Raw genomic sequence first — 144,179 nt, forward strand, 5'->3', positions numbered from 1 at the left:
TAAGTAAAGGTGGGAAAATCTCAGGCAAACCTAAGGATGTTAGGAACCTCCCATCAGGACAGGACCCACACCCTTCACTACTCATTCTGTAGCAAGGGGAATACATATGTGCATGGCCTACACAGGCAACTACACTTTTGCAAAAGTGCAACATAGGATCCCAAACACACCCTTAATGAACCAATACAGTTAAACATCAAATTAATACTAGTCAATAGACATACAGTGGCATGCATAAAACAGTAACCCCCATGAACATCCAAAAAGTGTTTTGGGTGAGAGGTCACTGGTGAGTGACCTCTCACCCAAAACACTTCTAAGTGCACCAAAACGCACCTCTCATAAGCAATAGACACCAGGGTCCATCAGAAAACACAACAAATCAAAATGTCTAAAGTGGTCTTCATGATCTGTGTTAATAATTTCCTGACAAGTTCAGCTTCCAACACGAGAAAGCTTGATTCATTACACTTCCAGGCTCTACTTCAACTCATAGCACCGCTTGAATGATGAAAGGCTGTTCACTCCCGAACTTCTAGGATCATCAATTATCATTAATCTGTAAACATAAGCAGTTCAAGCACCCTAACTTTTCAGTTGACAGTAGGCTTACTCACCACAAAGCTGTTGTGATGGAAGGAGATGACAACATGTATGTTTGAAAGAAGGTGTATTGTCATAGGAAGCACCCATTACCGGAGCCCTCCAGCTGTCACTAATCCAATGCCAAGTATGCCGTTACTAGGTCACCATAATAGCTGTTCAGCTACACTCGTGGAAAGCACTCAAATAAATACAAAGCATGCAACAATTTATATAAGGAGTTTGTTCATGTGTAAAAACGTGACTCACACTTGCACTATGCACTACAACATCTTCCCTTCAAACAGAATGAAAAAGAGAGCTTTAATAGAAAAAATGAGAAAAAAAAGAAAAGGACATACAAATTAAAGAACAACAAATGAGGAGCAGTGAATCAGTCTAAAACAGTCTAAAACGTAATCCTTCAACCTACATAGCATTTGTCTCTGCCACACCCCCTTAGTACTAGACATCTGACACGTCTAAAGTGTAGCTGCAACCTTTCATGTTACATCCTGTGAAGGTGTAATAGAACCCATACCTGGACTAGGTTGCACATCAACCTCCTGAGGCAATTCAAACCCGTCACAATGTTTTGTATTAAAGACAGCATGCTTGTTTATGATGTCAGCTTGCAAATTTAGAGGTCTATTTGGATGGCAGTTGGAAAACTTCCCCGACCGCCATCGTAGCGGGAAAAGACCACCCGCAAGGACTGCGGCATAACCGCTGGTCCAATTAGGATGCTCCGCAGTCAAAATCTGAACACGGCCGTTGGATTCTAGCGATTAACATTGCAGCGGTTGCTGCTGCCTGCAGTGAGAAGGACTAAGGACATTGCACAGTGCCTGCCACCTGGTACAGGGACATGTAGGGGTGTACCATGGGTACTACTTCAGTGCACCCACACCACAATGGGCCAACAGAGACATTCACTGCATGCCTTTCCATGGCAGTTCACCGCAGCAGAGAGGCTGGCTATGTGCCGAATGTGCTTGGCCCTGACCTGTCATTTTTGTAGTGGTCCAGCTCTGCCCACCAGGAAACACCGCAGTCACGTCCACGATGCTAATCGGACCGACATTTTTCCGGGTTTAGATCACAGGCGGATGGCCACCGTCGGTCCAACGGTTGCCACCACCGGACTGGCGGCGGCCATCCGCCCGCCATCCAATAGACCCCTAGATATTTTGATGAGGGATCTTTTCTTCCACCTACCTTTGTTGTCAAGGGGAGCTGAACCCTTGCCCACCTGTATTACAGTTGATGCACAGACATAATATAGAGTTTTTTATTTCGAACATCAGAAATATCGAGTTTTAAATATTGAAGTGACAGAATATCAACATCAAGAATATCGGTGACCAGAATATCGACCTGAAGGTAAGAGATATTGTTTTTGTTAATATAGAAGTTAGTATTATTGTGTGCAAAAATATCGTTGTTAATAATATTGGTGTTTATATTATATAAGTGCTATATATTTTAGTATGTATTTTATATGTATGTGTCATATATTTTTTGTTATGTATTGTATTTTTTTTAAATATATATATTTCCTTTTTTAGAATTTAGTAATTTTTGTAAAAGTTGATTTTGCGTTTTAATACCATAGCGAGCTGTGTGTTTATAGGGGAATAGGGTGGGAAGAAATGTATTATAATTAAGTAATTATTAATTTTTATTTATTGGTATTGATAATTCATTTATTGTTATTTAATTAACAATTGGTAATTGTTTTTATTGATTGATTAATTGATAAATATATTCATTTTGATAATTTAGTTTAGGAGGGAGTTGTGGGTTTATTGGGGAATAGGGTGAGAAGTAATTTATTATAATTAAGTGATTATTATTTTTTATTTATTGGTATTGATAATTATTGTATTGTTCATTAATTATTAATTGATAATTAATTAGTATTAATTGATTAATTGATAATTATGTTAATTGTATTTTTTTAGAGGGTTGTGGGTTTATAGGGGAATAGGGTGGGAAGTAATTTATCATAATTACATAATTATTAATTTGTATTTATTGGTATTGACAATTAATTAATTTGTAATTCATTATTAATTGGTAACTACTTTTCATTATTGATTAATTGAGAATTATATGAATTGTGTTAATTTTTATTCAGACCGGGTTGTGGGCATATAGTAGAATAGAGTGGGAAGTACATTAATTATAATAAAGTAATTATTATGTTTTATTTATTGGTATTTATAATTAATTTATTGTTAATTAATTAATAATTTCTCAATAATTTGTATTAATTGATTAATTGTTTATCATATTAATTGGGTTAATTTATTTTAGGAGGGGGTTGTGGGTTTATAGGGGAATAGGGTGGGAAGTAATTATTAATCTTAGTTTATTGGTATTCATCATTAATTTAAAGTTAATTAATTATTAATTGGTTATGTTTTTTAAATAATTATTTATTTGATAAGCATGTTAATTGTACCCCTCTGCTATCCAACACTTTCTCTACTGTTGAACTCACTGGAGTGGGAATAGTAATTTTTACCCCTTCGCTATCCAACACTTTCCCTACTGATGCACTCACTGGAGTGTGAATAGTAATTTTTACCCCTACGCTATCCAACACTTTCCTTATTGTTGCACTTACTAGAGTAGGAATAATAATTTTAATCCCTTTGCTATCCAACACTTTCCCTACTGTAGCACTCGGTGGAGTGGGAATATAAATATTACCCCTATGCTATCTAACATTTTCCTTGCTGTTGCACTCTCTGGTGTGGGGATAGTAATTGTAACCCCTAAGCTATCCAACACTTTCCCTACTGTTGCACTCTCTGGAGTGGGAATAGTAATGTTAACCCTTTTGCTATCCCACACTTTCCCTTCTGTTGCACTCTCTAGAGTGAAAATAGTAATTTTAACCCATACGCTATCCAACACTTTTCCTACTGTTGCACTCTCTGGAGTGGGAATATTAATTTCACCCCTTACGCTATCCAACACTTTCCCTACTTTTTTTGTTAATAGTAATTGTATTCCCCTCCGCTATTCAATATTTTCTCTACTGTTTTTGTTAACCCCTTCCATGCTTATGACGAGCCCAGCTCAATGTGAGGCACAGTGGAGCTGTGCTCATGGTGAGCTGGGCTTGTAATAATTGCCGTGGCACTCCCCCGTGCAATTGCTGTGCGGGAGAATCAATCAGTGGGCGGAGTCATGACAAGCCCAGCTCATCATGAGCACAGCTCCACTGTGCCTCATGACAAGCATCACGGCCCCCCACACCGTGGGGGACGTACCCCCACGGCGAAGGGGTTAATGTAGTGTATAATTTAAATATTTTAAATTTTTAATATATATTTTTGATATTTGTATTTATATTATTGTTGTATGTGTATATATGTATTTATCTATACTACTATTATAAAGAGAGAACTTTCACCTTTTGGCCAGGTAAACTCTGGAACCACAGCACCAATCGCAACACCCAATACAGCGTTGGAAAGGGCAGTTGCAGCAGAAGGACATAGGCTATGCAGACGCCCACCATATACATTTAAAATGTAAAAGAACCGTGCCAGCAAAGTAGTCCCTTGTGGGCGAGTCTGCATTGTGCTGTCGGTGTGTGCTGGGGCGTGACAATCGCTGGGGGCATTCTGTCACGAGTGTTGTTTTTTCTTCCCAGGTTCTATACATTCCTGCTCCCTTTAAATAGTAATTCAGTGGTGGTCCCATTCTCTTAGAACCACCCCAAGCACAGTTATGGGCAAAAATACAACCAAAAGGCCCTGCAAAGCATTATGGGATAAGCTTAGCATAATTTTTAGCATTCATGAAAGGGTTTCAATGTTTTTTAATTTTACTCATCAGGGACATCTTGGGACGACGAGGTGAACTGCAGCTTGATGTATAATATTTTAAATGCGATTGCATTTGCCTCATCAGGGACATCTAGGGACGGCGAGGTGAACTGCAGCTTGATATATAATATTTTAAATGCTATTGCATTTACATCATCAGGGACATCTAGGGACTATGAGGTGAACTGCAGCTTGATGTATAATATTTTAAATGCTATTGCATTTGCCTCTTGGGGCCAACTGGGGAGAACGAGGTGAACTGCAGCTCTTTGTAGAATTATTTGGATACTATAATATTCACTTCCCACTGCTAATCTCGTCCCATAAAGGTTTGCAGGGGCTTGATCTCAAAATCATCACCTCTCTCACTGCTTGCTGGAAGCTAATTTCACTTTTGTGAAATGACTATATGCCTTTAAGCATGTAGAAATACTTGTTATTTTACCTTGAATATATGAGGTTTCTGTTTTAATAATTGGAAATCTGACAGAACGAAATATTGCGGATTTATTGTACCAAGTTTGCACCAATTCCACCCACCCCTACTTTAAATACCCCTGCACCCCATAATCATAACCCACCCTTACTCTATAAAATACCCCAACACCCTTAAACACTAACCCATCTTAACCCTATAAATATACCCTGTACCCCAAAACCCAAACCTATCCCTAAACCCTAAAAATACCCCTGTACCCCAAAACCAAAACCTAGCCCTGAACTCAATAAATACCCCTGTACCTCAAAACCCAAACATACCTCTGAACTCTAAAAATACCCCTGTACCCCAAAACCCAAACCTACCCCTGAACCCTAAAATACCCCGTACCACAAAACCCAAACCTAGCCCATAACCCTTAAAATACCCCTGTAACCCAAAACCCAAACCTACCCCTGAACGCTAAAAATACCCCTGTACCCCAAAACCCAAACCTAGCCCAGAACCTTAAAATACCCCTGTATCCCAAAACCCAAACCTAGCCCTGAACCCTAAAAATACCCCTGTACCACAAAACCCAAACCTAGCCCTGAACTCTTAAAATACCCCTGTACCCCAAAACCCAAACCTACCCTTGAACCCTAAAAATACCCCTATACCCCAAAACCGAAACCTAGCCCTGAACCCTAAAAATACCCCTGTACCCCATAACCCAAAACTATATATGAACCATTAAAATACCCAAACACCCCAAAACATATACCTCAGTACCCCAAAACATATACCCCTATACCCATACTTGCCTTATCCAAAAATTTATAAAAAACATGCTTTTACCATTCATGCATTTACAACGAATTTTGTTGTAAATGTATGCGTGGTAAAAGCATATAAAATGTAATGCCATGCGTTATAATGACATTGCGGAGTCATGGTTCTTTTGTAATGAAAGTATGCAGAGTGTTGGTATGCTGAAAGAAATTTGCGGAATAATGGGTGTTTACCCTCCCCCGTAAGTACATTGGTGGCACGGCGGCCCACATCTCCAGCAACATACTCATATTTTTTCACCACCAATTTGAAAAATGCACAGGTCTCTCTCATTGATGCCCAGCACCGACATACACTTTTAGTCACACCTCCCACCACAAGTTCTAGAATTGCGAACTTTAGAGATGGGGAGCTACGTTAGAATCTCGGCATCAGCTCAACATCCTGTGATTCCAGGCAAATCGCTTTGTCTCCCCGTGCCTACCACAAATCAATGTGTTTTTCTGTAATGTAAATTGTGCTCATGCCATGTTGTCGAGTTCGCACTGTATAATATTGCAAGGAAAATAAAGTAGGGAAACTCGAGTTCACACACTACTGAACGCGCACTCTTAAGTGCATCAGCAGTGCACTGTGAATCGGAGAGTTTCACAGGCCTGTCACAGATAAGAAATGCTATCAAAATGAAATCCTCCGAAACAATATACTACTGGCCGGCCGCAATTCATACCCGGACAACGTCGGGACGGGCTGCTAGTAATGTATAAAATGATTTTCAACAATTTATAAATTGATAAAATAATTTACGAATAATATTTAGTAAGTATATAGATTATATTGCATATGTATATGTTTAATTTATTTTTACATTGACAGTATTCGGTATACTTTTTAAATATTTAAAAATATTTGTAACTACGTTTCTTTTAATTATATATATTTAATTACATTATTTTTTTAACATAAAAAAATGATATTTTGAACAACGATATTTTTTACAACAATATTTCTTTTTTGATATTTTTGTACTTACCATAATGTAGATAGGACTTCGATATTCTGGACATCGATATTCTTGTGTCGATATTTCTGTAGCTCGATATTCTGACAGTCAATATTCTGTCAGTGATACTTTCTGTGCTTATTGATCCACAGAGTGTTTACCTGAATCAAAGCGTGCTTACATGCTAGCCTGCTTCTGTCACACTCCTTCTCTGGATTCAACTGCAATCTCACATTTTCCGCCTTTCTCACTCATCTAATTGGGAAGCAGTCCACTGAGTATCTTCCTACCTCTAATAACATCAAAAGGAGCAACACCAGTCGAGTGTGGAGTTATGTTGTCTGCCCAAACTTTGTCACATACAAATTCAAAAGGATCTTGTCCATTAGAGATTGTGGTTTGCATACCCCTCTTTGATAATCCTATTTCCCTTCTCAACTTAGCTATTAGAGGAGGGTGAATATAGTGCAACCTTAAAATGACAAATACCATGCAATATCAGGAAAGAACACATGTTGTGACATGAAATGTGTGCCATTACCAGTCACAAAACCTTTGCGAGGACCTTCTATGACAAATATATTCCTCAATAACTTAATAGCATTCTCAGTGGTTGCCCCCTTGCAAAAACCATAGTACATCCATTTAGTATGATTGTCAACAAGCACAATTAAACATGTGTTGTCAGATGGTCAAATTTCATACGCATCAGAGAAGTCAACACCCACTTTGTCCTATGGATTCTCTGGGACTGGCACAGGATGAAGAGGGGAGGAAAGGGTTTTCCAATGCTTGTCTGACAACAGACATTCAGTACATTTTTTAATCATGGTTCTAACATGGGAATCAATGGACGGCCACCAATAGAATTGCTTTAAGCATTGGCAGGTTTTTGTGATGCCTAAATGTCCCTGTTGAGCAGTCTGGATGATTGTGTTGCATAGTATCTTTGGGGGGACAAAAAGACCATGGCGCATGACCATATCATGAACCAAAGACAACTCATTAGCAACATTTGCAAATAGTTTTAACGCTGCAGATAAAGTTTGCACTCAGGCCAGCGACTTGCAAGGAATGTTTTAGCCTTTCAAAAGTGTCACATCATTACCAAATGCTGTGTTCCATTTATGGTCTGCAATAGGTGAACATCCAGCTACTGCACCTTCAGCGGCAACCACGCACTCAATGTTGAATGCCTCGCTAGATGCTTCATTCAAAGCTACTCTTGAGATGCAGTCTGCCCTGAAATTCTTTCCTCCAGGAATTTGTTTAATGGTGAAATGATAATACTGGAGTTTGGAAAGTAACCGAATAAGTCTAGCTGATGCCTTATTCACACCACTGTGCATACAGGGTCTGTAGTCGCTGTATAACTCGAACTCAAGGCCCCAAATATATGATTTAAATTTCTGAACGGTCCAAACGCATGCAAGAGCTTCCCTCTCGATGGTGCTATATCGTTTTTCTGCTGGTTGGAGTGTTCTAAACGCAAAGGCCAAAGTATGTTCTTTAGGTGCTGCCCATTGCCCCAAATCAGCTCCAAGACCAGTGAGACTACCATCAACTATCAAAAAGCATTTGTGTCCATCTTGAAATGAGTGTAATACTAGAGATTATTTAATACGTTTTTTGACATGTTCAAAAACAGGCTGAAGCTGAGTACTTCAGAGTAGCATTTCCGTATGTGCGCTAACGATTCTTTATATACTTCAAAATCATCATCTGATCCACCTCGTTCTGGAAATTGGAGAATGTTTTCAAACACCTGTATTGCAGCAATGCACATGCACCCATATAAGATGGCTACCTTACGTGCCAGAGGGTATTTCTCTGCATCAATTGCAACAAGATAATTCTCAAAACTGTTTAACCACTGTCACCATTTAATGAGTGGTTTACCAGGAGACTGCAAGTATGGAGCAGGTTGTTGAAACTGTTGTGAAGAAGCCATAGTAAAGGGTTGAACAAGATTTGGATAATGATATGAGTAGTGAAGCTTGTATAAATCTTTAATTAGGAAGATGCAACTGAACAATAAATGTGCACTCCAAGCTTGGTAAATGGAGCAGTGTGCTTTAAAAAGAGAAGGAAAATAATAATTACATTTGTGTCTTCTTACACTTGGTTGAACAATAGGAACAATTACATCCAGTTAACCATGGCACAAAGTAGAGAACACATTGACTTTCTAGACCTGACGTTTAAAGCTGACAATTGATTACTTAATAGTGATTTATTTCGCAAACCGATGGAGAGGAACACATTGTTGATGTATGGCTCTCACCATCCAAGGAACTTAAAGGACAATTTACCCTATGGGCAGTACTTAGATTGAGAAGGAACTGTTCTCGAAGAAAAGATTTCTTGCGCGAGGCGGATGACCTCACTTCAAGACTGAAAAAGCGTGGTTACCCTTCTGGGTTACTAAAACGTGCAAAAAAACGTGCTTGGTACCAACCAAGGGATCAACTACTTGAAACCAAGGAGAAACCGAATGAGACCAATGGCATTGTGTGCGTAACAACGTACAACACAAGGAGCACTGTCATCAAGAAGATTGGACGTAAATATTGGAACCGAATGGCAGGCGAATAGCAGATGGAACAACAACAGTTATTTGCCTTTAAAAGAGGAAGGAATATAAAGGACAGAGTGGTTAAAGCATTTATGGAACCACCAAAACAGGCAGACTTGACAGAAATGCTGAACCTCCCCCCTGTGGTAAGGCAGCGCAAATGTGGAAATTGGAAAGCCTGTGACTTCTGCCAGGAGGGAGCAAGCTTTACTCATGACACCAGAACATACAAATTGACACATTTTACTATTTGCAACAGCTCCCAGGTTATCTACACCATCACTTGCCCGTGTGCATTGGTTTATGTGGGCCAGACTATGCAAAAAGTAAAAACAAGGATTCCACAGCACATGAGTAGGCTCAGATGCAACACGGTGGGGGCACCCCTAGTGGAACACTATAACACTCACAGGCATAAACCAGAGGACATTAAGTGGAGAGTGGTGGAGAAAGTAGTCACCAGTGCTAAAGGGGGTTCCATCTCAAAATCACTGAACTACAAAGAATGCAGGTGGATACATTCTCTGAACACAGTGCAGCAAGGCCTCAACGAGAGGGAAGAGACGGCAAGACAGATGGGGCAACTCTAACATTCTATCCATATTTAGCATAGCTCACCAATTATGGTTCCATCAATGTAGCACCATAAGTGAAACACCTTGAACATCCAACACATATAGACAAACGAGCGCAGTTTCTTACCTAACATCGACTAGATGTATGCCGCCTGATTCAAAGTTGTGTTTATTCATACCTTCGTTGGAAAATTGCTCAAATTGTGTCTATGTTTACAGGTTGTTCAAATTGCAATGTGACTATGATTGGTCAAGAAAATTGTAATAATGGAATGTCACATGCCCTCCCCTCCTTCCTTTCCATTATTGATCTTAATCAGAATCTATATAGAGATAGAATGCATTTACAGCATTGGTAAATTTTTCTCACAGCTAATTTTTTCATAGCAAATTTACTGTACCCTCTGTCATGGCATGCGACGTTCAGACATTGCATAATGCTTTTAAATAACGGAGCATGAATGAAGCCTCGATTCTGCTACACACGACGCATTGGTAATGCATTTTGTCGAATCTTAAGTAGGAGAAATATATGTAGCCCTATTCCAATTGCACACTGAGCTTTAACGTTGCCTAGCAACCGTACACTTTTAACGCTATGACATCATGAGGCATCACGCGTCTTTGGGCCCTGACGCACCGTCGCTTAGCAACGAGGCAATGTCCTCGAGGACTAATAACTAGTGAATACCAGCGGTGTTCCTTTCTGATCGTTCCCGGTCGAGGGTGCACCGCTCCACGGAGATTACGATTGAGTCCCTTCTCTGGTACTAAAATTGGATGAGCAGGTGAGATTTCCAGCTCCTTTGCTTTTTCCGATGCAGAGCGGCGGCTAAATTCCTGAGCCATCACTGTATCTTTTGTGCCTGATTAGATGCCCAAAATGCGAAATTGACACCTGACTGATGGGCAACCCCTTTTCAATCTACAGATCGCCAAACTGCGGCTGCTACATATACATCGTTAAGCTCCCCAAAGAAATAAGCTTCCAATGTTCTGAAGAGCGAACACGCTCCTTTGGAAATCTTCTAACAGGGTGAGTGCACTCGCATTGGCGTCTAAGAGGATGAGGCATCCTCTGCTCTTGCTCATTACATTACTGCCATTGAGAGAGATGGCGTGTTTTTCAACTAATGATAAAAACTGATAATATAATCCACAGATTGATATGCCAAACAAATTGATAACTTACGAGTGATTGCTCCTATTTACACCGCCCGAGTCCAACGAACAAAAGTTCACTAGGTGAGTGGCCAAATAACTAGTCACTCGCCGCAATTTTAAACTAGTTTTAACTTACCTTCTTTATGCAAATCCACAGCTAACAGTTTGTCTATCTAATCACAAGGCACCCTATCACCACCCCTTCCCCCTGTCCTGAGCAAGACCCACTTTAGACCCACTAATAAGGCGCCCAGTGGGTCAAAACGTCGACGATACAATATCATTTGGACCTGCTATGAAAATCCAGTTAACACAAGCCAACTGATGTGGCATACTGGATTGAACATTTAATGATTATTGAAACTGGCCTTGCAGAAACTTTTTTCTTTACCCGCCCCCTTCCCTCACTCACTTGTATTTAAATCACCACTTTTGTGTCACCTGTGCACAATATGTCACATTGCACTCACTGTGCTTGATGCGCCGTTCAAATACGAAAGTACTCTGATTTTTTTATTTATGAATGAATAAAACCTATATGTACCCTGTCCTTTTGGTTTTTTGATTTGTTCTTTGACCAATGTTGCTGTTTTTGTGTGGATTTACATTCAATGATTTGTTCTAAGGGACAGGCTAACTGATATAGCTAAGGCCAAATGTACAGGCTATATAAATTCATGCATATTTTGAAGTAATCAGGTCACATACTCAACAGAACCACTGTATACACTACACTGTATTGCCCAAGTTCTGAGAGATACTGGGTTACCCGATACTAAATGTATTCTTAAAGAAAGACAGGGTAGCTTGAGAGGTAAACTCAGTGTTGAAGCGCTATGTCTTTAATAAAGTTGAGGTTGCTTGATGAAAAATCAAAACAGTGTGTAACGTGGCAACAGAAGCGCAGTAGACAAAATAAAAGTTGAGTGGGCATTGGCAAGGCAATGCGCATAAGCTCACATAGATGGATAATGAGGAAGTGTGGCTATGCAAGCATGCATAAAACCACATCAGGCGGTCTTGCAACAGCACGCATGCACGCATGCATTCACAGTACTTGAGTGCGGCAATCAGTGACAGCCGAATTCGAACGGGTCACCACAATCCTATGGATTGCTGAAATAGAGAAGAGCCACTAAGAACCTCATGGCTGTTCAAAAGAAGGGGGTTTGCCCTAGTACTCCACCTGCATCTGGACAAAGAAACACAGAAATACAACAATTTACTGCGGAGGAATGGACCAAAAAATCTCTTATTTTAGATGGAAATTTAAATTAACCCTTTACATGGAATTTTATGTCCAAACTATTTTTCTATATATTCAAAGACCAGCATCAGAACATGATCCGAAGTTGTATTTGTATTTATATATATATTACCTACTGGCGGTCGCCAGCAGGTATATTTAGTTAGGATTTTTTCTCTAAGGAACTTTTGAAAATTCTATGTCTAATAACTTTGGCGTTTGTGGACGGAATCGGCTGAAATTTTCAGTAAAATGGCACATTTTGTTTCTGAGCAGCCCCTGAAAATTTGGGGGGGGTTCATCAAGGGGGGGCCGAGAAAAAAGGGGGGTCCCAAAATGCGTTTTTCCCATTCATTTTTCCATAGGGCGCTTGGCCTCACTTTTAGCTCGAACGGCTGAATGGATTTACACGAAACTTGGCAAAATTGTAGAGACTGTTTGCCCGATGTGCCTTTGCTGGGTCTCAATATATGTGCTCCAGTGGATTTTGAGAAATTAACATTTTAAAAACAGATATATCTGTGACAGCGTCCTAGATAGCGTACTAGTTCGCGTACTTTTCGCGTATCTGAGCTTTGCAAAGCGAAGCTGATTGGCTCTCCGGTGTCTGTCAACATTCTAAACAGTCCGTACAGCCGACATCTTGTCTCTCGGTAGGATCGAGAGACAAGAGGAGGCCAAAACGAAGGGGGAAATGAAGGAAAGGGGGCAAGGTAGACCCCTTCTGACCCCCTAGGATTGATGAGGGGGATATTAAAGTGCCCCGCGGGGCCAAAAAAAAAAAAAATGTTTTTTTCGTGGGGTGCGCCCGGTACGCGTACCTGAAAGCGGTCTGGGGAGCGTACTATAAGGAAACAAGAATGATTGACTTTTAACTTATTGTATGTTTATTGATTGTTCGTTTTGTTGTTTTTTTTATTTTTTATTTACGTAGCTACATGTAGGTACCAATGTAGAGTCTATAAATTAATAAACGCCGTCTCCTTTGAAGATATCTTGCTTGTTGTTAAAGAAGTTATTGTGGTATATGGAATTCATACCATAGTCTGTCTGGAAAGCCGAAACAACATGGTGGCAGGAGATGATAAAGAGATGTTTAATACACATTGGGGATTATATAGTGGGAGAAAGGAAGTAACTATGAACAAAGTTAGTATGTAACACCAAAAAGTTGCACAGTATATTTAAAGTCTGACTTCACGTTATAATCAATTTGCTACTAGTTTTCAATATACATATAAAAATAAATAATGTGTCAAACAATTTTTGAATTAAGAAATAAAAATTTATTTTTCAGATTGTTTTTCTAAATTTAATAGAAAATCTAAAAAATCGTGATCATTTTTTTCTTCATTTTTCAGTAGAAAATCTACTGCATCTACACATTGCACAAGTTCATTGTTTATTGTATCGTCGTAGAAATCCTTGTCAACTTCTGTCTCCATTTGTTTTTCTGTTTCAGTTTTCAAGTTATTTTCTTGTCCTTCCATTTTGAATTCTGAAAAATGAATTTTTAAAAAATATATCAGTACAGATTGGGCACTGTTGAGTTTCAGTACAGACAGGTAGTTTGATTATTTAAACAGTGTTTTTTTCTTTGGGCAGTGTATGGTATCAAATTGGAAGTAGAAATATGAAGAAAATTATCAAATAAACTCTTAGTCAATTCTGAATTATACTAGAGAAGTCTAACTCTATCCTTAATTCTGGGCCGGCGTTAGGCATGGGCAGCGTGGGCTGCCGTTCAGGACCTCGCACTTAGCCCACCGGCATGGTGCCGCGCACTGGTGATGTGTCCTTTTGTTTTCCTGGAGATCTATCACAAAGAAAGGTGTCACCTGCAATTAAGGTCTATTGAAGGGGGCCCCCTCCTTGGGCCTCTCATGGATGGTGTCAGGAGGTATAGGGGAGGAAGAAGGAGACACTCCCTCAATTGCAAGGAGACCATTCACAGACACTGTGGGGGGCCCATTGTCCAGCATTTTGGCGCACCCTCAGTTTTAACTTTTAGACCACAATCAATTCTCACACCTATGAAGGTGTGAGAAATGCGTGTGGATTAAAAGTTAAAACTGTGGGGGCGTCAAAATGCATGCTGGACAATGGGGCCCCCACAGTGTCTGTGAATGTTCTCCTTCTAAGTGGTCACTTATGTAATTTGGAGGGGGCCTTGCGCACATTCCCTTTTAGCCCAGGGCCTCGCAAATCCTTGGACTGGCCCTGCCATAACTAAAACAGAGAAGTCTATTTTATTCTATAAGTATTACAGAGTGATAGAATAAAACTGTCTGAAAATGTTTTTCGAATTAGCTTTCAGTACATAACATACTTCAGTTTTAAAAATAATATCTTACCTTTTAAATATAACTTGAAGTTATCAGTTGATTTTTTGTTGTTCTGCACTTCACGAAGTAGTAGTCAAAAATGCTGTGTTTCTCTCTCTTTGTTTATATATATTCAGGTATATAACCAATCAAATGTCATGATATAATAGTAGAAATTGAAAGTAATATTTTAATTCGTTGTCATTTCCAACACTTCCGATATGTTTTGTGAAGTAATTTACCTCAGGGATTTTAGAGAGTTCTACATGCTAAACGGCGAAATGGTATTCCAACTAAATTTGTGAAAATGGTAGGGATTGGTATGTAGTATGAGCTACTGTTTAATTGGTGAAAGTGTCTCGAGTGGTTTTTCTGTAAATTACTTTCCCACCTTTTTTGAGCGAGTGCTTGTCAGTGCGTTTCCCGGTACGCGAACTTGCAGTGTTACGGGAGTCCTCCATTTTGTGTTTCGGTAGAATTGAGATATAAGATGGAGGGTAAATAATGTTCAGAATGGGTAGATTGGGGTACTTTAGACGTATGCTGTTTCCCTAAGTTTTCTGACGGTGGCTGAGGAGGCTCATATATGTCGATAAAAAAAAAAAAAGAAAAATTTGTGTGGTTAGCTGCCGGTACGCGAACTGGGTTGCGTACCGGGAAGCGAATATAGGTGAAAATAAGTGAAAAAAGGTACATTCGAAATTTCAAAAGAGTCCACTAAGTTAAGGTAGCTCTGAAAAGAGCTTTTGGGTTCTGTGTATGTTTTAGAAACTTATAAGTAGGAACCAATACACATTCTTAAATTTAGTATGAAAACTCTGTTCCCCTCATCTGAGAAATGCAAGCCATCTCCTCTGTAGATATCTTGCATGTAGTAACGCAAGTTATTGTTGTAGATGCAGCCCATTCCATGGTCCCTCATGTAAGCTGAAACAGACTTATTTACATGCTTCCTCGATTTCTCAATTTGTGGACAAAATTGATTGGACCATCTCCATTTTTGTCTTTGGCATATATTGGAATATACCAAGGCAGTTTGAGGAAAAAGTGTCATCAATTGCTCAAAGGTGTCCTTTAAAAGCATTTCCAGACCTACCCCAGTCAAAGTGCCAAATTGTTTCCTCCACAGTGCACTATTATGAGGTCAGGGGTTGGCAAATGTAGAAAGGTTTTCACCAATGTGTAATAACTCAAGGCACAAGAGTGAATTAAAGTTAATGTTTATTCCAAGCTCCCGCTAGCACGACACACATCAGTGGCATACATGAGAATATGGCTGTTAACTCAGCCACCAACTGTCAAGCAAGCACTACGTCAGCGGGCAGCACGAGACCAGTGCCTCGCGCTCACTGTGTACACAGCGCGAGGCAAGCTGGCTCACTACATATCTCCTTTCCTTAAACAGACAGAAAGAAAGAAAAGGAAGAAGAGAAGAAAACAAAAGGTAAGCTCAGAGAAGGATGAGAAAATCAACGACGGAATCTAATAGGAACTCTGATGGTTCTAGTGCTTCTTCTCACCAAAGAGGATTGAGGAGAGGAAGACTGAACACTTAAGTCACATGAGGAATTGTCACTTGAAACATTTTTTGCATCATTTGAGTTCAACAGACTGTTCTCGACATTTTTAACTTTTACCACCTTGTTGACGTTCCACCAGTGCTGTCCATTGACACGAACAGCACTACCACAGACTTTGTCAACCACAACGATATCACCAAACTTGGTTTCACCTTTTTTTACAAAACCTTGTTTCTTTATCCTTACACAGTCCCCCACAACAAATGCTCTGCTTTTAACATGTTTTCTTTCATCAAAATATTCTTTCTGTTTAGATTGAACTTTTTCATTCCTCTTTCTGACCTGTTCATCAATATCTTGAGGAGAAGAATGAGATTTGAACCATTTGGACATCCATGCAGGTCTAAATTCAGTGCAATGTTTCCTCCCCCTAAGAAGTTCAAAGGGAGACACTCCCGTAGATGAATGCGGGGTGGTCCTGTAGAACCATAGCATAGCCCTCACACTCTGGGGAACAGCTTTGTGGTGTACAATAGCCCATTTAACGCAATCACCAATGACTCTGTTGAGTCTTTCCACCAGCCCATTAGTTTGGGGATGGTAAAGGGAACTTCTATAGTGTGTGATGGCAGATTCTTTAAGGAATTCTTCCACCTCAGTGGACACAAACTGCACCCCATTATCGGATATGATGGAAAGGGGAAACCCTTCTCTCATGAAAATTTCTTTCATGAAGTCGATGATCTCTTTGGAGTCAACTTTGGACACAAATTTTGCTTCAGGCCACTTGGTATAATAGTCCATCATAACGATGGCAAATTTGCATTGATGGGGTAAGCTATGGAAGGGTCCTAGCACATCAATACCAAGTTTCTCCCACGGGGCACCTGGAAGAGGTATGGGCGTGAGTGGTGGACTGGATGTACGAAAGCTTTGGTCACAGGATGAACAAACTGTGCATTCTTGCACCATCGCATCAATATCTTTATCCATTTGGGGCCACCAGAAGTACTCTCTTACTCTACGTTTAGTGAGTGTGGCTCCTAGGTGTCCTTCATGGGCCTTAGCTAACAGAGTGGTTCTAATTTTCTCGGGGGGTACCAGTTTCTCAATTCTGAAAACTAAACCATCTTCGATGGTGAGTTCATCATTCACCTTCACATAGGGTTGTAAGTCCACACCCACATTCCTTTCTCTCGGCCACCCTTGGATAATGTACTTTTTCACTTCCTTTAGAACTTGATCACATTCTAGTGCTTCCCTCCAACTTTCTTGTCCTACAGAACATACATGTAACAATTCAACACTGGCAATAATACAATCTTCATTATCATCACAACAACAATCATCATTACTTTGCATGGTTATGTTCGAGGAGGGAGGTAGGCGTGACAAAGCGTCTGCTCTCACATTTTCCCTCCAGCAATATGGACAACATCAAAATTGTACTGTAATAACTTGGAAGCTAGGCGTGCAATGCGGGGCGTAGCACTGCGACCTTTTGTGTTACCCAGAATAGACACTAATGGTTTATGGTCCGTTTGGAGTGTGAATTTGCGCCCCCACAGATAGTTTTTGAACTTTTCAATGCCCCACCAACATGCTAGGAGCTCCTTTTCAATCACAGAGTAATGTGTTTCTGCCTCTCTAAGTACTCTGGAAGCAAATCCTACAGTATAGTTGCTGGCATCAACAGTCAAAGTGCAAGGCACATCCTGAACAAAGGGCTTCAAGGCACTGACGGTGCACAACTTATCTTTGATCCATTCAAACGCCAATTTGCATTCTTCATCCCACACAAATTCACTTTTATCTTGTAGCAATCTAGAAATGGGGCGAATATTGGTGGCATAGTCTTGGATAAAACGAGAATAGAATTCTGTGAGTCCTAAAAGCGATTTAACTCCTGCTTTGTCTTTCGGAGCTGATGCATCAACTATGGCTTGAACCAAACTCGGCTTAGGTGTGACGCCTTGACTTGAAATAGTGTGGCCCAGATATTCCACACTGTCTTTGGAGAATACACACTTATCTCTTTTAAGAACAACTCCATGCTCTTGGAAAATGGACAAAATTTTGGACAAAACAATGTCATGTTCCTGTTGATCCTTTGCATATATCAGGACATCATCTTGAAATATGGCAACATTTTTGATTCCTTTGAGTAGATTGACCATGACTCTCTGAAAGACAGAGGCTGCCGACGCCAGGCCAAATGGCATACGGCAGAATTGATACAATCCAGATGGAGTGTTAAACGCAGTGAAGTGGCATGAATCTTTGTCAAGCTCAATCTGGTGGTATGCAGAGGCCAAGTCAAGTTTAGTGAAAACCTTTGCTCCTGCAACTACACCTAGCATTTCTGTGATATTTGGTAATGGGTGCGAGTCCACCCAGATCACTTTGTTCAGGCTGCGCAGGTCAATGCATATTCTGAGATCGTTGTTCTTTTTTCTTGCTACAACTAATGCCGAAGACCAATCCGACGATTCAATTGGTTCAATTACACCTCTTTTTTGCATAGACAAGAGCTCCTTTTCCAAATCGTTGCGGATGCTGAAAGGTATACTCCTTATTTTGTGCTTGACAGGCACAGCATCACTCTTTATCTTTATCTTGTGCTTGAACCCCTTGATCTTTCCAAGCTCACCAGAAAACACTTTGGGAAATTTATTGAGAAGCTCTTCCACATGTGTTTGGTCGCGAATAACCAAAACTTGTTCTTTTGCTCCAGGACATAGCATCATACTGAACAAACCTTGATGGAACCATCCCAGAATGTCTAATCCATCGACGGCCACATAGATTTTCCCATATATGTGCCTGTTTTTGAACACCAGGACATCTTCAAAATACCCTAGAAGTTCAATGCTCTTCCCATTGTAGGATACTGGTTCTCGATCAGGAGGTTCCAGAGATCTTTTTCCCCATTTCTCTCGGAATAAAGATTCACTGATCAGTGTGATCCTTGCGCCTGAATCTACTAAAAGTCTCAGACTTTTATCTCCAACACCTATGATCGCATACGGGTCAACACAGTCATTAGGATCACCAGTTATTATATCTCTTTCACTCACCACCAGAACCATGTCTTTAAGTTCACAGAGGGCGTCTTCACTGTCACTGTCACTCGAGTCTTTAATACATGCCACTTGGTTGGGATTTTTCTTGTTTGTCTGGCACACTTTGTCAAAATGCCCCAACTTTCCACATTTACGACATGTAGCATTCCTTGCAGGACATGGCCTTTCACTTCTATTATGTGAAGGATAACCGCACCTGAAGCAGATATCTGTCCTCTTGAAAAAATTGTTCTGTTGAAATTCTTTTTTCTTCACCACATTTCTAAAGCGAACTGGGGTCACCATTTCAGCATTTTTACTTTCAAGTTCTCTGATTGAGGATTGTGATGTTTCAATGCTTTTAGCTATGCGGATGGATTCATCTAAAGACGGATTTTCTACAGACAACAACTTTTGTCTGATGGTCTTATCCAGGCATTTACTGATGAATTGATCCCGCACTAGCTGTTCACTAAAATTTTCAAATTCACATTCAGCAACCATTTTCCTCAAAGCAGTAATGTACGTGTCCACATCTTCCTCAGTTTTTTGTGCTCTCTTGAAGAATTTATGCCTTAAAACTACCACACTGGGTTGCTTGTCATACCTTGTCTTAAGTTTTCTAACTGTGTTTTGATTCTCATCAGTTTCTTCACCGCCTTCATCAACCTCTTCTGGTAAATGTTTGAGTGTTTCTCTACCTTCAAACCCCAATGAGTGAAGAAGTAAAAATTGTTTCCTTTCTGCTCTAAACCTGTGCGCTCCAATGGCACCCAAATAGTTCTCGAATGCATCAAACCATTTTCTCCAGGCCACGGGTGGTTCACCTGGGGTATCTAAGAAAGGAGGCGGAGGCTGAATTGACTGCATCATAACCTATTAGGTGAAGAGAGCAAGTCATATAACATACGCCACCGCAGTTCCCCTTGGTGACACACAGCTGATATATATATACTGCAGTCAGATGCAACAACAGTGGTTCATAATAAGCTGGATGAACACAATCAATTGCTCCTGTTCCTGTCAGTGTCAATAACCTTTAACGTGTGAAGAAGGATAAATCACAAGGTGTTTGTTCCTTTTTTATTTCCTTTCCAAAAATAAATGAGTTCAGAATGTCGTGCTTTAACTTTTCCTCAGTTAAGTGGTGTGAGCCCCAGCGGTATTTTCTCTTCGGTACTACACGGCTGTGCAGCCAAAACGCTTATACAACATTTTTTTTTTTAAAGAAGCAGGCTTCTAACCAACCGGGTACTTCCCCTTTAAGAAACGATGAAAGGCTGCAGCTTCAGCCGGGAAACTAAAGAGGTAGGCGGTAACTTCTACACGCGTGACTTACTTGAGCCTGCGCAGTCACTACCTCAGCGTCTCACTCCAGGCAGAAAGATGGGAAGAGAGAATCCGCGCCGATCATCGGCAGGGCCGATCCAATGTTCAGGATGACAGCGCCGTGAAATCGCGGTGAACTCCCCTCAGCTTCGCCTCATGTTTCTTGCCTTCATGCCAGGTACCGTTTCCTTCTTTTAATTATTCGCGGGTTCGTTGCGGGAGCTTGAGCACCTCGTCGCCAATTAAGAGTTGTAATAACTCAAGGCACAAGAGTGAATTAAAGTTAATGTTTATTCCAAGCTCCCGCTAGCACGACACACATCTGTGGCATACATGAGAATATGGCCGTTAACTCAGCCACCAACTGTCAAGCAAGCACTACGTCAGCGGGCAGCACGAGACCAGTGCCTCGCGCTCACTGTGTACACAGCGCGAGGCAAGCTGGCTCACTACACAATGGTATCAATTGGTGACATTTCAATCCTCTGCGACCAATCCATTTGATTTCCACATTTTGTAAATCGAGGTTGTGTAAATTTCTGTTATCAGCATACCTGTGAGCCCAGTGGATGTAGCTATGTCCAAGAATCTAGACTGAAAACATAGCTAGAGGAGTTTTTTCTGCAGTCAGATGAAGTGTGGGAATGAAATGGCAGTTGAAATAGTGAAGTTTGTAATGAAAAAAAACTGTGGAGTTTAAGTGCAAATGATTCATTAGCAGTGATTGGTGTATTTCCATTGCTGAAAACAGAAAGTTAGGGTGCATGGATGTGTTTTTTGAAAGATGTATTTCGAATGGTTATTAAAAAATTTTGTTATGAAAGATTGCAGTGGATTAGCAGGTGTACTGAGAGTTCAGAGTTCATTTGAAACATTGTTGTGTGAACTTGTGGCCATGACAGGTCTGGCAGGCGGTAGTTGCTATGGAAAAGAGGTAGAAAGGGCAGAGGGGGGAAGGGTGTTGATTTGAAAAAAGTGAGGGAAGAGTTTTTATTGGCTGACATGAGAGACATGTGTGTTGAATATCAGCGTTTCGGTGCCTTTGTTGGTTCCAGCCTCTGGAGTGCATACCTTTGATTCTGGTAAAGAATAATTGGTGTGTTTCTGAGACTGTTTTCAATTTCAAAAAGAATTTGTAAAGGTGAGTTATCGTTTATATATTTTAGTTAAAGAGTAGTATGCTTTTTTGCGTAAATAAGAAAGTCAGCTGTGTATTTAAAATGATGTTTTGCGTCAAGTGTTTGCATTCTGCTTTCAAAGGCGATTTTGCATTCTTCATTTACAGAATCGGAAAAATATTTTTACCCATTCTGTAAATTTGCTATGTAGGGGGGACTCTTCTGAGTCTCAAATGACTTAACGAATCGGTATTTTAGCATGAAATCAAACTTCATGGTAAAATACCGATTCCGGTGTGCATGCACATGTGTGCATGCACACGTATGTCATGTGAAAGGCAGACCTGCCCTTATGGCAGGTATGCCTGCCACATGGCACCTGTGCCTGTTTTGAGGGTGCCAGAGGCTGTCAAAGTGATACCCCCTGCATCCTTGTGAATTCTTTAATTACCGATTCGGTAAATACCGAATCGGTAATGCCTAATCATTCCTATGGGCTTCAAAGCCCATAGGAATGATTAATTGTTTGAGTTACATAGCCATGTTAAAAGAAAATGATGCATAAGTGTTGCACGGGCATTGTAAATACCCTCCTATGTGTGCTTAGCAATTTCAAGTCACTTTCCCTGGGTTCAAGGGCCTTGTAAATACGTCCCTATGTGTGTCTGGTCATTTGAACTCACTTTCCTCGTAGTGCAAGGCCCTTGTAAATACGCCCCCATGTGTGCCTGGCAAATTTTCATTTTGATTGTTTGAGTTACATAGCCATGTTAAAAGTTATTGAAAAAAAGGTGCAAGTTCCCTAAAAAAAGTTTTCATGTGTATTAGGGCATTTTAAGTCTGTTCTCCATGAATGTAGGTGTATTATTGATTTACATAAAAGGTTTAAAAACTTTTTTTGAAATCAAATACATGCACACTTAGGGCCCGATGTAGGTGGTCGTTCCATGTCATTTACCGACCGGTTACGGCCGATTTCGGCCGTTTCCGACCGGTAAATGGCCAATCGGTATGTAGGGGCCTAAATCCAAGGCCACATGTAGGTAAATCTACATTTACAGAATCGGGAACATTTTTGGTTTGGTAAAATACCGAATCGGTAATTTTACTGATTCTGTAAATTTGCTATGTAGGAGGGACTCTTCTGAGTCCCAAAGGCCTTAACGAATCGGTATTTTAGCATGAAATCAAACTTCATGGTAAAATACCGATTCCGGTGTGCATGCACATGTGTGCATGCACACCTATGTCATGTGAAAGGCAGATCTGCCCTTAGGGCAGGTATGCCTGCCACATGGCACCTGTGCCTGTTTTGAGGGTGCCAGAGGGTGTCAAAGTGATACCCCCTGCACCCTTGTGAATTCTTTAATTACCGATTCGGTAAATACCGAATCGGTAATGCCTAATCATTCCTATGGGCTTCAAAGCCCATAGGAATGATTATTTGTTTGAGTTACATAGCCATGTTAAAAGAGAATGATGCATAAGTGTTGCATGGGACATTGTAAATACCCTCCGATGTGTGCTTAGCAATTTCAAGTCACTTCCCCCGGGTTCAAGGGCCTTGTAAATACGTCCCCATGTGTGTCTGGTCATTTGAAGTCACTTTCCTCGTAGTGCAAGGCCCCTGTAAATACGCCCCCATGTGTGCCTGGCAAATTTTCATTTTCATTGTTTGAGTTACATAGCCATGTTAAAAGTTATTGAAAAAAAGGTGCAAGTTCCTTAAAAAACGTTTTCATGTGTATTAGGGCATTTTAAGTCTGTTCCCCATGAATGTAGGTGTATTATTGTTTTGCATAAAATGTTTAAAAACTGTGTTTGAAATCAAATGCATGCACACTTAGGGCCCGATGTAGGTGGTCGTTTCAGGCCATTTACCGACCGGTTACGGCCGATTTCGGCCGTTTCCGACCGTTAAATGGCCAATCGGTATGTAGGGGCCTAAATCCAAGGCCACATGTAGGTAAATCTACATTTACAGAATCGGAAAAATTATTGGTTCGGTAAAATACCGAATTGGTAATATTACCGATTCTGTAAATTTGCTATGTAGGGGGGACTCTTCTGAGTCCCAAAGGCCTTAACGAATTGGTATTTTAGCACGAAATCAAACTTCATGGTAAAATATCGATTCCGGTGTGCATGCACTTGTGTGCTTGCACACTTATGTCATGTGAAAGGCAGACCTGCCCTTAGGGCTGGTTTGTCTGCCACATGGCACCTGTGCCTGTTTTGAGGGTGCCAGAGGGTGTCAAAGTGATACCCCCTGCACCCTTGTGAATTCTTTTATTTTATTCATTTTTATAGCATTGTTGAATCTAATTCTTACTGTTATTGATTTACTGTTTGGTAATAGTGGTTAATAAATGTTTTTATTATATTTCACCACAGATTCAACTGCAGATTATTTGGAAATTAGAGAATGCTGTTTAAGGATAGAATTCGAAAGGCTATGAAACGTGAAAGACATCAATTGACTAACATTTTGCAGCAGTCCTCTACATTAGAATTACCTCAACGGACGAAGAGAACACCGGGTAAGAGAACAAAATCATTCCTTAGAAACATTTGTAGAAACAAAAGTATAACTACAGAACAAGTTTTAGTCCAGAAAAAGAGAGCCAATTTAAATGGAAAGGAAAGGCCCATCAAAAAAGTTTGTGCTAGAGCAGGAGATAACTCTGTGCATGGCAGTAGAAGGGCAAATATATTCAGGGACATTCGTAAGCGAATGTTCCGCAACAGGGTAATTGTCAATTTGCTAAAACAATTTAAAAAAGGTCAACAGAAAGTGTCATTTTATAAGAAAAAGAAAAATGTAGAGAAAATTATTGATCAGGCTTTCGAAATTAAGCGAAAGTTATTTATTTTGGTAATTAATAGAATTAGGAAACTAAACAAGGTAATCTATGTTTTGAAATCTAATACTAGATGGAAGAGAGAAGTTAATTGAAGTAATTTTTGTGAAGTTTTCTTAGGAGAATGGATGCATAGTTCAAATAGTGAGGCATTTTTTAATGAGGAGAGTTATTTTCAGGACAATGTTTTGGTGCATGCAGTTGACAGCAGTGGTCGAGCATATGAGGTAAAAGATGGTCATCCGGTTGAAAAAGAAATACTTGTGTCTGCAGATGCAGAAGAGGCGCTAAGTGATGAGGTTTTAGGGAGACGTCCTAAGGGACTAGTGTACACCTGGAAGTGTAGTTCTATTTGCAGTGTGCGACAGGATTCCATCAATTTGCTTTGTGATTTTATACGGACATTTCATAAGAAAAGTGTAAAGCAAAAAATAAAGTTGTTGCAAGAATTAGATCCTTGCAGAGTGAGACAAGTGACGGGTTTGCGTGGTCATTCACTGGCTTGTCTTTCTAGGGGAGTATGCCTGAGTGTATTTCATCATTTCAGGATGCTAGCGGTGCATCATAATAAAGTGAGGAAATTAGTTAGAATGTTGTATTATGCTAAGAGTCCAGCAATTATGCTTAAAAAATTAAGCAGAGCTCTTTTGCATGGTTCTGAAGTAGATGTGAAGAATATTTGTCAAGAAATTGAGTTCTGTTACTTTGCTGGTAAAGAGAACAATGTTGATATTGAACCACTACAAGAAGGTAATGTGGAAGACAGTGAACAGATTTTCAGTACAGAAAAGTTTCACAAGGAAATTTCCTCGTTTATGGTGAAATCAAGTGAGAGGCCTAATTTCACTTGTGTGTGTTGTCGACGGACTTATTATAAGAATCAGACTAAGTTAGTGGATATATATGCAAAGAGTGATATGGAAAACAATAGTGAATGGAAGGATTTTGCCACATACTTGATGGTAGAAAATTGTTTTGATTTGGGAGCGGACCAACGTATGTGTACTTATTGCTATAACAAATTAAACCAAAACCAGATGCCTGCTAGAGCTGTCTATAATAATCTGGAATTAGATGACATTCCTTATGAATTGAAGGATTTAAATCTATTTTGATTCAAAGTGTCCATCCCTTCCAGGCTATTGTACGAATGGAGCCAAAGACAAGGTAGTTGCCTCCATAAGATTTACAGAGAGGATTAAAGGGAAGGGTTGTTTATTTGCCTTTGGATTTGAAGAAAAACATTAATACAATTGGAGTAGAGAAAGTGGAAGAGGAACCTCTGGTTATCATAGTTAATGGTGTTCCGACAAAGAGTAAGAAAATTTGGCAAGATTTAGTGGATGTTAGGAAAGTCAAAAAGGCAACATTGTATTTGATAAAAAATAATAAGTACTACAAGAATGTATGTGTTGCAGAAGAGGAAGTAAGTGAAGAAGAGGACAGCGATTTGTGTCCTGGTCAAATTGAGAATGTAGAAGCCTCTAAAAAGGAAGAAATATATGAACATTATAGTGTTCATCCTTTGCATTCCAAGGAAGTCATGGGGAATGCTATTGAGTTGTTTCAAATTAAACAAGCCAAAAGGGAGTCCCATTAGTGTTTGGGAGGAAAGTTTGGAAGCTCGGTGTTTCCCACAGTTATTTCCCACAGGTCGAGGAGGAAGATATGATGAGCGACCTGTTCAAATTCCTGCTTCAGAATACCGGACTTTACGATTGTATACAGAAGATCCTAGGCTTCGACAATGTATTCCCTATTTATTTCATCTAATGTTTGAAAGTGATCTCTCTGGATTGTCTTATGCAGTGAACCACATCTTGAAAAGTGGTGTACAACTGCGAAATATCTCGGCAAGGGACTTTATGGATAAAGTCAATGTGCAAGACAGTATTTTGGATTCTCACCTGATTAATCTCATGGCTTGTCAGCGTGGTACTAATGAGTATTGGTACCGCCGTCATGGTGACTTAAAATGTATGCTGAGGAACTTAGGAACTCCCACATGGTTCCTCACTCTCAGCTGTGCTGAGTATGGCTGGGAAGACTTACTTGAATTTCTACGAGAGGTAAATGGAAACATTGAAAATATTGAATTTAAGACACCCGGAGAACTGTGCTCTTTGGATCCTGTGAATGTATGCAGGTATTTCAATCATATATTTGAAGCTATGATGTCTTTCATTACGAACAAGAAAAATCCACCTCTTGGAGAGGTATTGGATTTCTTCTGGAGAAAGGAGTATCAAGCAAGAGGTACTCCTCATATACATATGCTGCTATGGATCAAAGATGCACCCAAATTTGGAACAGATCCGGATGACTTAGTGATGCGTTTCATAGAACAGCATGCTACATGTGCTGTTCCAAAGACAAACGAAGACAAAAGTCTAAGAGAACAAGTTTTACGGTTTCAAAGCCATTGTTGTGAAAAGTACTGCCGTCGTAAATTCAGAAACAAGGACAAATACTAGACCAAATGTCGTTTTGCATTTCCACGGTCGGTGTTATCAAAAGGAAGAGTTAACAATTTGATGTCATCGCTGCGACATAATGTGACGAGGAAATCACCCAAAAACACATACAATTTGAAAAGAAACAAAGAGTCCAAGTACATCAACGACTACAACCCAGTGATTTTGTCCATGTGGAATGCTAACATGGATATACAGTTTGTGGCTGACAACTGTATGGCTGTGGCTCGGTATGTGACGTCTTACATCACCAAAAAAGAAAAGACAGAACTAAAGGATATGTGGGAGGATATTTCCCATGAAAAGAGCCTCAGTATGAAGTTGTACAGTTTCAGTCTGAAGATGTTGTCGCATCAAAAAATCGGAGCTTACGAATGTTCTGACCGGTTATCTTCAGCAAGTCTCTATGCCAAATCTAGGAGTATCATTTGGGCAAGTCTTGGTCTTGCTGAAACGTGTAATCGAGTTCTGAAACCTGTATGGGAAATTGAGTATTTGGCGGAGAAGGAGCCAAACAGTACAGATATTTTGAAGAGCAACATGTTGGATACATATAATCCAAATAGAAGCAGTCACCTGGAGAATGCTTGTCTGTATGATGTTCTTCAAAATTACGTTTTCAAGAGGAACATCAAAGAAGATATTGATAAAGGAGTGTATGCTGTAATTGGAAGTGAGGGATGTCTGGTCAAGCAAAAAAAATGTCAATTGATAAATCATCGAAAATTGGATTGCGAATCTCCCGAAAGAAAAGAGTTTTTCTATTTAGCTCTTTTGCAACTTTTCAAGCCTTGGCGTGCAGAAGAGGAACTGCTTGGGGATTTCCTTTGTTACGAAGACTCTTTCAATGCAGCCAAGGAGTCCATAGAATGTCCGGTTTTTCCAAAATATCTAAAAATGTTGAATGCAGAAATAGAGCAGGAAGCAACAATTGCAGCCGAGATTGCTAGAGACAGTTCTCAGGACAGTCAGAGTTCTGTTTCATTGAGTCAGGATCCACTAGGAGAACCAGTTATTGAAAATGAAGCTGCCACTGCCATGATTGAAGTGGAAAGAGCCATGGAACATGCTCAGAAGGTTGCGGTTAACTTAGAAGAATTGGAAAGACAACTTAACGTTGAGCAGAGGAAAATATATGACGAAGTTACCAACCAAATTGATCATGGATTAAGTCATGAGAAGGAAGAGTGCTCATGTACGTCGTTGAAGCCTGTCCGACTATACGTGAGTGGAGAAGCAGGAACTGGAAAAAGTTTCCTTATTAAAGCAATTTCATGTTATCTGCAGAAAAGGACTGATTCATCGCTGTCTTGTGTTGTGACCGCTCCAACTGGACTGGCAGCTCATAACATTAAAGGGATTACTTTGCATCGGTTACTGATGCTGCCAGTGGAGCATGATAACAAATTACAATACCACAAGTTATCTGGAGATGCTTGTTGTGAAGTATCTAGAGTTTTGAAAAAGATGAAACTTCTTATCATTGACGAAGTAAGCATGGTTTCCAATGTCATGCTTGCTTTTGTGCATTTAAGAATGCAGGAAGTTCTTAAAACAGAGTATGATGTGTTATTCGGTGGCAAACACATCATTTTTTTGGTGATCTTCTGCAGCTGACACCAGTGAAAGGACAACCAGTGTTTAAACTGCTTACACATGAAGATACCAAGAAGTGCCTAGGGAGCATTGGCAACGTTAACATATGGTTAAACTTCAGTTATGCTGAGCTGCGTGAAAATATGCGTCAGACGAAGGACGAAGATTACAAGAATATTCTACAAGATATTAGAATCGGGAAAGTGACTGAGCGTGGTAAAGAAGCTTTACATGCACGCTTACTGTCAAATTTATATCCAGAAGAAGACGTTTTGCCAGAGGATATTTTTCAGAAAATTACTGTGAAGAAATCTGGAATATGTTTGATGCCAACTCTTGCAGAATGTTCCATCTTCAACAACAAAATGTTGAATTTAGAAAAAAAAGAGATTGTGAAACTGGAAGCTATTGACAAAATAGAGCATATGGGAGCAACAATTATTTTGTCAGAGAATTTGAAATCTAAATTGGATTCATTAGAGAAGACTATATCTAAAACTGCGGGTTTTGAAAAGACTTTGATTGTGTGCTTAAATTGCTGAATCATTTTGAGAAGGAATTTACATGTTGAAAGAGGTCTGGTAAATGGATCAATGGGTAATGTTGTTGATTTTGAGAAATACAGAAATAGAGATGGAATTGAATTTTTAAAAATTCAATTTGATGGCATTGAGGAAGTACAGCTAATTGGTCGTTGCTCTGCTAGGTTTTTGCTTGTAAAAGACTTATATGTTCGCCGTAAGCAGTTTCCTGTTTGCTTGGCATATGCGGTGACAATTCATAAATTGCAAGGTCTAAGTGTAGACACTGCTTTAGTGAATATTGGCAGTTCTGTATTCAAAGAGGGTATGGCTTATGTAGCATTGTCACGAGTCAGAACTTTATCGGGTTTGTACTTGATTGACTGTGATGTCACAAACATTTGTGCGGTTCTAGATTGTGTTAAGGAATACAATAGGTTAAGAAGAGAGTATGCACCACATTTGCCTCAATATCCTTTGATTGAGAAACGTGTGGTAGGCCGGAAACGAAGAAATATCAGTAATAGTAGGGATGTTGTAGCAAAAAGACCAAAAGTCGATGAACCTAAAATTGTAAGCAGGAATGAAATGAATTCTGTTGAAAATGTTGGTGGTTTTAAATTTGAAAATAGTTCTGGTGTCAACTGCTATGCTAATGTAGTTGTTAATGTTCTCTTTTCACTAGAGACTTTCAAAGAATAGATTGTGATCAATTTGGAACAAAGCTTATGCTGTTTATTGAATTCCGTGTTAGAGAAATGTAGTGCTAATAGAACAAGAGTAAAAAGTGTGTCTGAAATTCGTTTTCTGTTGGACGAATGTTCAGGTCAAACAGAATTCTCTGAAAATATTCAGCAGGATTGTCAGGAGTTTTTAATGTATATGCTTGATGTATTGCAAGATGAGGGTGTGGATGTAGATTATCTATTTGGCCTTTCTTATCAATGGCAGCATGACTGCGAGAACTGTAGGCTATCAAGTACTACTAGTGTAGACTCAGAAAGATTTATATATTTAACTTTGCCTGACAGTAAATCAGTATCCTGCAATAAGCTAGTAAAGGCAGCCGATCAAAATATGGAGTGCAGCTAATGTAAGTCTGGAATGCTGTCCACGTTAATTTTACGAAGTTATGGCCAGGATGTCATTTTAATGTTCCAACGATGTAGGCCTGATGGAACTAAATTGACAACTTTAATTAATAATTTTGTGGCTTCGCAGTTGTCAATATCAGGAAGGACTTTTATAACTACTGCAATTATATATCATAACGGTCCTTCAACTAATTCAGAACATTATACAGCTTATTTGAAATCTGGAAACGGTTGGTCATTCTGCAATGATTCTGTTTTAACTTTCAAAAAAAGATTGCCTTTCCACCTTCAAAATTCTTACCTGGTGTTCTTACAACCAAAATGTTAGGAAAGGAAGCTTGGTATTTGGTTAGAGGAATTTACAGAGGTTCTAATGGCTCCTACTATATATAGCCTTGTGGATAATTGTAGTACAGAGCGAAAACTGTCTGTTTTTATAAGCAAAGTCAAGCAGCAGATCAAAATAAGGAGTAGAGGAAATGTAAGTCTGCAATGCTGTCCACATTATTTTTGAAAACTTATGGATGAAATGTCATTTTACAATTTCAACTACATAAACTGGAAGAAAATAAGTTGTCCAGTCTAATTAAAAATGTTTTGGCTACATAGTCATCGATTTCAGGAAGAACATTTGCAACTGCAGCTATTATATAATATGCTGGTCCTTTGACAACATCTGGATATTACACAACTTATTTGAAATTTAAAAAATGGCTAGTCTTTCAGCAAACATTACTAATTGAGTATGAAGCAATGTTGCCTTTTAACTTGATTTTTGAAGTCAGAATTTAGGGTAGGTAATTGGACTATAATGATTCTAGGTGTTGCTGTAACTTAGTGTGCTGTTTCAAATTGCTTTGTATGTCTCAGTTTTCTTAAAACAATTGAGTTTATCTTTCAGAAAGTGGCGGGCAGAAAATAGTAACAGCACAACAGAGTATAAGCTGTTCATAGGATATCCTTTGACGTCATAGAAAGTAAGTTACTTTGGAGAAGTTCCTATTTCTGCTTATTTATATTATTTGTTTTTTTTTAAACACAATCATTTTGATTGTGTTTTTTTTCCCCGCTGTTATATGATGAATACCTTCAACTCACTGTTTTCAGTGAAATTTGATATTTTCTGATAACAGCAAAAATAAACCATTAAATATGTTTAATTAATTTTCTACTTTGAATTGTGATTTCTAATATGTATATGGATTGGTGTCGCTCACTGGTTAGAGGCGGCAGACCCAGAAGCAGAGGTCGGCCCGGGACCAGGGTTCGATTCCTGACGCGGCAGGATCTTGGGCCATGGTCAGCGGACTCGATAATTCTCGCCTCGGTGCCTACTCCAACCATGGGTCCCACTCAGCAACTTTGGGCAATAGCTTGCTTAATCTCTACTAACGGCCCTATCAGCGCCGGGGATGCCTGGCTTCACCTTGGGGATGCCCAGGAGGAACCATCTCACAGGAAAAGCCAGGATGGGTTCCCCAGCGGTATACAGCGCCGGGACGCCTCTTTGCTGGGGCAGCTGTGCGCTTTACTAGTATTCCACATTTAACATTTAACATTAATTTTGTCTCATGCTCACTCTTTTTTTACCATCTTGTATTAATTTAAATTTTTTTGTTCTTTCTTACACAGATTAAAAGTATAAAAATGATAATACTGTACGGTAATGACAATTATAAGGTAAGCGTTTAGTACTCTTTACGTTACATGTCTATCAGATTTAACTTTTATTAGTTCCTCTGCTTCTTTTTTTTAACCCTTAGTTTCCTGTCTTTGCTACTTCCTTCATTTCTTTTTCTATTACTTATTTATACTACTCTTTTCACTTCTTTTATCAGTCCCTCTTTCAATAGTAACTGTGTGTTATTCCCTCTATTTGTCTTTCTTTTCACATTACTCTCAGTAATCGAACGCTAACCGGGAAGCGTATCAAAAGAAATAGAGGATGCTAGAGTGCTAAACATTCTAGCAATTTTTTTTAAAAGGGAAGGTAGTTCTGAAAAGAACTTTTTTTATTATTTTTGATGTTTTATATTTTTTTGTGGTTTTTTTGAGGAAGGGGAAACAAAAATGATTTACTTCAAAGGGCTCAACAGGAGCAACAAAAAAAAATTACTTTCTAGGACGTTTTGGACATTGATGATTTTCATATGATCTATTTATTAAAGTAATACTCATCTCTCCGTGTGAAATTAATTTTCCACATGCTACACAAGTCAATCTCATCTGCCCAAAGTTCTTTTGCAGATTTGGGACCGTTTCCCTTGCCTCTGACTCACTTATTGCTAAGTCATTGGTGGATGTTTTTGCCTGTCGGGGGTTATCCACCAAATCTCGAAGTTGTGCTTTGGAATAATTAAGAGGGTGCCAACTCTCCATGTGCCGATGCATGGTATGATTACCAAAGCTATATTTATTTTCGGTCCCTCTCGAGAGTGTTTTTTTGCAGACGAGGCAGGTAACGTACCTGGCATTAACTTTCTTTTCTTGAGAAGGAAAAGAAAAAAATTGCCAGATAAAATTCACTTTCACATGGGACATTCTTGGCATTTCTTTCAGAAAGCCACTTGTCCCTTGCTCCTATTCCTCGTCTTCCTCTTCTTCTTCTTCCTGGTCGAAGATGACCTGGCTAGTCGGTCCTCTCTTCTTTGGTGGTGGTGGAGGTGGTGGAGATCCACCAGCTGCAGCTAATATAAATGCCATGTCTTAGCAAACAAAAACAGGTCTTTCTCTCATAAAAATGAAAGTCGGAGTGAGGAAAAAAGGTGGGACTTTCATCATTTGAGAAAAGAAAATGTTCTAAACCAATGTAAAGTGTTTGTTTTACGTCATATGATCAAGCGTTCCATCATTAGGAAACTGAAAGTAAAATGAACCAATGAAAAGTTTTAAGAACTAGTCACATGACCTGTTATGCTTACGTTCCGCGTTCCGCGCCGCGCCTCGGATCGATTCCGGTGCTTTACGTTTCGCGCCTTGGTTCGCGTTCCAGAACGCTTCCGGGTGCGTTAACGCAGCACGTCATAAGGGGCATTACATAGTAACGCGATATGTTGCGTTTACGGGACGCGTCACGATGTGCCTTTCTAATGCGGTATTTGCACTAACGGAACGTTTACCGGTTCGCGGACCGGCAGCGAAACAAGAAAAAATTATTTAAACTATAATATAAATTGAATTAAAAAATAAAATATATTTGTGAATTAGAATAAAAATATATGTTACAGCTATAGATATTAGCTTTTAAAAAACCAATGTCATGAATGATGTGACATCATCAGCAGTGGATTGCGAGTGCGCGATATATAGTTATTGCAACTAACTATATATGCGAATTTGTATGGTTTTGTGCGAGTAAATTATGGTTTTGTAAATGCTAATCCCTAACTATATATGGTCTATAACCAATGGTTTTTTCAGTGAATTTTCTTGGTTTTGTAAATGCTAATCCCTAACTATATATGGTCTATAACCTATGGTTTTTTCAGTGAATATATATATATATATATATATATATATATATATATATATATATATATATATATATATATATATATATATATATATATATGTGTATATATTTATCAAAAGGGACAATACACAACATGTATGATACACAACTACACAACATGTATACCTACAAAGTTCAATATATATTAACAATCTCACATATATCTGTGCAAAAAAATGACACATATATTTGTACAAAATCTGAATCCTAGTTACCCTATTTGTTATCACAGATGCGAAAAAAGATTTTTTTAGAACACAATAATTAACGCTCGCAATCCCTATTAAAGAAGGTAACTCTAACAGGTAAGCACACATGATGGAACATCATTAAACCGTATTTAAACATTAGGCTGTAATTCTTTCTACTCAGTTCTGATTTTTAAGGGCTTCTCCAAAACGTGGTGTTGACGCGTTTCAGCCCAATTAATTAGGGCTTCATCAGGACTGGGGCAGAAGGAAACCTACAAACAACTAAATATATTCATTATGGAAAATAAAACACTCTATCGAGAAGCTATCAGCGAATACAAAACTCTGATAAAAGAGGCCCAGGCCTCATACTTCTCTGAGAAAATTGTGCTTGCAAAATCTAAACCCAAGGAAATTTTCAAAATAATTAAAAAATTAACAAAACAACCCCCCAGCCTACTGGTGGACAAGTCCACTACCCACTGTAACAATGTCGCCGAATTTTTTCATCAGAAAATAAGCTCAATCTACTTGGCCTTTCCCCCGAATAACCTCACCTCCCTAACCCCTCCCCCCTACCCCACTGACCCCCCCTCCAGTCAACAGCTACCAACGCTGTCTCACTTTCCTCCTTTGGATCTTGCCACGCTTGAACCTTTTGCACGGAAAGTCAAATCCGGATCCCCCAACGATCCAGCCCCACCGGATATAATAATGGCAGCCTCGCAGACCACCTTGCCTATCTTAAGGGAGGTTTTAAATACCTCCATCTCTTCGGGCACGGTTCCCACCGTACGGAAGCAGGCTATGGTTAGAGCCCTACTGAAAAAGCCTAACCTGGACCCCACAGATCTAAGTAACTACCGCCCCATATCCCTGCTCCCCTGGGCAAGCAAGATCCTGGAGAAATATATAAACCAGCAGTTAATAAACTTCCTGGAAGATTACCATCTACTGGACCCCACTCAGACTGGCTTTAGACCTAAACATGGGACCGAGACCGCCCTCCTCATGGTCACCGAGGATGCTAGAAAAATCCTAGATCAAGGAGAATCAGTGGCAGTGATCCTCCTTGATCTCAGCGCAGCCTTTGACACGGTCAGCCATGATACCCTGCTGTACCGTATGTCCCAGGTCGGGATCAAGGGCAAAGCGTGGTCCTGGTTTCAGTCCTTTTTAGAAGACAGATCCTTCCGTGTGTTCGAAGGCGAGTCTGTGTCCACCAGCAGACCTCTGAAATGCGGTGTCCCCCAAGGCTCCTCTTTAAGCCCTGCACTTTTTAACCTGTACATGAGGCCACTGGCCGATGTCGTCCGCCCATTCGGGATTAAGATCATCTCCTATGCGGACGACACGCAGCTGGTGGTCTCCATGACGCAGGAAGCCAATCTATCTGTGCGGGGCGGGCTTAGAGAATGTCTGGAGGAAGTGAAGACTTGGATGTCCCTATCGTCCTTAAAACTAAATGGGGACAAAACCGAGCTCATGGTCCTAGGCCTTCCGGACCCCAGCTTCCCCGTCGCCCTGTGGCCGCCCAGTATGGGCCCTCCACCAACCCCTAAAAACAGCATTAAAAGCCTTGGAATTTGGATGGACAGATCTCGGTCCTTCAATGTACAAGCCATGAAACTTTCAGCTACTTGCTTTGGCATTATGAGGATGCTTAAGAACATTTTCTCTCTCCTTACCATGGAAGCCAAACAAACAGCTGTACAAGGTTTGATTCAATCCTGCCTTGATTTTAATAATGTACTTTATCTCGGTGCTCCGGAATCTACTCTGAGAAGGCTCCAAATAGTTCAGAACTGCGCAGCACGCATGTTACTCACCTTCCCCGCAGACAGTCAGTAAGGTCTGGACTAGCAACCCTTCACTGGCTACCGGTGCGCCAGAGAGTTATGTTCAAAGCCATGTGCATAGCTCACCAGTCATTCTGGAACACTGGCCCCAGGATCACGCAGGATCTAATCACCCACTACATGCCCAACAGAAACCTACGATCTAATCAGACCTTTCTCGCAGTGACCCCCAAAATTAAAAGATATGGATCTGGAGGTAGGACGTTTTCCTACAATGCTGCCAGGGCCTGGAACGCCTTTCCACTGCATTTAAGATCTAACTCCAACCTTACAGTCTTCTGTAAACAGCTGAAAACCTTCCTATTTCACCCAATCTAACTAACTCCCACTCTCTCCCCTCTGGGTCCTCAGGGTCGGACTTACGGTATTCATAGCGTTAGGACGCCTCCGGGCAGCAATTCGCGCTCTACAAATTCACATCCTATCCTATCATATCCTATTATATATACATATAAACGCATATACATATATATCTTAATAGGAGACAAAATATTTACACTGGGGGAAAATAATATTAAAATGTTAGCATTACAAGCATATCCACATATGGTAGCAAAAATAACGAAAAAATATTAGCGGTGCCAATAAACAGAAAACTAGTTGACTAGATGTACCATGGCCTGGAACTAGATCTGGCAACAAGACGCAAAATAAATTAAACGCATAAATTGTCATTATACGTCCAAGCATAACCTATTATCACATCGTGCACACGTGATTTAAAAAAATAATAAAAACAGGCTTTAAGTGAAGTGAATAAAGGTGCAATCCTAAGACTAATTGTCTTGCATGTGAACACCTCCATCCCTCTAAATCATGCAAATGTGAATTATTAGAGAAATTAGAAAAAGGACAACAATGTCCCCGCCACCAGGTATCAACACTATCCTGTATTAAATCCAGTTGCCTAAAGGACACAATGGTAACTAGTGCCAAAATTGCACAATTGCCCCAAATGGATATAATTCCATAGGGCCAAAAGACAGGATACCCAAGGACATCGATAGAGCGGCAAAGCGAATTTTTGCAGCAGGAAATCTTGAAGAGGAGCAAGTCGGCAGGAACCAGGAATCCAGCAACATTTCAGTGGCGGGTGCAGGAACAGGGTCAATTCGCTCATTGCCAAGTTGTGATGCAAAGAGATAACAGCAGGTATGTTTTAATGAGGGTTTGTTGGCATAGGAAGCACCCACGACTGGAGCTGTCCAGCTGTCACGAATCCAACTCCAAGTATGGCGTTACTAGGAAACTATAACAGCTGTTCAGCCACAATTGTGGAACTGCACTCAAATGAATACAGAGCAGGTGTGGTATTGGGTTCTTCAGGCCCACATATTCCGCAAAACCCGCTACACCATAAAAAGATGTTGGCACGAAAACTGGAAAATGCAAAAGACAAGTTTATTAAGACCCCATGGGGTGGTGGTACATTCCTACAGCAGCCTTCGGCAATGCAAGAAGTATCACACCGAACATCGGTGCGAGCCCTCTTTTATACAGTTTTACAGTAATAAAAAGTGTAGGCGGAACACATTTACAGAGTTTAGGTACATATATGGTCATTTTTGGAACACAGCCAACTCATGGGAGGAGTTACAACACCACTGGTCAGTTTGGAGGAACATTCCTAAGTGATGACTGTCCACTAATACAGAGGATTCAACTGCGCATGCGCGAGCTTGACCAACACTAAAAATAGCCTGTTGCTGGGCAAATTCATGTGGTCAGTGGTACAGAGAAAGGACAAAAGGGTATGCTGGCCACGAGGTGACGCATTCATATGAAATGGCCGCCAGTGCATTCAAAATGGCTCTTGAACACCATAGTCAAGTTAAGGGGAAATACGTTTAGCAAAGCTTAACGCTAACCCAATAGATGCCACGATCTTTGCTAGCTTTAATTTCAGAGTAGCATTATACCTTTCCACAAGACCTGCTGACTGCGGATGAAATACAGCATGAAATTTCTGCTGAATTCCCAATCCTTTCATTACATATTCCACAATTTTCCCAACAAAATGAGGACCATTATCGCTCCACAAAAATTTACAAACACCGTAGCGTGGGAAGTACTCCTTGAGCAAAACCTTAGCTGTTGTCAGTGTTGTATTATCCTTGGTGGGGAAGGCCTCAATCCATTTACTGAAAGCGCACACCACCACTAAGACATACTTAAGGTTATTGCAACGCTCGAGCTGGATGTAATCCATTTGTAGTACCTAGAATGGTGCAGTAGGTGGAACAAACCCTCCTTTCGGAGTATGGGTCCCTTTAGCAGGATTGTGCTGTAAACATACCAAACAGGTCTGCACTACTCTTTTGGCCGTATTGGCAATCTCAGGATGCTCCCAAACTCGCGTTAGCAATCGAGTAATTGCGAGAGCTCCAACATGTGCCAATCCATGTGTCATTTGAACCATTGCTTGCAAGTAAGTTGCAGGCAGTTTCCATCTTTTCATATCTTTACTTCTCCAACAACCCTCATCATCCAGCACTCTCTCCGCTGCCCAGGTTGCGAGTTCTGCTTCAGACGCTGATTTCTGGATATCTAGTATCTCCTCTCTAGCATCGTGCCATCGCTCAGCCTGTGATTTCACTACATACATTGGCGAGGCATTTCGTAACATAGCAGTTTCCCTCGCTATGCTATCTGCAAAAGCGTTTCCTTGTCCCACTTTGTCCGTCACTTTCTTATGTGCACTGCATTTGATTATCGCCACTTCCTTTGGACAAAGTAACGCATTCAAGAGATCACGCACTAGTTCTCCGTGAGAATTCAAAAACCCTCGCTCTCTCCAGAGTAGGCCAAAATCATGCGCTACTCCAAAGGCGTACCGGCTATCAGTGTAGATGTTCACACACAAGCCAGCACTCAATTCACATGCTCTCGTTAAGGCTATCAGTTCCGCTGCTTGGGCCGATTTCTGTGGTATTCGTGCTGCTTCTATCACTGTCTTAAGTGTCGTGATTGCATATGCTGCAGAAGTTGTACTATCTGGCAGCCTCAAACACGATCGATCAACCCACAGTTCCCCATCCACATCTGGAAGTGGCGTATCCTGTAAGTCGACACGACCCTTTGTTTGTTCTTCAGTCAGGAAAACACAATCATGGTGTTCTTCCTCCTGGCCCTAAGCAACTGGATATGGCAATAAAGTAGCAGGGTTCAGGGTAGCACATCTCTTTAGTGTGATGTGTGGCGCCAACAGTGTGAGCTCATATCCTGTTAAATGTGCACTTGTGAGATACTGGGTCTTTGTTTGGTTTAACAGAGCATCTACCGCATGGGGAACTAACACCAGCAATTTATGTGACAAAACTATTCCCTCACTCTGCCGTATAGCCACTGCTGTTGCTGCGACTGCTCGAGAGCACCCCGGTAATCCTCGTGCTACAGGGTCAAGTATTGCCGAAAAATACGCACAGGGCCTCTGCTTATCCCCGTGTGTCTGCACTAAAACTGACAATGCACACCCATCTTTCTCGTGTACGTACAACGTGAAAATCTTTGTATAATCTGGTGTACCTAACACTGGTGCAGGACAAAGGGCTTGTCTCAATTGTTCAAAAGCATTCTGGCATTCATCTGTCCATTCAAGGGGCATTGGTGTAGTTTTGGACAATAACGCTAACAAAGGTTTTATAATGTGTGAAAACCCCATTATCCACTGCCTACAAAAAGACGTTAAGCCTATAAAAGCGCACACATCTCTCTGAGTGCGGGGGACTGGTGTATCTAAAATTGCTTGAATTCGATCAGATGTTAATGCACGCCCCTCCTTAGACAAAATATGACCGAGGTAGGTCACCTTTAGTCTACAATATTGGAGTTTCTTCCTAGATACCTTATGATTATTATGAGCAAGAAAGGATAGCAAAGCAAGAGTCCTCTCCTCACACTGTTCTTGCGTATCTGCTGCCAGTAAAATGTCATCGACATACTGAATGAGAGCCACTCCAGACTGCAAATCAAAAGAATTGAGCTGTCTTTTTAAAGCCTGGCTATAAATGCTAGGACTTTCTGTATAGCCTTGAGCAACTCGACAAAATCTATACGATTTATTATTTAATGTAAAGCCAAATAGATATCTGCTATTGGGATGGATGGGAATGGAAAAGAAGGCAATTTTGAGGTCAATCACGGTAAACGTGGTAGCAGTGGGCGGAATCAGAGTAAGTAAGGTGGTAATATCAGACACCACCGGGTACTGTGGCACTACAATCTTGTTAACTTCCCTCAAATCAATAATAAATCGATAGACTTTGTCATCAGTATCTTTCTTTAGGATCGGAAGAATCGGGCTGTTACAGACATTACCTTAACTTCCTCCACTACTCCTGCAAAAATCAAGTTGTGTACCATGTGAGTTAAGGCAATTTCACCTTCCCTAGAGATTTTGTATTGCGGCACACGTGGTAGAGACACACCCTCCTTAACAGTTATTCGAATAGGAGGGATAAGCATCTGACCCACATCCGTGTCCGAAGTAGCCCATAACGTTTGTGGGAGAGAGGCTAACGCTTCAATTTCCTGTATAGTACACAGTCTCTCTACATCTGGGTAATTGTCATTCAAGATAACCCGCACTCCTTCAGGAGCGCAGCGTATTGTTGCTCGGAAGTATTTAAGCAAATCTATTCCCATAATATTGTCTGGAGTATTCGGTGACAATAAAAATGGGCAAGGACCAAAAAATCTGTCAATGTAAAACGTAAGGGGTTGTGACAATGGGCTAAGAGAGGGTGTTCCATCGAACCCTATAGATGTAATCGTTTCGCCAGACAGGGGAGCACCTGTATCAACCAGGAACTGATCAATAGAACCCAAAATGCCCGCTGATACATATGGACCTCTTTGATCTACTGGTACTTCAACAGATTCCACACCCCATCCTACTCATTCCTATGCATGCACATAGTCCTGAGACTCCACATTCTCACCCTCCGATATCTGATACTGATTCCGTCGATCAAAAGTATTATGATCATCCTGACCACGACCCCTTGCCTCAAACCTGCCACGATCACTTGCTCCGCCCCTCGCTCCTGAATAACTATTCCGTGTCCTTCCACCTCCTCGACCACGCTGATTACGTTGTTCACGAAGCACCGGACAATCTGAAGCCCAATGTCTAAACTCTTTACAATATGCACATTGATCCTCAGCAATGTCGGTACGACCAGAAGACGTACCATACGATCCACGCCTACCTCTATCGTTCCCTCTCGGCTGTGTAGCATGAACCTGAGCCAACATCACTTTCGTCTTTAATTCCTTCGCTTTCTTATCAGTACTTTCTTTGGCCTCTAATTCCTGTCGCTCATAATACTGAGCCATAGTCAATAGGGAAGCAGGGGTCGCCGTGGTCCAAGAACTTTCACTAGTCTTTAGACGCTTTGCAATCTCCGGCAGGAGATTAGCCACATACTTGTCGACAAACAAATGCCTACCCATATCATCTGTTAATAATTTCCCACTGTAATCATGGAATGCTTCTTCAAAACGTGAGAAGAAGTCAGACACCGACTCATCCGCCTTCTGTTTGCAAGAAGCTAACATAGTCCAATCAATCTTTTTAGGGGGGACAAGCGTTTTTAATTTCTTTAAGATAGCCGTCGGAAGATCTAAAATTAATTGACACAGCTTACATGCAGGCTCCCTGTCTAAATCAGCTTGGGCTAAAGCTTTCCAATCCACTCCCAAGATCGCTTGATCGTCGAACTTACGAATCGCTCTCCACATATCAGGGGGCAATATTAACCCAAAGAAAAGATCAATATCAACTAACGTCATAACACACGAAGAAATAGCCCCTTCAACTCCTTCATAGAAAGCTGCCGGATTCTTACGGGGGTCAGGCAGAGCATTTTTAAGTGCCATAACATCTGCTCTATTCCAAGGTGTATAAACCCAATTATATACAAAATAGCCCTTTGCATCCCCAGACAATTTATCGTCACTTGTACTTTGCCCTTTAGGAGGGACATACAAAGTTGCAGCTTCACGCATAGGCATAACATGAACCGTAGAACTCTTATCGGCTCCAAAGATAGAACACTCTCTGGATTACTCCGTCGATCCCGGTGCTTTTCTTGCAACCCGTAATCTTGACGCCTCATCCCGTAGCTGGACCAACCGTCAGAAAAAACCATCCGCATCTGCAATAACAAATAAACCTTTACACATATTCTCAATATTGACCAATATATCCTTAGGCTCTAGATCAGTCGAATGTTTCCTAAATCGTTCTACAACTTCATCTCCAAACTGACTCAAAAAATACAACCGTTCTCGTTCGGACCACTTACTCATTTCATCATTAATCTCAGACATAGTTATTTTGTTCAAATTAAGTTTGCGGGCAAAACTGCGCAATTCCGCAGAAACACTAGCACTTAGCCTGACACGACTACTCCCTTGACCATCTCCGTCCGAGTCCTCGTCTGGGGCCCTAGGCAGAACATACGGAGGCGGGCACCGATCTAATAATGAAAAATCATCAACTTCATTAGTAAGGACAGGATAAAGAGGACGTCGAATAGGGAATTGACCATTCGTTTGCAAATTACGTTGCCGTGCCTCCCTCTCTTTCTTCTCCTGCAACTCTTTTTCCTCCAGCTGTAAAGCCTTATCCCGAGCAGCCTCCCGCTGTTCTTTGTCCGCCAAGGCTATTTCACGCTTCATTCGTTCACGCACTGCTTTCTCCCACATTCGTACACAATCAAACATATCTTGTCTAGACCTATGCTGAAACAAACATTGCTCCACATACTGAACCTTTCGTAAATCAAATGACCCATGTAGTGGCCATTGCAATTCAGGATCAGGTTTTGTAAACTTATGCCACAATTTACTATATAGAATAGGGGGAAGGCCAAATTTTATATACATTTCCCAATTAGGAGTCCCCTCTGGGGGAGCCGGCTGAGATTCATTTAAACGATAACTGGTACCATTTCCAAGACAGCACATTCCTCGGAGTGTGCTTAAAACAGGCATGTCAAAAATATCACAGAAACGCGATATCACAAAATTGGCACTTAATATACTCCACACAAATGTGCCGTTCAAACAAAGACAAATTTAGAGAAATATCTCTACATGCCCGCCTATGTGAAGTGCACTGCACATATAATTCAAATCATAGAATCAAATGTTAGCTAACTCAAAACATATTCAACGAGCCACAGTAAGCGTCCGTAGACTATCTTACCAATCACAAGGTTACCAAATTCTCAGATATCCAAGTTCCAACTGCCAAGGTCTTTAATCGAATCAGCCAAACCGGCACTGTACGACAACTCGAACGAGCAGGATCTCAGTCGAGGACCGGCGCCACCTGGAAGGTCAGATCAGAAGGAAAGGAAGAAAACACCGTGGGTGCCAAGACTTGGGTCACTCAGTGGCAGCGTACGCGTCCATGGCGAGTTTCCAATCCTTCATCACGACCTCTCCTTCGGGCATCCGAGTCGCCGATGAGTCCCTTCGTGGTCGCCAATTTGTGGTATTGGGTTCTCCAGGCCTACATATTCTGCAAAACCCGCTACACCATAAAAAGATGTTGGCACGAAAACTGGAAAATGCAAAAGACAAGTTTATTAAGACCCCATGGGGTGGTGGTACATTCCTACAGCACCCTTCGGCAATGCAAGAAGTATCACACCGAACATCGATGCGAGCCCTCTTTTATACAGTTTTACAGTAATAAAAAGTGTAGGCGGAACACATTTACAGAGTTTAGGTACATATATGGTCATTTTTGGAACACAGCCAACTCATGGGAGGAGTTACAACACCACTGGTCAGTTTGGAGGAACATTCCTAAGTGATGACTGTCCACTAATACAGAGGATTCAACTGCGCATGCGCGAGCTTGACCAACACTAGAAATAGCCTGTTGCTGGGCAAATTCATGTGGTCAGTGGTACAGAGAAAGGACAAAAGGGTATGCTGGCCACGAGGCGACGCATTCATATGAAATGGCCGCCAGTGCATTCAAAATGGCTCTTGAACACCATAGTCAAGTTAATGGGAAATACGTGTAGCAAAGCTTAACGCTAACCCAATCACCGTCAAATTACGACACAGGTAACAGTTTATTGAAGGCATTTGTTTACTCAGAAACACTTGACTCCCACTTGCACTATGTACTACAGCTGTATAATGCGGTATAATCTAAATCCAACCTTGCTGGTACCAGAATCGCAATACTGAGTCAGCATTTGAAAGTACAAAATGCCCCTCACAAATTGAGTAGATTGTAGGATGTTTGTTAGAAAATACATTGAAAGGGCTTCAGGGCTTTTTTCTTTGTTGTCCTTAAACTGCAATCTCTCTTCCTCTTTGTGGCTTGTAGACATTATCCTCCTTGTTATCCTTTTTGCACTTTGTTTCAGGTTTCATATAGACTTGGCCTCTTCACACGTAAGTATGTTCTCCAATCATCACCATTGTTGAAATCAATAAAAGACCCTTTTAAGGCAGGTAGTGTAGGTGTTATGACGAAGATTAATATGAGATAATATCCTCTGTTTTACTGTGGTAAATTTAATTACCCATGCTTAATTTATGCGGTAAAGTTCAATAAGAATAACTCAGAAAAATAAGAGGCAAAATCTGTGATATTTGAGGTTTTCAAAAGGGGTTTTATTCCTTAAAAAGGAATTGGGTATTTGGCTCGAGCCAAAGGTGGCATACCATTCCGTCACCACGTAGGTTTGGGAAGGGACTGACAGACAATACTTTATTGACAATCATTCATATATATAGTCAATGCATTACAGTAAAGGCATATGCAGAAGGCGTAACAGCTGAGAGGAGAGATAAGAATACACATACGTAATGGATAGGCGTTACAATAGGCGTGCATGAAGGCGTGAACTAGAAACGTCATTAACATGATGTCACAAGTAGGTGGATCCATAAGTGAATCCTGCAGTGTCAGCAGAATTACATGGCAGAGATGCGCGCGCAGCAGCATGACGTGTGATTGACGTGTAACTGGAGGGTGAAGGGGACTTGACATTTAGCCCTACATGTGGAGACAGAAGTCTGGGATGTCAGATCAACCTAATCCCAAATCGTATCTAATATCTCATGTTTAAGGAACTGTATTATCTGGGAGGAAAAGGTCTCTCGGACAGAGGCTATTCTATACTGACTGTGAGTGCGTGTATAAGCGTCTGCGTGTCTGCATGAGATGCGAGGGGGCATGGGCCTACCATGGTAACAGGAGCTATGAATTACTTGCATGGAGACAGTGAGGCCGGGCCCTTTGCTCTGCAGCTGGAAGGATGTTTACTTGAACTACTGGATTTACAAAAGGGGGTGGTGATGAACAGAGTGTCTGAATTGAGCAGACCACTCTTACCCAGTCCAAAGATCAGGGCTTGATCCATCACCGTTATTTATCTCACTGCCCCATCCCAGCTCAGAACCTGGCTATACGCAAATCAGTCTGTCCCTGGCCCAGTGCATCATGGGAACAGGGCAGACTAAACTACCAAGCCAATTCTTTACCAGAAAGGAGACAAGCTACCGGGGACCGGTTTCTGGCATTTCAGCCTCTTCGGCCCGGCTTGCTTGAATCCTGATGGAGCAGTGAGAAAGGGACTCATGTCTGAGTATACCCTGCCACACCTATAGCTCAAAAACGGTGTTGGATCTAGCCCTGATCTCTTGACTGGGTGAGAGTATTCTGTTTAATTCAGAGACTCTGTCCCTCACCACCCCTTGTTGTAAATATTTTTGTCCACCCTAAGCGTGGAAGGGTCTACTCAGATGTGAGTCCCTTGCTCATTGCACCATCAGGATTCAAGCAAGCCGGGCCGAAGAGGCTGAAATGCCAGAAACCGGTCCCCGGTAGCTTGTTTCCTTCCCAGTGTAAGAATTGGCTTTTGTAGTTTGGTTTGCCCTGTTCCCATCATGCACTGGGACAGGAACAGACTAATTTGCATACAGCCAGGTTCTGAAACTGGGATGGTGCAGTGAGCTAAAAAACGGTGTTGGATCTAGCCCTGATCTCTTGACTGGGTGAGAGTATTCTGTTTAATTCAGAGACTCTGTCCCTCACCACCCCTTGTTGTAAATATTTTTGTCCACCCTAAGCGTGGAAGGGTATACTCAGATGTGAGTCCCTTGCTCATTGCACCATCAGGATTCAAGCAAGCCGGGCCGAAGAGGCTGAAATGCCAGAAACCGGTCCCCCGTAGCTTGTTTCCTTCCCAGTGTAAGAATTGGCTTTTGTAGTTTGGTTTGCCCTGTTCCCATCATGCACTGGGACAGGAACAGACTAATTTGCATACAGCCAGGTTCTGAAACTGGGATGGTGCAGTGAGCTAAAAAACGGTGTTGGATCTAGCCCTGATCTCTTGACTGGGTGAGAGTATTCTGTTTAATTCAGAGACTCTGTCCCTCACCACCCCTTGTTGTAAATACTTGAACTACTAGACAGGAATGTATTTTTCGAGGAGCGGAGCAGATAATTCGAAGGCTGAATACAGTCTTGGCAGGCAACAGGCTGAGCCAAGCGCCGTTAGCCGCGCAGGGAGTAAGGCAGAGGTCACGGGTACAGATGCAGGCCCAGGCTGAGGCATTCAGAGTCAGAAGGCAGGAAAAGGCTCGATGGCAGAATTCAGGGCCTACTTCGCCAGAGCTGAAAAACGTGTAAAGTACACCACATAAAGACGTTGGCAAGGCATACTCAAGAACGGAATATTCGACCCATTCATGGTGGATCTGAAAGAGGACATGTTAACGTTGGACGCAAATGTATTTGCGTCTTCATAGCTGGAAGTGGAGGGAACATACATGTACTTGTAGCGCGTACACGGAGTCGTTGGGGTCTAAGATAGGGGACACAATTGATCATAAAATTTATATTTCCTCATTCCCTCCTTGTCCCCTACGGACCCTTCATGATATATCGATCCTCATGAATCGATCAATCTGTTCCCGTAACATCATTTGCTCTTCTTTCTTCTTTTCGCGTTTTGAATGGGAACTTGAATGTGGAATACATGATGTGGCGCACAGGCCGCAAATCGCTGGCCCACATTGTAGACACAGGCAGCAACTGAATACTATGAGAAGGGCAATGCCTAGGAAGGATAGGATCTTCCATCCCCAGGCGGTCAACGTTGTCCAGAACCAACCGGACCAAGTCCAGGTGCCTGGATTCTGATGTATCAAACTTGCAATCTTATGAAGACGTGTTATAGCTTTATATACTGTTGGCGCGTTTTCTGGAATGAAAACACAGCAGCTCGACCCGATGACCTTACAGGCTCCGCCCCTATCTGCTAGGATGACGTCAATGACAAGACGATTTTGAAGAACAACAACCCGCATAGCAGACTGCTCCTCTGTTAAGTTGCCTAGAGCGGAAGTAGTTTCATTCACTACTGCTTCGAGGGTTCTAGTTAATTTGCGTATCAGTTTACTATTAAAGACAGCACCTAAGTAGGGAAAGAAACCTTTATTGAAGTCTGTGTATTGCTCCCATGCCGTTTCAGTGTAATCGACAATCGGGAGATCTCTTCGAAGTCTATTGTTTACTAGATTGATATTTCTGTGATAATCAGGAGGGGCTAGGAAAACAGGTGGCAGAAGGAATGCAATGTAACAGGTACCATCCCAATCTAAAGGTAAGCGTATGTATGCGGTATGACCACAAACGAAGTAGGAGTGACGAGTAGCTCTGAATGTAGACTTGCCTTGATCATTGAATTCGACCACAGTAGTACATTTACTATGACCTAAGTGTACTGAACCATTCTTTCTGATACATAATTCACCTGTGACTGGTAATACTGACATAGCAGGTAATACTGGTGCAGCGTCGGATTCGACAGTCAGAATCATGAGGTTAATTGTATAATTACCTAATCCATATACTTCATTTTCTAGATCAGTTCCTGTCCTAGTGGGAGGTCCCTTCTTGTCAGGGTAACAGGCTTTAAGCAGGACTAAGTTCAGGTTTCCCCAAACCCAATTCCCGTCGTAAACAGCAACATCAGAATCTAAAGAATTAATCAATCTAAACCATGCACCACATGAGCCATTGTGAGTGAACGGGTACGGAAAGAGGGGCAGAACTCCCTTGTATTTCTGGTAGGGAGGGAGTCGGCCACATATCCAACAATTTGTAGCGTTATTAGTCTGATGGGAGTGATGTAACATACTAATGAATGTGTTGTTGCGCAGCGCAAGTCTGTAAGACAATTCGTGTGGAGGTAATTCGCTAAAAGAATGTTCGGCAGTGACATTGTAAGCAGATTGTGCACGCTTGAAAATAGGGTAATAGATATGCAGTAATATACTGGCAGCAATACTCAGAAGACTTAGAAAAAACATAATCAATAATGTCACTATACAGTGACTACGAAGTGATTTACAATATGCACGTTTCTTGATTTGTCTCTGTCTATCTCTCTCTCTATCACGGTCTAGGGGATACATGTCAGAAACTAATTTAACCGATTCACCTAGGGGAGGACTTAAACAATTAAACTGTCTGACTTGCTAGACCGTAACTTTAGTCTATATTCCTCGGAGGCGGTTTTCTCAACCAGGGGGAGTTTTGAATCAGTCTGTGGAGGAGGGCAGGGCTTAGAGTCCAAGTCCGAAGGGAGTCCGTGAAACTTCTTAATGTGGCTCGAGTGCAGCCACCCTTTTCTGCCCTCCACCTTAACGGCGGTCCTCGTCGTCAGAAGAACCAATTTCGGGGTTTGCCAGCGGGGCTCCAGTGGACTTCTCCGGTCGAAGTTACGAACAAAGACAAAGTCGCCAGGGACCACTTCATGGGGCTTCACCTCGGTGTTGTCGGGAAAGGCTGCAGCTACCTGTGAACGACAAGATTGTAGTGCAGACATCAAGGAGGCAAGGTAATCTGTCAGCATAATACAGTCAACATCTGTGATTTTACGAGGTATAGGCGTCCCCCACATATTTGGTGGCCTACCAAAGACCACTTCATACGGGGATAGCCCAGTTCGAGAATGCGCTACCATCCTCATATAGAAAAGGGCAACTGGCAAAGCTACTATCCAGTCAACGCCTTTCTCTCTGCAGATTTTTGAAAGTCGGATTTTCAGAGTCTGATTATGGCGCTCCACGAGACCTGCTGCCTCGGGTTGACGGACACAGTGGAATTTCCACTGATAGCCTAACAGGAGTGTAATATGTTTCACAAGCTCGGATGAGAATGGCTGACCGTTATCTGAGTACACGATACGGGGCAAACCATACCGTTGGAAGAATTCGCGAACCAGCTGCTTGGCAGTGGTCGGAGCAGTGTAATCTGGGACTGGATATGCTTCTGTCCATCGGGAAAGTGCACATACGACTACGAGGACATACTTGAAACCTCTACAACGTTCCATCTGGATATAATCCATCTGGAGGACTTCAAAAGGGTGATCGGGAGGCTGAAATCCACCTTGCTCTACGGGAATGCTTTTACCTGGATTGAACTGACAACAAATCATGCAAGTACGCACTTTTTGTTTGGCTGCTGCTCGTAAGTTTTTATTGAACCATATGTGTTGAATACTGTCTAGCATGGCTTTTTCTCCTAGGTGTGCTGGACTATGTACTGTGTTAATGATGACTTGAACCATAGAGTCGGGGAGAAACCATGTAGATTTTCCCTTCGTCATCCATCCCTGATCTGTTTGGATCCCTCCTAGTTCAGTCCACTTCTTGATTTCGTCTGATGTGGCATGTGTCTGTATGTCAATTACATCATGTGCGGGATCCCTGACTGTCATGCAATGTGTCGATGTCGGAACTATTGTCTTTGTCAAGTCAGTTACATGAGTTCGATTCTGGGCAGTTTGCTTAGCTGTTCGGTCTGCCAGGTCGTTACCCTGGGAGATAGTATCGGTGACTTTTGTATGTGCCTTACACTTCATAATAGATATCGCAGTAGGTAGATGTATTGCATCTAACAGAGCTTGAATGAGGGGACCGTGTTGAATGTTGGCACCGTGAGAAGTTAAGTAACCTCTCTCTCGCCAGAGGACTCCAAAGTCGTGAACGACTCCGAATGCATAACGTGAATCAGTGTATATGTTAACTTTCTTATTCTTAGCTTGAATACAGGCTTGTGTCAGAGCGATGAGCTCTGCTGCTTGAGCTGACAGGGTGTCGATACAATTGGTTTCAATAACTTCGGTGTCTGTCATGACTGCGTAGGCTGCCACTAATTCACCTGTACCTGTTCTCATGCATGAACCATCCACATAAAGTGTCAGGTCTGGATCTGGTAATGGAACATCTGTCAAGTCTTGTCTGGGTTTCGTCGTAATAGTAATGACTTCAATACAATCATGTGTCAATGGATCTACACCACTTAATGGCAAAAGTGTGGCAGGATTTAATGTGCTACAGCGTCTGATTTCTATGTGTGGTTGAAACAATGTCAATTCATAACCTGTCAGTCTTGCTATGGTCAAGTGTTGGGTCTGTGTACGATTTAAAAGAACTTCCACGGAATGTGGAACTTGCACTGTCAATTGATGTCCTAATACTATGGAGTCGCTTTGTCTGATTGCTAAAGCTGTCGCTGCAACTGATTTCAAGCACGCAGGCAGAGCCTGGGCTACTGGATCTAATGTGCTAGAAAAGTAAGCACACGGTTTGTGTGAACCTGCTTGTTCCTGAGTGAGTACTGACAAGGCAGTACCTTCACGTTCTGTGACAAAAAGTGTAAAAGGCTTACTATAACATGGTGTTGCTAAAACAGGTGCTTGACATAAGGCTTTCTTTAAGTCCTCAAAAGCTTGTGTATGTTCCTGAGTCCAAGGGAGGACAGTCGATGTCGCTGCCTCCTGAGTTGTCAACTGAATGAGTGGTTTTGCTAGAAATGCATATTGGGGAATCCATTGTCTGCAGTACGAAGTGAGGCCTATAAAAGCCCGCACCTCCTTTTGTGTCTTGGGTGGTGACATGTTTACAATTAACTGGATGCGATCAGGAGTGAGCTGTCTCCCCACTTTGGACAGCAAGGGACCCAGGTACACAACTTGCTGAACACAGAATTGCAGCTTCGAAGGGGATACCTTGTGCCCCTTGTCAGCCAGAAAATTTAAAACCGTTAGTGATGCTTTTTCACATTCGGGTTCGCTTCGGGCGGTGATCAGCAGATCATCGACATACTGAAGTAGAGCGGTGTTAACAGGCATGTGGATACTGTCGAGTTGTCTTTTAAGTGCTTGGCTATAGATGCTGGGGCTTTCTGTGAATCCTTGAGGTGCGCGTGCAAATTTGAAACTTCGTCCATTTGAACTGAATCCGAACAAGTATTGGCTTTCCGGATCGATTGGGACGCTAAAGAAGGCGTTCTTAAGGTCAATTACAGTGAAGAACGTCGCTTCTGAATCAATAGCTGTCAGTAATGAAGAGATATCTGGAACCACGGGATACTGTGGTACAATGCATTTATTCAATTCGCGCAGATCAATAACTAATCGATAAACAGGTGGTGCTTTTGGATCAGTACGTTTAAGAACTGGAATGATAGGAGAATTACATACATTGGAGTCGGTTTCCACAACCACTCCTTGTGCAATCAGCTCGTCAATGATTTTCAGTAAAGCCACTACAGCATCTGGGGGCAACTTGTATTGTCGAATTCGTGGTAATACCACTCCTGCCTTGAGTGTGACTCGATATGGTGTAATGTGCATACAACCTACATCAGTGGGGCCTTGCGCCCACAAATGTGCAGGGACATTCTGTAACCGGTGATCCATGTCTCTCAATACATAGTGACCTTTAAAATCTCGCAAGAATAATCGTACTCCTTCCGGAGAACAGCATATTATAGCTCCTAGAGCTTTCAGTGTCTTTATACCTAGCAAGTTTTCTGGGCATGATTTTGTAAGCAATAAGTCTGTAGTCCGTGTCAAAGGACCGACTGCAAGAGGAAGAGGTTGTGATACTTCATTAATAATAGGCTTTCCTGAAAATCCAAGGGAAACATTCTGTGAGCCTGAGAGGGGTGCCCCTGGAACCTCATCGTGACTTATCGTGGTTCTGCTTGCCCCTGTATCAATGAGAAACTTTCTGTCTTTCCCTAATACTTGACTGTGTACATAAGGACCCTCTTGATCTACAGGAACCTCAATAAAAGGCAAGCCAACCTCCCTCTCTTGGCTGTTTCATGTGTATCGCTGATAATCGGGGTAGTCATTTTGTGCATACTGGTACATCTGTTGTGTCGTGTTTTGTGTTGCGGTAATGGGCTGTTGCTGTGGTACTGCTACGGTCTGTTGTGAAGCTGGCATAGGCGGAATATGTTGTATATTCTGGGGTACTTGTTGTTGGGCCTGATCTTGTCTAGGTGGACGCGGTCTCTCCTTGGTTTTACCCGTGGAGATATTGTGTTTCAGAACTGCACACTCGTTTATATAATGGCCTGGCTGTTTACAATAGTTACATACTCCTTTAACAGGAGCCGTCGAATTACTGGGCTGAGTCGCACCCTTCTTGTGACCGTCAGCAGGAACTGACTGAGCAACTAACATTTTCATTTTCGTGTCTTTCATTCGTCTTTGTTCGTGTTCTTGTTCTTCTCTAATTCTATTCTGGTGATGCTGTAACATTTGTAACATTTGTGAAGGAGTATTAGCTTGCCAAGTGCTTTCGACTTTCAGTACTCTGTTCTTAACCTGGGGCAGGGAATTCTCGACTAATTTCGTTACAAAAAGGTGTGGATATGAATCGCTACTTGCTTTCAGGCCGCTATTAATACCAAAACATTTTTCAAAACGGGAATAAAAATCACTAGTGTCTTCATCGGGTTTCTGTTTGCAGGCTGAGATTGCACCCCAATCTTCCTTTTTCGCACTTAATAAACGTGGCAATACTTTTACTAACAATTCTGGTAACGCTTTAACTTTTTCTCCAAGCCCTAGGCCTGGAACTCGAGTATTTTCTTCGTTTTCTAATGCAGTCCAATCAATCTTTGCATTTCCCACCTCCGATTCTCTTTCTTTGAGTTTCTCGTAAATACCAGCAGGCAGTAATACTTTCAATATTTTCATAAGGTCTGGATAGGTGTAATCGCCCATGAGTAGCATATCCTTTATTTCACGGTGAAAACCTGCGGGATCTTTGTCATGGCTGGGTACTACTTTTTTCATTTCCAATAATTCTATTTTAGTTATGGGCGTGTACACAAACACGCGTCTAAGCGTACTATCTGCATTCTGAACTGGGTGCACTTCTCGTAACGGATTCTGTCTGTCTATGTAATACATTTTTCTTTCCATGGAGTGTGCTGAATCAGATTGTGGACACAAGAAGGCACTATATCTGTGCCGATGTTCTAGAATTACTTTAATTAGATCGGTACCTAGACCTCTCCATTGGTTCATGAGCAGTTCTGCTAATATATCAGGCAGAGGGCCTGGATCGGAATGTTGGCTTCTATATAATAGGAGTAGGTGTTGTATCATATATGTACCAGCTAAACGCTGTTCACTTGGTGTCATGTTCAAAAATGTGTGTGCTAACGCATCATCACTATATTTCTCAGGACTGTCAGCCCATTGTACTGCTGACCTGGCTAATTCTTGTTCGTCCATAGAATCGAGTACATGGTACCCCATTCGTTCTCGAAGTCTGTTGTCAGTGGCTTGGAATAAGTGTTCAGGAGTTCTCGGATTAGACATGGCTTCCTGAAAAATTCTTTTACTTTCTGGACGTACTGGACGCATTGAATTATTATAGGGTCTTCCTTTACCTACATAAGCTATCATTTCTCTAACTGGTAACTGTGATTGTCCTGCTGCGTCTTCTGGTTCGTCCTCCTCCCCTGAGGATTCAAGTTTGTCTGAATCTATTTCTGGTACTGGCTGTCTTCTTTCATGCATCTTTATTATTACATTCCTGATCCTTCGGTACATATTTTCTATACAAGCCTGTTTATCATGATTCCCATCTGCTATCTTCTGACCCCATCTATGAAGTGCTTTTATGTCATCCGGGTTTGCACCCGGCCTATCCGCTTCTCTTATTAGACAGTTTATAAGAAACCGTAATATCTTGCCTTGAGTATCAACTTTCTGGTAGGCCAATGCCTCCTTAATACTTTCAGGCCCTGCCCCTGTTTGAACAAAATGATATATTTTATCTAGATGATCTACCATTCCAGGTAGTGTCAATAAAAAGTTTGTGACTCGTCGCAATCGTACTGATGCGAGCAACATTCTCTCGTCATTCTTTTTACCAGGCACTGGATCATATCTACAGTCTGCAAGACGTTCTCTATATATGTCAAAATCGGCTGCTTGAGGTGTACGTTGTTGTGCTAGGTCCCTATAAGTCCACCGATTTGTTGGTGGCGGGGTTTGGAAACCTGTCTGAATACCTGGAGTTTGGAAACCTGTCGCCCCTCCGGACGCGCCTCCTGAGGCGCCGGATCCGAAGGGATTGTTTGGGTGTAAAGTAGGAGGAATAGGTGCAGGCAGAGATGGAAGAACGGCTGGAACACCAGGAAGAACAGTCGGAAGGGTTGGAACGGGAGGAACAGGAGGACCGGGAGGAGGAGTAGCTTGTCGCGGAGGTGGGGGCTGACGATCTCGGGGTCGAGCGCCACCAGTGGGGGGTGTGTGTGGCGGTGCGGTATTAACATATTCGGGGGCTACATCGTCTAGATAAGAAGAAAGGAAAATGTCCTTTGCCGTTTTCTGATGCATTTTTGTCGGGAGCAATGGAGGTGGCAGATCTTTTGGTACTTCCGGGGTGGCCTTAGGTAAACCTTTGGTCAGGAGAAGGATACATACCATTCATAAGGGTGTTTCGTTGCCTATCTACTTGTTCTATTTTTACTCGGATACCTTCCTCAACTAATACGTTTTCTCTGGCTTTTTCTGAATCCTCTCTACTTTTCTCTTCTTTTCTGTGTGCTTTTTCTGTACGCCTATGCGATTCTTTACGCCATAATTCAATGGCATCTTTCTGTGACTGTCTGGCTTTCTTTTTCCATAATGCTTCTTCTACTCTCATGATGCAATCTGCATCCCATGTCCCCGCAGCGGGCCATCTCTGATTCTCTGCTAGATCCTTGGTGTAGTCCACCCATAAATCGAGATATAAAACGGCATCTAGGCCGTGTTTGTGGTACATAAAGTACCCTGGAGTGTCCCTAGGTGGAATGGGAACAACTTCCTCGAGTATCCCTTTTCTAGTTTTTATCTGTCTAAATTTGGAGAATAACGGCATCTTAAAATCAGGCTACTTGGTCCTTACTTAGATATGAACACAATGAACACAATAATCACAATAATCAAGATCGAACAATCACTCATACCACGACATTTTGAAAACACATTAAAACATTTTAAAACGAACAACAATGATTAGAATAAAACTAGCTACCTACATGATACTGGATGTACTGCTAAACAGTACAGATACACCGCTAAACAGTGCAGACAGGATATACTGCTAAACAGTACAGATACACTGCTAAACAGTGCAGACCAGGTCTGTGTACCCAAACCCGTCTTGACCGGCACAAACTAATGCGCACGTCTAGATGCGTCCCCAGCAATGGTACTCACCGGGAAGCACGGAAACGGAAGGCCTCGGAAACTCTGGACTGGACTGGACCGGACTGGATTCGGACTCGACTCGTGACGCAGATACTTCGGAACTTCGGAACCTGGTGGGCCTCCGTATACCTCGGATCTTGCTCTCTCAGCTAGGCTCTGGTCGGGATCCTCCGCACTCCTCACCGCCTCGTCTGGGTGTTGATCGCAGCCTCAGTCACCTCCGTTGGCCTGAGGGAGATACAGGAAATCCTGCGGGTACGCGTAGTTGTCCGTCCGGCTGTGGCAGGGGGCCAGGCCTGCAACGCACCTCCGGCGCTTAAGGTGGGGGAGGGGTCCCTATTCGGGCGCCAAATTATGTGGTAAATTTAATTACCCATGCTTAATTTATGCGGTAAAGTTCAATAAGAATAGCTCAGAAAAATAAGAGGCAAAATCTGTGATATTTGAGGTTTTCAAAAGGGGTTTTATTCCTTAAAAAGGAATTGGGTATTTGGCTCGAGCCAAAGGTGGCATACCATTCCGTCACCACGTAGGTTCGGGAAGGGACTGACAGACAATACTTTATTGACAATCATTCATATATATAGTCAATGCATTACAGTAAAGGCATATGCAGAAGGCGTAACAGCTGAGAGGAGAGATAAGAATACACATACGTAATGGATAGGTGTTACAATAGGCGTGCATGAAGGCGTGAACTAGAAACGTCATTAACATGATGTCACAAGTAGGTGGATCCATAAGTGAATCCTGCAGTGTCAGCAGAATTACATGGCAGAGATGCGCGCGCAGCAGCATGACGTGTGATTGACGTGTAACTGGAGGGTGAAGGGGACTTGACATTTAGCCCTACATGTGGAGACAGAAGTCTGGGATGTCAGATCAACCTAATCCCAAATCGTATCTAATATCTCATGTTTAAGGAACTGTATTATCTGGGAGGAAACGGTCTCTCGGACAGAGGCTATTCTATACTGACTGTGAGTGCGTGTATAAGCGTCTGCGTGTCTGCATGAGATGCGAGGGGGCATGGGCCTACCATGGTAACAGGAGCTATGAATTACTTGCATGGAGACAGTGAGGCCGGGCCCTTTGCTCTGCAGCTGGAAGGATGTTTACTTGAACTACTAGACAGGAATGTATTTTTCGAGGAGCGGAGCAGATAATTCGAAGGCTGAATACAGTCTTGGCAGGCAACAGGCTGAGCCAAGCGCCGTTAGCCGCGCAGGGAGTAAGGCAGAGGTCACGGGTACAGATGCAGGCCCAGGCTGAGGCATTCAGAGTCAGAAGGCAGGAAAAGGCTCGATGGCAGAATTCAGGGCCTACTTCGCCAGAGCTGAAAAACGTGTAAAGTACACCACATAAAGACGTTGGCAAGGCATACTCAAGAACGGAATATTCGACCCATTCATGGTGGATCTGAAAGAGGACATGTTAACGTTGGACGCAAATGTATTTGCGTCTTCATAGCTGGAAGTGGAGGGAACATACATGTACTTGTAGCGCGTACACGGAGTCGTTGGGGTCTAAGATAGGGGACACAATTGATCATAAAATTTATATTTCCTCATTACGTTACAGATGTCATGTAAATGCAATATCAAAGCCCCACCAGGAGCAGCCTTACCTGCTGCTCAGCCTGCTCTCTCTAAGTGATCCTTCAGGCAAACGTAAACATTCTGTGATATCACACACAAAGGCAGAGTAGCAGCTATCATGGCTAGGGCGAGAATACATTATATCTAACACAGGATATAACAGAGTCATCACACGTTCTTTGAAGTTATCGGTGACAATTGTACCAAACAGGCCACTTGTCTTCCTTCTGTAAATAATGATGTCCCCTCACTTCTGTCTTTCATGTGGTATTGGCAGTATTACAAGAGACATGGCACACAGTGCACCCTTTATGCAGTGATTGGAAACACTTCTTATTGGTAAGTTGGGATTCAACTGTGACATGAGTGAGCACTGGTGCCATCAGCTTTAGTGCCTACATGTTGCCCAGTGCACTTTCCCTGTTGTTAGTTATTCTCCAATAGTGTTTCAAAATTAATTCTCTGACTGGTGACATGCATCAGGGAGTGGGATCTAGACATGTAGATATCATATGTGAGTGTCTACACTCACTATTACAAGGCAATTAATGTTTGCTATACCAAATAGCGTTGTCATGTGCCATCTATTTAGGACTAAAGTGATCCCACATCTTCATGTCATGGATATTCACTGACACACAATAACCTTCAAAGTTTTATTCACCTGTAGGAATGCAGTCTATGAATGGTGTTATGACCTGTACCAAGCAGGATTGGGGATGTTCATATGGCTATAAGAAGTCTTATGCTGTCTGGTTTTGGAGTTTCTATCTCCAGAAATGATGGCCCACAATGTCTCCAGTCTACTTTTCTCTGCTGCATGTGATATGGAGCTACACTACTTCAGTACACCTTTCATTAGACTGTTTTGGAAGTGGATTTCTGACGAAGTTTCAAGTCAAAAGTGTCATCAGTTTGCAATGAGCATTTGCATGTGACCGGATTTCTGCTTCAGCACATATTGATGGTACACTGGTTTTTCCCTTGACCTTCATGACAGTGTGCTGTGTTTTAAGGTAAATGAGCATTTGAGCAAATCTGGGCCTTGTTTGAACCTTGTCGAAATGTATATTTTGGGGCCGATTCACAGAACTAACTTAAGACAAAATCCTAAACTTACTACTTTTGGTATTCACAGAAGTTAGGATTTTGTCTTAAGACAGACTTAAGACAAAATCCTGTCTTAAGTCTGTCTTAAAACTGTCTTAAGACAAACTTAAGACAAAATCCTAATATCTGTGAATACCAAAAGTAGTAAGTTTAGGATTGGACTTAAGTCAGTTCTGTGAATCGGACCCTTTGTAGCTATACTATTGAGTAATATCATATTAGTATGGAACACTACAAGTGCCAAAGTATACATGTATGCACTTAAGGATGGAGTGTAAACAAGTCCATCAATGCATTTGGAGCTGTCTGGTGATATGACATAACTAGGAACAACTGTTTCTAGGTTATGTAGCATGCATGTTTTGCTCATGGTAATGTTGAAGCAAATATAGTGAACTATGAAGCTGGTGTGATACTTGCACTTAATACATGTTTTCTGTGGATATGTGATGGTCGAGTGTGGAAAAGCAGATTAAATAAACCATTGTTACATGTCATTTCAGATTCATCCAGGGCAAGTGAAGGAGAATAGGCCAACTTCATTTGGGTCACAGCTGGACATAGTGGGTCCGGTTTTCACAGTTCAGACATGGAGGGACCCAGTGAAGAGGAAGGTGTGTGGGGTGCCACAGAGGACACAAGCTCCAGTTTTTCAACTACAGAGCCATCCTCTTGTAGACACTCCAGAGTGGTGGCAGACACCACAGGATTATTTCCACCTTCATCCTTGTCTACCAACCCCAGTTCCCTCACCACCCTCCCTGTTGTTCCCCAACAGTTGGTCTGGCACCCTCCCCTAAAAGGGGAGCCGTCTCATTTGCTCCAGGCACCTCAGCCCCTGCCCTTGTCCCCCCACTGCACTGAGTGAGGAGGTCATTGACCTACTGATGCACATATCTATGCGTCAGACTGCACTCCTGAATGCAATTTAGGGGCAAGGCACCAATCTGCAGAAGATGGTGGACTACCTGGAAGGCATTCACAGTACCATGTCGGCCCGACAGAGTGCTCTGGCCTCCTCACTCACTGCAGTCTCCTGTCCACCCCAACCTTATTTTCCTACCCCCTGGCCTGTACCAATCCAAATACCATATTACCAAACCTGCTTAAAGCACACACACGCATTGCCACGCACCCAACCATACAGATCCAAGAAGAACACACACAAAAATCACCCTTAAAAAAGAAATTACATGCATCCAAACACACAGACACCACAACCACCACTGACAACACCACAGTCACATATTCACACCACTTCCCCATCACATCTTCACACAACATAGGAGACAACACACACACAAACATATACCACATCCCCACTACCACATCCCCACCCAGCAGAGATACCTTTACACCCACATGTACCACCACAACCACATTGCATCTATACAGACATCCACACCCACAGTCACCACCACATCAGCAGTCACAACACACACTACCTTTCATCTGCACCAACATCCACAGGAACACCACTCACACTATGCACACCCAAGAAACTCAGACCAAAACAATCCTGTACCCAACACACACCTGAGAAACATGATACACCCATAGTTCCAGCACAAATACCTGACACACATGCACCTGCTCCCACAGCAGTCCCAAACACATCAGACACTGACAGTGATACTCCCTCAACCTCCAAGACCCCACTCACTCCTCAACTGGGGAGCCAAACTTTCACCTGACTCTGCCCTCCCACCCCACCTTCAATCATTTCCATGAAGATTCCAGCCATTGCCACAACCAGGTCCACTCACTCCACCTCAAAATCTACACCTTCTACTTAGGAAAGTCCCATTCAAAATGTCAGCATGCCACTTCTGACTCCCAACATCCCAAATGTCAGTCTACTACTTACTATTCCAAACACAGGGACACCCCACCCAAACCCAAACATGAGGTTGTCTAGCAGAGTCATGAAGGGCACGTTTAGTGGCACTGCAGTGTGCTGGACCACACATTGTTGAAATAGACTGCCCATTGGCCTTTGGTTTACTAGATCTATTTGTTTTTGAAAAATTAAGAATTTACTTGTTTAGAACACATTAGTCCTGCCAATACCTATCTAACAATTTGAGGTTATTTGATACTTTCTCATGTGTGACTACAATTGTGTTTGTTTCATCCCTGAATGCTGATCATTTTGAAGTGGTAAGTATGATCTGACATTGGAACAGGTGCTGGAGCTAAGTTACACAGGACAAGGGCACATGTTCAATGAATACAAATATGGGATGAAATCCAATTTGGCAGACATTACATTGGATGGTATTTCATGTGGTATTTCAAGGATTTCCTCTTTTCAGTTTCCATTTTTGGTTAATTCTGGTGGGGTTTTACCAGTGTTTTCAAGTGATTTCAATACCTTAAGAAAAAAACGGTTATCACTGGTTACACATGTTTACGCTATCTAAAACAACAGAAACAGTGTTTTCCGGTGTTTATGGAATGTTTCGCTTTTATTATTGTTTGCTTTCTGGACTGATTTTGCATGAGGTCCAAATACATTTTTACAAATCAAACTTATTTTAGTACAATACTTCCTCAGTGTTTCTTTGGTCATGTGCTCTCGCTCTTTCCTTTCTATGTAAACTTTTACTGTGAAATGGCCCTCTCAACATTGGCACTTGAGACGGGCAACACCAAAGCAGCCAATACACAATTTGCTAACTCTGTCCACTGATATAGCTTTCCGTGCCAATACTGGTGAACATGAAAATTGCAATTCTCTGGGACAGGTTCTGCAACGTTGAGTTGAACTGAGCTCATGTGCCCTCAGAGTTATTAAAGCAGTCAAAAATAAAGCAGCTCCTTTGAAACTCGTGTGAAAATCCCCCTATTTGGAAGGGATCTAGAACATCTGCAGAGTACCACAGAGAGGCTGTATTAACTTCAAATGCCATTGTTGAGGAAGGGACATTTTAATGCATCATTGCAAGCCATTACTCATACATTGTAAAATAAAAGTTCCAGGATTGCTTCTCAACATTTCTTTGCTTACCAAGTGGCAAGCACTCTAACATGGAACGCATTGCAGTGCCAAAGTCACTCAAAGTATTACCCAGCCTACTCTCAAAGAGATGTTTCACATCTACACCAATTATGCTGCCTTGGTAGGCAAGGGTGTTTTCGAACTCTCATTTTTTGTATTATGTCCACTACAGCAGTCATGTTTTCCTGTCTAAACCTAAGAATGCAGTAGAGTGCACTTTTTTCAAATCACTATCAATATGCGACCAAAGATCCTCACATTTCGTGCCTTTGGCATCATCACTCAGCAAATATTCTGTAAACAGTTGCCATATGGATAATATAGCATTCACTGCCTATAGGACTGTGAACCACCAGCTAAGTGACACAATTGGGATGAATCTTTCTTTGATGCCACACATAGCATCAAATTAAAAATATTTGTCTTGTAGTTCCTGCGCATAACAAAACATCAATAGCATTCTTTAATAATTCTGAAGAGTGTGAAGATGTGTTTAGCATACCATCTAACAAGTGGAATAGATGTCTTACAGGGTTGCACTTCAGCTCAGGTATCGATTTTGACGGGCCATCACAAAACTTTTTCATATACGCTGCTGAATCACTGCAAATACAAAGAATATCACTCCAATCTTTGTTAAACTTGGTAAAAATGTTTTGCAGCGGCATTCCAAGTGGCACTGTGTTCTATGTTTTCTAAAAGTCTTGTGTCATGTTTTAACCACTCTCTCAGATGCTTGGTGGCAGTAGTCTTTTCACATATACCTGTCACTACACCTCGCATTGAATGTTTAAGGCCTGGGGTATTTGGCAATTCACCGACTATCAATAATGACTCACTAGAAAAGGGGGCTGGTGTATTAAGGGTTTTTACCCATTCTCAATGGGTAAATGTGATGGTACATATTGGGAACGTTTCCTATGAAACCAGTCATTTTACCTATCAGTGAAAGAATCAAATGTAACCAAATAATATTGCTTTTGGAAATATCGCCTTCCTGCAGCTTCTTGTCCCTGCTGGGAGAATATCTCTGGGACCCGATCTCCTTTTGCTGAGGCCATCACCGCATCTGGTCTCTCCTCGCCACCGCAGCCTTTCCACTCTGAGCGCGGCCGCAGTGGGGGGGGCCGAGGGGCACAGAAACTACAGCTCCCAAGTGCCCTTGCGGCCCCGGTTCCGGGGAATACGTGCCAGGAGGCACTTAAAAATCAACGTCACTCTTGGTGGAGCGGGGAAATAATATTGCTTTTGGAAATATTGCCTACCTGCAGCTTCTTGTCCCTGCTGGGAGAGTATCTCTGGGACCCGATCTCCTTTTGCTGAGGCCATCGCTGCCTCCGGTCTCTCCCCGCCGCCACAGCCTTTCAACTCTGAGCGCGACCACAGTGGGGGGGGGACCGAGGGGCACAGAAACTACAGCTCCCAAGTGCCCTAGCGGCCCCGCTTCCGGGGAATATGTGCGAGGAGGCGCTTAAAAATCAACGTCACCCTCCGCTGCCCGCGCTGGGCTAAGCCCGGGCAAAGGGCGGGCCGTCTGTGGTGGTCCGGGGCTGTCCAAGGCTGGGATGGGCCAGGTCTCTTGAGTTTGCTGCTTCGGACATATTGAGTAAGACACCTGCTGCTCTTTTGGCGTATCAACTTGTTCGGTAATACGATCACCTCTACCATTAACATCATGGCAAGCAGTGTTATTGCTAACTGTTGACTCCACTTGTCTATCCACCCTTCTATTTAGGCAGGGTTAGATTTCGCCTTCGTATTTACTAAATCATGGCCTCCCGTACCCCCAAAATGAGAAACTTGCTAGTGGGAGGGTCAGTTCGGGGGACCTTGGATAATTTCATCACCAGGGCTTCCTCAGCCGTAGAAAGGGAAATAGCCATAGTAGAGCGACGTCTGTCAGCAGAGCATATTTTTAATAAACGCTCATCTCTGGGCTCCCTCCAGTTAGTAACTACACCACTAAACAAAACACAAAATGATCGCCCTGTAAATGAGTCAACAAGTGACAACAGTATTCCATTGCTCTTACAAGACACAACTCCACCAATTAGGATATCCAGCAATTCAAACATGGACGCCTCAAATCTATCCTATAATTCAGCCTCATTAATGGAAGTCTTACCAGGGGACTGCATATCTTCGGTTAGGTCCCCACAAACACTGACACAGAAGCTCCAAGACAAGAAATCAGCTCAAGGTCCTCCACCAAAAAAAAGAAAGAGGGGAGGGGTTAGTTATAATGGCAAACGAACGTGCTAAAACAACTAAAAATATCTTGAGTATCCCAAATGACATGAGCAAAATACCTAGAACATCTCAGCCTGACCACCTGCCCCCAGCAGATTTACTAACTAAGGACCTAAGGGGGAGTATTGAGAAATTTGGGGAGATCTCTTCTACTCCCGCTCATCGAGAGAAAGAAATGAGTAGCTGACTAATTAGGGTCAATCGAAAAATCCATTGCAAATAACACCGGCTTAATTGAACAAATATCTAACCATAGCAAACCAGATTCAACCGCTGTTATCCCAACAGTCCCAAACCTATCTACAGAAGCATTTCCGGTTGAGAAAGTGATTGGCAAAGATCCACTCCCACACGGCTTACTCCACTTGGAGGAAACCTCCCCGGTGCACAGCACTGAATTGACTGTAAAGTCTGAAAGTTTATACACAGTTCATCAAAAAGTTAAATCCACAAGTTTGAGGGGTTCCTCAAGTTTTTAATCCACTCATTGGTTTCATAAGTAGATCATCAATGATTGAAAATGCATAAAGTAAACATAATCCAAATGAAATGTCATCCAATCATTAACAATCCCAATGCATTTCGGGCTGATGACTAGCCCTTCTTCAGGGGACAGCTATTGTTCACGCTGATAGGCACAGACAGCGTCATCTCTGGAAGCACGCCACAGACCATTAACAGTGGTTAATTTTGGATTCACCAAGCTGTGCAAGTCCTTCTCCAATTCTTTGTTAGTCCACTATTTTCTCTCCCTAGGACTTAGCACGCTGCTTTGAAAAACAATGAATTATGATTTGGTATCCAACATGACTGAACTCAAGGCTGACACTTTTGCCTTCACGGCGGGTGATGCGGATAAAATCTATGGAATGATCCAGGAGGAAGTAGTCGCTGCAGCTAACACCCGCAGTGCAGAGAGTAACATCAAACAATTGCTCTACCTACTTAAGAAGGAATGCACCCAAAAACTTCATGCTTGCACACTCGTGCGGTATCACCGAGCCCAGCGGATCCCTAGGGGCCTACGGGTACCCCTCAAACCATTACTTTGCAAGAACAATGTGAGGTTTGTTGAGAGATGGTTCGCCATCCTCAACAAATGCTTGCTTGATTTGATTCTTCTCATTGTGGAGGAACTTTCTAAAACTCTGGAAGATTTAGCACAGGAAATCAAAAGCGTACGTACTGAGCTGGACAATGCCATGGATCCTGCAGATTTGGCCAAAATGCTGGAGGAGGTTAATGTCCAACTGGAAAAACATACCCGGAAATACAAAAGGGACACCATCGATTGCAAGCTCTACGAGATGTACACGTGGGCTGAAGTGTACGCCCGCCGACGCCCTAATTGCCCTTATAACCCTTATTCGGAAAATGAAACTTCCTCATCCGATGGTGACACCAGAACATAAAAATCGGCTAGACCATCTGCTCATGCTGAGCAACAGCAACCGAGCACCTCTAACACTGCGGTTCATTTTTTAGAGCAGGGCCAAGATCAACCTACCGACCCAGGCGGGGAAAAACCCGCAGAGGTAGAAAAAGAACAACCCAAAGCCAAAAAGGGCAGTCGCCGGGAATAACTTGTCAGGACAATTTGGTGATCAACATTTCTTCTACACTGTTGAATGATGAAGAACCACGCATTTTGCAGAAAGGTCAGTCCTTTGTACCAACCACCAGAACTAACACCTTGGAACTAGAGGTCAGTACCTTTAAGCTTGTTCGCAATATTTGGCTACGGCACTATTTTCAAAACGTAGTAACCACACCCATGCAAGAGGAAAACATGTTACGAGGACTTCGTCCCCATAGTACCTTCATGGCTCCCGTGAGTCACAATATCATTGACATGTTTGAAAACCTGGTAAAAAGAGACATTGCTACACTACCATTTCAATCCAGGATTTAACAGGATAACCTGACCAGAAAGGAGAAGAACATTCTGCAAAAAATTGCGAATAATCCATCCATTGTGTGTCAAACGGCTGACAAGGGAGGCGCCCTTGTTATCATGGATGCTGCTTATTACAAAGAACAAGTTCAGGCTCATACACTGGACCCCAACACTTATGCACCACTATCTACTCATCCCACCAATGAGTTTGCTTCTATCCTGATTAGAATCATCAATCAGGCCTTTGACAATGGAACGATCACGGATCGAGTAAGACACTACCTGACGCCTAACAATCCAAAACCACCTGTGTTATACATGTTGCCTAAAGTGCACAAGCACCCCACGAGACCACCGTTACGACCCATTGTCTCGACAAAAGGAAGTATTCATGAAACCACTGGCAAGTTTTTGGTCAAATATTTTCAGCCATTTGTTTTGAATACTAGATCACATGTCAGAGACACCACCGATTTCTTGATTAAATTGAAACAAGCTTCAGAGTTGTTGGAGGATCGAGAGTTGGTATTGTGCACAGTGGACGTTTGTTCGCTGTACACCTCTATACCTCATGACCTTGGGATAACAGCCGTGGAGCACGAATTATCTAACTCGGATCTGGATGCTGACATGCAGGTACTACTCTTGGAACTGATGGTATTTACTTCATACCACAGTTATTTTACAGTGTTTGACAAATGGTTTAATCAGTTATGCGGAATCGCCATGGGAAATTGCGCGGCGCCGTCGTACGCTAATATATTCATGAAATCCTTTGAAGAATCACACATATTGACTCAACCATCATGGCAAGATTGTGTGAAGCTTTATTTGAGATTTATCGATGACATTTTCATCTTATGGGCAGGAACAGAGAACGCTCTGATTGATTTCTTGAAATCATGGAATGGAATTAACGATCGAGTACAGTCCACTGGACCCTTGACAGAGAGTGCATTCACTTCTTAGATGTGAAGATTGAACGACATGCAGGAAAGGTGACCACTACCATATTTCAAAAACCCACTGATCGCAATTCAATTCTACAATTCCAGAGTTTCCATTGACCTGGGTTGAAACTAAATTTACCTCTCTCTCAGTTGATGCGTGTCAGACGCATTGTTTCATCTGATAATTTGTGCCAACAAGAATTATCCAATATGGTCGAAAGGTTCAAAGCACGTGGTTATCCTCAACAGACATTGAATAAGGCAGTTACCCGGTGTGGGAACATGAATCGAGATGATCTTCTGCAAGTCCGACCCAAAACTGAAAATTCCCGGATGGTAGTTGTTTCCAAGTATACTGTCAGGAGCAATCAATTTAGAAACATCATCTCCAAACATTGGTCTCTACTTAGTTTGGAATCTGATTTCCAAGGAGCCTTCACACAGCCACCGTTGTTTGCCTATTCCAGGGGACGCAATCTAAAAGAGATTTTGTCTAAACCCAGGGAGCAGAATAAACCTGAAACATTCAAGGGACTCAGACCCTGCTAAAATTGTAGCAATTGTAACAACTGTATACGAGGTAATGTCACCAACCACCCCATGAAGGGTCATCCTAAAAAAACTGCGAGTCAACGCCACCTGCAATTCTGCCAATGTAATTTATATGTTGAAATGTCCCTGCGGGAAGTGCTATGTTGGTCACACTGAAAGAAAAATAAGAGCGCAGTTACTGGAACATAAAAGCAATATAAGAACTGGCAACATCAAATCCACAGTAGCTGCACATTTTTCGGGACAAAAACACACAGTAGCCCAATTAAAATATCTCATATTGGAGCAAGTAACACCCACACATAACAATAAAAACACATTACTAAAAAGAGAGAACTTTTGGATCCGCCTTATGGCGACGATGCAGCCACACGGATTGAATGACAGGATGGAATTTCTGTGCTACCTTTAAACTGTGCATCATTTGTGCATGTAATTGTTATATTTGTGTCATTTACATTGTGCTTAGATTGACAGTAACCTTTTTTTAAGCATGATGATATGTCCATTCTTTTGTGAGTTTTCATGCGTGGGATTATTTTTCCGTTCTGTATGATATTGTTTAATGTTGTGGGTTAACTTTAAGTTTTGTTTCACCTATCGTTAGTTTGTTTTGCTGCACCTACACTCTTCAACACCTTTCCAATATGGCGCTGTTTTTTTCATTACGTTTTTGTCCTTTGTTTATGGCAATTCCACACACTGCGCGTTTACTAACCCCACCGAGACTTTGATGGTGAGAGGATTCTAGCTGGTTGCAGATTGAGTGAGCCCGTGGATTTCATTTATTGTAAGTACCTCTACCGAGGACAATTGCAACCGCGTTTGCGTTATGGCATGTTTACCGTTTGTGGTTCTAACGCGGTCTTACGCTCTTGTAGGCTGTAACGACTTTGTATTACGGATGTAATCAACGTCGTGAGTATTGAGTGCAGAGGCGGTATATTCATGGTTTTGTTGGGCACACTGAAGTACTATTCTTAGATTATAGAGCACTTGGGTTTAATTGAGCGTTGTCTCACTCACTTTGAGACAAAGCACGCTTACGTTTTTTTGCATCACGACCTTTCTCGCTCCATTAACTCACCCACACTCACCTTCTTGATTTGTTTACACCCGGTTACGTTTTGAGCATGATAATTTGGCATCACCAAACACCGTGTGATGTTAACTGCACAGCATGGAGTTTGCAATAAGTGTGTAGTAACAGTTTGATGTTTATGAATAACTCAGTGACAGTATGATGTTTTCCTTTATGTTTGTAAAGCTGTCCCCTGAAGAAGGGCTAGTCATCAGCCCAAAATGCATTGCGATTGTTAATGATTGGCTGACATTTCATTTGGATTATGTTTACTTTATGCATTTTCAAGCATTGATGAACTACTTATGAAACCAATGAGTGGATTAAAAACTTGAGGAACCCCTCAAACTTGTGGATTTAACTTTTTGATGAACTGTGTATAAACTTTCAGACTTTACAGTCAATTCAGTGCTGTGCACTGGGGAGTCTTCCTCCAAGTGGAGTAAACCGTGTAGTAGTCTTCTATTGTTCACGCTGACAGGCACAGACAGTGTCATCTCTGGAAGCACGCCACAGACCATTAACAGTGGTTAATTTTGGATTCACAAAGCTGTGCAAGTCCTTCTCCAATTCTTTGAAAGATCCACTCCCAGCAGCAAACCTTAACACCGCGGCATCTCTGCCGAAAGATAAAACTGAGACAAACATCAGGGGGGCAAGGGAAGGAGGTCAATCTCATACTTTGCATATTGCGCAGGTTAATACAGCTAGAACTCGTACTCAAGGAAAGATCTAACAACCTAACAAACAACAAATATATCTGCCCCCAGAGGTACCTCCCTATGTCGTGATACTCACCGGAGTCCCAGTACTAGAGAATGGGAAAAAAGAAGGTTATTATGGCCTCAAGAATAAAGTCGTACATTAGTTAAGATGTAACAGGCCACTTCCCCCTAACATCAACGGGGAAATCCTTTTGGCTTGACAACTTGGCTGGGTGGGAAATAGACCAAAGGAAACTCTGGGGGACATAATCATTATCAATTTCAGAGATTATAGGGCCACCACACACATTGTCGACTGGTACGCAGCATCATAGCACGTGATCTAAGTTATTTTTATCCCCAGTCCTTACTGGCAAATCCCACAAAGCCCGGGGTACCGTTTATGCCCCACACACAAGCTCCCAGATTTAATATCCCCTCCCACAATTGCTTTGCCTCCTTCTCAGGTTTGGAAGGAGTGGATTGACTCCCAGGTCCGAAAAGCTCACATGGGCTCATAAAGAAAAAGCAAAGGGTAGCTGACATCACCAAGTACCCAATTTCCTATCCCAACCCCGTTCCAGATCTCAATAAGACAACATAAGATCTGGATCAAGATACAGAACCTCTGATGGAGGGCATTGGGCCAAATTTATCCACATCTGATAGAGTGGCACTTACGGTATCCAACGTTGAACAAATTCCAATAACCCTTACTGAGACGGAGAGAGGTAACCAGGAAGGGAGACAGCCCTCAATCGTCGCTTTGTTTTGGAACATTGCAGGACAGCGTTCCAAGCTAGCAAACGATGTATGGATAAACTTCATTTAAACTTTTAAAATCTTATGTCATCAGGAGACCTGGATGACCTCAGAGACCCATATGGAAGGGTACAAAACCTATTTTTCACCTGCCCAACCATCAAAGTTCGGTAGAGCAAAGGGAGGTCTAACAACCTACATTTCAAATTTGATACAGGCAGATGAAATAATACCCAAAAAACTTGAACCCAACTTCCAGGTCCTCAGTCTCCATATAAATAACAAGGTCACCTTCCTATTGGTAAATTTTCATAATCAGTACCCTTAGTACGTCTGATTCGTTCCTTATTATTAAGTAGACTAAGGAGGTCATCGAAGGAGGCTACGATTATCTGGGGTGGAGATCTTAATCAGGGACCATGTAAAGTGAGTAACAGAAAAATATGTGGTATTACTGATGAGAGCGACAACCCAATCGCACACTTCAGACACACGAAAATGGGAAATTCTTTAAATGAAACTATGTTTGATCTAGACTTGGTAGTGACAAACAAAATGACCAACTCAAACACAGTGATGGCTCCTACTTTCCACGGGAGAGGTACTCAAAGCACAATAGATTTCATTCTTCTCTCAAATCAACTGGAGAACATAGACACACACTTTACCATACACGTAAATGCCCTAAGTGATCATTACCCCCTCAGTATCACCTTGCCACTGTCACACAAACCCAACCGTAGTATTGTCAGTGTCCCGGCACAAAACAATCTAACATTACACAGACAAAATGGCTATTCTCTAAAATGGGGTAAAGTTGACCCCTTTGACATCACCAAATCAGTGGTAAAAACTGCGTCCCTCTCCATCAAGTAATGCTTAGATATGGCTACTTCAGATGCAGAAGTTATTACTAGTTTTGGAGATGTGATAATAGCTATAAACGACGCTTTATGGGTAAAACTCAAAAGTACATCAAAGAAGAGGAAGGGTTGGTTTAACCATAGGTGTACAGCGGCATATTCAAACTTGAAATCTGCACTACGAAAAGTTGTTAGGGTCCCCCAGGAGATCATAAACTTAAGAAAATAATATAACCTTGCAATAAAGGAAAGGAAATTAGAGTTAAAGCAACAACTCTGGGACCAACTCCATGAGAGCTGCACCCATAAAAACAGAGCAGCATTCTGGTCATTGGTTAAATCCCCTTTCCTGACTGAAAATGGAAATTCTCCTACAATTGAGGTGGCCATTGACGAAAGGGACTGGGTCGAGCATTTCTCTAAGACTTTTAAAAAAAATCCAGTAGTCGCAACTCAATGTGAAACAAATGCTAGCGGCCAAACATCCAACCCTTATCCCATTGACCTAGTAATTGCTATCGAGCAGGTTGCCCAGGCCCTGAGAGCAAGTAAAAATGGGAAGGCTCCTGGCCCAGACGGGGTGCCAATAGACTTTTTTAAAGCCAATATGGAGCTCTGGACCCCTCTTTTGACTAGGGTTCTAAATGCATCTTGTGCGACAGGCCTGTTGGAGTCTTGGTCCAAGTCAATACTGGTCCCTATTTTTAAAAAGGGAGACCGGCAGTCTGTATCCTGTTACCACCTGATCTCTCTGTTGGACTCCCTAGGAAAAGTGGCTGGTCGAGTGATTCTTGAGTGCCTGTAGGGATGGGCAAATGATGGCAGGATTTTATCAGACCTCCAATATGGGTTTCGCGAGGGAGTGGGGACCATTGACCAAGCTTTAAACCTGTCACTGTGGATAGACAAGTAAGTAAATATAAAAGCAGGAGCCCTTTATATGGTGTATGTGGATTTATCAGCTGCTTTCAATTGTGTTTCCCACGCCAAACTCTGGTCTATACTTGTGGATATGGGGGTAGATTTGAACCTGGTAAACTTCCTGAGGGAACTATATTCAAATGCAACTGCAAGGGTGAGGCACGGGGATAAGGGAGAGCTAACCGCTCTGTTCGGAGTGGAGAAGGGAGTCAGGCAGGGCTGTGTCCTGGCCCCCTTCCTCTTCACACTCTATACCAACGGATTGGAGAGGGAAATGCTCAAGGGGTGCCAGGACCTCCCAATAATAAACAACCGCCTGATTCCTGCCCGATTCCTCCTTTACTCTACGCGGAAGACGCAGTGATTTTAGCCCGTACCCCACTTGAATTGCAGAAGGCATTGAATAGATACTCCTCCTTCATGGCCGAGCTGGACCTAAATATCAACATTGGGAAAACTTTCGTTATGAAAGCTGGGCTCGGCAGAAATCAAAAATCGAAGGACTTATATTTAAACAACGAAAAACTATTGGTAACACATAAATACCACTATCTAGGAATCATGTTTGACCAAACACTCTCTTGGAAACCGGCAATTGAAATGAGGAAACTCCACTTTATAAGAACCACTACAGCCCTCGTAAATTAGGGAATTTGTTAAAATCTACAGAGCAAAATGTCTTACAGTGGCACTCTACGGGGCGGGTGTGTGGGGTCATGTGGGTACTGATGTATTACAGGGGGTAGAAAACACCTTCTTAAGATATCTTCTTGCTGTACCCAGGAGCACGGCCACCTTTTCCTGTCACATGGAACAGGACTCTCCCATTTGTCAGACATTGTGAAAATACAGCCACTTTTACTGTAGCACCGTATCTGGACGTCAGAAAAAACAGCATTTTCCCAATCGATAATCCTAGACTGTATTGCCCTGGAGAACGCACATAAATCTGGTTGGTTATCTTATGTGAAAAGGTTCTTACTTGATCTAGGGTTAAAAAAATATTACCATGACCCCATTTCAATTCGGGAGATATCGAGGAAGACTTTCCAGGCTCATTGTCTTAACCACCTCGACGAACTATGACTAACGATCGAGGCTCTGAAAACCACAGTTAATCACTGTCTGGATGTTCAAACAACATTTGCCATCCATCCCTACTTAACGTATGACATCACCACCTACGAGCGCTTTCTCTTGACAAGGTTTAGGCTAAACTTTTTCCATCGACTGGTTGTATTTCCCACTAGAAATAACTGGGCAAGAAATATACTTCCTTGCCCTTGTGATGACATCTCCATTCAGACAACCATGCATACTATTCTTTTTTGAAAGTTTTATGCAGAGTTCAGAAAGAAATGGCTTATACCTCCGTTAAAACTATTGGGTTTCAGAAGATGTCGCCCTGCTTTCCTTTTCTTACAGTTACTTGATGAACAATGGCTGGTAAAGGTCATTACGAAATTCCTAAATTGTATTGTCCTTCATAGAAATAATTTAGAATGAGAAAATGAACGAAAAAGTCAAAAAGTAAAAAAAGAGATCTGAATCATGCTCAGGACAAAAATTCATTGCCACACAACAGTCTGTTCACAGCTTGTTTTTTAAAATTGGTTTTATAAATTTTTATTATAAATTGTATTTAATATTGCGTCAAAATGTCATAAAACTTTTATACTGAATGTGCTTTTATGGTTTTTGTACATGAAAAAAAACGAATAAAGAAACTTTGAATTGAATTGAATGTAACCAAAATACAAAATTCGATTTTGATATTTCCTGATTCTCTACAGTTTATGAAATAATCTAACAAGACCTAAAACTTGCCTCCAAACCTGCATAGTTAGATCTCAAAACCTGGGCACAGCAAAAAGAAAAAGAAACAATATTTTATTGGAATCCCTAAACAAAAGAACTCAAGCAGAATAATGTTAGTCCTGTATTTCTTGCTGTTAAATTTTATAAAAAAGCTACACTGCATTTACCCCTTCTGAAAGAAATAAAATTACTTTCACTGTCTTTTCCTCTCTTTGAATGGCATTAAGGCCCTATTATGATAACGGAAAGATTGCCACCGCGGCCTCGCGGTGGCGATCCGCCCGCCACATGTCCCTGTGACACCCTCCACCATATTAGTATGGCGAGGGGCACCGCGGCAGACGGAAAGACCGTTCGCTGCTTTTCTGCCCGTCGGATTGCCGGCAGAGCAGAAAAGGCAGATAATAAGGTGGCGGTTCCTTTCAGGCACCGCCATCCATATAATGATAGATGCAGAAATAGGCCTCTGCATGGCGGCGGTGCTGCCATTAATAGGTAGGCTGTCTTTGGCATTGGGGGCCCGTTTCAGGCCACCAGGGTGTTTGCGGGGTGGGGGTGCACTTGGGGGGTACCTGTGGTACCCCCCTTCATTGGCATACACAAGTGTGCAGGCACACCGCCCATCGCAATGCATAATATGTAGGATGCAACTGCCAAGGTGCAGGTGCAACATAACTGGCATACCGGGACCGCTGCACCTCTGGCGGTTGGTCCCGTTTACCATTACGGTAGCAAGCGGACTTTGTTTGCCCACCATCATAATGCGCCCCTTAGTGTGTGGTTGCGCAGGTGTTTTTTCAGTGTCTATATAGTTACACTGGTGAGGGCTTTTTCCCTTTTGGTAGGGTTTTATCAATTATTATAGGTTTAAACCTAAAACAGGATAGCCTAGGTATTCCATATTTCGCCTTTGCTTGGCCAATGTCAACATCACTTAGGTTGCACATCTCCTTATGATGTAGGATAGATATGAGTTCATTATTTTTCAAGCCACACATGGAGGGAGTTATATTGTCATACCTTATCAGGCATTTTAATTGCCATGTGACCATTTTGTATGTGTACACTTTCCAACTACTTTATTTTAATGTGAGACAAATGCTGTTACTGCTGTATTTACTTTTACAATATACACTTACACACTACCCACATCTGCATGGCCCTTGGTTATGCTATTGGTTGGTCGTGATATACTTCGAGCCACAGGTCATGTGCACATAGAGATTTGGAGGCATTTGCAAAGTGGAATGTGGCCTAGGGCCCCTGCCTTACAGGTGCCCCCTTGGTAGAGGCAAATATAATCTACAGAAAGTCTTTACATTGTGACCTTTGAATATTTCTCACACTGATTATTTTAAATCACATTTAGCTAACATAACCTTTAAACATGGGTGTTGCTTGAGAGTCCATTATAGAGAGCAGGTTCATGGCAAATCCATTCAGATGTGTTGTTGATATCACAACAGGACCTAGCATGTGAGGAATGTGAGGGTGTCACAGAGATTAATAGCTGTGATGTTGATGAAGAGGTGATGTTGTTTGACACAATTTAATGCTCACCAGCTCTGATTAGTAGATGTAAACACGTCAACTTGTGTAGAGTATGCTCGTGTAGTGTCGGTGACCTGGCCAAAGAGGGCATCATTGAGCTGTAAGTGGATAATACATTGAGAACAATTCTGAACAGGGCCCACAAAATATGTTTGGCTCAGGGACCCTAAGCCTCTTGCCCAGGACATCTATTTGCTGAGGAGCCAATGGAAATGGGTAAGAGTTTGCTTACCCCCAATTGCGTCCAAAACAGTGCCTGTTTTGGATGTCATCAAGCATCACATCTTTTCTTCTATGATCTATTTTTAATTAATAATTTGAAGAAAGGTGTTTCTTAATGTCACAGTGAGGTTACCTGAGTAATAGTGTCACCTATCTATTTTATTTGTGTAATTGTTTATATGTGTACCCTGAAATGTATTTGACTAAGATAAAATCATCTATTTTTCTATATACTCCCTCTCAGTTCCTTCTTTTTTGTATGACTTCTTTGACAGCATGTGTAAGTTTACTTAATACATTGTTGTAGTAAAATAAATGATATAGATTTAGACGTTACCAAAGATTTGATGGTGCCAAATTTAGAAAAAATAGGAATCATCTCTAAAAAAGAAAGGTGCCCATTCATTTGACCCCTATAAGTTGAAACTCTCTGAGAAGAGATACAATATTGTGAAATAAATCCCTTGAAGGCATACATACCTGATCATTCACTTTGCCCCAGCCCTCAAGGGTTGTTTGGCTTGCCCATTTTCTTTGAGATCAATCAAGCAGGAACAGCAGAAGCACAATGTAAATGATCTTCTTCATGGTGGCACAGGATATGTAAAGTTGAGTACAGATGTGTGAAAGCCTCATATCCCTCCCTTTGTGCCAGATCAAAAATGTCGGTGGGAAAGCACATCATGATTGGGGCTGAGGTAACACTGGCAGTCCGCCCTACGACAGATGCACTGGCCTATCTCACTGCTGCTGCAGTCGAGATTATTTGGTGGCAGCGGAACCGTCACAGTCTTTTGTCCATCTAACTGCATGCAATGTAATAAGGTGGGCAAACCACCAAAGTTACAGCAGGGATTCCACTGCTGTTTCGTCAGATGTACCATGGCCGCAAAAACTCGTAATCAGGTCCTATGCAAGGTGAGGACATAAAGGGCCCGATTCACAGAATGAATTTAAGACTCAATCCTAAACTTACTACTATTTTGGTGTTCACAGAATGCACTTCTGTGAATACCAAAAGTAGTAAGTTCATTCTGTGCATGCCAAAAGTAGTAAGTGCATTCTGTGAATACCAAAATAGTAGTAAGTTTAGGATTTGAGTCTTAAGTTCATTCTGTGAATCGGACCCAAAATGTTCAAGTTTCTGTCTGTTTGTATTAACAAATACCAGTTTTGATACTTGCTTAAACTACAATAAAACATAATATTTTTGCACAATATTGCATTTTAAATGTGCTACCACTACGTTATCCAGTGTTGTACACTACTCATGTAGCTCACATTCACCAGTAAGTAATGCCCCATTATGAAGTTAGGAAAACAAAGCGAGAATTGAAGAAATAAGTAAAGGTAGCTATTTTACCTAAGTTGACTGTAACTTCATAAATATCCTATTGCATTTTTCTCAGACAAGAGCATGGTACCTGCTCATTAGTGCCTTACCTTATTTTCAGTTGTACCACATGTTCTTTTCTTTATTCAAAGGCATTGAGAAAAAGCATAAGATGTAACACCAAGAAGTATATAAGTTAACATTACATGCTCTAACTGACCAGGCTGTAAAGTTCTTGTCCGTTGATATGGCAATCTGCATCTAGGTTATTTTAATGCTTGCTGGCTATTTTTGCATTTGACTTCTATTCATTCTCCCCATTTTTTACTTTTTTCTGTTAAAAAAGGGATACCAGATTAAAATCAAAATATAGAATTCAGTAAATATTCAATTCAAACTCTTACATTGACACTGACAGTATCTTCCAAGCCAAAGCTGAATATCACTTTCATTATGGTGCTCAAAATCACGGGTCCATGGGCGAGTGAAACTATTCAAGATCACAATATGCATTGCTTTATAATGTACATTGTTTAGCTGTGTACAAATTTAAACATTCGTGACATGTGTGTTGGAGGTACTATAGGGTCCAGAAGCCTTTGCAGCCCTGTGAGGAGGTGAATTGTTCTCATTGCACTATTTAGCCCAGCTCCAACTTCCACAGCATGGGACTATTTTTTTTAAAAGACTACAGGCTCTAGGAATATTTGAAGCCCTGGGAGGTGGATGGCTGTTCTCACTAGCATATTTAGTGCACCTCCAAGACCTTGCCAGGTAGGTCGCTCCCCCCGCTGCAGCTCCACTTGCCTTTGCCTTCTGTTGCCCTTTTGTGCCCTTTTTGTTCCTTCAGTGCCACGCTGCTCGTTTTGTCTTCTCTACCCCGTGCCCCCTATTGTCCCTGCTCGCCCCCCCCGCCGCTGCATCCCCAGGGGCCCCACCCCCCTCCGTGCCCATTCGCTGCCTCCTGCCACCCACCTCCCAGCTGCGCCTCCCTCCCACCTCCCCTTAAATGGCGGCCGTGCGCATCAGGCATGCCGCTGGCACGCCGAAGGCCCGCCTAAGGCAAGCCTGTCTGTGCCCATCCGTGACTGGACCATGCCCAGCACCAGAACCCCTGGCCCCACACTAGCCATGAAGACTGCCTCCGATACGACACCAGCACCCTCAATGCTCTCAACCCAGGGCGGATCCTCACCTGCTGCAGGGCTGCCTCGAAGTGCACCCACGGTCCCTTCACCTGCAGGAACTGCAGCTTCTCCTGCATCAAAGAGGCAGAAACACCCACCATGACAGAACACAACCAGCTCTGAGGCATCCTGATCAACACCCGCTCCGCAAGCAAACATGGCGTCGAGGTCTGGGACCTACTCAACACCACATCACCAGACGTCGCCTTCCTGACCGAGACCTGGGTGTACGAAGCCTCCTCTCCAGACATCGCCACAGCCTTTCCCGATGGATACAAGATCACCCGCAGAGACCGCACCAACAGAGTCGGAGGAGGAATCGCCATCGTCCACAAGAAGACCATCAGGGTCTCTCAAAACACCGCCGACACTCTCTGCACCGCCGAACACATGCACTTCCAGATCCACATGGACACCAAGACCACCCTAAGGGGTACCCTAGTCTACATACCACCTTGACCTCGACCACAATTACGCTAAGCTATCACCGACTTCATCAACACGCACGCACTGACCTCCACCGACTACATCCTCCTCGGAGACCTGAACTTCCATCTGGAGAACAACAACAACAGCAACTCCTCCATCCTGATAGACAACCTCGCCAACCTCGGACTGGAACAGGTAGTCACAACACCGACCCACATTGCCGGACACACGCTTGACGCCATCTTCTCCTCAAGCCCCCACGTCTCCTTCAGCAACGTTTCCGAACCCACCTGGACTGACCACCTTTGCATCCACTTCACCTTCCAGTAACCCATCGCATATCACCGCACCCTACAGACTGCCCGTCGCTGCTGGGGCAAAATCACTGAAGTACAACTAAAGACAAACCTCGCACTCAACCCACCGACCAACCCCTCCAACCCCAATGATGGTGCGCGCACCCTCATGCAATGGATGGATGACTGCGCTGATTCACCCTGGAACTGATAGCGTCAAAGCTTACCAGCCGGAAGTTGGAGAACATATGGCACAGCGAGAAGGTGCCGGGCAGCCTCGCAGCCCACAAAGACACCATCCGCAACCACCACCACCTCATCAGGACCGCCAAGAGGACCTCCTTCAAAGACCGCCTCGACAACAATGCACACAACAGCTAGGAGCACTTCATCGTCATGAAGGAGCTCTCCAACCCCAGCTCCAACTCAAATGATATCCCGCCATTGCAAGCCCTGTGTGACTCCCTCACCAAATTCTTCCACAGCAAGATTGCCGACATCCACGACAGCTTCAATCCCCAGATGACCCTAACAGGCCCCAACACATCGGACCCACCACACCCCACCGACCACGACTCCCTGACAACCTAGGCCAACGTGAGCATCGAAGACACAATCAAGACCATGGGCACAATCCACTCTGGCTCACCGTCTGACCCTCTTCCACACCACATCTTCAACACAACCACTCAGCTCCATCGCACTGCACCTGCACAACATCATCAACCTCTCCTTCGAGACCGCAACCTTTCCTGAGAGCTGGAAACACGCCGAGATCAACGCCCTACTGAAGAAGCCCAAGGCGGACCCAAGCCAACTCAAAAACTTCCGGCCCATTTCCCTGCTTCCGTTCCCAGCTAAGGTCATCAAGAAGATAGTCAACATCCAGCTCACACGCTACCTCGAAGACAACAGCATCCTGGACCCCTCCCAATCAGGATTCTGCAGCAACCACAGCACCAAAACCGCCCTCATCGCCGCCACAGACGACATCAGGATCCTACTGGACAGCAGCGAGACGGCGGCCCTCATCCTTCTGGACCTCTCCTCTGCCTTGGACACCATCTGCCACCGCACACTACACACAAGACTCCACGACGCAGGAATCAGGGACAAGGCCCTGGACTGAACCTCCTCCTTTCTCTCCGGCAGAACCCAGAGAGTCTGCCTTCCCCCGTTCCGATCCGAAGCCTCCAAGATCATCTGCGGCGTCCAGCAAGGATCCTCCCACAGCCCGCCGCTGTTCAACATCTAGATGGTGCCTACATGGTGCCTCTCAAACGCATCATCCAACATCACAACCTCAACATAATCTCCTAGGTTGAAGACACACAACTGATCCTCTCCCTCACCAAGGTCCCCCTCACCGCCAAATCCAATCTCCACCAGGGAATGAAGGCCATCGCCGACTGGATGGAGGATAACCGCCTTAAGCTGAATACAGACAAGATAGAGAGCCTCATCTTCGGGCCCAACCCCTCAGCGTGGGATGACTCCTGGTGGCTGCATCGCTGGGGACAGCCCCCGCACCTACCAACCATACACGCAACCTGGCAGTCATCCTACACTCGAACCTCACTATGACCAAACAAGTCAACGCTGTCTCTTCCCCTGCTTCAACACCTTCCATATGCTCTGCAAGATCTACAGATAGATCCTGACAGACACAAGGAAAACAGTCACCCAGGCCCTAGTCAGCAGCAGACTCGCCTACGGAAATTCCCTCTACACCGGAACCCCGACCAAGCTCATCAACAGACTGCAAAGAATCCTGAATGCCTCTGCACGCCTGATCCTCGACGTCACATGCCGCGACCACAACACCCCCCACCTGAGGAACCTGCACTGGCTCCCAGTCGACAAAAGAATCTCCTTAAAGCTCCTGATCCACGCACACAAGGCACTCCACAAGACTGGCCCAGCCTATCTCAACAGTCGACTCTCCTTCTATGTACCCATCAGGAATCTCTGCTCAGCAGACCTCTCGCTGGCCACCCTCCCACGCATCCGTAGAACTACAGCCGGAGGCAGATCCTTCTCCCACCGCGTCGCCAAGACCTGGAACACCCTCCCCCTCAACCTACGACAAACCTTCAGGAGACGACTCAAGACCTGGCTGTTTGACCAGTAGCAACAGCACCCCCCCCCACTACCCACCCTCAGCGCCTTGAAACCCTTGCGGGTAAGTAGTGCACTTTACAAATTATTTGATTGATTGATTGATTTATTGATCCCAGGCCACATTTGGTAGAGGGACTACAGGCCCCAGCATACTTTTGCACACATGTGAGGAGGAGGGAAATTTCCCATCAGCGCTATTTACTGCAGCTCTGTATCCCGCAGCTCTGTACATATCCTGGCTGTTCCAAGGGAAAAATACGGGCCAAATGGGCCTGTGTGCGCCTGTCAGAAACCAGATAAGGCTGGGCTCAGCCATCCTCCTTGGCTCCGCTTAAGTAAGTGGGAACTTTGGTGGTTATTATGATGGTGGACGGTAAAGCACGGTAAAGCCCTCCGATCACCGTGCTTGTGGAAAAAAAACACCTGCATATTCAGCGGCAAAACCGGCGCTCACATTATGAAGCAATGAATGTGAAATCCGACCGCGGCAGTCGGAATCTTAAAAAATCCATCCACTTTGTCCGGGAACCTAGAAAATCTGACAGCGGTGGACAGAAAAGCACCAAAAAGGCCGATCTGCACGCAGAATGACCGCAAATGAAATTATGATCAGATGGTGGAGAAGGCAGAACAATCATTGTTTTCCCACCGCTGCGCTAGCGTGAAAACATGAATGGCAGAGCTGGCAGAACGATCATTGCGTTCAGACTGCAGCAGTCGCTCAGAAAGAAGAATGGCGGTCGAATGCAACCACACAACAAGGCCTCCAAGTATGCCCGTTCTTTCCGCTGTCCTCAAACACTTTTGACACACCCCAATGACACACACCTATGGTATTGAAAGCCAAACAAATTACAGGTCAACATAGAGAACACACCTGACAGGAAAACCTCATTTTGACACTCCCATATAGCTGCCAAATGATGCAAATGTGTTTAAAAGGCCGAACCACAGAGATGCAGTTAGAGCACCTCCTGACGATATCCTGGTGTCTGATGTGATGTATTCTACTCCAGAGCAATAAACTAGTTTCTTGCCTTCCAGTTGCCAGCGCCTGCTTCATTATTTTGTTAGATAATCGTAAGGTGAATTAAGGGTGTTTTGCACCGGGCAGCATTGCTGGCCTTAGGAGAATCGCTGCTTTTCATCATACCTTCCCAGGTGCACTTGTCACCTATTTCCACATCACACACCATGGCACAGAAAAAAATGCCCAAATTCACAGACAATGAGTTGTCAGTGATGGTAGACGAGGTAATCAGAGTAGAACCACATTTGTTTGGAAACATGGTCCAACAGACACTACAAGTCAGAAAAATAAAATGTCAGAAAGGATAGTCAACCAAGTCAATGCAGTAGGGACCACCCTGCGCACACTGCGTGACATCAAGAAGAGCTGGCATGACCTAAACACCTGGGTGAAATACCATGCCGACAGGAACCATGAGGTGGCTCAGAGGACTGGCGGTGGCCCTCCCTTTCCACCACTAACATTCACTGAATGGGAGGAGAAGGTGCTTGCCATATTGAATGCAGAGTCTCACATGAATTACAGGGGGAGTGGAGGCTGGTAAGTACCAACAAATATATGTCATCACACTGCCATGTACTGTCTTGCACAATTAGAAAACCATACTTTCTAGACCATAATGCACTTCTGTACACCACACTCTTTCGAAAACATGCCCCACATATCTATCATTTCCTTACTCTGAATCACTTCAAATGTAGGTAGCAATACTTCCATGGGGGTATGTGTACAGGCAGCCAGCACTACAACTCCCTCCATGCACCCTTGTCCCACAGCTGAGCAGGATGGAAAACTCCCCCCCTCCAAAGAGCCAGGTGGCAGCCATTTCATTGCTTTCTTTCACCTTATAGGTAGGTAGCCTTATCAACAGGGAGGGGGTGTGTGTACATGGAACAAGCACTACAATCCCACCAGGCACCCTTGACTCACAGCTGAGCAGGATGGAATACTCCCCCCACCCAAGAGCCACGTGGCAGCCATTTCATTGCACCATTCCATCTTATAGGTAGGTAGCCTTCTCAACATGGAGGGGTGTGAGTGTACAGGCAGACAACACTACAACTCCCACCAGGCACTGTTGACTCACAGCTGAGCATAATGGAACACTCCCCCCACCCAGAACCATGTGGCAGCCATTTCATTGCTCTCCTTCACCTTACAGGGAGGTAGCCTAATCAACAGGGAGGGGATGTGTGTACAGGGAGCTAGCATTACAACTCCCACCAGGCACCCTTGACTCACAGGTGAGCAGGATGGAACACTCCCCCACCCAAGAGCCATGTGGAAGCCATCTTCCGCCACTGTGCCACCAAAAAAGGTATGTAGTCAATGCCTGCACCCGGTCATCCTTCTCAAAATGCATGGAAACATATGACTAACACATCCCTCACCTGTTAGCAAATCTGTACAGATAAAAATTTCACATCCAGTGCGCACGCAGTGAAGCACATGTAAATGTCACAGCAATTACACTTTGAATCACAAAGTCACATGAGAAATAAAATTAGGGCCCAATCATGCGAAGCACACAATGCAATGTGTAGGTCCCATTGTTTGAAAGCATGAGGGTTCATACAAACCCAACACATGCATGGTCAAGCTGTCAAAAAAAGAAAACCACATGATTTGAAACCAATATGAACTAGTGAAATCATTACGATTTTGCATAGCTGCAACAGATTCCCTGAAAAATCTACAATATCCAAACATAAAACAAAGTGGATGTGCACAAGGTTGGTAGATGATGACATGTCATTGTAAACATACTATCTGTACATGTCAAATGGTTGTTATGTACATGTCACAATATTAACAAGTCATGTATGTACCTCTACACCATGTCATGATGCTGAAAATCTTCTACCAATACCAAGTGATTGCAATGTAAAATCTTTGTGTATCAACTGAAACATCCAAAACTGTATCGCCAAGGTTGTGGGGTGCACATACCTGATAATCTAACCTCTGTCCAACAGGACTTGCACAAGCAATAGATGGAGAAAACACCACCAACCAGCAGAGAATAGTCTCCACCTCCCCGGAACATGAACTCTCTGATGCTGATTCTCTATGTTTCTCGGATGAGGAGCAACAACCTGGCCCCTCAGGACTGCCAGGGCGCACTCTGTCTCAGGGCCTCATTGTCCCCACTACCACCACAACTATCAACACACCAGCGACAACCACTACGCTGACCCCTGCTACAATGACCTGTACTGCAGCCACCTCCACCATCACCACTGCTGCGTGCAACACTGTCCCTGGCTCAGTGATTACCATCGCCACCACACAAGCCGAGGGTGCCAGAGATAGTGTGCTGGTGCGTCAACATCCAATGCCACAGGTCTGTGTCAGCAGGGAAGGTGGAAGGGCAATGGGGAGAAAATCACATGAGGACACTGAGATGGAAGCCTTGGCCACCATTGATGGAGAGCTTGATGCATACCAACAGAACCAGGGACAGATGGGCCAGGTTATAGAAGAACTGCATGAGCTCTACCTGCTGCAGGGGTCCATGGACGCACTAATTGGATAACTTGTGGATCTCATGAGCCAGCTAGTAGGTGTTCTGAGGGACATACATGCTGCTCAAAGGATGGCTCAACCACCCTCCAGTGGCCAGCCTGCTGAAACTCCCACCACCTCAGCTGTGGCCACTCAGATGGGTTAGTTGCAAGACAACGACTCCACAGACACCTCTGAGCCTGCAGTGGAGGTTCCCCCTGCCAAACACAAGAGGGGCCATCTGAGAAACACCACAGGAGGATCACGTGGCAAAGCACCAACCAAAGCCAAGTTGTTGAGCAAGCCATGATGGTTCATGTGTTGCACTGAACATTGACTTTGTTGATTATTCAATCCCACATTGCCATGTTGATTGCAGGGGTTTGCTGGACTGTGTAAATCCATTAATGTGGGGACTACTCTATTTGTCTCCTTTACCATCACTGACAACTCAGACACTTACTATGCACAAATTACCTTACATTCACTTTAAATTGAACACAATCTAATAGAAAATGAATGCTATTTACACACCTATGCCTTTGTGTCAGTTCTATGTTTATCAGAGTATGTATAATGTCAACTCTGATTCCAATGTACCACAAGCTCTGATTTTGGCGAGACATTGATGGGGTGGAGGAACCTAGAAAGACACAAGAGGATGACATTGACTTGTCATGTGATGGCATTACAGCAACAACACACCACCAGTCAACATCGTACAAGATTCATCACACATAACACTGATCAACACCATCAACATAGACATGAGGTAAGTGGAAACCGATACACTGTGCCACTCACATCAGCCCTTAGCAGTGAGCCAACAACAGCCAGCATACAAACACATCATCTATGCTTCGCCACTAACAGCAAAGCCAGCAGACAATATCATAGTTGTTCAATGGTAACCTACACTCAAGGGAAGTACTTGTCGATGACCTATTGACACGGGTCAACACCTTCCTCTTCTCCACTATCATTGTCACTGGGCATGTGTGGATTTGCAGCGGGGGGCATCTGCTGCTCATTATCGTCCAGTATCAGGGGGATCCCTTTGCGCAAGGCCCGGTTGTGGAGCATGCAACTATGATCTGACACAACTTTTGGGGTGAGTACAGTAGTGCAACACAACTCTTGTCCAGACACCGAAAACTAGCCTTCAGGAGTCCAAAAACACGCTCCACTACACAACGTGTCCTCCGATGGGCATCATTGAAGCGGACTTCCCCTGGAGTCCTGGGATTTCTCAGTGGGCTCAGCAACCAAGGCCGATTGGTATACGCAGAGCCACACATACAGCACCCAACTTGACACAGCTTACTCACCAACAAACCACGCAGGCTCCGGATGCAGATTTTCCATTGATTGTGGGATGATGCTGTTACCCAGTATGTAGAATTCATGTGCAGAACCTGGATATTTGACACATAGATAGGAGATAATCTTATCCGCTTGACATACCACTTGCACATTATTTGAATGGTAATGCTTCATGTTACGGTAGATATGCTCAAATGACTGTGATGAAACTAGGCCAACATGTGTGCAGTCAATGGCTCCAACTATATTAGGTATGTGTCCAAGATCATAAAAATCACCCTTCACATCTGCGAATTCATGTCTACTTGGAAAGTGTATATAGCGGTCCTTGTAGGTCAACAATGCGGATAGGACATCACGTAGCACCAAGCTGAACATAGGTTGAGATATCCCACCTACCATGGCCACCGTGTACTGAAATGAACCAGTGGCAAAGAAATGCAGGGCGACCATCACCTTTACTGTTGGTGTCAAGGTTGTTTGACTAACAAAACCTCAACATTGACAGGACTGAGAAAATGTCTTACTGCATAAGTCATGTGCAGAGACACCTTGATCTCATGTAGTCATTCATGTGGCCAGGATGTACATACTAACTACTGCTAACTACTGTCAAATCACAATCAGACTATGCGAATGGTATATGGTACACTCCTACATCCAATGTTCCCTCTTACTTTTATCCTCTGTGTGCGACAGTGGAGGGTCTCTGTGCGCTGCAGCCGTGGCAATGTGTGCCAGGAACCAGACCACGCATGCGTGCAGCACCAAATATCCCTAAAAACTTTTGTTTAAAAAACTGAAAAGACAGTGCGTTTCCACACATACAGTGCCATGTTAAGGGTCTTCAGGCAGATTTGCAATTTGGATACACACCATGACATGAATTGGTAACACAGGCAAGTACACTTCAGGTTTACAAAAGCACAAGACTCCATTGGTTTTACCATATTAAGATTGTACTAAAGACTCTTAACTGGAGCACTGTTTATTGGTTGGGAACATGTTGAGAGTCCATGCAAATCTACATATATACAATAAGTTGTGGAATTGAATCTTCTTGCTGTAGTCTGCAGCGTTGATCTTCATTTGGCAATTTCAACTATTGCCAAATACTGCGGGATACAGTGCTTAATTTGTAAAACAATAAGTTCCGGGGCTCAAAACTTAGCTCAGTAGATGTACTTTGTTTTCTGTCTGTGGCCCTGAAATCAAATGAAAACATCATTCATTCATATGGCTGAGATACCCGCCACCCCCTCTCAACACAATCCCCAAGAATGGGAATACGGAAACGGTTCTGAACTTTTGGAAGGCGGGAGGGAGTTACCCTCCCGGCCGTATTTATTAAAATATGAAACAAAATTAAAACATTAAAATAACAGTTTCATATCATGTACAATTTCATTTCCACATTACGATGTTCTTGGCTAACCTTTAACACATCTCTAATACAAAGGTTCTCCTAGCCGATACTAAACATCCTGCAAATGCATTTCTAAAAATTGAAATTGTACATCCTAACATTACGGGCCAACGGCAAGGTCGTAACCGGTGTCAGATCCCTAACCCAGAACTCTCCCCTCACTTGTGAGGGGCGGTCGCACAGAGGACTACACCTTTGTGCCTATTTCCAATTTCCCTTGTCTTGACGGGGGCCCCATGCTAACTCGACGCCATCTTAGTGGTCGTCCGAGGACTCGTGTGAGGTGTCTAGAAGGTAGCGTAGACCCCCCTCCCACCCCACACAACTTACCACATCTGCCGTCGCAGATGTCCTGGCCCCGGGAAATTCCCAGGAGAGGCCCTGCAGCCCCTCCTCCCCAGGGAGGGGCCTATGGCCGACTTCCCTTTCGGCGTCCCCATCCTTAGAGGGGACCGCCTCCCCGTTGAGGGGCCAATGGCCGCCTCCCCCCGGGCGCTCCCATCCGTAATGGGTGACACCCCCACCTCTAGGGATCTTCCAATTACTGCTCACCGATCATGACCTTACCGCCCGACCAAAAATAAATACGACAATCTAAGGCTAAAGAGGAGAAAAACAATTATACCTAACCATTCAAAGTATAAACTCTACAGAACATCACTGTTCAACTCTGGTGCAACTACTTTGAATCAACATGCTGAAAAAGAAGATTATCAACTTTATTGCATACCAAATCACCAACTTTATTCAGAACAACCTGTAAGAAAAAACAATACCACGACACACGACTTTATTCAACAACTCGCTGTCATCAGGGGCTGGTGGGTGGGTCAAAATTGGCTCTTCGTTCCGTCTCGAGCTCAAGTGCAACGGGGAGGTGCAGCTTCAGAGCACAGGAACAAGAGGATGCTTTCTTGGCTTGTCGCTCCTTTTATCCTTCTTCAGGCGGGCGTGGACCCACCTCCAATCCGCCTCCGGGCGTGGCTAGCGGCTTCGGTGTCTAGGACAACCCACTCTTGGGCGGGAAAAGGCGCGCCCCGGCTACGCCGCTTCGGGCATACCAGCCGAGACTCGCCTTCCGCCCAAAATGGCTTCCCGGGGGGGATCGGGGTACTCCACCATACGATCGGGGGGACCGAGTGGTCGCCCCTTTCCATATGGCTGAGATACCCGCCACCCCCTCTCAACACAATCCCCAAGAATGGGAATACGGAAACGGTTCTGAACTTTTGGAAGGCGGGAGGGAGTTACCCTCCCGGCCGTATTTATTAAAATATGAAACAAAATTAAAACATTAAAATAACAGTTTCATATCATGTACAATTTAATTTCCACATTACGATGTTCTTGGCTAACCTTTAACACATCTCTAATACAAAGGTTCTCCTAGCCGATACTAAACATCCTGCAAATGCATTTCTAAAAATTGAAATTGTACATCCTAACATTACGGGCCAACGGCAAGGTCGTAACCGGTGTCAGATCCCTAACCCAGAACTCCCCCCTCACTTGTGAGGGGCGGTCGCACAGAGGACTACACCTTTGTGCCTATTTCCAATTTCCCTTGTCTTGACGGGGGCCCCATGCTAACTCGACGCCATCTTAGTGGTCGTCCGAGGACTCGTGTGAGGTGTCTAGAAGGTAGCGTAGACCCCCCTCCCACCCCACACAACTTACCACATCTGCCGTCGCAGATGTCCTGGCCCCGGGAAATTCCCAGGAGAGGCCCTGCAGCCCCTCCTCCCCAGGGAGGGGCCTATGGCCGCCTTCCCTTTCGGCGTCCCCATCCTTAGAGGGGACCGCCTCCCCATTGAGGGGCCAATGGCCGCCTCCCCCCGGGCGCTCCCATCCGTAATGGGTGACGCCCCCACCTCTAGGGATCTTCCAATTACTGCTCACCGATCATGACCTTACCGCCACAGGCCGGATAGTTGACCGGCTATCCGGACCCCCCACAAAAACTCCTACTTAAAAGGTCATGACTGCAAACTCTTTAACCATGCTACGAGGTCTCCTATGAGTAACGAATTCCCCACCCGGGACAAATGGACCCCATCTTCTATATACATATGGTCCCCCCTGATACACCCATGAGGAATCGAATGCAATGTACTTGTACGGAACAGTCTACCAAGCTTGTTATTCACTTTCTTCACTGACTGATTTATCACAGACACAGAATTAGCCCCCTGCCACACCTTCCGTGGAATCATATGGGACCATGCAATTGTGCACCCCGGAACCCTTCTCGCCAACCAACTTACAGTGGATAGTATCAACTCGAGAAGTACCCGTCGACCAGTGGTCACCAAATCATTGCCCCCAAGATGCGCTATGATTATAGATGGTGGTGACCTTGTCCGCCCTAACAAACCCTCCATAAAAGTTTGAAACTGGTCAATACAGAGCCCGCCCCTTCCGTAGAAGGTCACCCTGTACCCGTATTCCCCAGCCATGTGAATCATGTCACCTGCTTTGAATACGTCTGCGGCACGCCTCACGTATGAGTGGCCCATGACCCACACCACTCTCTCCTCAGCCGGTGGTCTTTGACCGCTGGTTCCCAGGTGTCAGGTCGACTGCACAGTCCGCCCCGCCTCGTAAGCTTGCGAAACTGTAAACCAAACAAAAAACAAGAAGCGTGGGTGCATGATATCAGCTTCACAACATGTGCAACCGCACATACCTTTTGTAACAATTATAGGACCAACGCCCCTACTGTTTCACTTTTTCAACACTCAGACCCCTGGCTGTAGCCTCTGTAGCAGCCCCTATCCGGAAGGAATGGGTCCCAAACTCGCACGGGTTCAAGCCCGCAGCTGTAATCGCCATTGCAAGCACCCGCTGGAACTGAAACCTGGTCAGTGGGGTGGCGTCGGCGTGCCTCAGCAAGGTCCCCCCCATGATGCCGCCCTTTGCGCCAAATACTCCTCAACGCATGCAACCGGGCACATGGGAGATCCGGGTATCCGCTGGACTACTACACTGTCCCCGATCGCTCCCTGATCGGTCTTGGACCTGGCAAACGAGACCACCATCGTCTCCCCCTTAATCTGTATGTGCTCTCGGCACAGACCTCCCCCCGTATCCTGCCTGTTCTTTGCTACCAGCTCGCTAACCCGCATAGCCCCATGGAATGCTAATGCAAAAGCGGCCCGGAATAGCACTGTCTCTGATTGAGATGAACACGTTGCAGGCAGTACGGACAGCAACAGGCCCAACCTTTCCAGACCTATCGGGTGCCTTTCATCAACTCTGCGACCCTCAAGGCGTTGCCACCCACGCAGCGCTTTCTGTACCACACAAGACGCTGTGGGGTCCTGGATACCGTGAGCCCGCGCCATGAAGGAAATGGCGGCCCGGTGCCTATGGGCCGTCGCTACTGATTTGCCTGCCTGATGTAACGATAACAAAAATTTCAGGACATACTCTTCTTGGCCCCAAAGCTCCCCCCCAGCAGAACCCAAAAAGGACCAGTAGGAACGGAACGCCCCTTCGTATGCCTTCCTCGTCCTGGGTGCTAGACTCTCTCCCACGAGGTCTTGTAGTCCGGGGCACCGAGAGACCAGAGAGCTTCGGGAAATGGTGCCGCCACCGGGTCCGCTGTGGGCAGAAAACCCCAGAAGGCCTGCATACGGGAACGAGAAAGCGCATCAGCTGCCTGATTTAGCACCCCTGGCACATGTTTTGCCATCTCATACATAGCAGGACAATTTCCTTAAGCAATCTCAAAATCCATTTGCATCGAGCTGCCTGACTATTGATACACTCAACCACGGTCATGTTATCAGACCAGAACACCACAGAGTGATCACGAAATCCCTCCGGCCATGTTTTCAAGGCCACCAGAATAGGGAACAATTCGAGAAACCCAATGTTACCTGTAAGCCCACTCTCGTGCCACCATGACGGCCATGTTCGGGCTGACCAGTGATTACCAAATATGGCGCCAAAACCCACACTCCCTGCCGAGTCTGTCCACAACCCCAGCTCCTCGGAGGACACCGCCGGTTTGTTCCACACGACACGACCATTGAAATCCGCCAGGAATGCCAACCATATGCGCATATCCTGACGAACCTCTGCCAAGAGCCTTGTGCGGTGGTTTCCTTCTTTTAGGCCGACCATGGCTTGTGCAATCGAGCGGGAAAAAGGGCGAGCCATTGGTATCACTCTAAGGGCAAAATTCAGCTGGCCCACAGTCTGCTGCAATTGATGCAAATTTACCTTTGTCTCGCTAATACATGTTTCCAGCGAGGCCCTGAATTTTATCACCTTTTCCTTGGGCAACCGGAAGCACCCCTCTTCGGAATCGAGCTCTATTCCAAGAAACTCGAGCGAAGTAGATGGTCCCACTGTCTTACCTGGTGCCAATGGCATGCCAAAATGTTTCATGAGATCACAAAATTCATCCAAAGCCCGTGCACATTCCGAGTCCCCAGCTGCCCCAGGAACAGAAAATCGTCAAGATAGTGCATAACATGCGTAAACCCGGTTATTCTTGTGAATGCCCATTGGAGAAAACTACTGAATTTCTCAAAATATGCACAAGATATGGAGCAACCCATCGGCATACATTTATCCATGTAATAGCGTCCCTGAAACATGAAACCAAGGAGATGCTGATCATCTGAGTGTACCGGGAGCAACCGGAACGCTGACTCGATATCTGATTTGGCCATCAGCGTCCCGGGCCCCAGGCGATTCAACATGGCGACAGCCTCATCAAACGATGCGTATCGCACCGAACAGACTCCCGGGTCAATCGCATCGTTCACCGAGAGACCCCTCGGAGCCGACAAGTTATGTATCAACCTGAATTCCCCTGGGTCCTTCTTGGGGACCACTCCCAGAGGAGAGCAAACAAAATTAGCAACCGGCGGCATATCGTATGGTCCGGCGACCCGACCCCGGGTCACCTCTTTCCCAATCTTTACTTGTACCACCGCCGTATTCTGCAAAACCGACAGTTGGTTCCTACATTGTGATTTACCCTGAAAATTCCCCATCGGGATGCGGAAACCATATGAAAAACCATTTCGCAACACCCCAGCGGAGCCATGATCCGGGTATTCGTTGAGCCAAGGAATCATTGCCATGGTATCGACGGGAGTCGGGAGATGCGCCCCTCGGACTATTTCAGACCTGTTTGGCGCCCCCTCTACTTCCCGTGTCACCCGTTTTGGCTCTGCACATGGTCTGGGGATGCGAGGACTGCCCGCACCCTGCGCATTCATGCCTAAACTTGCATGACCCCTGGGGCCTTGTACATTTGCCTCTGTTAAAACTCCAGCATGCCCCCTTCTTACCTGAGTTGCCATTAGTCCTTGAGTGCTGATCATTGCCTAATCCCGCCCGAAAGGGCGCCCCAGACGAGTGGCGGGAAAATTCGCCCCCGCTCCCCCCCACTAATGGCGCCTTCATCATGCCTGATTTCTCCATTTTTTGCCAGGAAATGGAGTCGAAACAATCCCACGTCAGAGATGTGTCGTACTCCTTGGACTTACGAAATATGCTATCATAACAAAACCATTGATTGCCATCATGTGTCTGATATATTTCCATAATACGTGTCTGATATACGGCTAGTTCCGACAACATTTCGGGCCTTCGTTCCCCCATAATTGCAATGAACATTCCAAACGCTCTGCCCCAATTACCTATCGATTCATCAACTCTGAAAGCGGCCATCTTGGCGCGCCAAACACTAGGATGCAGAAACTCCTTTTGATTTTTCACATGCTCAATCTCATAATGATCGGTTAGTAAGGAAAACATGTTTATATATTTATCAGCCCATATCCTCTCTTTGACGTCCATCGGGATATGCTGAACAACTTTTTCCCTTCTCGAAGGTACCGATCCCTCCCCCGCCATCGGCAATAGCTGCTTACCTGGACCGGTAGCTGTGACCGTAGTCGCTGCCGAACTCACGCCCGCTACTGGTTGTTCCACGGGAGCCTGTGAGGGAACAAGAGGACATGGTGCCTTCGCAGCATCTCTCGATTGCCGCAACTGCTTCATTACTGCCCTGGCATCATCAGCCGTGGCCCCCTCGTTATCTTTTCCCAACCATGCTGCCAACTGTGCAGCCAGTTCGGGAGGCATATCCTCCCCGTTCACGGGAGTGACTACAACCGGGATTGGTTGCCCCTCGTTCGGGACCGGGATCCGGGTCTCAGTCGGTGTATCCGGGTGCGCCGGAGGCGCCTCGGGAACTGGGGCCTCCCCCCCCCGACGCTCCCTTCTTGGCCCTTCTACCTCTCCCGTTAGGGACTACTCCCGGCAATGCTGGTCCGACGACTCGCTTGGGTCCCCCCACACCATTCATTGCCGCCATCTGCTTCTTCATCTCGGCCATGTCTTTCACCAGCATGCGGAGCATCTGATCAGTACCGACCCTCTTTCCGACCTTCTTGCTCGGCATCGTCCAACGCTGACTTACTGAAAGAACAAAGACAAAATTAAATCCTTCAAAATTGGCTCTTCGTTCCGTCTCGAGCTCACGTGCAACGGGGAGGTGCAGCTTCAGAGCACAGGAACAAGAGGATGCTTTCTTGGCTTGTCGCTCCTTTTATCCTTCTTCGGGCGGGCGTGGACCCACCTCCAATCCGCCTCCGGGCGTGGCTAGCGGCTTCGGTGTCTAGGACAACCAACTCTTGGGCGGGAAAAGGCGCGCCCCGGCTACGCCTCTTCGGGCATACCAGCCGAGACTCGCCTTCCGCCCAAAACGGCTTCCCGGGGGGATCGGGGTACTCCACCATACGTTCGGGGGGACCGAGTAGTCGCCCCTTTCCATATGTGAAGCACGTGGTTACCTAGAGGCATCCCAGCGCTGCGAACGTTATCAGGCAGCAGCAACGAAATTCGGAGAAGAACCCTGGTTTTATTTAGGGGAAAGCCAGGTTTTAGGCATCCTACGGAATGTCATGTAATTGGGTTCCTTTCTTAATTGAAACTGGAGAGAGTTCCAAAGCGGAAGAGAGTTCCAAAACTTGGCGGCGTCTGCATTGCAGCGCGGGTGAGTTGGGCTTCACCTTCGAAGAGTCACCAGTAGGAAAGCAGCTTAGCTGTGGAAGTGCTTCAGGGCGGGAGTGGAATGTGCATCTCACAGGTATTCTGTATGTACCTTCAACGCTGGCTTACTTGTTAGCACCAGTCCGCTCTGACTGAGGTGCGAAGTCCTCGCCAGGAGGTGCAGTGACAGAGTTACATTTGGGTTTTAGGATCTGTGCATCCGGCATTACGATCACAGAAGAGCTGTCATATGATCAGGAGAAAGAGGTCTCAGCAGTGGGCTTTAAGGAGCGTTCTTGCATTTTTCCTCTAGCCATGTTTGGTGCAGTTGCCGTCCAGACACTTCCCAGGGGAGTTCCTAGGGTTTTACATTGGGGCCATCTTACAGGTCTTGTGATGCTTGTTCTACTGCCTATTTAGGGCCCACTGCGAGGAGTGATGCATATTTGAGCATGGTTAATAGCCAGGGTGTGTGAATTTGACAACCATCGCATGAAGCGTCTGGAGATTGATTTTGCAGAGGCCCCGCCGAAGGGGGCCTCGAGGGCTGGCACCATAACGGATGCCAGAGCCCAGGAATGATCCGGTTCCAGCCACTGGAAAGCACCCAGAAGCAGAAGGGGCACTTTCATCGCGGCAGAACTCGCGCCAGGTTGGCACCTAGTCGCCTGGCCAATGGAGGGGGCCAGGTGAGGTTGGACCCTCCCACCAAATGGCAGCAACCGCCTGTTTCTTTACAGAAAAATTGTGGGGGATAAGACCCCGCTCCCCAGACTGCAGCTTGTCACTACATCGTGGAGCTGGGAAGCGGCGCAGAAGGATTTTCGAGTCCGCAATCTTTGGACTGGGTACAGTTTGGCGCGAGCATTCGGCATACCACTCCCTAGGCTCCTAGTGGATGTGATCTCACCACTTGTGCCGGCCAAATGAGTTTGTGCTTCTAGAAACACATACAGCGAGCAATAAAGTCTGAAAAGCGGCAGGACTCTCGACCAGCATGTGGCTGGCATCGAAGAAAAGTTTCGCCCAGTTGTTCCTGAAGAGGAGATTGAGCAAGACTACACGCTCTCAAGGCATCTTACTTTGGAGGCGGGCAGCAGCGCTCTGAACAGCGGGTGAGGAGGGCAGCGGCATCTACAGCCACAATCTACATACTGCCCAACACACTGCCACGAACCAGGAACCAATGCCGGGGTGCCCCTTACCGGCAGAGGACCGCCGCCCAAGTGAAGATGCAGGCTTCGGAGACTGAGTCATGATGCCAGCATGCAAGGTTTGCAGGCGCTGGGGGGGCCGCTGATGAGGTCATGGCGAGTGTTGGAGGTAAGGTGAGCAGGGGGGGCGGAAGTGACGGCATGGCCTATGGCCGTGGAGCAGGAGTCCTTTGTTATCGTAGTGCAGCGCCCCTTCATGTAATTTAAAAGGACCGGATGCAGTACCCAGCTTTCTGCTCTCACCCCTTTTCCCGTGTGCTGCATTAGCACAAAAACACAGGCAAATAAACACCCGCCGCCAAGTTGCAGGCAATCGAATGTTGTAAGTCTGAGCACCCAGTTTTGGCGCAGTTGCACTGGCAGCTGCAGGTATAAGTTAGGGAGCAGCAGAGTGGTAGTTGCGGCTAGCGGGGTTTCTGTCCGACGGATGCTCAGATGTAAAGGAACATCAGAATTGTAGCTTGAGCAGGAGCTATAGCTTAAATTGAAGTCTTGTACTTCGGGGGGGGGCACCAGCCCTCACAGTCCAGGGTACGAATACTACCAAGGCTGAAAAGGTATCACAGGCAAAACATTTTGGGAGAGGTTGTGGCGTAAGACCTGAGCAGCCGACCTTCGAGCAGGAAAAAACAGGCTCGAGCCTGACGTTCTACGGTCAAAAAAGAAATATGTCTTGTTTATATAAAAATGTGCTTCAGTAAAGCGTGCCAATAATGCTGATATAAAAAAAAATCAAACGCGAGTGTCCTTGATCTCACAGGAAAGGCAGTGACGGCTTGTACTATTGGCTTCGTTCGGTGCGAGGGATGGGGGTGGGAGGGCCTTTTTCCCCAGCCCCCCATGGCACCCCCACTGCTGCGGCGCGTCCCACGTCCGAGGCTGTTGCAAATTGAGGCCTGTACCCTCAGAAATACTTCAGCGAGCACAGCGGGCCTGACGGCTCGGTAGCTCTAGGTTGATTGAGAGCATAAACCAGCCAGTAACATGCATACAGCTGGTCCCGGCAGCAGCGCACCAGCAGGGAACCGGCATATGTGGCACATTAACAAAAGGCCTTTCTACCTGCAGTTACTTCCTCAAGAGACACCCACACCTACCGTTTCCCACATACAGCTTTGCTAAATTGATTCGATGTAAATGTGCAGATCAGAAGGGGTGCGAGAAGGTACGCTGTGACATCATTTATCTTAAGCCCGCGTCGCGCGCCACAGTGTTTTTTGTGACTGTGGCTTGAACTGATATGCAGAATCGCCTCTCGAATTACCGGGGTTTATTAAAGATGCTATCATGCTGGCAGCTTTTCTTCAAGGTAGCAGGGAGGGCCCAGTCATGAAGGATGATCCCCGCAGTCTAGCACAGGCTATTCTGTGAATACCGAAAGTAGTAAGTTCACTCTGTGAATCCCAAAAGTAGTAAGTTAACTCTGTGAATCCCAAAAGTAGTAAGTGCATTCTGTGAATACCAAATAGTAGTAAGTTTTGGATTTAGTCTTAAGTTCATTCTGTGAATCGGGCCCTTGGTCTCCCAAGTACACCACAGAACCCTGCCCGATTTGGCACTTACTTGCCTTGATCATTAGGCCTGCCTTTCACAGTGCCAACAACACTTCCCAGAGGTGGCGCAGATGTTCTTCTCAAGTGACACTGAACATTGCAATGTCATCCAGGTAGGCAGCACTGAACTCATCCAGTCAAACTAACACCTGGTTGAGCAACCTCTGAAAGGTGGCAGGGGCAATCTTCATCCCAAAGGGCATAAACCGGAACTGTAAATGCCCATCTGGTGTGGGGAATGCTGACCTCTCCTTTGCCCCATCAGTCAAGGCGTTCTGCCAGTACCCAGACGTCACGTCAAACTTGCTGAGGTAACGTGCAGCCCCTAACTGATCAATGGGCTCATCAGCTCTGGGGATGGGGTGCACGTCGGTCTTCGTGACCAAATTGAGCCCTTGGTAGTCCACACAGAACCAGAGTTCGGGTGTGGCACCCGGCGCTGCAGCCTTCGGGACCAAGACCACTGGGCTGGCCCAAGGACTGCTGGAGGACTCAATCACCCCAAGTGCAAGCATCTTTGAGCCCTCCTCTTTGATGCAAGCCCTTACCCTGTCAGTTACCCTGTAAGCCTTGTGCTTCACAGGTAAGCTGTCTCCTGTATCCACATCATTGACACACCAATCTGTGATACTAGGAACCAGGGAGAACAGATCAGTAAACAGTCCCAGCAACTGGCAGCAGTTATTCTGTTGCTCAGGGGTCAGGGTGGAAGAGAGGTTAACACCATCTACTGACACATCTTGCTCCGTGGTCGCCTTGAGGTCAGGAAGAGACTCAGTCTCCTCTTCTGTTCCAGCATCTGTCGCCAAGAGCATGCCCACTTCAGACCTCTCCAAGTGGGGCTTAAGGTGGTTGACGTGCAGAACTCTCAATGGGTTCCTTGGAGAACGCAGGTCCACCAAATAGGTAACAGGAATCTTGCGCTCCACAACCTCAAAAGGGCCGGTCCACTTATCCTGGAGCGCACAAGGCTCCACTGGGGCCAAGACCCACACCTTCTGTCCAGGCTGAAGCTCAACCAGAGTGACATTCTCGTCATACCACTGCTTCATCTCCTCCTGGCTGGCTTCCAGATTCGTCTCTGCAAGTTCTCTGAAAAACCTAGTCGGGTTCCTGAAGGCCAGCATGTAGCTAAATACATTCTGTGGAGTTTTCCTGGGAGATTGTACCCAGCCTTCCTTGACCAGACTTAGAGGTCCTCTCACTGGGTGGCCATACAGAAGCTCATAGGGGCTGAACCCTAGAGAATTTTGTGGCACCTCCAGGTAAGCAAAGAGTAGGCATGGTAAGAGGACGTCAAACATACGCTTCATGGGTCCTTCAAGGCCCATTATCATGCCCTTTAGGGTGCAGTTGAATCTCTTAACCAACCCATCTCCTTGGGGGTGGTAAGGTGTGGTAAACTTGTAGGTTACACCACACTAGTAGGAATTCCGTTTTAAGAGCATTTTGCTTCAGGTGATTATGTGTCAACCAGCTTTGTGTTTACAGCAGGACTGAGTTGAGGACTGACTGAATGCCTTTGGGGGAGGTGATCTTCAGGTATAGTTGGGTATCATCCGCATACATTTGATTGTGAATGACTTTACAATTTCTGTCAGAGGCTCCTTGAACAGGTTAAAGAGTGTGGGGAACAGTGCTGAACCTTGGGGAACACCCAGGGTGACCATAGCAGAATGGGACACGGATTGGATGACCTTGAAGCTATGGGATCTGTTCTGAAGGAATGAAGAGAACCAATTTAGTACAGGCCCAGACAGCCCCTTCTTGTGTTCCAGGAGGTCAGTTAGGTTATCATATTTGACAGTATTGAAGGCTAATAAAAGTTCAAGAAGGATCAATAGGCACGACTCATTATGACCCAACATTCTAAGCGCATCTTCCACAATGTGTTTTAGCACCGACTCTGTACTACGACCCTGGCAGAAACCGAATTGACATTGGTCCAGAAATTGGAAATGGTTGATGTGATGACAAAGGTGGGCAAGCACACATTTCTCCAGGAGTTCTGCCAAGGTAGGGCTGTTAATATATTGGGCAAAAGTTAAAAAGGTCCGTGGGATCAGTATTTGGTTTCTTTAGGATCGGGAAAATTTGACCTAATATAAGGCAATCTAGAATAGCACCATGCAGAAGTGATGCATTGACAATCATCGTACAGAGTGATAGTAAGGAGGATCTCACTTCCACGAAAAGTTTGATGGCAGAGGGTTGTTGTAGTGATTGGAAGGTTTCAAAGTCAACATAATTTTGCGTATAGTGCATTCATCCAAGGTTTGGAACAGACTCCAAGATGCATTGTTTTTGGGGAGGTAGGGATGTCAATGATATCCAACTCTGAGGGACGGAGAGTGTTCAGTGGACTGCTCGAGAGGAGATTACAGGCCTAGCTTTATTCAGTCTTGATCTTAATAGTCTTATATGTGAAGAAAACAGTGAATTCTTTACAGTTCGGCAGTGCCACTTGACCCCGTGCCGAGAAGTTAGGATGATTGTTAGCTTGGGATTGATGAGATTGAACAGTTTTTTAAAATAGTTTTTTGCTTGATCTAGTTGAGTTTTGAAAAAGGCGGCCTTCGAGCATCTGATGCGTTTATTGTATATGCTTTGCAGGGATCTCAAGTCACAAAGAAGATCAAGGAAGGGATACGATCTCCACTTCCTTTCTGCAAGTCTCAAATTTCTTCTTTTGTAATTAAGACTATCATTGAACCACAGGTTGGAGAGTTTAGATGACATTCTTTTAAGCTGAAGAGGTGCCACTGAGCCAAGTACATTAAGCATTGAGTGGTTATAGTGGGTCGTAAGGTCATGGAAATCCGACATGTTCATAGGGGGGGCAGGAAGATATCGCAGAGCACCGTCAGGTCGTGTGAGTTGATGTTCCTTAGGCATCTTTTCAACTGTTTAGTTTGGGCTCTGCTTGCTCTTACCGATTCAAGGATGAGGAAGGTGATGCAGTAGTGGTCTGTCCAATCACATGAGAGGTTCGACTCCAGGAGAATAGAGTTGGGCTTACCAATGACCAGATCTAGTGTAACACCTTTGATATGCGTAGGGCTGTCACATATTTGGATAAGGTTAAGATCAAGTCGGAAGGATTTAAGGCTATTGACCACCACATTGTTTACATCATTCCAGTGGAGGTTGAAATATCCCAGGAAGATATGAGTGCCCTGGAAATCAGCATTGGCCGAAATAATGTCCATGCTCTGTTCTGTGAAGGGAAGGTTGTTTTGGGGGGGGTGGTAGAAGGTGTGCACTTTGCATGAATGATTGTTGCCCCCAGTGCTTTATATCTGTACTTAAACAAGCTAGATGGAGGCCTGGCTACCCGAGAGACTCATGAGGGACCTCCTTCCTACTATTTATGTGCTTATTCTGAATATATTTACAAAGGGACATAGGGGATCATACTGAGAGAGGATAGAAGTCTGTATCCCTTCTAAGAATTAATATGGCTGGTCATCTAGCTTACAAGTGCTTAACATGGAATATTAGGGGCATGTACTCTATAACACAGCATTATAAAGTGTTCTCATGCTTTCATTGGAGAGAGGTACATATAGTGTTACTGTCACAACTGCTGGCTCCTCAAGGTCGGAACGATGCTCAAAAGGAGTCCACCTCCTGACGTCCCTGCACTCTGACTATCTAAAACATCCAGAGCACAAAGGCAGCCAAGCGAGGGATAGGTAGGGGTAGGAGCAGCAGGGAAAGGAACTTGTAACAAAAAAGGACATACTTTAATATATACTCCTTCTCTACTTGCTCTCTTGTACTGTTAATCTATGTTCAAACAGTACCTGATAGTTGCTCAGGAGGTGACCCTTCCCTTCATGAGATGCTTCTCTCATCTGCTACCTGAATAACCAAAGAGAGAGAAGAGCGATAACAACGTTAATCTAGTACTGTATTCTAATGGCCCCCACTCTCATACACCACCTAGAAACCATACGTACCAATAAATAACACGCTTGCAAGCTTCCAAACATACTACGGGTGCTACCATCTCAGTTCTCCTTGAATTAGAAGTCTTCAATAGTACATCAGTACCAACGTATTTAAAAGGATTGTCAATTCTCAGCTGCCTCCCAAGAAGACCATGAGCGTAGCTCTCCCCCCTCAGTTGTATGGCAAAAAATATAGGAAAACAAGATTGCCTTACCGGCAGGTCCGAGACTACCAAGAGTATCTCACTACTTTCCTCAATAGTGGTTACAACCAGGTTCTATACTTCGAGTACAGGCAAAGAGTCCCAGGAGGGTGCAATCCCCCGTCTCCCGACTGTTAGTCTTGTAGCAGGGATTCCGTGCTCAGACAGAACTGTGCATAGAGGCTTGGAACCTCAGTGAATTAGGGTGTGCCAAACTCACCTTAGTACCCAACAATCCCCTACCAGACTAGCAATCAGTGTCTCATTGGTTATCATAAACTCCCAATGCTTAGACAAACCAGAACATGGACTTAGTACACCTCAGGTAACATGGAACACATGAACACTCTTTCAATGTACAATCATTTCAATTCAGAACAAGGAGTAAAAGACGGCACGTGCATATTTGAAATGTTTATTCACTAATGCAGTGTTTTCAAAAGCAGTATCTTAGCTAATACAAGCAAACATATTATAAGAAACAAAGTAATCAGCATAGTCACTAGTCCATAGAACACAAACGGTGACAGCATGGTATTATGCTGAAATGAATAGGGTTTAACAAAACCTAATTCTCACCCTCCCTAGCTAGTATATTATATTAAATCTAAGAAGGTCTCTTTGGGTTTTAGCAGAGCGGCCCCATACCTCAAGATCCTGGTGGTAAGGGATCATATCATCAGCAACCAGCTCTTCTGCATGCGAAGCACCATCAGGTCTGTTTGTATGCTCTTGTGCAAAGCAATATAAAACGCGCCTAAAGCCAGAACTTGGCTGCAGCTGCATGTATGTTATGTCTAGGAACGTGTGAAGATCAGTGCTCACAGCAACCACTGTGTTGAGATATGCTTGAATGTTACTAGACTCACTGTACAGACACAGCTCACCAAGCAAGGCTGATATCAGTGTAACAACATATTATTCTCGCATGAATCAAAAACATTATACTAGGCTCAAAGCTAAGGCAACAACTATGTGTCCTGTGCAAAAGCAGCAGAAAGGTAAAATGGTGTTTAAACTCCTAAAAAGCTCATGCTAACCTAACACAGCATACAGGCTACATATATCTATATGACAGTCTCAAAAATTATATTGCAAGCAACACACTGGATGCGATCAGGGAAGGGGCAATCCTGCATCTCCCAAACCGAATCACGATCCAAAAACAAAAGGTGATCCTCAATGAATACCGCAAGGTAACACTCATCCAAGTGTTAAGAACTTATTACTCTTGTGAGGACGTGGAGGGGAAAATCCACCGTCTCCTTGCGCCTCGCAAGAATCACCGTTACGATACCAGCCGGTACCGCGTTGTAAATAATGTCTCCTCACACACCAGGATCGGTGCTTCGCAGCCGCGAAGCAAAACACCATGAACACGCTCTGCACCTCAAAAGATCTCCACTGTCTTTCCACTGAAAACTGAGCGTCCTCTCACAGCAGACTCCATTAGACAAATCATGTGCGAGATCCGCTGTTTCGTCACATGCTAAATGCTTTCCCGGTTTGTCCCCCTACCGCATTGCAGCATGGGAGATGTAGTCCTCCCTGAGTTACACCTTCGGTAGGCACATTTGCTGGTTCCTGACAGTTACTGCAGGAAACACATCGTCCTGACAAGGAGGGACTAGCATTACAACGACAATGGAGGGGGACAGACATTTTATACTACATACTCGGCATAAGCTAGAGGGTTTCCTTATATGGATCCAAGCTGGACCCCCATTCCAACGTATTGACACAATGATAGACACTTAGGGAAGATATGTGGTGGTGCGGGAGTGAATGGAGGGCAAAGTGTTGACAATAGTGAATATATATGCCCCAAATATTGATCTGAGTTGGTTCTTCATGAATCTATCATGACAATTAGCACGATTGTTAACAACAGCTACTTCAAATGAGGGAGACTTTAATTGCGTGTTTGACATGTTACTAGATCACTCACATCCTCCTTTATGCTATACCCAGACAGTCAGTTCGGCTAAAATGTTTACAGACTAGCAACTGCAATGGGGCCTGTTCTGACTGGGTTTTTGTCCCCCTTTTTCAGTGAAGGTGACTTTAGCCTACTATCATTCTAATAGAGGGATTAGAACCTCAGACCTGGCCTATTTACAAGGTGTTTGATATAATTCTCTATTATTTTCTTTATTCTAGGGCCTATAAGTTTATGTTAGGGGATAGATTCCTTAGTATTAGTATTATTCCGTCCTTTTGTAAAGCTATTAGTATATTTCGGACAGAGTTATGCTTATTTCGGGCCTTGTAGGCCTCGAACGAGAGAGACTCCATCTTTCTTTCTGCCTCGGCTGCTTGAGACGCTTTTAGGTCAAATGTAATGTTTTAGTTATAAGGTGTTGTTCGCTTGGAGAGAACCGGCTCAGGCTGGCCCTTATCGAAAGACTGTATTTTTCTTCGTGTCGAAGACATAACATCAGGCAGGCCGGCTGAGAAACGTGTCCTTGGCACGGGGTGGTACAAGACTTTGGTGGGCGACAGGTTAGTGGCTGGTAATTTCCATGCATGAACAAGGTTCTATATTAGCGAAAGCACGGAGAGTTAGTCATTCAGTCAGTTAGTAGACGGCAGCTAGTCGTTAGCATTATTGCAGTTAATCAACTTAAAGCAGACAGTCACCATTTTGAAGTCCGAAAAAGACCGAAGGCTGATAATCTCTCAGAAAGATTGAAGTTCTTTTAGTTGGAGCAGCTGGTGAGCTTTGACACTGAGATCAGAGCATGCAGAGTGAAGAAGTTAGCGGAGCGAACGAATACTAGAGCGGCAGAAACTGATTTATAAGATCGAAGTTGGAAGGTGAAGATAGTCCGTGGTCGAGAGGAGAGAGAAGTAGTGCTGAACAGCGAGAGTGCAACAGACGAAACAGAGAACAAGAGGGAGGGTCCAGTGACTTGGAGGGGAGCAGAGGAGACAGAGCATAGCGGTGCAGACGTGTATCCGTGACTGCAGGGGTGATCCTAAGATGAGCCAAGGCACAGACGAGAAGGGAACCAGATGACAACTGAGTCCAGACTTCATACTCATAAGGTGGCGTCGACCCTTTCTTATTAGCGTGCACACACACATTCTAATTCTTTCCTTTGCTTTTCAGGCTATATGTTATATTGCAGTATTATATTGTTGTTATAATTTGTTATTGTGTAATAAAGAGACCCTAGTTCTTAGTGAACCATTGTGTAATTGTTATTTCATATGACACAGTTAACCTTTCTTCTAGTCAGATGCTGTTATGTGGACGGATGCGTTTCCCGTCCGGGTAAGTGGTAACTGAGCAAGGGAGCAGGGAGCACTTGAATCAGAGAATAACCTTTGCTAACCTCTGTTAACGTTGTTTTGTTTCTATCAGGTTGGTTTGCGCTTGGCGCGTGCGGAGTACATTTTGTATATTATTTGTTTATATTTGTATACATATCTTTTTCTTTTTCGCACAATGTTTTCCTATTAGCGTGCACACACACATTCTAATTCTTTCCTTTGCTTTTCAGGCTATATGTTATATTACAGTATTATATTGTTGTTATAATTTGTTATTGTGTAATAAAGGGACCCTAGTTCTTAGTGAACCATTGTGTAATTGTTATTTCATATGACACAGTTAACCTTTCTTCTAGTCAGATGCTGTTATGTGGACGGATGCGTTTCCCGTCTGGGTAAGTGGTAACTGAGCAAGGGAGCAGGGAGCACTTGAATCAGAGAATAACCTTTGCTAACCTCTGTTAACGTGGTTTTGTTTCTATCTTGTTGGTTTGCGCTTGGCGCGTGCGGAGTACATTTTGTATATTATTTGTTTATATTTGTATATATATCTTTTTCTTTTTGGCACAATGTTTTTGAGGAGGTCAAAATCTACTTTTAAATTGCCTGTTGAAATTCCCGGATGGGAATCAATGCCTTACGAGTTCTTGGAGTTCTTGCTTGGAAGCGGCGGATCCAACTCATGTGATTGCTTGCTTGCAGAAAGCGCCGATTGTAAAGGGTGAGGAGCTTCCTATTTTAGGACGCAGAGGTTGGATTGTTTTGCACGCATACAGGATTGTACATGAGAAATTTCTGAAATTGCAGAGACAATATGCAGATCTTGAAGAGAAGTTTGTTGAAGTGCAAAATGCTCACACTCTTTTGAGATGTCAAAATAAATTGCTTGCCAACAAACTTGAGACTTATCAGACTATTGCTGAAAGAGCTGCTGTTCGTATTGCTAAATACAAATATAAGAATCGTCGTGGTCAAGTTAGCAAACGGAAAGTACGTCTGGTCGTGGCGAAAGCCAGACTGGACTGGAATCCTGATGAGTGAGACGGTAATATCTGGGACTCGAACGATTCTGGCTCCTCGGCTGAGGAGTCTGACAGACGCGAGTATTCTTGCACCGGACGTGACTGTAAATCTAATACTTTTGACAAATTTGATGTTTCCGGCGACCTCGATCGCTGTTCTAATTCTGATGACGTTTCTCAATCTGATTGTCCCTCTAAATCTGTTGATCGAGCTCCTTCTGCAGCTCCTACTGAAATTTCTGCTCATCCAGTTTTTCGACGAAAATTACAGCAGGCTCCTGGTAACCCAAATGGTATTCCTTTGGATAGTTTAGAGGACTTTACACAACAGGAAGTTAGTGACATTCTGCAACAATTTCGACAGCGGCCCGGTGAAGCCTTACTTACATGGATGGTGCGTCTCTATGTACTGAATGCTGCTGGCATCATGTTAGATGCGAGAGATGCTTTGAAATTTTGTTCTTTGAGTTCTGATTCTACTGTACAAGATAATTTCCGAAACTATAATGGTGTTGGTCAAAATAGTCTGCTTCAATTAGCGACTGATGGTTGTAATCACAAATACCCTACTGAATCTGATTGGCCCTTGAATGACAAGCCGTGGTATACTTTACGTGATGCGGCACAAAGACTGAAGGAGGAGGTAATGAAAACTGCAATTTTTCTGAGTACATCTGACAGATTGTTGGATGGTTTGTTGACATCTTCTGTGCGGAATCGCATTATCCGTTCTTCCCCTGTCGCATATAAACAAGTTATGATGACTTTGTTGATCAATCAGACTGGTAACGCGTTGTCCTTAGTGCTTGAATTTGTACGTCAGCTTGGTGAATTGGGCGAATGGCTTAAACCTGAAAGACAGTTCAGACCTGAGGGTCGTACTGCTGGAAATTATCAGTTTTCTAGATGTGATATGTTTCTTGCTTTGCTGGCTGACGGTGTGAAGAGAGAAGACATTGATGCTGAACCTAATAATCGCTTGTGGGATATGTTTCGCAAGCGTGGTTTGGATCGGAAGGAGGGTGCTCGACGTGTACGGAAGAATGAATGTGATCGTGAATATGCTGATGACAGTGGGGATGATAATCCTCGTGATGATTCGGATCAGCGTGATAGACGACGGAATGAGCGTGATGTATCCCCTTGGCGTGAGAGAGAGAGGGGGAGAGAGGGGGAAAGTGAGAGGGGGAGAGATGACCGTGTTGAAAGCAGATACAGAGATGAAAGGGATCAGTCCCCTGAAATGAGGAGAAGAGAGGATCGACACAGATTTTCTGAACGAAATTCACAATACCATGTTGATGACAAAAATCTGTTTCATAATGGGGATGGATATGAACAGGAAATTATATTGTCAAAAAAATTTGAGAGTATTCACCCTGATTTGTCTTTGTTGTCAGAACGCAATAAAAATGACTAGGAAATAAGTCAAGCTCCAGTACGCAGTTGGGCTCATAAAGACAATAGACCCTATGTAGATATTGACATTTTTTGGAGACATAGTAATATACAGAGGGCCCGAGCATTGGTAGATACAGGAGCGGAGGCCACTCTAATTCATGGAAAATCAAAGAAATTCAAAGGACAATTTTTCACAATTACTGGTTTAGGTGGAAAGGAGACCCCCGCAGTACAAACAAATGTTGAGATTAAAATAGGTAGAATTCCCCGAAAATAATTTTCTGTTTTAGTTATGCCACTTTTAGAATACATAATTGGAATCGATATCCTAAAAGGTATGACTTTGCATTTAGATGATGGTTGTTATCAATTTGGAAGTAGAGGTTATATATCATCCAGACCTGTACAAGTTGGCCGTTTGAGAATGCCTCCTATAAAAATTCCCCAGGATACAAAAGTCATTTCCCAAAAACAGTATCGTATTCCGGGTGGTCACGAAGACATTAGTGCTACTATTCAGGATCTAGTGGATGCAGGAGTTATAACTCTGGTTACTTCTGCTTGGAATAATCTTGTTTGGCCTGTGCGTAAAAGTGATAATTCTAGGCGTATGACTGTTGATTACCGCAAATTAAATAAACATACACCCCCTTTGACTGTTGCAGTACCAGACATGATTACTTTAATTGAGAGAATTCAGAAGCATCCAGGAGTGTGGTATGCATCTATTGACATTGCTAATGCTTTCTTTTCGATCCCAATTGCCCCTGAGTGTCAGGAACAATTCAGTTTTACATGGAATGGACGTCAGATGACGTTTAGAAGTCTTCCCCAAGGCTATGTACACAGTCCTATGATCTGTCACCGGCTGGTGGCGGAACTTTTATCTGAAATACCCACAATCCCACAGATACAGATTTGTCATTATATTGACGACATTTTAATTCAAGGTGAGACACAGGATCAAGTTCAGACTCAGTTAGATCAGGTTATTAATCATTTACGGGAAAAAGGTTGGGAAATCAATCCCGACAAGTTACAAGGTCCTTCACAAAGTGTAAAATTTGTAGGCATTAATTGGCATAAAGGTAACAGAGAAGTGATTCCACAGGTGAAGCAGAAAATTATTGATTTTGCAGTTCCTCGGAACAGAAAAGAAGCCCAGATATTTATTGGTTTATTTGGTTTTTGGCGTCAACACATCCCACATTTGAGTCAGATATTTGCCCCTTTGTACAGAGTCACTCGTAAAAAGAATGCGTTTGAATGGAGTAAACCGCAGCAAGATGCATTTGATTTGGCAAAAGAAGCGATCCTGTATGCTTTGGATCTGTGGCCCGTGCGTGATGGTGATGTGGATCTGAATGTGTCTGTGCAAGGTCCTTATGAAAATTGGAGTTTGTGGCAAAAACAAAGCAGAAATAAAGTACCGCTAGGTTTTTGGACTGAAAAGTTACCCGATGCTGGTAACCTTTTGAGAAACAATTACTTGCATGATATTGGGCTCTGGTAGATACCGAGCAATTGACTTTGGGACATGATGTGATGCTGAGACCTGAAATTCCTATTATGCAATGGGTTTTGAGTTCGCCGAAAACTCATCGAATTGGACATGCTCAAGAGGCGAGTGTGATTAAGTGGAAAAGGTAAATACAAGACAGGGCACGTGTGGGTCTGAAAGGTGTTGCAACATTACATGAGCAAGTGGCGCAGGCGCCATCGAATGAAACTGGGAGTGATTGCTCCATGCCTATAGTACAGGAATCCCCTATTAAGTGGGATAAGCCATGTGATGATCTGTCCGCGGAGGACAGAAACCATGTGTGGTTTACGGATGGTTCACCCAGGTACATAGGAGAGAAGAGGCAGTGTCCTATAATCTATCACACAAAAATTGCGATTGGTGAAGGAAAACGTAGTCAATTTGCTGACTGTATGCTGTTTACCAAGTTTTAAAACAGGAACTACCTGGTACGTGTAACATTTTTACTGACTCCTGGTTAACTGCTAATGGACTGGTGGTCTGGTTACCACATGGCATGCTCGTAATTGGGAATTGCATTCTAAAGAACTATGGGGTAAAAAGAGTTATGGCAAGAAATTTGTGAACTGCTTCCGCAAAGTACTGTTAGAATCCTTCATGTGGATGCTCATACATCAATAGACTCCCTTGACAAATTCTTTCACAACATTGCAGATGAGAAATCTAAAATTGCTGAGGCAGTGGTGGACATTCAGGATTCTGATTTGGCGTGATTGGCAAAATGGGCCCACCAGAAAGCAGGACATTTTGGAGAGAGAGCCACTAGCAGGTGGGCAGCTGACGGAGGAATTTATATTCCTCTAAATCTGATCAAAGATACTATAATGCATTGTCCTAGCTGTCAACATTCTAGACAATGAAACGTACCCCAAATTGTTAGAGGACAGTTACACTGAGGTAAATTACCTGCTCAGATTTGGCAGATTGATTATATTGGTCCACTCCCTATGAGTAAAAATTGTCAATATATTTGCACCATTGTTGACACGTACAGTGGTCTTTTAGTGGCCTTTCCTTGTAAACGAGCTACCCAAGTAAATACCATCAAAACACTGGAATTGATTATGTTGTATTATGGTGTCCCATTTCAAATTCAATCTGGCAAGGCATACCACTTCAAAGGAAGATTGGTACAGGAATTTTGTGTGGAGAATAACATTGAATGGGTGTTTCACATACCATACTACCCGCAGGCAGCAGGCCGTGTGGAGAGAATGAATGGTTTGCTAAAAGATCAATTGTGTAAATTAACTGATAATAAATATAAAAGTTGGAGCGAGTATTTGTTTGAGGCACTGTTGATTTTGAATAATCATCCCTTTTTAATTGCTGATTCCCCATTAATGCGTTTATTTCCTCCAGCTGTTGATGCTAAACCAAACACAGTCAAAAATACTGTAATGTATTGGGAAATTTCCCCTGGAGCCCTGACTCCATGCAGAGCAACCCCAGGTTCCGCAGGCTTAGACCTGCATGCCATGAATGACATTACTGTAAAAGGCAGAGATCGAGCTATCATTGAAACTGGCATTGGTGTCAGTATACCAACTGGACATTTTGGCCTTATAGCCCCTAGATCGGGCCTGGCCTTAAAAGCCATTCAAGTGCTTGGAGGTGTCATTGACAGTGATTATCAGGGAGAGATTAAGGTACTCCTGCTGAATAGCATTGAGGTTGATTTACCGATTCATGAGACTGACCGAGTTGCTCAACTGCTAATCATGCCTGTTTTCAGTGGTGAGATTAAAAAAGGCACTGCCCCAACTTTATTAACTATTTGAGGACAAAAAGGTTTTGGCTCCACTGATAATCCAGGAGCAAGAGTGTGGGTGCAATCGCCTAAAAGTCCCCCTGAACAAGCTGAAATTATTGCAACCGGTCATGATAATACAGTACTTGTCATGAGACCAGGGAGAGATAGCTGGGAAGCTGTCCCAGCTGACAAATGTTATTTACGAGAATGAATAATGCCTGTATTTGATTTTCTTTCAGATAATTCTCTGGACTGCTGTTGCAGGATGTGCCGGCGTTGGACTCCTTTTGGCTTGCTACGTCGGGAGAGGAAGGAAACCCCAGACTCTGGTTGACTGGAGAATCAGAGTGCCACGTTCCTTCGCTGCGTGGGATTCATCATCTAACTTTTGGACTACCCTGACACGAAGGGTAACAAACTCCCCACATTTATGTTGAACACCGATGCGTTCGGTAACAGACACATTAGCAACCTGTCTGGGAGCGGTTCCGGCTTCTTTGGAGACCCTTGCCCATATTTTCAATATATCAAATGCCCGTCCTAATATTATTCTTGGGGATTTCGCAACTCACGAATACTGTCCTTTATGTACTGTGCTATTACATCCAGTACCACCGATTCATTCTCAAATAACTACATATAATATCACGCAGGGTGATTTATGTTTCTTCCTTACCTGTGATCCAAGCACCATAACTGAATGTGTTCGTTTGAAACTAAAAGGTGCTACTTCATTTACAGAGCATGAAAGAACTTTATGTTCCCGGAGATCATCGAAAGCATTTGTTTCTGTTAAAAATAATATGGCCTGCAAAAGTCTTGTAGTTACCCCTAGCCACTATCGTACAATGCTATTACCTTCTGGATGGCTTTTCTCTTGTGGCAATACATCTTGGCCTTACATTCCTGCAAATATTACCGGAGGACCCTGTGCTATTACTAGATTAAGCTTGTTAATGTTTTCTTCACATCCTAATGTGCATTCCCGTGTTGTCCGTGATGCAGTAATGTTGAAGGACAATTGTGATTCTACACTACATTTATTTTCTTAATATGAATATCTTAGTTTAGCTTTTTCTATTTTAGGTGTTCCTGCCCTGGCAGTATATAATGCTAAATCTATTGGAGAAATGGCCTGTTGGATGGTTAAATCCATCAATCATACTTCTACAATTCTATCTGACATGCTATTGGACGCCCAGGGTGAACGCAGTGCTATTTTACAAAATAGAGCTGCTATAGATTATATTTTACTTAAACATGGACATGACTGTTCTGACTTTGAGGGTCTTTGTTGTTTCAATTTATCAGACCATACTAGGTCCATTCAGGCTTACATTGACAAATTGCACAACTTAACCAAAGAAGTTAGGAAACACATTGACCAGGGCTGGTTTGACTGGCTCTTTAATTGGTTACCAGATTTACATTTCTTACGTCAGATATTAGGGGGTATCCTGCTTCCTATTTGCATCTTAGTTGCTATTTGCTGTTTTATTCAGTGTATTCCTTCTTTACTTCAAACTTTCAGATGCAGTACTAGAAATGGATCTGTCAGTTTTGTTTCATATTATTCTTCGACAGATGTTAGTTCCATTGAGCGAATGATTAGTAGACTAAAGTCAAGGGTGAAATGTTCTGACCGGGTTTTTGTCCCCCTTTTTGAGCGGAGGTGACATTAGCCTACTATCATTCTAATAGAGGGATTAGAACCTCAGACCTGGCCTATTTACAAGGTGTTTGATATAATTCTCTATTATTTTCTTTATTCTTGGGGCTATAAGTTTATGCTAGGGGATAAATTCCTTAGTCTTAGTATAATTCCGTCCTTTTGTAAAGCTATTAGTATATTTCTAACAGAGTTATGCTTATTTCGGGCCTTGTAGGCCTCGAACGAGAGAGACTCCATCTTTCTTTCTTCCTCGGCTGCTTGAGACGCTTTTAGGTCAAATGTAATGTTTTAGTTATAAGGTGTTGTTCGCTTGGAGAGAACCGGCTCAGGCTGGCCCTTATCGAAAGACTGTATTTTTCTTCGTGTCAAAGACATAACATCAGGCAGCTGGCTGAGAACGTGTCCTTGGCACGGGGTGGTACAAGAATTTGGTGGGCAACAGGTTACTGGCTGGAAATTTCCATGCATGAACAAGGTTCTATATTAGCGAAAGCACGGAGAGTTAGTCATTCAGTCAGTTAGTAGACGGCAGCTAGTCGTTAGCATTATTGCAGTTAATCAACTTAAAGCAGACAGTCGCCATTTTGAAGTCCGAAAAAGACCGAAGGCTGATAATCTCTCAGAAAGATTGAAGTTATTTTAGTTGGAGCAGCTGGTGAGCTTTGACACTGAGATCAGAGCATGCAGAGTGAAGAAGTTAGCGGAGTGAACGAATACTAGAGCGGCAGAAACTGATTTATAAGATCGAAGTTGGAAGGTGAAGATAGTCCGTGGTCGAGAGGAGAGAGAAGTAGTGCAGAACAGCGAGAGTGCAACAGACGAAACAGAGAACAAGAGGGAGGTTCCAGTGACTTGGAGGGGAGCAGAGGAGACAGAGCATAGCGGTGCAGACGTGTATCCGTGACTGCAGGGGTGATCCTAAGATGAGCCAAGGCACAGACGAGAAGGGAACCAGATGACAACTGAGTCCAGACTTCATACTCATAAGGTGGCGTCGACCCTTTCTTATTAGCGTGCACACACACATTCTAATTCTTTCCTTTGCTTTTCAGGCTATATGTTATATTGCAGTATTATATTGTTGTTATAATTTGTTATTGTGTAATAAAGAGACCCTAGTTCTTAGTGAACCATTGTGTAATTGTTATTTCATATGACACAGATAACCTTTCTTCTAGTCAGATGCTGTTATGTGGACGGATGCGTTTCCCGTCCGGGTAAGTGGTAACTGAGCAAGGGAGCAGGGAGCACTTGAATCAGAGAATAACCTTTGCTAACCTCTGTTAACGTTGTTTTGTTTCTATCTTGTTGGTTTGCGCTTGGCGCGTGCGGAGTACATTTTGTATATTATTTGTTTATATTTGTATACATATCTTTTTCTTTTTCGCACAATGTTTTCCTATTAGCGTGCACACACACATTCTAATTCTTTCCTTTGCTTTTCAGGCTATATGTTATATTACAGTATTATATTGTTGTTATAATTTGTTATTGTGTAATAAAGGGACCCTAGTTCTTAGTGAACCATTGTGTAATTGTTATTTCATATGACACAGTTAACCTTTCTTCTAGTCAGATGCTGTTATGTGGACGGATGCGTTTCCCGTCTGGGTAAGTGGTAACTGAGCAAGGGAGCAGGGAGCACTTGAATCAGAGAATAACCTTTGCTAACCTCTGTTAACGTGGTTTTGTTTCTATCTTGTTGGTTTGCGCTTGGCGCGTGCGGAGTACATTTTGTATATTATTTGTTTATATTTGTATATATATCTTTTTCTTTTTGGCACAATGTTTTTGAGGAGGTCAAAATCTACTTTTAAATTGCCTGTTGAAATTCCCGGATGGGAATCAATGCCTTACGAGGCATTGGCTCATGAGTGGGCTGATTATACTGGTTTGAGCGAAAATTGGAGTTCTTGCTTGGAAGCGGCGGATCCAACTCATGTGATTGCTTGCTTGCAGAAAGCGCCGATTGTAAAGGGTGAGGAGCTTCCTATTTTAGGACGCAGAGGTTGGATTGTTTTGTACGCATACAGGATTGTACATGAGAAATTTCTGAAATTGCAGAGACAATATGCAGATCTTGAAGAGAAGTTTGTTGAAGTGCAAAATGCTCACACTCTTTTGAGATGTCAAAATAAATTGCTTGCCAACAAACTTGAGACTTATCAGACTATTGCTGAAAGAGCTGCTGTTCGTATTGCTAAATACAAATATAAGAATCGTCGTGGTCAAGTTAGCAAACGGAAAGTACGTCTGGTCGTGGCGAAAGCCAGACTGGACTGGAATCCTGATGAGTGAGACGGTAATATCTGGGACTCGAACGATTCTGGCTCCTCGGCTGAGGAGTCTGACAGACGCGAGTATTCTCGCACCGGACGTGACTGTAAATCTAATACTTTTGACAAATTTGATGTTTCCGGCGACCTCGATCGCTGTTCTAATTCTGATGACGTTTCTCAATCTGATTGTCCCTCTAAATCTGTTGATCGAGCTCCTTCTGCAGCTCCTACTGAAATTTCTGCTCATCCAGTTTTTCGACGAAAATTATAGCAGGCTCCTGGTAACCCAAATGGTATTCCTTTGGATAGTTTAGAGGACTTTACACAACAGGAAGTTAGTGACATTCTGCAACAATTTCGACAGCGGCCCGGTGAAGCCTTACTTACATGGATGGTGCGTCTCTATGTACTGAATGCTGCTGGCATCATGTTAGATGCGGGAGATGCTTTGAAATTTTGTTCTTTGAGTTCTGATTCTACTGTACAAGATAATTTCCGAAACTATAATGGTGTTGGTCAAAATAGTCTGCTTCAATTAGCGACTGATGGTTGTAATCACAAATACCCTACTGAATCTGATTGGCCCTTGAATGACAAGCCGTGGTATACTTTACGTGATGCGGCACAAAGACTGAAGGAGGAGGTAATGAAAACTGCAATTTTTCTGAGTACATCTGACAGATTGTTGGATGGTTTGTTGACATCTTCTGTGCGGAATCGCATTATCCGTTCTTCCCCTGTCGCATATAAACAAGTTATGATGACTTTGTTGATCAATCAGACTGGTAACGCGTTGTCCTTAGTGCTTGAATTTGTACGTCAGCTTGGTGAATTGGGCGAATGGCTTAAACCTGAAAGACAGTTCAGACCTGAGGGTCGTACTGCTGGAAATTATCAGTTTTCTAGATGTGATATGTTTCTTGCTTTGCTGGCTGACGGTGTGAAGAGAGAAGACATTGATGCTGAACCTAATAATCGCTTGTGGGATATGTTTTGCAAGCGTGGTTTGGATCGGAAGGAGGGTGCTCGACGTGTACGGAAGAATGAATGTGATCGTGAATATGCTGATGACAGTGGGGATGATAATCCTCGTGATGATTCGGATCGGCGTGATAGACGACGGAATGAGCGTGATGTATCCCCTTGGCCTGAGAGAGAGAGGGGGAGAGAGGGGTAAAGTGAGAGGGGGAGAGATGACCGTGTTGAAAGCAGATACAGAGATGAAAGGGATCAGTCCCCTGAAATGAGGAGAAGAGAGGATCGACACAGATTTTCTGAACGAAATTCACAATACCATGTTGATGACAAAAATCTGTTTCATAATGGGGATGGATATGAACAGGAAATTATATTGTCAAAAAAATTTGAGAGTATTCACCCTGATTTGTCTTTGTTGTCAGAACGCAATAAAAATGACTAGGAAATAAGTCAAGCTCCAGTACGCAGTTGGGCTCATAAAGACAATAGACCCTATGTAGATATTGACATTTTTTGGAGACATAGTAATATACAGAGGGCCCGAGCATTGGTAGATACAGGAGCGGAGGCCACTCTAATTCATGGAAAATCAAAGAAATTCAAAGGACAATTTTTCACAATTACTGGTTTAGGTGGAAAGGAGACCCCCGCAGTACAAACAAATGTTGAGATTAAAATAGGTAAAATTCCCCGAAAATAATTTTCTGTTTTAGTTATGCCACTTTTAGAATACATAATTGGAATCGATATCCTAAAAGGTATGACTTTGCATTTAGATGATGGTTGTTATCAATTTGGAAGTAGAGGTTATATATCATCCAGACCTGTACGAGTTGGCCGTTTGAGAATGCCTCCTATAAAAATTCCCCAGGATACAAAAGTCATTTCCCAAAAACAGTATCGTATTCCGGGTGGTCACGAAGACATTAGTGCTACTATTCAGGATCTAGTGGATGCAGGAGTTATAACTCTGGTTACTTCTGCTTGGAATAATCTTGTTTGGCCTGTGCGTAAAAGTGATAATTCTAGGCGTATGACTGTTGATTACCGCAAATTAAATAAACATACACCCCCTTTGACTGTTGCAGTACCAGACATGATTACTTTAATTGAGAGAATTCAGAAGCATCCAGGAGTGTGGTATGCATCTATTGACATTGCTAATGCTTTCTTTTCGATCCCAATTGCCCCTGAGTGTCAGGAACAATTCAGTTTTACATGGAATGGACGTCAGATGACGTTTAGAAGTCTTCCCCAAGGCTATGTACACAGTCCTATGATCTGTCACCGGCTGGTGGCGGAACTTTTATCTGAAATACCCACAATCCCACAGATACAGATTTGTCATTATATTGACGACATTTTAATTCAAGGTGAGACACAGGATCAAGTTCAGACTCAGTTAGATCAGGTTATTAATCATTTACGGGAAAAAGGTTGGGAAATCAATCCCGACAAGTTACAAGGTCCTTCACAAAGTGTAAAATTTGTAGGCATTAATTGGCATAAAGGTAACAGAGAAGTGATTCCACAGGTGAAGCAGAAAATTATTGATTTTGCAGTTCCACGGAACCGAAAAGAAGCCCAGATATTTATTGGTTTATTTGGTTTTTGGCGTCAACACATCCCACATTTGAGTCAGATATTTGCCCCTTTGTACAGAGTCACTCGTAAAAAGAATGCGTTTGAATGGAGTAAACCGCAGCAAGATGCATTTGATTTGGCAAAAGAAGCGATCCTGTATGCTTTGGATCTGTGGCCCGTGCGTGATGGTGATGTGGATCTGAATGTGTCTGTGCAAGGTCCTTATGAAAATTGGAGTTTGTGGCAAAAACAAAGCAGAAATAAAGTACCGCTAGGTTTTTGGACTGAAAAGTTACCCGATGCTGGTAACCTTTTGAGAAACAATTACTTGCATGATATTGGGCTCTGGTAGATACCGAGCAATTGACTTTGGGACATGATGTGATGCTGAGACCTGAAATTCCTATTATGCAATGGGTTTTGAGTTCGCCGAAAACTCATCGAATTGGACATGCTCAAGAGGCGAGTGTGATTAAGTGGAAAAGGTAAATACAAGACAGGGCACGTGTGGGTCTGAAAGGTGTTGCAACATTACATGAGCAAGTGGCGCAGGCGCCATCGAATGAAACTGGGAGTGATTGCTCCATGCCTATAGTACAGGAATCCCCTATTAAGTGGGATAAGCCATTTGATGATCTGTCCGCGGAGGACAGAAACCATGTGTGGTTTACGGATGGTTCAGCGAGGTACATAGGAGAGAAGAGGCAGTGTCCTATAATCTATCACACAAAAATTGCGATTGGTGAAGGAAAACGTAGTCAATTTGCTGACTGTATGCTGTTTACCAAGTTTTAAAACAGGAACTACCTGGTACGTGTCACATTTTTACTGACTCCTGGTTAACTGCTAATGGACTGGTGGTCTGGTTACCACATGGCATGCTCGTAATTGGGAATTGCATTCTAAAGAACTATGGGGTAAAAAAAGTTATGGCAAGAAATTTGTGAACTGCTTCCGCAAAGTACTGTTAGAATCCTTCATGTGGATGCTCATACATCAATAGACTCCCTTGACAAATTCTTTCACAACATTGCAGATGAGAAATCTAAAATTGCTGAGGCAGTGGTGGACATTCAGGATTCTGATTTGGCGTGATTGGCAAAATGGGCCCACCAGAAAGCAGGACATTTTGGAGAGAGAGCCACTAGCAGGTGGGCAGCTGACGGAGGAATTTATATTCCTCTAAATCTGATCAAAGATACTATAATGCATTGTCCTAGCTGTCAACATTCTAGACAATGAAACGTACCCCAAATTGTTAGAGGACAGTTACACTGAGGTAAATTACCTGCTCAGATTTGGCAAATTGATTATATTGGTCCACTCCCTATGAGTAAAAATTGTCAATATATTTGCACCATTGTTGACACGTACAGTGGTCTTTTAGTGGCCTTTCCTTGTAAACGAGCTACCCAAGTAAATACCATCAAAACACTGGAATTGATTATGTTGTATTATGGTGTCCCATTTCAAATTCAATCTGGCAAGGCATACCACTTCAAAGGAAGATTGGTACAGGAATTTTGTGTGGAGAATAACATTGAATGGGTGTTTCACATACCATACTACCCGCAGGCAGCAGGCCGTGTGGAGAGAATGAATGGTTTGCTAAAAGATCAATTGTGTAAATTAACTGATAATAAATATAAAAGTTGGAGCGAGTATTTGTTTGAGGCACTGTTGATTTTGAATAATCATCCCTTTTTAATTGCTGATTCCCCATTAATGCGTTTATTTCCTCCAGCTGTTGATGCTAAACCAAACACAGTCAAAAATACTGTAATGTATTGGGAAATTTCCCCTGGAGCCCTGACTCCATGCAGAGCAACCCCAGGTTCCGCAGGCTTAGACCTGCATGCCATGAATGACATTACTGTAAAAGGCAGAGATCGAGCTATCATTGAAACTGGCATTGGTGTCAGTATACCAACTGGACATTTTGGCCTTATAGCCCCTAGATCGGGCCTGGCCTTAAAAGCCATTCAAGTGCTTGGAGGTGTCATTGACAGTGATTATCAGGGAGAGATTAAGGTACTCCTGCTGAATAGCATTGAGGTTGATTTACCGATTCATGAGACTGACCGAGTTGCTCAACTGCTAATCATGCCTGTTTTCAGTGGTGAGATTAAAAAAGGCACTGCCCCAACTTTATTAACTATTTGAGGACAAAAAGGTTTTGGCTCCACTGATAATCCAGGAGCAAGAGTGTGGGTGCAATCGCCTAAAAGTCCCCCTGAACAAGCTGAAATTATTGCAACCGGTCATGATAATACAGTACTTGTCATGAGACCAGGGAGAGATAGCTGGGAAGCTGTCCCAGCTGACAAATGTTATTTACGAGAATGAATAATGCCTGTATTTGATTTTCTTTCAGATAATTCTCTGGACTGCTGTTGCAGGATGTGCCGGCGTTGGACTCCTTTTGGCTTGCTACGTCGGGAGAGGAAGGAAACCCCAGACTCTGGTTGACTGGAGAATCAGAGTGCCACGTTCCTTCGCTGCGTGGGATTCATCATCTAACTTTTGGACTACCCTGACACGAAGGGTAACAAACTCCCCACATTTATGTTGAACACCGATGCGTTCGGTAACAGACACATTAGCAACCTGTCTGGGAGCGGTTCCGGCTTCTTTGGAGACCCTTGCCCATATTTTCAATATATCAAATGCCCGTCCTAATATTATTCTTGGGGATTTCGCAACTCACGAATACTGTCCTTTATGTACTGTGCTATTACATCCAGTACCACCGATTCATTCTCAAATAACTACATATAATATCACGCAGGGTGATTTATGTTTCTTCCTTACCTGTGATCCAAGCACCATAACTGAATGTGTTCGTTTGAAACTAAAAGGTGCTACTTCATTTACAGAGCATGAAAGAACTTTATGTTCCCGGAGATCATCGAAAGCATTTGTTTCTGTTAAAAATAATATGGCCTGCAAAAGTCTTGTAGTTACCCCTAGCCACTATCGTACAATGCTATTACCTTCTGGATGGCTTTTCTCTTGTGGCAATACATCTTGGCCTTACATTCCTGCAAATATTACCGGAGGACCCTGTGCTATTACTAGATTAAGCTTGTTAATGTTTTCTTCACATCCTAATGTGCATTCCCGTGTTGTCCGTGATGCAGTAATGTTGAAGGACAATTGTGATTCTACACTACATTTATTTTCTTAATATGAATATCTTAGTTTAGCTTTTTCTATTTTAGGTGTTCCTGCCCTGGCAGTATATAATGCTAAATCTATTGGAGAAATGGCCTGTTGGATGGTTAAATCCATCAATCATACTTCTACAATTCTATCTGACATGCTATTGGACGCCCAGGGTGAACGCAGTGCTATTTTACAAAATAGAGCTGCTATAGATTATATTTTACTTAAACATGGACATGACTGTTCTGACTTTGAGGGTCTTTGTTGTTTCAATTTATCAGACCATACTAGGTCCATTCAGGCTTACATTGACAAATTGCACAACTTAACCAAAGAAGTTAGGAAACACATTGACCAGGGCTGGTTTGACTGGCTCTTTAATTGGTTACCAGATTTACATTTCTTACGTCAGATATTAGGGGGTATCCTGCTTCCTATTTGCATCTTAGTTGCTATTTGCTGTTTTATTCAGTGTATTCCTTCTTTACTTCAAACTTGCAGATGCAGTACTAGAAATGGATCTGTCAGTTTTGTTTCATATTATTCTTCGACAGATGTTAGTTCCATTGAGCGAATGATTAGTAGACTAAAGTCAAGGGTGAAATGTTCTGACTGGGTTTTTGTCCCCCTTTTTGAGTGGAGGTGACATTAGCCTACTATCATTCTAATAGAGGGATTAGAACCTCAGACCTGGCCTATTTACAAGGTGTTTGATATAATTCTCTATTATTTTCTTTATTCTTGGGGCTATAAGTTTATGCTAGGGGATACATTCCTTAGTCTTAGTATAATTCCGTCCTTTTGTAAAGCTATTAGTATATTTCTGACAGAGTTATGCTTATTTCGGGCCTTGTAGGCCTCGAACGAGAGAGACTCCATCTTTCTTTCTTCCTCGGCTGCTTGAGACGCTTTTAGGTCAAATGTAATGTTTTAGTTATAAGGTGTTGTTCGCTTGGAGAGAACCGGCTCAGGCTGGCCCTTATCGAAAGACTGTATTTTTCTTCGTGTCAAAGACATAACATCAGGCAGCTGGCTGAGAACGTGTCCTTGACACGGGGTGGTACAAGAATTTGGTGGGCAACAGGTTACTGGCTGGAAATTTCCATGCATGAACAAGGTTCTATATTAGCGAAAGCACGGAGAGTTAGTCATTCAGTCAGTTAGTAGACGGCAGCTAGTCGTTAGCATTATTGCAGTTAATCAACTTAAAGCAGACAGTCGCCATTTTGAAGTCCGAAAAAGACCGAAGGCTGATAATCTCTCAGAAAGATTGAAGTTATTTTAGTTGGAGCAGCTGGTGAGCTTTGACACTGAGATCAGAGCATGCAGAGTGAAGAAGTTAGCGGAGTGAACGAATACTAGAGCGGCAGAAACTGATTTATAAGATCGAAGTTGGAAGGTGAAGATAGTCCGTGGTCGAGAGGAGAGAGAAGTAGTGCAGAACAGCGAGAGTGCAACAGACGAAACAGAGAACAAGAGGGAGGTTCCAGTGACTTGGAGGGGAGCAGAGGAGACAGAGCATAGTGGTGAGGTAATATGAATTTTTATGGTCCATTGTGTCCCCTATCGTAGACCCCAACGGCTCCATGTACGTGCTTCAAGTACATGTATGTTCACTCCACAACCAGCTATGAAGACGCAAATACATTTGCGTCCAACGTTAACATGTCCTCTTTCAGTTCCACCATGAATGGATTGATTATTCAGTTCCTAAGTATGCCTTGCCACCGTCTTTACATGGTGCACTTTTCACGTTTTCCAGGCTCTGGCGAGCTAGGCCCTGATTTCTGCCATCGAGCCTTTTCTGCCTTCTGCCTCTGGAAGCTGCAGCCTGGACCTGCATCTGTATCCTGACCTTTACCTTACTCCCTGCGCGGCGAGCGGTGCCTGGCTCAGCCTGCTTGCCTGCCAAAACTGTATTCAGCCTTCAAGTTATCTGCTCCGCTCCTCAAAAATACATTCCTGTCTAGTGGTTTAGGTAAACATCCCCCCAGCTGCAGAGCAAAGGGCCCGGCCTTTTTGTCTCCATGCAAGTAATTCATAGCTCCCGTTACCATGGTAGGCCCATGGCCCCCTTGCTTTACACGTAGACACGTAGACACATATGCACGCACTAGCAGTCAGTATTGAATAGCCTCTGACCGAGAGACCTTTCCTTCTAGATAATATAGTTCCTCAAACACAAGATACCAGATATGATTCGGGTTTAGGTTGTTCTGACACGCCAGACTTCTGTCTCCCCGTATAGCGCAAATGTCAAGTCCCCTTCACCCTCCAGTTCCATGTCAATCACACGTCATGCTGCTGCGCGCGCATCTATGCCACATATTTCTGCTGACACTGCAGGATTCTCCTATGGATCCACCCACCTGTGACACTTCTCTATGACGTTTCTAGCACACACCTCCGTGTACGCCCTTGTGCACGCCTTCTGTTACGCATATGTGTTCTTATCTCGTTTCTCTCAGCTGTTACGCCTTCTGCATCCATCACCACTGTATGCATTGACTATATATATGATATTCTGTTAATAAAGCATGGTACATGTCCATGTCCATTCCCTTCCTGAACCCTCGTGGTGATGGAACATGATACCTGGTTCGAACCAATTCCTTTTTAAGGAATAAAACCCTTATAAACTCAGATGCCACGGACTCTGCCTCTCATTTTTTTGACTGAGTTATTCTTATTGAACTTTACCGCATAGAAATTAAGTATAGGTAATTTTATTTACCACATGATTGGCGCCCGAACAGGGACCCCTCCCCCACCTTACGCGCCGGCGGTGCGTTGCAGGCCTGGTCCCCTGCCACAGCCGTGACGGACAACTACGCGTACCCGCAGGATTTCCTGTATCTCCCTCAGGCCAACGGAGGTGACTGAGGCTGCGATCGACACCCAGACGAGGCGGTGAGGAGTGCGGAGGATCCCGACCAGAGCCCAGCCGAGAGAGCAAGGTCCGAGGTATTCAGAGGCCCACCAGTTCCGAAGTTCCGAAGTACCTACGTCACGAGTCGAGTCGAGTCCAGTCCGGTCCAGTCCAGTGTCGAGTTTCCGAGGCCTTCCGTTCCGTGCTTCCCGGTGAGTACCGTTGCTGGGGACGCATCTAGACGGGTGCATTAATTTGTGTCCGGTCAAGACGGGTTTGGGTACGCAGACCCGGTCTGCACTGTTTAGCAGTGTATCTGTACTGTTTAGCAGTATATCAAGTATTCAGCTATTAAGTTATTGTTCGTTGTCCGAAATGTTTCAATGTGTTTTAAATGTCGTGGTATGAGTGATTGTTTGATTTTCATTACTGTGTTTATTGTATTAGTGGTGTCCAAATCCGAGTAAGTATCAAGTATCAAGTATCAAGGATCATGGCTCAAAATGCCGCTGTTTTCTAAACTGAAACAGATAGGAACTAGGAAAGGAATACTCGAGGAAGCTGTTCCCATCCCACCCAGGGACACTCCCGGATATTTTATGTACCACAAACACGGCTTAGACGCTGTATTATTTCTCGACTTGTGGGTGGACTATACCAAAGATTTAGCAGAGAATCAAAGATGGCCCGTTACAGGGACATGGGATGCCGAGTGCATCTTGAGAGTAGAAGAAGCATTATGGAAAAAGAAAGCCAGACAGTCACAGAAAGATGCCATTGAATTATGGCGTAAAGAATCACACAGACGGACAGAGAAAGCACTCAGAAAAGCAGAGAGAAGTAAGGAGGATTCTGAAAAAGCCAAAGAAAAAGAACTACTAGAAGAAGGTGAACGAGTTAGAATAGAACAACACGATAGACGTAGTAATGCTATTATGACAGGATTGTATCCAGTCCTGGCCGAGGGCCTGCCCAAGGCAACCCCGGAAGTACCGAAAGATCTGCCCCCTCCATTGGTTCCGACTAAATTACGTCACAAGACCGCAGCAGAGATTTTCCTTTCTTCCTATTTAGACGATGTAGCACCCGCATACACCAATGTTCCACCTGCTCCTATACCACCCACTAATCACCTTCCCCAACGACAGACCACTCCTCCACCACTTCCTGCACCCCCCATTAACCCTATTAATCCGCTTAATCCTTTCGGGCCTGACACGACCCTACAGACGGATCATGCTCAAGCCTCCGCCTCAGGAGGTGCATCAGGGGGTTACCATACCCCGCCACCAGCACGCCGATTAACTATTAGAGAACTAGCAATGGAACGTACTCCGAAGCCAGCCACAATGGAAAAGCTTAAAGAGCTTCTTACAGACTGTAGATATGACCCAGTACCAGGCAAAGACGGTTGCATGATATTAGCCTCAATACGCATAAGACGTGCTGCAAACTTTTTGGTTTTATTTCCAGGAATGCAAGATTACCTAGACAGGATATATCATTTTATTCAGACAGGGGAGGGTCAGGAATGTATTCATGAGGCTATGGCACATCAGAAAGTAGACATTCAAGGTGTACTATTAAGATTCCTCATAAACTGTTTCATAAGAGAACGAGACCGGCCTGGTGTAAATAAAGAAGAGATGGAGGTACTAACTACGTGGGGTCAGAATATTTCAGAGGGAAAACATGATAAAAAGGCATGTATAGAGGCCATGTACAGGAAAATTCGTAAAGAAATAGCAGTATTTCATGCAAAAGAGAAAGCTGAAAGGGGAGCAGAATCAGACGCGAATAAATCCTCAGAGGATGAGCCGGAGGAAGAGACAGAAGATAGAGGAACGATAGCATATGTAGGAAAGGGTAGATGCTTTAATAAACCGATACGTCCAGAAAGCAAGAGACTTTTTCACTCTGCTATGTCAAACCCGAAGACTCCTGAACATCTATTTCAGGCTACCGATAAAATACTTCAAGAACGAATGGGGTACCATGTACTCAATTCCATGGATGAACAAGAATTAGCCAGGTCAGCAGTACAATGGGCTGACAATTCTGATAAATACAGTGATGACGCATTAGCGCAAACATTTTTGAATCTTTCCCCAGACGAACATCGACTAGCTGGTATGTACATGATACAGTACCTCCTTATATTGTATAAGAGCCAACATTCTGATCCAGGTCCCTTACCTGATGTACTAATAGAGTTACTCATGAATAAATGGAGAGGCCTGGGTACCGATTTAATTAAGGTTATTCTAGAACATCGACACAGATATAGTGCTTTCCTGAATCCACAGTTTGTTTCAGCTCCACCCCCAGAAAGAAAAATGTTTTACATGGACGGACAGAATCCCTTGCGAGAAGTGCATCCAGTCAGGAATGATGATAATACCCTTAGACGTGTGTTTGTGTACACGCCCATAACTAAAATGGAATTATTGGAAATGAAGAAAATAGTGCCCAGTCACGATAAAGACCCTGCAGGTTTCCACCGTGAAATAAAAGACATGTTATACCTATCCCGACATCATGAAAATATTGAAAGTATTATTGCCTGCCGGTATTTACGAGAAACTCAAAGAAAAGGAATGGGAGGTGGGAGAGCAAAAGATTGATTGGGCTGCATTAGAAAACGAAGAAAATACTCGAACCCCAGGCCTAGGGCTTGGGGACAAAACTAAAGCATTACCAGGATTGTTAGTACAAGTATTGCCAAGGTTATTGGCAACTAAAAAGGAGGACTGGGATGCAATCTCAGCCTGTAAACAGAAACCCGATGAAGACACTAGTGATTTTTATTCCCGATTTGAGAAATGTTTTATTATTAATAGTGGCCTGAAAGCAAGTAGCGAGTCATATCCACATCTTTTTGTATCTAAATTAGTCGAGAATTCTCTGCCCCAAGTAAAGAATTGTGTACTGAAAGTCGAGAGCACATGGCAAGCAAACACGCCTTCCCAAATGTTACAAATGTTACAGTACCACCAGAACAGAATTAGGGAAGAACATGATCACGAACAAAGACGTATGAAAGACACGAAAATGAAAATGTTAGTAGCTCAGTCAGTTCCAGCTGACGGTCAGAAGAAGGGCATGACACAGTCCAATAATTCAGCAGCTCCTGTTAAAGGGACAGGCAACTATTGTAAACAGCCAGGTCACTATATAAACGATTGTGCAGTTTTGAAACACAATATAGCTACAGGTAAAACTAAAGAAAGACCGCGTCAACCTAGACAAGACCAGGTCCAACAACAAGTACCACAGAATGCACAGCCTATGCAGGCTCCACAACAGACAGTACAGACCGTAGCAGTACCACAGCCACAACCGATTGCCGCAACACAACATGCAACACAGCAGATGTACCAGTATGCCCAAACTGATTATCCCGATTATCAGCGATACACATGAAACAGCCTAGAGAGGGAAGTTGGCTTGCCTCTTATTGAGGTTCCTGTAGATCAAGAGGGTCCTTACGTACATAGTCAAGTATTAGGTAAAGATAGAAAGTTTTTGATTGACACAGGGGCAAGCAGAACAACAATCAGTCACGACGAGGTTCCAGGGGCACCCCTCTCAGGCTCGCAGAATGTTTCCCTTGGATTTTCAGGCAAGCCTATTGTAAATGAAGTATCAAAACCAGTACCCCTAGCCGTTGGTCCGTTGTCTCGCACTACAGATTTGTTACTAACGAAATCATGTCCAGAAAACTTGTTGGGTATCAAGACACTGAAAGCTCTAGGAGCTGTGATTTGCTGTTCTCCGGAAGGAGTAAGACTGTTTTTGCGTGACTTTAAGGGTCACTATGTGTTGAGAGATATTGATCCCAGATTACAGAATGTACCTGCACATTTATGGGCACAAGGCCCCACTGATGTAGGTTGTATGCACATTACACCATATCGAGTCACACTCAAACCAGGTGTTGTTTTACCACGAATCAGACAATACAAGTTACCCCCAGATGCTGTAGTGGCTTTGCTGAAAATCATTGACGAGCTCATTTCACAAGGAGTGGTTGTAGAAACCGACTCGAATCTAAGTAATTCCCCTATCATTCCAATTCTTAAACGCACTGATCCAAATGCACCTCCAGTTTATCGATTAGTTATCGATTTACGCGAATTGAATAAATGCATTGTACCACAGTATCCTCTGGTCCCAGATATCTCTTCATTACTGACAGCTATTGATTCCGAAGCAACGTTCTTTACTGTAATTGATCTGAAGAACGCCTTCTTTAGTGTCCCAATTGATCCGGAAAGCCAGTATCTCTTCGGATTCTGTTTAAATGGTCGAAGCTTCAAATTTGCACGCGCACCTCAAGGATTCACAGAAAGCCCCAGCATCTATAGCCAAGCACTGAAAAGACAACTTGACAGTATTCACATGCCTGACAACACTGCCCTACTTCAGTATGTCGATGATCTATTGATCACCGCCCGAAGTGAACCTGAATGTGAACAAGCATCACTGACGGTTTTGCATTTCTTGGCTGACAAGGGACACAAGGTGTCCCCTTCGAAGCTGCAATTCTGTGTTCAGCAAGTGGTTTACCTTGGGCACTTGCTGTCCAAAGGGGGGAGACAGCTAACGCCTGACCGCATCCAGTTAATTGTAAATATGTCACAACCCAAGACACAAAAGGAGGTACGGGCTTTTATAGGCCTCACTTCTTACTGCAGACAATGGATTCCTCAGTATGCATTTTTAGCCAAGCCACTCATACAGTTGACAACACAGGAGGCAGCGACATCGACTGTCCTCCCTTGGACTCAGGAACATACACAAGCCTTTGACGACTTAAAGAAAGCCTTATGTCAAGCACCAGTTTTAGCGACACCATGTTACAGCAAGCCTTTTACACTTTTTGTCACAGAACGTGAAGGTACTGCATTGTCAGTCCTCACTCAGGATCAAGCAGGTTCACACAAACCGTGTGCTTACTTTTCTAGTACATTAGATCCAGTAGCCCAGGCTCTGCCTGCGTGCTTGAAATCTGTAGCAGCAACAGCTCTAGCAATCAGACAAAGCGATTCCATAGTGTTAGGACATCAATTGACAGTACAAGTTCCACACTCCGTGGAAGTTCTTTTAAACCGAACAAAGACTCAACACTTGACTATAGCACGACTGACAGGTTATGAATTGACATTGTTTCAGCCACACATAGAAATCAGACGTTGCAATACATTGAACCCTGCCACACTTTTGCCATTAAGTGAGACAGACCCATTGGCACATGATTGTATTGAAGTCATTACCATCACGACGAAACCCAGACAAGACTTGACAGACACTGCATTACCGGATCCAGACCTGACACTTTATGTGGATGGTTCATGCATGAGAACGAGTACAGGAGAGTTAGTGGCCGCATATGCAGTCACGACAGAAACTGAAATCATAGAAACGAATTGTATTGACACCCTGTCAGCTCAAGCAGCAGAGCTCATCGCTCTGACTCAAGCCTGTATTCGAGCACAGAACAAGAGAGTTAACATATACACAGATTCATGTTATGCATTCGGAGTTGTACACGACTTCGGAGTACTCTGGCGAGAGAGAGGTTTTTTGACTTCTCACGGTGCCAAGATCCAGCACGGTCCCCTCATTCAAGCTCTGTTAGACGCAATACATTTGCCTACAGCAATATCCATTATGAAGTGCAAGGCACATACGAAAGTCACAGATACCATTTCTCAGGGTAACGACCTGGCAGACCGAACAGCCAAGCATACAGCTCAGACTCAGACTCACACAACTGACCTGACAAAGACAATAGTCCCGACACCGACACATTGCATGACAGTTAAGGATCCCGCCCTAGATGTAATTGACATACAGACACATGCTACACCAGACGAAATCAAGAAATGGACTGAACTAGGAGGGATCCAAACAGAACAGGGATGGATGACGAAGGGAAAATCTACATGGTTTCTCCCCGACTCTATGGTTCAAGTTATCATTAACACAGTACACAGTCCTGCACATTTAGGAGAAAAAGCCATGTTAGACAGTATTCAAAACCTTTGGTTCAATAAACATTTACGAGCAGCAGCAAAACAGAAAGTGCGTACTTGCATGATCTGTTGTCAGTTCAACCCAGGTAAAAGCATTCCCGTAGAGCAAGGTGGATGTCATCCTCCCGATCACCCTTTTGAAGTCCTCCAGATGGATTATATCCAGATGGAACGTTGTCGAGGATTCAAATATGTCCTCGTAGTTGTATGTGCACTCTCCCGTTGGACAGAAGCATATCCAGTCCCACATTACACTGCTCCGACCACTGCCAAACAGCTGGTTCGTGAATTCTTCCCCAGGTATGGTTTGCCCCGTATCGTATACTCAGATAACGGTCAGCCATTCTCGTCCGAGCTTATGAAGCAGGTATCACTCCTGCTAGGCTATCAATGGAAATTCCACTGTGTCCGACATCCCGAGGCAGCAGGTCTCGTGGAACGTCACAATCAGACTCTAAAAATTCGCCTTGCCAAGATCTGTAGAGAGAAAGGCGTCGACTGGATAGTAGCTTTACCAGTTGCACTCTTTTATATGAGGATGGTAGCTCACTCTAGAACAGGGCTATCCCCGTATGAGGTGGTCTTTGGTAGGCCACCGAATATGTGGGGGACGCCTCTGCCTCGTAAAATCACTGATGTTGACTGTAACATGCTGACAGATTACCTTGCCTCCTTGATGTCTGCACTACAATCATGTCGTTCACAGGTTGCTGCAGCCTTTCCCGACAACACCGAGGTGAAGCCACATGAGGTTGTTCCGGGGGACCTGGTTTTCGTGAGGAACTTCGACAGGAGGAGTCCGCTGGAGCCCCGTTGGCAGGCGCCGAAGCTAGTACTATTGACTACAAGGACTGCGATAAAAGTGGAGGGCCGCAAGGGCTGGCTTCACTCGAGTCACGTCAAGAAATACCATGGACTGCCGCCAGACTTAGACTCCCAGCCCTGCCCTCCTCCAGAAACTGACTCAAAACTCCCCCTGGTAGAGAAAACTTCTTCTCAGGAGTATAAATTAAAGTTGAGGTCTAGCAAGTCAGACAGTTTAATTGTTTAAGTCCTCCCCTAGGTGAATCGGTTAGACAAGTTTCTGACATGTATCCACTAGACCCCAATAGAGAGAGAGATAGACAGAAACAGCTCAAGAAACATGAATATTGTAAATCACTCCGTAGTCACTGTATTGTGACATTATTGGTTATGTTTTTTCTGAGTCTTATGATTATTGCTGCAAGTATACTGTTACACGTATATTTTCCTATTTTCAAACGTGCACATTCTTCTTCAAATGACACTGTCGAGCACACTTTCAGTGAACTGCCCCCGCATGAGTTGTCTTACCGACTTGCGCTGCGCAACAATACATTCATTAGTATTTTACACCATTCCCATCAGACCAGCAATGCTACTAATTGTTGGATATGTGGCCGACTCCCTCCCTATCAGAAATACAAGGGAGTTCTGCCCCTCTTTCCGTACCCGTTCACACACAATGGTTCCTGTGGTGCATGGTTTAGTTTGATTAATTCCTTAAATTCTGATTCCGTAGTTTACCAGGGCAACTGGGTATGGGGAAACCTGAACACAGTTTTGTATAAAGTATGTTTCCCTGACAAGGAGGGTCTTCCCCAAAGGACAGGGACCGATCTAGAAAATGAAGTATATGGATTAGGTAACTTTACACTCAACCTCATGATTCTGAATGTCCAGTCCGAAGCCGAACCAGTCTTACCCGCTATGTCCGTATTACCAGTCAAAGGTGAATTATGTGTCAGAAAGAATGGTTCAGTACACCTAGGTCATAGTACATGTACTACTGTGATCGAATTCAGTGATAAAGGCAAGTCTACATTCAAGGCTTCCCGTCATTCCTATTTCATTTGTGGTCATACAGCATATATACGTTTACCTCTAGATTGGGATGGTACTTGTTACATTGCCTTCCTTCTGCCACCTGTTTTCCTAGCCCCTCCTGATTATCATAGGGATTCCCATCTAGTACACAATAGATCCAAGAGAGATCTCCCGATTGTCGACTACACTGAAACGGCATGGGAGCAATACACAGACTTTAATAAAGGCTTCTTTCCCTACTTAGGTGCTGTCTTCAATAGTAAATTGATACGTAAATTAACCAGAACCCTTGAAACAGTAGTGAATAAGACTACTTCCGCCCTAGGCAACTTAACAGAGGAACAGTCTGCTATGAGACTTGTCGTTCTTCAAAATCGTCTTGTCCTTGACGTCATCCTGGCCGATAGGGGCGGAGCTTGTAGAGTCATCGGATCGAGTTGCTGTGTTTTCATTCCAGAAAATGCGCCATCAGTGTATAGAGCCATAACCCGTCTTCACAAGATTGCAAGTCAGATACACCAGAATCCAGGCACCTGGACTTGGTCCGGTTGGTTCTGGAGCGTGTTATCAGCCTGGGGATGGAAAGTCCTATCCTTCCTAGGAATAGCCCTTCTCATAGTATTCAGTTGTTGTTTATGTCTGCAATGTGGGCCAGCGAATTGCGGCTTGTGCGTCACATCATGTATTCCCCATTCAAGTCCACGTTCAAAATCCCATCGGAAGAAAGAAGCGCAAATGATGTTACATGAACAGATTGATAGATTAATGAGGATTGATATATCATGAAGGGTCCGTAGGGGACAAGGAGGGAATGAGGTAATATGAATTTTTATGGTCCATTGTGTCCCCTATCGTAGACCCCAACGGCTCCATGTACGTGCTTCAAGTACATGTATGTTCCCTCCACAACCAGCTATGAAGACGCAAATACATTTGCGCCCAACGTTAACATGTCCTCTTTCAGTTCCACCATGAATGGATCGATTATTCAGTTCCTAAGTATGCCTTGCCACCGTCTTTACATGGTGCACTTTTCACGTTTTCCAGGGTCTGGCGAGCTAGGCCCTGATTTCTGCCATCGAGCCTTTTCTGCCTTCTGCCTCTGGAAGCTGCAGCCTGGACCTGCATCTGTATCCTGACCTTTACCTTACTCCCTGCGCGGCGAGCGGTGCCTGGCTCAGCCTGCTTGCCTGCCAAAACTGTATTCAGCCTTCAAGTTATCTGCTCCGCTCCTCAAAAATACATTCCTGTCTAGTGGTTTAGGTAAACATCCCCCCAGCTGCAGAGCAAAGGGCCCGGCCTTTTTGTCTCCATGCAAGTAATTCATAGCTCCCGTTACCATGGTAGGCCCATGGCCCCCTTGCTTTACACGTAGACACGTAGACACATATGCACGCACTAGCAGTCAGTATTGAATAGCCTCTGACCGAGAGACCTTTCCTTCTAGATAATATAGTTCCTCAAACACAAGATACCAGATATGATTCGGGTTTAGGTTGTTCTGACACGCCAGACTTCTGTCTCCCCGTATAGCGCAAATGTCAAGTCCCCTTCACCCTCCAGTTCCACGTCAATCACACGTCATGCTGCTGCGCGCGCATCTATGCCACATATTTCTGCTGACACTGCAGGATTCTCCTATGGATCCACCCATCTGTGACACTTCTCTATGACGTTTCTAGCACAACCTCCGTGTACGCCCTTGTGCACGCCTTCTGTTACGCATATGTGTTCTTATCTCGTTTCTCTCAGCTGTTACGCCGTCTGCATCCATCACCACTGTATGCATTGACTATATATATGATATTCTGTTAATAAAGCATGGTACATGTCCATGTCCATTCCCTTCCTGAACCCTCGTGGTGATGGAACATGATACCTGGTTCGAACCAATTCCTTTTTAAGGAATAAAACGCTTATAAACTCAGATGCCACGGACTCTGCCTCTCATTTTTTTGACTGAGTTATTCTTATTGAACTTTACCGCATAGAAATTAAGTATAGGTAATTTTATTTACCACAGTGGTGCAGACGTGTATCCATGACTGCAGGGGTGATCCTAAGATGAGCCAAGGCACAGACGAGAAGGGAATTCAGATGACAACTCAGTCCACACTTCATACTCATAAGGTGACGTTGACCCTTTCTTATTAGCGTGCACATACACATTCTTATTCTTTCATTTGCTTTTCAGGCTATATGTTATATTGCAGAAATATATTGTTGTTATAATTTGTTATTGTGTAATAAAGGGACCCCAGTTCTTATTGATCCAATTTGTAATTGCTATTTCATATGACACAGTTAAACTTTCTTCTAGTCAGATGCTATTATGTGGACGGATGCGTTTCCCGTCTGGGTAAGTGGTAACTGAGCAAGGGAGCAGGGAGCACTTGAATCAGAGAATAACCTTTGCATATCGTAATTTGGCCATTCTAGTGTGAGAGGATTGAACTGTCTATCTACCACATAAAATATAACAATTGTGTATGAGACATCCCCAGTAGATATTAGATACATATAAAGAAACTTCCCAAAAGAGAGAGAGAGCTGAAGGTATTTATTGGACAGAGATTGCCGCTAGAGAGAGTGGCATTAGTGAGAGCATTGATTGTGATCAATGTGTATACCCACATGATTGTGGCTTGTGAGAGCACCGGAAGGATACGGTGTGTAGTGAGATTGCTGCTAGAGAGAGAGTGACATTAATGAGAACATTGATTGTGGTCAATGTATATACCCACAAGATTGTGGCTTGCGTGAGCACTGATTGAGGACAGTGTGTAATGGTACATGATCAGAACTGCCCCCTTCACTTTGAGGAGGAGGGTAGAATAGTCTGGGCCTAAGTTGCCGTGAGACTATATGGTATGAGTGTGGTGTGGAACATGGAATTCCTTAGTAAATAGTGAGTATTCCTAGTAATCCTATAGATTTAGTGGTGTTTTTGATGATATGAGCTTGTATATTGCTAATTCCCCATCCTCAGGTAGGTACCCAGGTACCATTGTAAGTAGGTCCTTAAGAGGGAGGTGGTTACGTTTCAGCCGGGTTGGTGGTGTCTTGGTGAGCTGATTCTATCTGGTCCGAAAATCCAGTCGTTACAGGGCCTGATAGGCTCCTGGAGATGCCCTAACCCACATGCATGGGACTATTCCTTATTCTCAGGACTCCATGAGGTTCATGTTTGTCTAGACCTTTTTCTATCGACCCCTATCATACACAGCCAGATTACAACAATAGAATATTAGTCCCTCAATATCTTATACCATAACACTATTTTACTACAGCTGCAATGGGCTCAGACAAGGCATTCAATACCTACATGGCGGCTCAAACCCGAAACCTTGGAAGATCAGGTCTTTCGTGTCTCAATCAGAACTAAAATCATCCACTATATTCTTGATAACATGGGTATGGTGTCTACCCCCAAGCAGAGTGGGATGCCTTTAAAACAGTGACACAGGGATACTGCATAGCTGAATCCAAAGGAGTCATGCAAGCGAGATTGAGAGATGTAGAAGTGGCCTAATCTCACCTGAGAGGATTAGAGATCAAGCTGCTGGGCCACCCTGAGCTTTAACTCAAACTCTTCACAGCTAAAGAGGCAATAGCAACACAAATAGAACGGCTGCAGTGCTTTTACTATAAACGAAACATGGACAAGACACATGCAGAGAGGGACAAATCTGGCTTCTTATAAGCCTGCCTGGCAAATCTGGATAAGCAGGGCTCACCTATTATCGAGTTCAAAGATGGGGAGGACATCAGAGTACATTTACAGGAGGCGGTTAATGACTTATTCACTTGCTACTACTCAGCACTTTTACTAGCCCCCCCACACAAGACCTACAAGAAATGCAGGTGTATCTAGTGGCTCTCCCAATACCATGGATCATGGAGGACGAAGCGATGGACTTAAGAGGGTACATCACAACACAAGAGATAGTGGCCACCATCAAACATATGGCACACAACAAAACTCTGGGGTAGAGACGGCCTACCGGTAGAGGTCTATACTATGTACTCTGCTGAGCTGATGCCTCAACTCACGAGTCTCTATGTGATGGCTAACGATTCCGGCTCCCTCCCAGACAACACAAGGGAAGCTTGAATATTCCCCATTTTAAAACCAAACAAATTGGCCCATGACAGGTCGGCATACCGCCCATTATTGATGCGCAACTTTGATTATAAAATACTAAGCCGGATTTTGGCCACCCAATTATTACCTTACATGACCACAATAATACACCTGATCAAGCCAGGTTTATTCCGAGCTCTAGCACAACTGGGAATATTATTCAAATCATGCATATCATGGAGACGGGTAGAGAGAATTGAGGAAATGCAGCGATTTTTGATGTAGATCTAGAAAAAGCAATTGATAGCCTGGAGTAGAGATATTTATACGAAGTTAAGACATGCATGGGATTGGGAGAAGACTTTATTTATTGCACCAGACTGTTATACAATCGGCCTATGGCTAGAGTGCACACTGGACGAATCATGTTGTGAGGGTTGTTAGTGGAGCAAGGCAAAAGACAGGGATGCCCACACTCTCCGCTATTATTCTCGATTGCAACGGAGCCACTTGCAAATGCGGCCAGAACAGGTCAATTCTACAGGGGAGTTAGTGGGAGACGCACTAATCATCAACTAGCACTCTATGCTGATGAACTGTTACTCTCCTTAAAAGAGGGGGGGGAAGACCTAGCAGGAGCCTGTTCATTATTAGAGGAGTTCAGCTCATTTTGTGGACTAAAAGTGAGTTGCCGGAAATCTAGGCTCTTACCAGTGGTTGAAACTGAGCAACCCTCGACTTACCTAATGCAGCTATAACGGGAACCAAGTTGCCTACCTTACTTAGGAGTCTGAATATATCATACCTAGCCAGACCTCTATGAGGGAGATCTGGGGCGGGCCCTGCGAGGCTAAGGACATCCATTGTCTTTTGGCAGACCCCGCTGAGCCCAGTGATTGGCAGGATCGCGCTTCTTGAAATTGTTCTGCTTCCCCAAATATTATAGTGTTTCAATACACTTCCGCCCTGGAGTCCTACAACATTTTTCAAAGAACTAGACACATTGATACGTACTTTCATATGGGGTGGTGGGACGACATAGAGTGGCTCTAACATCAACACAACGACCAGGAAATGCGGGTGGGCTTGTTGTGGTCCCCGACTTTGAGACCTATTACATAGCAGCTCTGCTACAATAGCTGGTTAGAGACATAGCGCTACGATTAAAACCAAATAGGACTCTGCGCACAGCTGTGCCACCACTACCTGATCTCTTGTGATTGTTCCCCAGAGTGAAGATTGACTGGGGGAGATTTGCAAGAACTTAAAGTACGAGCCACGTGTTCCCAGCGGGTTTGCCAAAACTGAAGGCTAAGGTCCCAAATTCTCCTGAAATACCACGGGATATGCTGAGGGCATTAGGTAGAAGCTGGGGCGACAAAGAGTGGTAATCTTTATAGAGATGCAGAGGTGCTTCCTTTCAATGTTTCTGTTCAGTGTTTGATCTACCACGTGGGCAATTCTAATTAATCTTCTTGAGCTCCTGGCTGGCCTCAAGGTGTTTGAACGCTTTCTACATGTAAGCTGCAGGCCTGAATATCAAAGCATCCACATGCCGGATAAGGCAGTGAACGGTTTTGTACTTGGGCCACCTTGTAGGTGGTGGCCAAGTCCAACCCCTCCTTTCCAAAATTCAGATCTTTCTGGATTGGGAAGCTCCCACCCAGACCCAAGTCAGGGCATTCCTTGACTTCATTGGGTACTATAGGAGGTTTGTGAAGGGGATGGATCCATTGTGACACCCCTCACAGACCTCATCTGCAACCAGACACCCAACAAAGAGAGTTCAACCCTACTGGCCTGACTTGCTTACAGCAAAGAAACCAGTGTGTCCAGAAGCTCCCCCAGCCTGGAGGACCTGCCCTGCACTCACCTTACAGACTCTGTCTCCCATGAGCACCGGATTTGCTTAACAAAGACTCCAAGACCGGATCCCGATTTTGGTTACTCTGTGATTCTGCACCTGACTTCCATGACCCATGTTTGAGTGACCCAACACCACAACGAGGTCTCCCCGCAATCCTGACCTGAAATCTGGAGATCCCTGACCTCCCTCAAGCCTCAGGACGACACCTGCATCCTTAGCTTGAAGGGTCCCCCCCACTGGAGCTGGTAAGAAAACTTGATGCCAGAAGACACCTTTGCACCCAACGCCCTACAGCCTGGCTGAACTGATGCTGTCCAGGCATCCCCCAAGACCCCAACATACCTCTCCAGCGAGTGGTTGCCTTCAGGAAGCATCCCTACCCGAGCCTGGAGCAACTTTGCCAAACCAAAGTTCTCCTTTGAAAAGCGCAGGGTCCCCAAAGTCATCTTGCAACACTGCACCTGGCCACCCCTGTGCAACTGGTGGTGCAGCCCCTCTGCTGATTGTTGAACCCCGCTGCTGATCTTAACCTCAGAAGCTTTGCTGCCACACCCGAGGGTCCTGCTCCTAAGCAGTCCCTAACCGAGGGCCCACTTATCCCAATTGACTAACATTGGGCCCCTGCACTCTGCACCCGCTAACCCCAATGTGACTGGTACTGCAACTCGAGTGCTAATCTAGACCTTGGGGAGCCTTGGTCCTAACCCCCAAAACTCACACTTGGAAGATGTTTACTTACCTGTGAAACAGATAACCATTTTCCTCCCTTAGGACCCTGTGTTATCAGATTTTGTGCCTAAAACGTTCTGCGTTGAACTGTTATTTTGTATGTGGAAAACAGTAATTTAACTCCAGACAAGAAAAGTCTTACTTACCTTGTATTGTGAGATGTTTGAGCATACTACCCAGTACTCAAATTAATCTAAAAGTAACTGAAAACTATTCTAAGAGTAATTATTGTGTAATGCAAACAACTTTCTGAATCAATATAAACCTGTAACTATTGCAAAATTCAATCACAACTGCATTTCCATTTGAAGTTCTGCATTTGAGACTATATTTTACTTACTTGTTCCAAGTCCTGCTTGGTTCTAAAATAAAACATTTGTATATCTTTATTTTTTATTCTTAGCCAATTGGCCTATATTCAGTCTCTCAGTGTGAGTCTGATTGAGTGAATACAATAAATGCTAAACACACCCTCTGGATAAGTCTAACCGCTCACCACACTACCACAATGTGTGCTGTTAGTACTTACCTAATTTAGACTCTGCTATACCTCTGGGGACTCTCTGGACTCTGTGCACACTATACATTACTTTGGTATAGTCTGTATTGAGCCAGCTTCCTACACTCATCCACCCACTCATCCATAGAGCCATTCATGAAACCACTCACTCACCAATATAGCCAGTCACACAGCTACTCTCACAATTATACAGTTACTCACACACCCACTTACCTATCCATTCAAGTACTCACAAACCCACATATTCACCCATACAGCCATTCACACACCCACTCACATACCTATGCAGCCACTCAGACATCAACTCACACACCGATACACATGGTCACACAACCACTGACCTAATATATGTTAAAAATAGTGGGCCCGATTCACAGAATGAACTTAAGACTAAATCCTAAACTTACTACTATTTGGTATTCACAGAATGCACTTACTACTTTTGGGATTCACAGAGTGAACTTACTACTTTCGGTATTCACAGAATAGATTTTAGACTACTAACTTTATGTCCGCACTCGCGCCGGAAATTCTGGCCCGGAGGCGGAGTTTCCTGCCCAGAGGCGGAGCTTCTGGCTTGGGGGCGGAGTTTGCGGCCTGGAGGCAGAGCTTGCGGCTTGGAGGCGGAGCTTCCAGCTCGGAGGTGGAGATTTAGCCATGGTTGAAATCCCCACCTCTGGCCCGCAAGCTCTGCCTGCGGACCGGAAGCTCTGCCCCCAAGCCGCAAACTCCGCCTTCGGGCCGCAAGCTCCAACCCCAAGCTGGAAACTCTGCCTCTGGGCCGGAATTTCCGGCCCGGGTGTGGACGTAAAGTTAGTAGTCTTAAATCTATTCTGTGAATACCGAAAGTAGTAAGTTCATTCTGTGGATCCCGAAAGTAGTAAGTTCACTCTGTGAATCCCGAAAGTAGTAAGTGCATTCTGTGAATACCAAATAGTAGTAAGTTTAGGATTTAGTCTTAAGTCAATTGTGTGAATCAGGCCCAGTATCACTCATTAATAGTACAAAAAGAATAGTAATATATCTTTTGCAGTACCTTAGAATATATGTTTAACACTCAAAAACGTTTAGAATACACCCACAATCATTGGATGATGTAATCGGTGATGTAATCAGTGATGTCATCAGTGATGTCGCTGGCCTTGTCATGAGTGAAGTACTATGTGAGGTCATAAGCAGTGTATTGTAGGGGCATAATGTATAGTTAGCTCAGGTAACAATAACTGCTGAATTTCTAGTTTTTCTTTAACATTAAAAATGATGCCCATCACAATGCACAGTGGGGGGGGGGGATTGGAGCAGAGCCTGGCCTGGCATTGTGCTGCCCCCATCTAAGCTTGCTGCTCCGGCCCCCCCTCCTCCTTGCCATCTATTGTCCAAGTCCATGCCCTTGTTCCCCCATCAAGTGCACTGCTCACCCGTGAAGGTCAAAAGGTGCTGGGGGTAGGTGTGAGCAGCTCGGTTGGGGTCATTCGAAGAGCCAGATCTTGAGGTCCTTCCTGAATAGGCACAGTGTTGGGCTCAATCCCAGGTGGAGGGGGAGTTAGTTCCAGGTCTTGTCTGCGAGGTAGGAGAAGAATCGTCCACCTGCTCTGGCCCTGTATCAACGTGGGATGGTGGCTAGAGAGAGGTCAGCTTACTGGAGCTTTCTCTTGGGGGCGTCAAAGGAGATTCAGTTGTTGAGGTATTGGGGTCCAGTATTTTGGAGGGCCTAGTAGGCATGTGTCAGCAGCTTGCATGTTATATTTCTTTTGACTGGGAGCCGGAGGAGGTCGCAGAGGTGTTGGGTAGTGTGGTTGTGCCTTGGGATATCGAGGATAAGTCTGGCAGCAGCGTTCTAGATGGTCTCCAGTTTGCTGAGGAGTTTTTGTTGATTCCGGTAAAGAAGGTGTTGTTGTAGTCCAGTATGCTGGTGATGAGTGCGAGTGGTGGTTTTCCTGGAGTCGGGGGATCAACTTAAGCATCTTGCAGCGTATGTGGAGGGTGTTGAAGCATGGGTAGTATAACGCGTTGATCCGGCGAATCATGCTGAGTGATGAGTTGAGTATGATGCAGATGTAAGCCATTGTTCTGCCATTGCCCTTCCCTCCTTCCCTGAACAGTTAGCTTGCTGCCCAATCCACCTACTTCCTACCCTCTGTTTTCCGACTCCATGCACCAGTCAACCTGCCCTGAAAGGTATTATTAGCTGCCATTGCCCTCAAATTACCTTGATGTCCCTGCCCACTCTTGCTGCCCCCTTACCCAATTCTAAGCCCCACCATTGCCTTCCTGCTTAGCCTCTATGCTTAGCTTGCTTAGCTTGCTGCCACTACTCTCATTCCACATGCCTTCCAATGCCTGTGTTAATGTCCCTGCTCCCTCATTTTTGCTCACCATCTTCCATGGAACTGCCTCTTATATCTACTCTGAGTGTTATGTTGAACTGCCACTCCCCATCCCACCTGCTGAGCATCGTCAGGTGGTTGCTGCCTGTCCCTGCCACCTCTACCCTGCCTGTCTGAGTGCCATGCTCCTATCTCCTCCCTCCAGTCCTCCATGGTCCATTTTGCTGCCACTCACTTCTGCCCTCCATGCTCCTCTGCTGCACGTCCTCTTCTAGCTTGTCCTATGTCATCTGTTGTGATACCCCTTCCCCTGCCCTCTCTTGTCTGACTCCAGCCCCTACCCCTCCCTTCTGCCCTCCATGGTCCTCTGTGCATGCCCCTGCCCTTCCCACTTGCCCACCATGGCCATTGTACTGCCACTAACCCCCTTGCTCGCCATGCATGGTCTTCTGTGCTGCCACTTACCCTTTCCCTTGCCCTGTGTTTTCAGCTTCTGTTCCCCTCTCACCATCCCTCGGTTTTCTGTCTGCTTGCCATTCTATTCTCACTGTTGCTCTCCTTGGTATGTTGTACTTCCAGTGCCCATTCTACCTGCCCTCCACGGTTAGCTTGCTGCTCCTGCCCTGCTCCCTTGCCCCCTGCCCTCTGATTTTTATATGCAGACCCCCTATTCTCTCCCTCCTGCCTTGTGTGGCACGTTGTCATGTTACTGCCCCCTCCCTCCTGCCCTTTATAGTCCGTTATGATGCAACTATCTCTCTTTTCTGTCCTGTATGGTCAGCTTGCTATCCTCACCTCTTCCCGTTATCTCTATGTGGTCCATTTGGGCCTGTGTCCTCCCTATTGCTTTCCATGGTCCACTGTGCTGCACTGCCATCCCGCTTGCACTGCATGAATTATGTAAATTATTTGAGGTCATAAGCAGTGCATTGCGGGGTCATAAATTATAGTTACCTTAGGTAACTTTAAATGCTGAATTTCAAAGGTTTTGTATGAGTCAAATCTGAGCCTAGCTTTAACGTCCCTGTAACCTTTGGTTTTTTTTCAGTGACTTTAAATGTATATTTATATATTCAATGAAAAAAACAACGGTTACAATTTGCAGATAATGAGGAGTGCCAGTGAGCTGAGTTTTAATTTTGCCTAATAGTTATAGTTAGCTGACAAGTCTCTTTGTGGTGAGCATGAGCTCAATATATCTAACCAACAAGAGAGTTAGGGTTAAGAAGCCACTCTTCTACCCCTATCAATTATAATACAACAACTAAAAAGTGACTGTCAATTACATGTGATCTTCACAGTGGGAAAAAAGGGAGATAAAGAATTAAAAAAGTAAAAAAGTAAAGAGAACAGGAAGGAACAACTCTATTCATTAAAAGAACCCTCACTCACCCTAGTGGTGACATGCTTCATCATGGGGTTCCCACAGGGGAGACCGAGTGTCCCCCCGTGTGCTACAATGCCTGCAATTGCAGCAGAGCTGGTTTTTTGAAATCAGGTTGTGTGTGCTCAAGTGTGGTGAGTGCAAAGTTAAAAAGATGCCCGCTGTACCTCCAAAAACTTTATTAATGGGCCAGCTGGTCACATTAAAAACAAGTGTGGACTATGTGGTGATTTTATTAGAAATCACTATGTCCTTGTAACAAGAGGTCGACATGTTTCTGCTGTTTGGTGCATCATTTGGCTCAGCTTTCATCAGGACCATAAGGTGAAATCCCCCGGAGGGTCCACGCATGCTAAGGCGCGCCCACTCCGTGAGGATATATATGTGAAAAAGTAAAAAGATTTTTTTCAAAACTCACGGTTTTACCCGTATAGAGTAGTCCCAGAAATCCCCAGGAGCCAATTAACACACGTAGGTCAGGTGTGCCGCATGGACTAGCCGCCGTGAACCTATTTCGTTCTTCGCTGCGGCCCGGAGGTGAGCATGAGCTCAATACATTTTTAATTGCTAACACTTCGTATTGACCACTGGTTGGTAGTATTGTGTAGAGGTGACTGGAAGGAGAGGGTGATGTATATTTTAGACAGCTTTTCAATTTTGAACTGGCAGTGTTGTGTCAATTTTTTTCAGTGACCGTATTGGGCTTTATATTGTGCTTATAGTGCCTCCTGACAAGGCGTTAGTATCAAGGACGATTCTAATGACGTTGACTTAGTGGCTGGTATCATTGCTATCTGGTCTCGCCCAAGCGTTTCCCCCCATTCTTAGCCATATATCTCTTTGATTGCACTTAGGTGTGTGGAATAAGCTTTTACTACCATAAGGGCACCCTCTTGCTTTTTTGCATGTAATTAAGTTTATTAAGGTCCATATGTATTAAGCAAAATTGCATTCGCAAAGAATTTCCGCGTTTGGGAATGCAATGTTTGGCAATACGGCAATACATTGCCACAGTGTATGTATTAAGGCAAATTCATGCAATGTTAGAAGCATCAAAAAAGTGCAGTTTGGCCTTAAGGAATCGCAAATTACCACCAACTTCAAGTTGGTGGTAATTCGTGATTTCTTTGAAAAATGCACTTTTTTGCATTTTCCAAAGTGCAATGTGAAGCACATACATGCCCTTAGGGCATGTATGTGTGCCACATGTGCACCCATGCTTATTTCAGCGGTGCAACAGGGTGTGCTTTTGATACCCGTGCACCCTTGAAATTGCATTCTCAATTTGCGATTCGCTAATTGCTAATCGCAAATTGAGAATGTCTTCCTATTCATTCTATCCTATTACTCATAATGAATGGGCAGGTATTCCTTATTTGCGAATCGCAATTTGTGATCCCAATTAGGGATATGTAGGATTCGCAAGATGTATTGCAGATCCTACATACATAGCGTTTTGCGATTCTCAAATAGCGATTCTCAAAAAATTGCTATTTGAGAATCGCAAAATTACATTTTTTTACATATGGCCCTAAATGTTTTATTCCATGCAATAGCAAATGTTGTTCCCCAACAATTACAATACAGTACATCAAAATGCAGATATTCGCACTGTGTGGGCGAGAGACACTGCTATAAGTAGTCAGGCCTAGCCAGCACCGTTCACGCTGTGGTGTGTGGTTTGCGGTTAGTCAAATGGTTATAATGAGCACCGGTTACTTTGAAATCAATCCTCTCATCTTTCTCCTAAGATGACATTCACCTTCCTGTATATATTAGTTTAGCTTCAGAAATGCAGTATCATGACAAGGGGAAAAGAGAAGAATTCAGCTGTCACTTCAGCCACATTTCAGTTAATTAAAACCAAGCACTTCTTATTCAACGATGATAATCACAGTGCCCCGAGGATCAATGGCGAATTTAGCTTCGGAAATGCAGTAGCATGACAAAGGGAAAGGAGAAGAATGCAGCTGTCACTTCAGCCACATTTCAGTTAATTAAAGCAAGCACTTCTTATTTAACAATGATAATCAAAGTGCCGCGAGGATCAATGGTGAGTCGGTGCAGGACAAGGGGCAGGTTTTAAACCAGACCTGTTTAATGGAGCTGCTTAAGAGTGACACTATTTTCACTAGTGACACTAATTTCACCAATTCCGCCCACTGCTATAGATTTATATATAGGTATAGATAACATATAGATAGACATATAGATTACCTAGAGGTAGTTATAGTTAGGATTGCTTTTTCATAAGAAATGCATTTTAGTGTGGGTAATAACTTTAGCATCATTTGACGAATCTTCACAACACTTTCCAAAAAGGTTCTACTTTTAGATTAGTTTGTGCATGGAAAGTTTTGAGGTGATCCATCAAGTGAAGACTGAGAAAAAAGGGGTTTCTCAAAATGCAAAATCTCCATGCATTTTCCACAGACTTTTTTAGACAGGCCACAGCAAAAGCTCTGAACGGAATTACACCACATTTGGCAGGAAGCCAGATCTTGGTCCGCAGATTTTGCTTTTTGTGATTTACTGTAAATCTGCTCAGTAGTTTTTGAGATATTAAGGGTAAAACATTATTGTATATTTTGGCAGTTTGGCTTGCAAGAGTCATGTGAGTGTCCTGCTAGAGTGCAAAGTCATAAATGGAGCCCTGTAATATTCAAGATGCCTGTTTTTCCCATGAGCCTTCATGCTCTTGCAGGAAACAAGATGGTCCCTTGGGTCTCGTAAGAGTGAGTGCCCTGATTGCCTGGCTCATGAAATGTAAGAAATTAAATAGCTGTCATTATTGTTTGCTGTAAAAAATTGGAGGTGTTGTGAAAAAGAAGTAGGAAGCTATGTAAGGTGGCAGCAGAAAGGCATGCTGTCACCCTAGATTTAGGGAAGAGGTGTCTAAGGGATAAAAACTATGAATATAGTTAATGTACATTGTTTTGAACTAATGTGCATGATCTTCTGAGACTCTCGGGGGATCTTGAATAATAAAAAGGAGTAGATGAGTTCTCAATATACTTAATAGGTACAAATGCTTTTTGCGGTTCATGTTTTTGAGAACAAGTGTGTAAGAGTTAAGTATTGTGATGATTAGAAGGTTAATTATTAGTTTTTTTAAAGTTACAATCTTGCGAGACCCTCGTGGGAACATGGAAAGTGGAAAGAATTAGGTGATACTTGAATACATTGTAGTATGCACCCTTTCTACTGTAGGTATTGCTAGAAATGCCATTTATCAGAGTCTACCATTTGCACCCATCGACTTGGTGAAAGTTGTGAGAAGCGTACAGTCTATTCTCACACCGCACTATGCACACCTATTATCAGAGACAGGAGTGCTAGCAGAGAGGACAGTCCCTCTCCACTCACTATTACAGACATCCGTCATCTGGAAGAGAGGTGTTAGCGGAGGGACAAGCCTTTCTCAACACACCCTTCTATGCACACCCGTCATCTGATAGAGAGGTCAGACAGGACTGGCCTGCCATTCGCCAAACACTACTACATACACCTATTACCAGAGAAAGAGAAAGAGAATGAATATTCTGAACCTTCCAGTCATGTGGAGAAGTGTGGCTCACTGGTTAGAGGAGGCAGACCTGGAAGCAGAGGTCAGCCTGGGACGGGACCAGGGTTCAGTTCCCGGCTCGGCGGGTCTTGAGTCCTAAAATGTCCATGGACTCTACAATTCTCGCTCCGGTGCCTACTCGATTCACGGGTTCACACTCTGTGACTCTGGGCAATAGCTTGC

The sequence above is a fragment of the Lissotriton vulgaris genome, chromosome 1_2, assembly GCF_964263255.1.
Source record: "Lissotriton vulgaris chromosome 1_2, aLisVul1.2, whole genome shotgun sequence".
Taxonomy (NCBI): domain Eukaryota; kingdom Metazoa; phylum Chordata; class Amphibia; order Caudata; family Salamandridae; genus Lissotriton; species Lissotriton vulgaris.